The 126,783-nt window shown below is 35.8% G+C and overlaps 3 protein-coding genes, 1 long non-coding RNA gene and 1 other non-coding gene across 5 annotated transcripts; 1 reads left to right on the forward strand and 4 right to left on the reverse strand.

Annotated features, from left to right (window-relative positions):
• Window positions 1-17,158: 17,158 nt before the first annotated feature.
• LOC149783329 (cadherin-related family member 1-like) lies at window positions 17,159-64,928 on the reverse strand. The gene is made up of 9 exons (XM_089933369.1): window positions 64,923-64,928; window positions 35,058-35,229; window positions 32,339-32,479; window positions 31,589-31,711; window positions 30,626-30,805; window positions 28,974-29,164; window positions 28,524-28,790; window positions 24,375-24,616; window positions 17,159-17,504 (listed from the first exon to the last, which is right to left on the reverse strand). Exons 1-9 carry the CDS (start codon window positions 64,926-64,928, stop codon window positions 17,159-17,161), a joined length of 1,668 nt encoding a protein of 555 aa, XP_089789495.1.
• On the reverse strand, window positions 48,911-48,983 carry Trnap-cgg (transfer RNA proline (anticodon CGG)). The gene has a single exon. It is a non-coding gene; the product is annotated as a tRNA-Pro (tRNA).
• On the reverse strand, window positions 62,917-82,300 carry LOC149783331 (protocadherin gamma-A4-like). Its single transcript, XM_089933370.1, has 10 exons — window positions 82,108-82,300; window positions 79,837-79,959; window positions 77,039-77,221; window positions 68,861-69,045; window positions 67,988-68,213; window positions 66,720-66,857; window positions 65,954-66,377; window positions 65,639-65,659; window positions 64,923-64,966; window positions 62,917-64,478 (listed from the first exon to the last, which is right to left on the reverse strand). Exons 1-9 carry the CDS (start codon window positions 82,298-82,300, stop codon window positions 64,930-64,932), a joined length of 1,530 nt encoding a protein of 509 aa, XP_089789496.1. The 3' UTR covers window positions 62,917-64,478; window positions 64,923-64,929.
• Window positions 82,301-83,602: 1,302 nt separating this feature from the next.
• On the reverse strand, window positions 83,603-88,522 carry LOC149783332 (uncharacterized). The gene is made up of 4 exons (XR_016414011.1): window positions 88,288-88,522; window positions 85,907-86,102; window positions 85,375-85,533; window positions 83,603-83,738 (listed from the first exon to the last, which is right to left on the reverse strand). It is a non-coding gene; the product is annotated as an uncharacterized LOC149783332 (long non-coding RNA).
• Window positions 88,523-99,023: 10,501 nt separating this feature from the next.
• On the forward strand, window positions 99,024-114,863 carry LOC149783333 (protocadherin gamma-A2-like). Its single transcript, XM_089933095.1, has 14 exons — window positions 99,024-99,235; window positions 99,680-99,798; window positions 100,564-100,759; window positions 101,182-101,340; window positions 101,691-101,831; window positions 102,223-102,345; window positions 107,410-107,592; window positions 109,902-110,086; window positions 110,489-110,714; window positions 111,580-111,717; window positions 112,078-112,498; window positions 112,895-112,915; window positions 113,887-113,930; window positions 114,372-114,863. The coding sequence occupies exons 3-14, from the start codon at window positions 100,738-100,740 to the stop codon at window positions 114,458-114,460; spliced, it is 1,752 nt and encodes a 583-aa protein (XP_089789221.1). The 5' UTR covers window positions 99,024-99,235; window positions 99,680-99,798; window positions 100,564-100,737; the 3' UTR covers window positions 114,461-114,863.
• Window positions 114,864-126,783: the final 11,920 nt, after the last annotated feature.

Genomic DNA, 126,783 nt, shown 5'->3' on the forward strand with positions numbered 1-126,783 from the left:
GACTAGTGAATCATAAGATTGACTAGTGAATGATAAGATTGACTAGTGAGCAGCAGGGAAGTTGTACAGACCCCCTGGCACAGACCAAATTAATCCTTCCAGACAAACAATCTCCGTAGAACCCTCAGATTGCAAAAATAAACCCTCCTACGAAAAATAATCCGCAAAATTTCAACCCAAATTGCATTTTCGGGCATAAAAAAAATGGCAGCTTTTTTGGGGGGGGTATTGTAAAATTTATTTGCCGTAATTGAATTTGGGCTGCAGATGCTAATTTTATTTCACAATAAAACAATATCATTGAAAATAAGATGAGTAAAAAAACTAGTAGAGTTGGAGAACCTCATTCGGCTAGATTAGCGCGAGAGCAATTAGCGGCGGTAAGGAAACTTATTCCAACGAAAAAATTATTTAAGAAAAAAGTTCGTGAGCACGACGACGAGCAACATCATATTGGTGAAGTATCATCGAAGTGGTTGAGTCCAGTTACCGGAGTGATCGAACAAGTCGCATACGGCAAACAAACGAAAGATAAGGAACTTAGGGATATTGGGCTTATTCCTATGACAAGAGATATTGAGCAACACGCTAGAATTGTTCCTGGTCAACTTGATCAAATTCATCAAGGACAAACACAAGCACGTCAGGATAAAACACAAGCGCGTCGGGATAAGGCACAAACGCAGAAACAAATATTAACATTACAAAAACAATTACAAACTGTACAACAAGAATTATATAAAAAAGAAAGAGAAAAGGAGGAAGAATTATATCAATCTAGAAAACCGTTATCACCTCCAAGTTGGCAGGAAGAAGAAACGATGAAAGAGAGATTTGGAAAATTATTTGCGGAAGAAGAAGAAATAGAAGAAGAAAAAAAAGCAGACATACCACGACAAGAAATAGAAGAAGAAGAAATAGAAGAAGAAGAAATAGAAAAGAAAGAACTAGAAGCAAAATCCGATCCTCTTGCTAAGATGAAAATTGAATATTTTACACCTGACGGGTTTAACAAGATAATCGATGATTTAGAAAAAATTGACTCTAGTCGTCTTGATGAACTTGGATATTACGCAAATCGAATGTATGATAAAAACGATCCATATTTAACGGGGGAAGGAAGGATGCATTATACTAGGATTAGTACCTGGAATAAAGCAGTATATCGGATAAAGTTTAATTTGTCTCAAGTTAGAAGTAATGACGAGAAATATAAATTATTTGAAAAATTTGCAAAAATGTCGGGTCCTATTGAATCAATACCGTTTCTAGATATCCTTAATAAATATCCCAAGGAAGATTTTACTGCATCTGGATTTAACAGATTACAATCCAACAAACCAGAAGAAATCGCCGCTAAATATGGCGAAAGAGGTAAATATTTGCAACCCAACAAAATAGATATATACGACCGCGAACAATGGATACCTGTTGTGTATTTTGCCAGAAGGGGAGAGAAAATAAATCCTAATAATCCTGAATTCAAAAATTTTTACAAAAAAGTAAAAGAAATGGGTATAGAAGAAGAAGAAGAAGGAGATTTTTTCTCACCATTGTCATCACCAAAAACGGGAAGCGGATATACTGTTTGTCCCGACAGTGTTGTCAACGACGTGTCTCGTCTTGAAGTATTAATCGGAGGAAAACGAGCTGGAAATAACTCTCGTGAGATAATCAATGAAGCTTCAGATATTTGTCAGCGGTTATTCCGCGGTGGTGTAATTGATTCTCGCATTTACAAAGATCTTATCGGCGAACTTATTGATTAAAACAACATAATTGAAATAATATGATTATTCACAAACATCAACGCAGACCAGCACTGGTTCGCGTAGTAAACTCTAGATTGCCAGTATATAAATACGTTCACGGTAATGGACTTGGCGATATCATTGGAAGTCTTGTTACTCGAGTAGCACCTAAAATTGGTCCAGTGATCAAACAACTAGGATTAAAAGCAATAGGAAAAATTGGCGAGACCGCTGTTTCTGGTATTAGTAATTTAGCTAGTAAAGGATTCAACGCTGTCAAAGATAAAATATTAAATTTAATACGTAAAAAAAGACCGGTCAAATTACCTATCACTAGAGAGATGCCGCCAGAAATTAGCAAAACCATAAATGAAGCAGCAAATAAAAAAATAAATGATATGGCGCAGGAAGTTGCTAAGACGAATATAGCACATGAAATTGCAAACACAAATCTAGCTCATGAGATTGCAAACACAAATCTGGCGCATGAGATTGCAAACACAAATCTTGGAAATACAAGTTTTGTTTCAGGAGATGGTATTCGTTTTAGACGATATCATTAGTAATAATGTTTTCACAAGTGTCAAATGAAGTGTTTGACATGGACGAGTCTGTGGGTAGAGACACATCAATACGAGATTTTCAGTATTTCTCGTACGAGGTAGTTGAACCAAATACACCTAACCGCAAGGAAATTCAAGTTCACGATACAACAAGATATTTTCTTCCGTCTGAGGCGTATATCGAGGTTGTTGGGATACTTAATAAAACCGATAATACCAACTATGATGCAAATTTTAACGTTGGATTTGTCAATAACGGTATCATGGCATTATTCAAGAGTGCCACTTACATGATTGATGGAAGAGAGATTGAATCAATCACTGACAATGTTGATGTAGCAACAACGATCATAGGCCTAGCAAGATACTCGGATGATTTCACCAGATCGGCTGGTCCTAGTATGATGTTTGCTAAGGATAATTCTGATGCACCGATATTTAAACAGTTTGTCGTTAGACAACCGAATAATCGCGACGCTCCTAATCCTGTCCCTGTTGCTATCGAAAATATGATAATTAATCAAACTGAAAATTATAATCTTGGATTTGCTACGCGAAAGAAAATGTTAGCTGGAGCCGAGAATAATTTCTCTTGTGCAATTCCATTGTCTCATATTTTTGGATTTTGCCGGCATTTCAGGAAAGTTATTTATGGAGCGAAGCATACAATTTCCTTTATTCGAGATGCCGCGGGTAATGATAGAGCCATTTGGCGAGAAGCGGGTGATGCTGGTAAGGTAACATTAAATAAAATTACTTTGTGGATGCCAGCAGTAACACCATCAATTCTCGAGGAAGAAAAATTATTATCATTCATGAATCAAGGAGGAAAATCCATCATGTCCTGGCTAACAACAACAACCGACTCTTCCGATGTTAATATGAACGGAATATATACTTGGCGAATTGCGTCACAGCAAGGTGTTTCGGCGCCAAGGCATATCTTCATTGTTCTTCAAAATGCAAATAGATACGATCAAACTCATAGTCACATGATATTTGATCAATTTGGGGCAACAAACGTATCATTAAGAATAAACGGTCAACAAGAGCCAACCGAGGAAATAGCTATCAATTTTGCTCAATATTCTACGGCACGCGCGTATCATCGATTATTAACTTATATGGGTCGTGATCAAAATATTGATACTGGATTGCAAATATCACAACTAGATTTTAATACTCTTTATCCCATCTATTATTTTTCCCTGGAACATCTTGATTTGGTAAAGCAGTCGGTTGTCGATATTCATTTCAAAGCAAGAATAAACACTGGAGGGCCAGCGAGGGCCATTGCGGTTATTCTTAGTGATAGAACAATGATCTTAGAAGGCATTAGTGGTAGAATGAGAGTCATCGACGCACCCGTAGAAAATATGTGATAAATTCTAAATTTAGATAAAGTGATTATTAATATGCCATACGAACACGTCAGCGTAACACTGACCCCGGGTCAGATAAAAAAACTTCAAGCAGCAACAAAGGCGCGGCGAGGATTGAAATTAATCTTGAAAAATAATCAGATTCACGGTGGACCTAACAAACTATCACTGACACGAGGTCAACACGGACGATTTACCAAAGCCAGATCAGCGAATTCTGGTGTTCATGTAACTCTCTCCATTGGCGCAGTAAAAGACATGATCAAGGTAGGTGGCTTCCTTCCCTTTCTATTGCCTTTATTAGCTCCGTTGATAACGGGCGCGTTATCAGCAACTGCTGGATTTGGAGTTAAAAAATTATTGGATAAAGTTACCGGAGGAAAATACGGTAAAAAAAAATACCATCACGGATCTGGCCTGAGATTAGGACGACCCCCAATATACGGATCCGGCCTAAGATCATCACGCCATCATCGAATTTAGATTTAATCAACGAAGCAAAAAAAAAGAAAATAAAATTTTTCAGAGGAGTATTCATGCGAGATCAACTACCTAACAAACCAAACTCTACCGAGACAGGAATAATAAACCTTGATAAAAATTCCGGTCCTGGGACTCACTGGGTTGCCTACGCGATTAATCCTCGCGAAATCATTTACTTCGATTCATACGGATTAGCGCCACCAAACGAATTTTTCAAATATGTTTCCTCGCTGAAACTTCCAGTTTGGTATTCAACACTTCCAACGCAAACATCAACCGATCCGCCAATATGCGGTCCGGAATCAATTAACGTCCTTGATGCAATTTCAAGATCGTCTCGTCCCTTTCGTAAAATTTTATTTGAATACACCGTAGATAAATATCATGGTTGACATTTACGGTAGATCTCTCTTTAGAAAGAAAGAAGAAACAGATGAAGAAAAAAAAATCGATACATCAAATTTTGCAACCAAGAAAGACATTAACAATCTTCTATCGTTGGCAGAAATAAATCCTGGTGAAATTGCTGTTTTTCAAAATACCGAAGGTCGATTACAAACTAGCAATGTCAAATTAACTGATATGATTAGCCGAGATGAATATAACGAACGCATCAAACAATTTACTCAGTTATCAGATTCAGTAACAAAATCTATCGCTGACGTTACTAATATTATCGCAAGTTTACCATCAAAGGCAAATATCGCAGATGTAGAAAAATCCGATAAAGAACTATCAGCGACATTATTGCTAAAGTTGGATAAGTCAGTCTACAATGAAGATCAGGAAAAACTTACAAAGCAGTTAACTAAACTAACTAATGATCTTAAAAAACTTGATGAAACCTTAAAACAACTTAGCAATAAAGTTGATGATAATACAAAGAAAACAACTGATACTTCATTCGTCGCAGATCAACTAACAAAGAAAAAAGTTGATCAGGAATTGCACGATAACCTCATTGATAGCGTAGAAAAGATCAACGAAGATATTACTAATATTATCGCTGACGTTTCTGAAATAAAAACCACAATGGATAAGAAGGGCGATAAAGTGTTATACGACGATCTTAGCAAAACAACAAAGAAAATCAACGACGATATTGCAAAAATCAATAAGCACATCGAATCGTTACGTGGAAGTGATGATTATGATAATCTTGTTGAAAAAACAAAATCCATCAACGATGATATTGCCAAGATAAACAAAGATATCGAAGCGGTGCGTTCACTAACATTCCAAAAAGCTGATAAAACATCACACGACGATCTTAGCGATAAAACAAAGAAAATCAGCGCTGATGTTGAAACGATGCGTGTGTTAATGAATCAGAAAGATGAGAAAACAAAATCTATCAATGATGATATTGATCAAATCAGCAAAGATATTGAAGTAGTTCGTGGATTAGTGCACCAAAAAATTGATAAAACATCACACGATGATCTCGGTGAAAAACTAACAAGAACAACCAGGGACGTTACTAACATTCTTGCCGATGTTACAAAGATAAATACTGCAATAAATGAAAAAATTGATAAATCATCACACGACGAGAAAACAAAATCTATTAATGATAATATCAATCAAATCAACAAGGATATTGAAACGGTTCGTGGATTAAATCATCAAAAAGTTGATAAATCATCACACGACGAGAAAACAAAATCCATCAGTGATGATATTGAAGTAGTTCGTGGATTAACGCAGCAGAAAGTTGATAAATCATTATATGATGAGAAAACAAAATCCATCAGTGATGATATTACTAAGATTAGCAGCGACGTTGAAACGGTTCGTGGATTAGCAAATCAAAAAGTCGATAAATCAGCACACGACGATCTTGGTGAAAAACTAACAAGAACAACCAGGGACGTTAATAACATTCTCGCCGATGTTACAAATATAAATACCGCAATAGTTCAGAAAGTTGATAAATCAGCACACGACGAGAAAACAAAATCCATCATTGATGATATTAACGCGGTTCGTGATCAGAAAGTCGATAAATCAGCACACGACGATCTTCACAAGAAAATCAACGAAGATAATATTAAGATCATTGAAGATATTAACGCAGTACGCCAAATCGCAATTAAGAAAGTTGATAAAACAATACACGACAATATCCAAAAGAAACAAAGGAAAACCAATGATGATATTCTCGCAGATGTTACTAAGATAAATACTGCGATAGAAGAAAAAGTTGATAAAAAAACAATTGATGATATCAATGAAAAAGTAAAATTTATCAATGATGAAATTGCTAAAGTGAATGCAGCAATGAGTGAAAAATTCGATACAAAAAATTTTGAATTATCTTCGCTAAGAATCGTTGCAGCATTAAACCAAAAGGTTGATACGACATTGTACGACAGAGAAATTCAGAATATCAACACAAAATTATTATCGTTGAATATTCCTGAACTGGCGCGTATCGCGATACCTGATGAAGTAGCAACAAATAAGTTACAGTGTCACGTATCGTTTGCGACTCACGAAATAAGTGATTTTTGGACAATTGATTATAATGAATTTACATTTACTCCGAAATTTGATGGTATATATCGAATATACGTTTTATCACAAATAGATTTTACGATACACGAAAAAGAAGATAATTTTCATACGTTTTTTCCTGGATTTTACATTATTCAAACGGACAAAAATATCACTAGAACTTTCACATTAACGCCATTAGATAGAACAATCATGAGACCAGTTAGTTATATCGTAATATTCGAATATTTAGTTAACTGGGGTGATATGAGAACACAATCCAAATTGACTGGATAAATAACTAATAATGACCGCATCGGATTATCGATATAATCTTGCGCGATCATGGCAAGATTCGCTAAAAAAACAAATAGACGATTATCAGATAAAAATAAATAAATACCAGCGCAGATTAGTTATTATTGATGTTGTTGTTTATACCGCATCAGCTATAATCGCCGGTGCGGGTATTGTTTTATCCGTAGTAACAACAATCGCGCCGATCGTAGCAACGATAATAATTTCATCAACAACAACGATAGCTGGTGTTCTCAATATTATTGCAAGAAAAATATCTTCGTGCACAAGTGAGAAATTATTATCGTACAAAAATAAACTAACTAAGATCAATGACGCATATTCGAAGTTATCGTCGCTGATTTCCGAAAGTCTCAACGATGGAGTTATATCCGATATAGAATTTTCCTCAATGATAGAAATCTACTTGGAGATTGAACAAATAAATATTAATAATGTCCGAGTTAGTCCAGATAGTGATAAACACAACACCACCAACAACGACGTTAATATCACTAAGTTCAACGAAACCCGAGTTTAGTATTAGTTTTCCAACTCCAATTAGCGTCAAGGAAATGGCACTAATACAGTTACGAGTTTATAATAGTTGGCCTAATATTAGATCAAAATCATTCGGCAATTTATTATCAAACAATTCTCTTGTTATCGCTAATAAGAAAAAAGCCGATGGAACTCCTGATTGGTTCACCGTCAGCATACCAACCGGCAGTTATGAGATTGAGCAAATTGATAAAGAATTCAACACTAGAATATCGAATATTACTGGCGATGCTCATCCAGGAATAAAGATATCAGCACACGAACCAACGCTATCATCAATCATTGAAATATCGTCACCGTATATGGTAGATATTTACCATTCGTCAATCAGAACGGTACTAGGCTGGCCTGAGATAAATCCGGCAAAACCAAAAAAACCAGCGATGATTATTCCCGGCTGGCACGAGGATGAATTAGATCCACCAGAACCAAAAAAATCAGATTTTATCACTGATGAAGGATATTACAAAACAATAATCAAACACAAAGATCTTGTCGAAGATGCCATCATTCTCATGAATAATCACAAAGTTAATTCTCTGTTTTTTGCTTTCACCGTCCAAGATAAGTTATTCTCATGGCTGCCTCTTCCAATAATGTCTCCTCCTACTGGAGTTGTCAATTTTTTTCAAAATAGAAAGATAAAACCAATAGATGGTATCTTGGTAAAAAAAACCATCGATGATTTTAACCAGGAACATAAATTACAGTTAATTTTACTAAAAAAAATCTTTTCCGATTGTATCTCAGAAGAATCAGAACCATGCAATAAACTTATCATCGAACAAATTAAAACTCTTAATCAACTCGCGATTGATGTTGAATATTATCATAGTATGTTCATTCGGGCCATAATCGATGATATATCAGTTGCTGATTATAACAGTTCTCGGTTGATCAGGAATTCTGGAGAAAAAAAGAAATTTATGTTATTATTTGGATTAACCGAGAAAACACTACCGAATTATAAAATACCCGATTACAACGTTGATGAAATGAGAAAATCCGTCACCGATGTCATTGATGATTTATTTCCGAAATTGCATGACGCATGGTTGGTTAGCAAAGCAAAAATAAGATCGATTCTTCAGCATGATAATAACGAAGTTGGTCAAGGGCGTCATATTTCTCCTGGGATAGTTAATATAACCGAAGTTATTGCTGTTTATCTTCACGCTGATGTTGTAGAAGGTAGCTATAATGTTGATCCAGCAATATCAAAAGCGGAGCAGGGATTTATATTATATACGTTTTCTCCTAACGTCTCTCCTGGTTACTTGATAATAAAGGAACCGGTTAATCCGTTTTACCTACGCTGTCATAATCGATTATTATCAAGAATAAATTTCAAACTAACAAATCAAGATGGAAATTTACTTGATCTTCGCGGAGAAACGTTGAGTATTAGTTTGTTGGTGAGATCGTAATCGAAAGTTTTTAAATCTGTACCCCAGGGAAAAACAAACGAAAAAAATAAATAAAATCCAGGAGAATTTTTCAAAATTAATCTTTTTTTTTATTTTGCAAATTTATGCCGACTTAGGAATCAGGGATTCTCTTGCTTTATTCTCATCAACAAGTTTTTTCAACTGTCTAACGCGCGAACTTGTGATTTTCCTTGATTCATATGCGTCGGATAAAATTAATCTAGCTTTTTCTACTAGCGTTGATAATTTAACAAAATCTTCGATGTGATCATCGCTGACTGTCGCAAGTGATTGATACATCGCGATTTGGATCTTCTTTATTAATTTATATTCTGACGGCAGGGTATATTTATATTCGAGTCTCCCTAGAATAATTGTTTCGAATTCCGATCTGATTTTATTCACATCAAGGTCCGATGGGAGATCAACTTTCTTCTTCAGATCATCAATCGCTACAATGATGTCGTTTATTGTTTCTTCGTTCATTATACTAATTTTGTAGTATTCAATTAATTTTCTTCGTCGTCATCATCGAATATTATTGGAATATAGGAGAATTTGATCCACTCACCAAGATTGTAAGAAAATGTTCTGTGGTTTATCCCCTCAGCTACTCGCCATATCGATACTGAACTAATTTCATAATACTTCGCAGCAGCATATATCGACACAAATACAATTTCTTCATTTGTTTCTTGATTTATCGATTTGACGGCCTTGGCATCTTTTGGATGCCTCCCAACGACGTTGCTATTAAGTAAATTTTCACTTTGAGTCACAGCTCGAAGATTGGAAAGTTTGTTGTTGAGTTTATTTCCGTCAATGTGATCTATAACCAAATTATCCTTGATGAGTCCATGGAAACATTCGAACACAAATCTGTGAACGAAGTAATTTGTTTTTCTTCGATTATTATTTTTATGAATTGTAAATCTAAGATATCCATTCATATTAATATTACCAACAAGATTTTTTGTTCTGATATATCTCACACTTCCGTCCTTGGACGCCTCATAATCATCAATGATGGGATGCGATTTATATTCGCTCATAGGAATCGTTGATTTTACTTCCATATATGATATTTTATACTTCTAAATCATAATTTGCTTTGAAACGATTAATATAATCTTCTTCACAAGAAATTACTGACGAGGATCTTTTTTCATAATATCTCCGTAACTCACGATATTTCTTTCCTCCACAAGAGAAACACAACCTTGTCTTTCCTCGAGTTCCAACTTGACAAACTAAACATCGTTGCGGTCCTTTGTTGCCTCGTCGAACTTCGTATATATGAGCGCCGCAATATTCACCTCTACAAGATTTATCGCATGATTTTGTTGATCCAACTATTATCCATGAACACTGATTCATTATAATTTAAACATTTGTCTAAAATATAATAATGGATCTATTTGATCTTGATGAGGCAGAATATATCATACCTGAGGTAGATCGTGCAAAGAAAGAATTTTTTGATGATGGCGCGATTCATGTTTGGTCAACGTGGAAAACTAACTTCATTGATGTTACGATGAATCTAGAGCGAGCAAAAAAGATAATCGAACACATAAAATCCGAACACAAAGATGAACGATTTATTTTCGGAATAAAATTTATTGCACAAATGCCGGACGATAATTGGATTATTCGCGATAAACGAGATCCGGTGCGCGGCGGTAAGAAAAACGTCGTTCTTGATAAAAATTCGAAACCGGGATTGTTATTGGGAATTGATGGTCCTTATTACGCTAGAGCTTATCCTTCTAGCGCTGTTGTTTATGGAATTTATCGGCTGAATAACAATCCTGACGCGAAAAATCTACCAGCGATGAAAGAATCACCGATGATAAATTGCGTTGCTGAGCGCGTCATCGAGCACATGAAAAATGCTCGTCGCGGATCTGGTCTAACCCAATTGAGATTGGATAAAATTAATTCATGGGCAAGGACGGTTGCTGATGGCGCATCAATTGACGATGTTGCTGCGTTAAGTAGGAAACTTAAATTTCCTATTACGGTTAAAACGTTATCGGGTGAAATATTATACTCGTCGCCGTATAAATCCCGAGGAAATCCAATCGAAATTGTTGATCATAATTCACACGCGTGGACTCAGTCAGTGATGATATTTCCACGAGTTCGTGTTGTTAAATTCTATCCCGTTAATGGCGTTGATGCAATGTTCCGATATATCAAACTATTAGCCAAGTCCGATCCAATATCGATTTGGTTATTTTCTAGTGAAGAAAAATACGATCAATTTATCTTGCCGTGCGGAGATATTTACCGAGATGAAATATTACACGATTCGATGAAAAATATCGCGGAGAAGTATTCGTCTAATCCAGATCGATTACTGACAAATTGCTTTACTATTCCGTCTGTTGCCGCTCACGCCGCGAGAGAAAGAAATTCGTGGAAACCTACAAGGAATGAGTTTCTTAATGATATTCAACTTAGCTGTATCGAATATGGCCATGGAGGATTATGGAATACCAAATATAATTTCGAAGATATGATTTCCGTTGATATGAGCGCGTGCTATCCTGGAAGTTTCCTTGGATACGGCGATTGTGCGGATTACTTTGCTAAATTCGGCCACCCTACCAGCGAGATGACAAGAGTGGCAATTAACGGACCGTTGCCTGATTTTGTTATGACAGGATTCGCTAATGTTACTTCGTTCGAACTTGCTGAAAATTTGCATAGGATTTGCTATATTTGGTTTGGTCGGCATTTATCTCAGCGAAGATGGATTCCTATAGTATTGTTGAGATATATGCTAGATTCATCGATGTTATTATCGTTGACGGTAAGCGAGGCAATTATATCGTATAGGAAACAAACTGAAGTGTGGTTGCCCACGGACTGCGAAAATGCGAAAGATATTGGAAGAAAAATAATTGGTAAATTTACTCAAGGAGGATCAGTTGATCATAAACACCGTCACGCTAGGTTATTTATCAATGATGCTGAGATGGATTTTATTATTGCCGATACAGTATCGCGTGGAATATTTTGCAATAGAGAAAATATTATTATTGATGGAACGAAGTTAGGTACCGTGATTACTTATCTCGATGGAGAATCAGCGCAGTATACTCATTTAAGATCATCGATGCTAGCTTATGTGAGTATTAATTTGTTGTCGATGATAAATAAATTTGCCGATATCGCGGTAAGAGTTGCAACGGATTCATTTTATATCGATAAGAAATATCAGCGCAGATTAGAAAATTTAATCGCTAATGGGTCTTGGGGAACCTGGAGAATAAAAAACGAGGATATTCTAGATTATTGCGAAGACGCTGATGTAGAAGATTGCGATAAGTTTCACAAAGACCAGCGCGATGAGGTATCAACGGCCTCATCTGCGTTTGATCCGATTTCACGAAACAAATTTGTTTATCTTAATGGTCCTGGCGGCAGTGGTAAAACAACACGAGCGATAAACTTATTTTCAAACTCTGATATGATAGTGTTAACTCCAACACACAGATTAGCAAGAGAAATAAAACAACGTGGCGTTAGTTCTTGTACTTATCACAGCTATTTCAAGTACAGCGGTGGATTATGGGATCCAGCTCGAATGGGAAACAAATATATCAACAAAATTATAATATTTGATGAAATTTGCACAGTAAATTTAGTTGTGTTAAAATCATTTCTAAGTTGGCTAGAAGAAAAAAATACCGCAGTAATAATGTGCGGCGATCATGGACAACCGGATCCTATTGATGGTGAATCTCCACATGGATGGCTTAGAAACTTTGTAGATTATTATGAAGAGATTGACGCTGATTATAGATCTAATGATAATTTACTAACTGAGTTTAAAAAACTAATTCGATTGCAACCTAATAAAATTCAATGTGATGTGATGAGAAAAATAATTGATGAGACTTCGATGGATAGATTTCTAAATTTGTGGCGTCCTGATCATTTGATCGTTGCTAGTAGGAAAATTATTCGCGATGCTATTCAGAAAATATTATTTAAGCTTCACTGTGAGAAATTTCCAACGTTGCAGGTTCCGTTGTGCTATAGGCCAGCTGATACTAGAAAACAAAATATTAATGTTACTTTGCCGTGCGGAGAAGAAAAAATAATGGTTTTAAACGATATTATTTTCGTTGATATTAATCTTGTCAATGATGCGATAAGCGCAGAAAGATCACCATGGAAACTCGGATACGCAGCAACAATTCACTCGTCACAGGGATTAACAGTAGATGGTCAAGTTTGGATTGTCGATGATAGAATTTCCTGGTCGAATTTAGTTTATCTGGCAGTTTCTCGAGTAAGAAAATTATCTCAGTTGGGTAGGATTAAATTTCACATTAACGACGATGGTGGTAATTGAGTATCATTTGGAATTACTTGTAGTTCCTCTTTGGTAAATCCTCGTTGCGGTGCTAGTGAATCTAGAAAATAAATTGCTGGTCTTCCTGATGATCTTGTTACTGCCGATATTTTATGCGTTGTAACACTCCAATTTGGATCGGTTGCTCTTTTTCTGCCACCTTCAGCTTCTCCTTCTTTATACAAATATCTAACAGTGACGCTACCCAGCACAGGCGAAATTATTGAACTTCGCTTTAGTGGTATTTTTGTTTTTGTAATTGCAATTGCGGGTTTCATTGATATTGTTCGTGTTACCTCGTTATTTAGTGCGTTAATCACGTGAGGTAATCTTGTTGCCCAATCGTGAGATCGTTTATCTTGGATAAATTCTCTCGCGTACTGATATCCAAATAATCGTTCCGCTAGTGTTTTGTTGAATCTTTCAACGATAGCCTGATTGCGATGAACACCTACAATACCGCGACGGATTTTAACGTTATTCTTTTTCATTAACGCAGTAACCGCGCCAAGAAATTCTCGTCCTGGATCAATCTGGAGAAGATTCGGCCATGTCAATGGAGATCGAGAATAAATTCTTTCAAACGCATTTGCTATTTCCGTTGCTGTTTTATTTGACAGCGGTTCCGCTTCTTTATATCTGCTAGCAATATCAACAATTGTCAAAACATATTTGTATGTGATTCCATTAACAGTATCGTGAGGAAGAAACATTAAATCGGCCTGATGAACTTCATTAGGGACACTGACGGAGAAACTCGCGTATGGTATTTTCTTAGGCGGAGGAAGATAAATTTGCCAAATAGCTTGTTTTGATAACCATAACGCAGCGGTGGAGTGTTTTACTTTTGCAGCCTTGGCAAGTTTGGCAATTGCTGATTTTCCTTTCCAGAATCCTCGCGGAGAATAATATATTTGCTCCATTATAAATTAACCAGCACCTAAAACTAATTTACCTTTCATCGCACCTTTTATCAACCAGGTTGCTAATTTTTCTTTAAAATTTTTATCAGGAATAGCATCTATTGCGTGAATTAATTTAATATCGGCGAGATGTCGTTGTTGTAAATCTCCGCTGCGATATGCGAGATCGTGATAGTAACACGCGTTATCGATAGCATTTACTGGTTCTTCGCCGGGATTTGGTTGATTATTATTATTAAGTCTTATATCTAATCTTGTACCGGGTCCGCAGTAGTTGTATCTTGGCAAATGTTTTTCTCCGGGATATTTTGCCCAAGGCAATCCTGGTAGATTTTTCATGGAGGCGGCAATGTCTCCTCCGGTTCTTCTATCTTTTTTTTAACGAATCTAAATTTGCTTGTTCCGCAAACCGCACATTCACCTCTGATTGCATTTCTGCTGTTGCGTGTAACGACTTCGATTGGATTTAGCGTAGCAGTTCGAGTGCGACACTTAACACAATATGAATCCATAATATTCTAATAACATGAATGTAATTGATTTTTCAGCCACGAAAAAACGCGAACAAGTGAAACACGTCGACGCATTACCGAATTCGATTAGAATGATAATCATTGGACCATCCGGTTCTGGAAAAACTCAGTTATTGCTAAATTTGATAATGAGATGGTTGAAATGGGATAAATTATATTTAGTTGCACCGTCCGTAGATGATCAGCGATGTTATAAAGTACTAAAAGAATTTAGCGATAATACTGAGGATGGCACAATAGAATTTATCACGGACATCAATGAATCTCCATCAGTGGAAAGTTTAGATGGCGATACTAATAATCTTGTTGTTTTCGATGATGTGATGCTGGATAAGCAAACTAATCCGGCTAGGATATTCTCGCGTGGCCGACATAAGAACACCGATGTGATTTACGTGACGCAGCGATATACGCAAATTCCAAAGGTAATTAGAGACAATTGTAATATTTTATCAGTTTTCAATGGAGTTGATACTCACACGCTAAGAAATATCCATCAAACTTGGTGCAATGGCGATATGGATATAAATAAGTTTAAAAATTTCTTCAGTCACGCTCAGGCAACACCACACGGTTTTGTCACGATTAATCTTCATGATCCACGTAGTAGGTATCGAATCGGTCTTGATCAAATTTACTCATAAAATTGCAACCGGAATCCTGCAATCACAAATAAATTTTACAATACCCCCCCCCAAAAAAAATTGCTGTTTTTTTTTATGTCTGAAAATGCACTTTGGGTTGAAATTTTGCGGATTATTTTTCGTAGGAGGGTTTATTTTTGCAATCTGAGGGTTCTACGGAGATTGTTTGTCTGGAAGGATTAATTTGGTCTGTGCCAGGGGGTCTGTACAACTTCCCTGCTGAATCATAACATTGACTGGTTAATCATAAGATCGACTTGTGAATCATAAGATTGACTAATGAATCATACGAGTGACTAGCGAATCATAAGAGTGGCTAGTGAACTATACCACTGACTAGTGAATCATAAGATTGACTAGTGAATCATATGATCGACTTGTGAATCATAAGATTGACTAGTGAATCATAAGATTGACTAGTAAATCATACGAGTGACTAGTGACTCATATGAGTGACTAGTGACTCATAGGAGTGACTAGTGAATCTTACGAGTAGCTAGTGAATCATAAGAATGACTAGTCAATCATAAGAGTGATTATTCAATCATACGAGTGAATAGTGAACCATAAGAGTGACTAATGAATCATAAGAGTGACTAGTGAATTATCCCAGTGACTATTGAATCATACGATTGACTAGTGAAGAATAAGATAGACGTTTGAATCATAAGATTGACAAGTGAATCATACGAGTAAGTAGCGAATCCTACGAATGACTAGTGAATCATAAGAGTGACTAGTGAATCATAAGATTGACTAGTGAATCATAAGATCGACTTGTAAGTCATAACATTGACTAGTGAACCACAAGATTGACTAGTGAATCATACGAGTGACTAGCGAATTATAAGTGACTAGTTAATCATACAAGTAGCTAGTGAATCATAAGATTGTCTAGTGAATAAAAAGATCGACGTGTGAATCATAAGATTGACTAGTGAATCATACCAGTGACTAGTGAATCATACGAGTGACTAATAAATCATAAGAGTGACTAGTGAAACATAATAGTGACTTGTGAATCTTACTTTTGACCAGCGAATCATAAGAGTGACTAGGTAATCATAAGAGTGGCTAGTGAATTATGCCAGTGACTATTGAATCATAAGATTGACTAGTGAATCAAATGATCGACTTGTGAATCATAAGACTGACTAGTGAATCATAAGATTGACTAGTAAATCATACGAGTGACTAGTGAATCATGCGATTGACAAGTGAATCGTGCGAGTGACTGGTGAATCATACGAGTGACTAGTGAATCATGCGAGTGACTAGTGAATCATGCGAGTGACTAGTGAATCATAAGACTGACTAGTGAATCATAAGATTGACCAGTTAATCATAATATCGACTTGTGAATCATAATATTGACTAGTGAATCAAACGAGTGACTAGTGAATCATACGAGTGACTAGTGAATCATAAGAGCGACCAGTGAATCATAAGTGTGACTAGTGAATCATACGAGTGGCTAGTGAATCATAAGATTGACTAGTGAATCATACGAGTGGCTAGTGAATCATAAAAGTGACTACTGAATCATAAGAGTAACTAGTGAATCATACAAGTGACTAGTGAATCATAACATTGACTTGTGAATCATAAGATTGACTAGTCAATCATACGAGTGACTAGTGAGTCATAAGAGTGACTAGTAAATCATAAGATCAACAAGACACGATGTCAATATGTCAATGCCACTCATATAAGTAGATCTCGAATGAAATCAGACTGGCAATGATTGATAACACAGAACTGAAGAAACATACTTGACAGAGCGACAACAGTCGCAGGCTCTGCTGTAGGCGTTGTATCCGCTGTTGCATACGCTACAAATCTTCAAACTACCCAAACAGCATTCAACACAGATATACAACAAAAGTGCTATCATCACTAACGCTGTGATGAGAAGAAGGGAAAAAACAGCTACGTTCTCAGCTCGGCTGAAGAAGTCATAATGAGTGGTGGTAGTGGTGGTGACAGTTGTCGTTCCGGATAGCTTGTACACGACATTGACGGTAGTTGTACCTGTCAGTGAAGTGGTGCCTTGATCTACTGCTTTGACAATATACCTGCAGAACAAATATACTCTACTGTATAAATTTATACAATTTTTCTATGTATCTCTGTCTGTCTGTCTGTCTGTATGCATGTCTATATGTATGTATGTATGTATGTCTGTATGTATGTAAGTATGTATGTATGTATGTGTGTGCGTGCGTGCGTGCGTGTGCGTGCGTGCATGCGTATGTATGTATGTATGTATAAAGTCCTCATTATGTATGTATGTATGTATGTATGTATGTATGTATGTATGCATGCATGCATGTATGCATGTATGTATGGATGAATTAATGCATGTATAAATAATTTCGTTGTTAGCTTTTCATTTTATGTAGATCACAACAGACTGCCACAAGATAAACTATGTAAATTCCAAAAACAGTTCACGAACATATTTATCCAATTATGATAACATACTGTTTAAAGGATCAAATCAGTTAAGTAATAAAACTAATTCTTTTGTAGTAAAGTATTTTCTTCAGTAGTACTGATGCAGTTATAATATCTTAGTAGAACAATTACTCTCTCGAAAATCCAGCCCTTCACGGCTAAAACGTCTAAGCTAAAAAGCAAAATGCTATATCTTACCTAGTTGACAGTTGCATAGATGATCTCCCCTTGATAATGGCATTCGCATAAAATGCCGTGAATTCGAAAGTCACTACTGGATATGACGGCATGGCCTTAATTTGAATGTGCCTACTGTTAGACTGGGGGATGTATGTGAATTACGACTGGGTAAGTATTATCGAAGAAACGTATTTTAATAGGAACAAATGGTCGCTTCGTCAAAGGCGTTACCTAATAATAATAACTTAAGTGAATAGGTAAACGTTGGTGGGCGACACAAACCGTTACCTTGGAAAGAGCAAATCCAGTCCTCAGAGGCATGTAAGACAGCTTCTAGATAACACGAAAGGGTTATGTTCCTTCAACCCCCGCTAATGAAGTTGTCAACCACATTTTTATGAAGCTGTCGAACGACCTGGAAAGTTAATATTTTGCCCCATGGATAAGGTTAGTCCAGATCGAATGGGGACCATTATGACGAAACATGTATGTGGAGATGTGTTCTCGGATATCCATCCCAAGGAATGGATAATTACAGTAATAGAACTGCTTCGACTGTATTCATCGCTTGTTGCTGCTGTCCCAAACTTCGTAACCTGATTTTCACAGCAAATTCTTTCGTGCGGGTTAAGTCCGATATAAGGAACAGATCGCACACTTTATTTAGAACGCAATAGTCTGAGTTAATATATCATCCTTAGCCTCTTTAGAAGTCAAAATGAGACGTTATATCCATCGCTTCAATGGTTCTGTCTTCCTGTAATACCACTTCATACCTCACACTGGGTCTTGTAGATGATCTCGAGATGGAATGTCAAGAATAGACAGTAATTATGGTCAGTATCGGAATACCCATGAAGAAAAGCCTGTTCCTGGCAAATAAAGCATGGGGTTTCATGAATGATACTGGTCCATCTTATCGGAACTACATTTAGGTTGGTCCACCAATAGGAAATGTATTTGCTGTATTTTGCCTGTCAATCGCCAAAGCGGTAAGGGGTCTCGATTTATACAAGCGGCTGAAATGAAGTTTTGTTCAGCTAGGTCAATGCCCATGATAAATTCTGCTTAGGCATGGATACAGTATCGCTGGTCGAGTGAAATTCTAATTGCACATACTACAATGGCATAGTGTGCCAGTGATCGTGGAACTTTAGTTTTACTTGGGATTGGTCCTAACTGTTTCTCATCGTGGAGCATAAAAGGAAGATAGGTATTGAAGTATGGATGCATATATTGGATTAAAGTGATCTTGTCCCCTCCACAGAGAATGATATCCATTGCCTTCGTACGCTGCTAACGTGGATGGCCAGCTCACTTGTGGGATTCTCCACCATTTGTTTTAAAACGTTTTGTTCTTCAGGGCGTATTTATGAATAAGAGCCAGACGTGCAGATTCATTAACTCTGGCTTAGGTTGGCTTATGTTGAAACACCCGTCATCGTAAATGTTCAATGCAATAAGGTTATATCTCAATTCCTGGTAATTCAATTGCGATATTAATGAGGCTGATTCAAGATTTCTCATCACAGTGGAATAAGTAGGATGATGAAACAATCAGATGCTTTCTATTCCTATATCACCTTCAGAACCTGAAATGTTTGAGTAGTTTATATAGTTGTCCGTTTCGATGTATATAAACAGCATCGATTAGCCAGGTCTTTGGATCCGGTCCTAGTGAGACAATGGTTGGAATTTTGCCAATCCATCTTCTCGTCAATTGCTCCTCATTGGTCGATTCTATTGTTAATCTAATGAGTGAAAATTGAGGGATATAGAGAACATTCCACTTTTTTTAAATTCATTCTCGAAGGACAATGAGTCAGCTAATACAATAGCCAGCTTAGGACCTGGATCTCTCGTTGAAGACATCGCCTTAGAAATCCTAAGCATGAATACAAAAGTCTGAGTGCTTGGCTCCCTTTTTGAAGTTCTAGATAAGTCACCGCGGTTGAGTTGTCGGAAAAAAGCGAGAACTTCATCCCCATATAGGTTTTTCAGCCACCAATCAAACGCTTTCAACTCGATTTTTATCTCGAGATTGGCATTCTGAAATGGTAGAAGACTTGCTCCCCTAGTCCTCTGAGTTTGCATCCGTACCGATCATGATTGCTGTAGGTTATACATAAAGAGATATTCCCGACGCGTGTCCAGTATGGTTTGTACTCCTTAGGTATGCTGTTGTTGTTGTTGTAGGGTTTAACGTCATTTTCAGCATACGATAGGCTATACATGGCGGCCAGTATTAATGGTGGGGAGGAAGAACCAGGGAAAATCTCCGGAAAGAACCACCGACCCACGAGAAGCTACTGGCAAGCTTTTTCACATACCCATGTTGGCTGAATCCGAGACTCGAACACACGCAGGCAGAGGTGAGATGGCAGTGATCCGTAACGGAGAGCGCTTTAGACCACTCGGCCACTCGTGGCTCATTCGGTATGCAATAATATTCTGTGTAAAGTTGATCCAATGGTCAAAAGTATGGACACCATTTGGATCACATAGTAGTTTTTACAGAAGGTCAAGAAAGCGACCTAGGATTAACATGTATTCCGCTGAGTTGAACAAAACTCGGCAGGAGAAGAAATTTTCTAGCAGATGCGTTGCTCCGTATAGACAAGGAATCAACCATTGAATTACATTCTCTGTAACTGGTGGAAGCATATTTCTTGTACATAAATAGTGATTCCGGATCTAGTCGGGCCGAAATCTTGAAAGGGTACGAGGTCAGAGATATTCTTGTTGACAAGGAAATTGAGAATGAGAAAGGTAGTAACACGTAAAATCATGTCTTGCTTCAGGCTATATAGGTATCCTGCTGTAGGCAAATCACCGAACTTCTGAAAGCCGTGTGAACGTGGACGTCTCTTGCAAATCGACACTAACTGCATAACCTCCATAATGGACGCTAGTTGAACTTATAGTTGCACTTCATTCCATATTCCGGTGGCCTAGTGGTTAGAGAGTCCGCCTCGGATGCGGGAGGTCGTGGGTTCGATCCCCGGCCGAGTCATACCAAAGACTTACAAAAACGGTACTAACGGCTGCCTCGCTTGGCGCTCAGCATTAAGAGGTTAGTGTTAGGACTGGTCGGCCCGGTGTCAGGATAATGTGACTGGGTGGGACATCATGCTACATGTCTGCGGCATGATGCCCCAGTGCTAGACATCACTATAAACTGCCACATTGCAGACATCTTAGCGATATGACTAAAAAATTGTTAAAGCTACGTTAAAAATCCAAATCACATCACAAACTTGACTAAACGCCCTAAAGTTAATAACAAGATATAAGTGCAGCGCTGTAGCTGAAAGATCCATGGACAAAGGTCTTAATAGGTGCATTAAGCGTGCTATCAATTCCCAAGGAGACTATATATCGGGTCCACATGTTCTCATGATAAAACGTTGCCTTTCGGCAATGAAAGACTGGACCCGTCTCCCTCCAGAAAATGTAATAAGGTGTGTGTGTGTGTGTGTGTGTGTGTGTGTGTGTGTGTGTGTGTGTGTGTGTGTGACGTATATATTTCATTGAGAAAGATACGGTCTTGTGCAAACAATGGCGAAAAACATCGACCTCACTTTGACTCTTCCACTCATTTTCGGAGAACTTTCGTTTTCGACATTATAAATTCGGTAGACCTGCTTCCTAGTGGCATGTGTCTGAGGACCATTCCTACCATATTTGTTGGCTGCCTTGCAAATATCTGGATGGAAGAAATGTATCCTTGGTGATTTGGTCAGCAGCCTCATCGTTAAAGAGGAATTTAGATAATAAAGTTTGCGAACGCAGCTTGGATAATGAGGGTCTCGTGGAAATGCTGGAGAACACGATCGGCCTCACTTTGCCTCTTCCACTTATTTTCGGAGAACTATCGTTTTCGACGGTTAAACGTTAGGTGGAACTGCTTCCTAGACGCATATGACCAAGAATCATCCATGCGGCCTTTTCCTGGTTGCTTTGCAAATCTCTCCGCTGTAGAGACTGTGAAGGATAGAAGGATTGTATCCTTGGTGACTTGTTGGGCAAACTGATCTTTAAAGAGGAGTTATAGACGTGAACTTGTTTTGGAGGTTGAGATAGAGTACGGGATATTGATCAACGTTAAATCAAAAGCTCAGGAAAGATGAATTTGTCATGTTTTAATTTTAATTTATGTTCTTATTTCACACACACACTATGCATTGAGTATTCTTTAAAAAATACACCCCTTTAACCCCCTGCCATCTATATCACATTTTAATTGCAAGTAAATGCTATTTTATCTGGGTGATTCCTAAATTTGAACTGATGAGGCAATATTTCGATTTTACAAACCTGACAATCTGATTAAAATCAGATCTCCACTGTCCTACGTAGGAGAGAGGAAATCTAAATTTAATCAGATTGAATACCTGAATATGTGCGGGTACATGATGATATATCAGCGTTGGTATCTCTCTATATCAGCTCTCATTAATATGTCAGTTGCAGAATAACATAATATCTTGATATAAAACCATGGTCATCCAAAGTATCGAGAACCTGAGTTCTACCCAGGAATACATGTTGGCGGCGCAAGCTTTGTTTGGCATTTTGACTTTGAATAAATTCCAAAGATGATAAAAGCTGTCATTTTACCTTGCGCCAGGTAGGTGCATGCTTTACAGTTACGCGAGTAATTAAGTTAATGTGATGTTTACGGAACTTTAGTTAAATGGGAAAATTCCGCTTACGTAAAGGTTGTTTACGTAACCTACGACAGCCGTACGTTACGCACAGCTTATGCACGTTAATGAAACGAAACCCCGGTCCGTAATTCTGATATGTTAGACTGTAACTGAGGTTGTTGTTGGTCTCCGTCTAACTTCCCAGTAAATGATATGGCTTCGAAACCTTACATGCAAGCTGAAGTTTTCGTTCCTCGAGCTATGCTTCTGTCACTTTCCTTTAGTACCCAAAATATTGCCGACCATTGACATTTGTCCATGATAGGTAAGTTCGACATATATACGACGAGTGACAAGCAGAGAAAACTAAACGCGTTGAGTCCTTGTCAGACTGGTCTCGCTTATGGTCTAACTATGTAAGGCAAACCAGAGCAGACAGTATATACACGTTGTATGATGAGTGTTCTGCTTTTTCAACGAATGAGTATCCGTGCAGATTCGACCAGTATGATAAATAACTGTAAAAAAGAAAAAAGGGCACGAGCCCTGTACAGGTTGAGAAATAGAGCATCGCTATTAATGTTTACAAAGTGAATGATAAATATTCAATTCTGCAAGCAAGTTTCCTGTTGGAAGGCCAATTGTGACTGCATATACATGTAAAATCACCGAAGCGTCTATTGTTGCAGCTACACGTACGAAGTGGGAGCCAAATAATCAACTCTAGTAACAACGTACCCGTAGACCGGACGCTACAGAGTAAACCATGTATAGAACAATTAACTGTACTTATTAGACCACGCTGGAAGCGATTGAGTACAGTAGACTAGATTTCTCTAGTACATACCAACCTGCACATAAGAAAAAACTGGAGGATTATTATATATACCTACCAAGAAGACGGTACAATATCCGTTATGAGACAATGCTACTTGTAGACAAGATAAAAAAAGAAATTCAAATGCATATATCCTGATTCAGCGGAAGCTATATAGTAAATATAAAACGAGTCTTCTATACAGACCTGCGTTCATCAATATAATTATAGCAATATGTGGTAACGCCATCGTGACCATAGAGGTATGTACCAAGGCGTTTAAGTGTGTAAAAATTGTCATACAAAGTTAGGAAACTTTGTCGTCGGTGATACGAAAAACAGAAAAATTGGAAATTTAAAGGAGAATTATACTTCTCTTCAAAGGAGAAACTACCCCAACTTGTTGTGAAGTAGATAACGTCCAGATTTCTTGTATGATTAATGCGATTCATTGGTAGGCTCGTGTTACCCCGCAGAAGGGGAATAATAACTGACGATTTTATGGGATTTTACTGTTGATCTCAGTATCAAGGGGAGATCTCTCTATCTATCTGACACCTAGCTGGGCAGACAATTTGAGCTTCTCAACTAAAATGTTTTAGAATCAGAAGGCTGGATTTGAGAGGTAATAGTAGATCTCCTAAGGTATTATGATTGGGTAACGTATTTAAAGAAGAGGTGACAGCACTGACATATATAATTTGCAAATTTAATATCACATAAAATAAATATCAGCTTGATTTCTGTTTCTTTTATTCCAAGGCATTATTTTAAATTAAGCGATGATTAGCGACATAGATGGGTTGTGTTTCAATGAGAAAATGGATAGTATAAACACTCACGTGACTGTTGTCCCATAATCAAAAGAAATGGTCTTAGCAAGGTATATGCTACAATCAGAATTAACACTGTATGTAGCTGAGTTGGTCGAGGTGGATGTTGCCGTGCATGTGTAGAGGGCGTTACTTCCGGAATCAATGTCAGTGACAGTCAGACTTCCCAGGACAGCGCCAGGATCGTCGTATTGGTCGGCGTATATAGTGTAACTGCTGGCACTGAAGGTAGGGGAATTGTCGTTCACATCCTGTGTATATAAAAAGTGCAATGAATTAATTACATAATATATAAAACTTAAGAAGTTATCGGTTTGTAATTTTACAATTTACCTTTCAAATCCTGGAAAGGACAAATGTTTGATAGGTGAACATCTGAAGTAAGACCAGGTGTATACCGTATAATTCATGTTATACCCGTCCTTCATACAGCAAAATAAAGGGAATTTAATGCAATTTTAGCAGTATATAAGATATGCCATATCCTTGTTAAATGGCCAGTATAACCAGTTAGGAAACCCTGGAAAATAATTTGTCTTCAAAAATCTAAATACGAAATGATGTATATATGTTTGTTGTAGGATGGGTTAAATAATGCCCAGCAAAATGTAGCTAGAAAAGTTGGAAAAGCGAAGTACATTGTCAAAACTCACGGGAAAACAAACCATATCGCCAGACAAATGTAAGCACCCACATAAGACAAAGGTAACCAAAATGTAACCACACACCATGGGACGAAATGAACCAAATGTAACTACCCACCGTGATACAAAGGTAACTAAATGTAACTACACACCTTGAGGCAAAGGTAAGCAAATATATCTTCCCATCACGAGACAAAGGTAACCAAATGTAACTACGCACCATGAGGCAACGATGACCAAATGTAACTATCCACCACGAGAAAAAGGAACCTAGTGTACCCAACATGAGACAAAGGTTACCACATATATACAAATGCCTACCATGAGGAACAAAGATAATTAAATCTCTCTAACCGCCATGAGACAAAGACCAAATTTAACTACCCACCATACATAAAGGTAACTAAGCGTACCACGAGACAAAGGTAATAATAATAATAATAATAATAATAATAATAATAATAATAATGATAATAATAATACTAGTAATAATAGTAATAATAGTAATAGTAATACTACTACTACTAATAATAATAATAATAGTATTAATAATAATAATATGGATTCAGTACATAATCCATCCTTCAGAAGCTGCAAACGATTTACAGTACTAGATAACACATACAAGCAGATACTAGATAACACATGAAAGCAGATACTAGATAACACATAAAAGCAGATACTAGATAACACATAAAATCAGATACAACAACGACATTACAGAAAACAAACACCATACAATTACAAAACAAATGTGTTGACAATAATTGATGACTTAGACATTAAGTCTTTATGTCTCTTCCTGTAGTCGAAATAGGTGAGTTTTAAGAGCATTCTTGAATGAGACAACATTGTCCTTATGTCCAAGATATGTGGGCAGTTCGTTCCACGGAGCTTGGCCCTGGTAATAAAAAAAATACGTTGTCCGTACGAGATCCATTTAACTGTGGGAAACCATGAGAATGCGACTGTTGAATAGGAGCGTAAGTTTCTAAATGAGGTGTACACATGAGTAAGGTCAGATATGTATATTGGACTGAAGCCAGCAAAACATGCTGCATCGTGAATATATTTTGTGTTTGATTCTGGATCGACATTGAATGTTACAGAGCAGGGGGAATTGTTCTCAGTTCTTAGTACTCTAAAGATGAACCGAGCTGCTGTGTTTTAACTTTCGTATTTTCTGTAATATACTAACTAAGACGAACCAGAAAGAATTGAATTATAATAATCCACTCTTGAATGTGTTATGAAATACATAAGTATTTTAGTGGCATCAACCGAGAAAAGCATTCCGAATGTAGCTGATGCGTCTTAATTCACGATAGTCAGCCTTGCATATGTTCATTACTTGAAGGTATAATGAGAGAGTACTGCCGAGAGTGACACCAAGGTGTAATGAGAGAGTACTGTCCAGAGTGACACCATGGCTTTGTACTGAAAGTGTAAATTTAATATTGGTATTGCTGATACTTATTGTTTTAGGTGAAGGATGCGAATGAAAAAGTCTTTGCATGGTGATGAGGACTATTTCATTTGTATTATTATTGATCTGCAGCTTGTTACATGTTATCCACAACTTCACATCAGAATTGCACCTCTCTACTCCTTGGATCGTAGACTCAGCTTCAGTTGGGCAGCTAGATTTTTTTATTTGAGTGTCATAAGTGCACAATTGGTAAGACACCAGATGTCGATCTACGCCACATAAGAGAGGATGAGTGTACAGAATGAAGAGAATGGGGTCGAGAACAGAGCCTTGTGAAACACCAGAAGCATTGATAAACTGGGTTGGATTGTTTTCTATTTACGGATACAATTTGTTTCCTGTTGATTAAATGGGACGTGGACTATATAGTAGGACTATATCTTGAATACCAAATACATGCTGGAGGCGATGCAATAATGTATCGTGGTCTATTGTGTCAAATGCTGCAGACAAGTCAAGAAGGATGTGGAATGTTCTCTTTCCTCATTAAAAAGCAGGGATAATGTATTTAAATACTCTCATTGCAAAAGGACTACTTGAATTCAGATGAGACACAAGTTGGGATCGAACAACGTTTTCTAAGATTTATGAAAAGAATGAGAGGTTAAAAACAGGGCTGTAGTTCCTTAAAGAGTCGGTTTCTTCACCAGAGGCTTTGCAACGGCAGTTTTGCAAAATAGTGGGAATTCTCTGGATGAGAGATAAGTATTGATACGTCGGTTAATGAATGCAATAGTGAATATCAGCACTCAAACAGCTGTGATAACGGAATCAGATCAAGTTCACGTGACTTTGGGCCCTCCTCATCACATTTTTATGTCCCAAATCCATAGAGACTGGTTAAAATGATACCAAAGGTTGCCGTGTATATTCTGCATCACAACTGTATGGTGATGCTGCTGCGGATGATGATGATGATGGTGGTGGTAGTGGTGGTGGTGATGACTGAATTAAAGTTGTGTGGTCAAGCTTATCTGTTATAGATTGAACTTTGTCACTGAAGAAATGTTGTAAATAGGTCTGATAGGGCAACCGGACTGCAGGTTGTTGGAAGTGATGTACATTTGTTCCTTGACATTAGCTTGTTCGTAATCTCTAAGAGCTGTTTGCAGCTGGGACTTTCAGTGATCTTAGTACTGTACTAGGCTGACTTTGCTGCATGAAGTATGTTTGTAACATTTTTCCCAGTACGTTTATATATCTGCTTATGAATAGCGAGGCAGGTGGAAAGCCAAATCCTCTCAGTAGTACGGCGTTTTCTTTTAGTAGTATTCAGCTGGTCCCTGACACCACCAAAACCAAATGCAACTACCTACCACCATGAGACAAAGATAACAGGTAAATGTGTGACCAAAACGCCCCCAAAATGCACAGAAACATAGAATAAAGCAAACAAAAGAGTAAAATCCTTAAACGACAAGGTCAGATTTTGTCTGTATGAACTGTCGTCTTTTAACTATGTGTCTATTTCTTTCATCAAAGTTAAATATTCAGAATCTACGTTATAGAATATAAATGACTTAGAATATCGTGTCTATATCATTATAGAATATAAATGACTTAGAATATCGTGTCTATATCATTATAGAATATAAATGACTTAGAATATCGTGTCTATATCATTATAGAATATGAATGACTTATAATATTGTGTCTATATCATTATAGAATATAAATGACTTATAATATCGTGTCTATATCTTATGCCAAAATTAAATTTCAGTCTCTAGTAGCCAATAAGGGACATTTCTCTTAAGTTTACATAAGTACATTATAAAAACTTCTTGACAATAGTAAGGATTCTGTTCTATATAAGAAACCATTAGTGATTTATCATATGATTCTTTTGTGTGCCATGAAGCTTTAAACCTAGCACGTCTTGGCTTGTAAAGTTTTATCAGAAGAAAACAATGCTAATTTTGAGAGCAAATCTCATTTTTTTCTCCTACAAATGGACTTCAATACATATCTACTAGCTCCCTTCCTCTAATATGCATCTCCACTTCAAGGTTTTAATAAACTTACGTTAATAGTGATAGTAATTTGTGTAGATCCCGTTTTAATAACCCCTGTTGTGCCACCGTTGTCTTTACAGAGTACGGTTAAAATGACTTTATTTGGCATGGCATTGTTGTCTATGTCATAGTTCACAGCAAAGCCCATAGGCGAACCCGTAGACGAATTGATTGTAAAACGGTCACTGTTGTTGGCGTTGAAAAGGTGATAGGTCCAGGTGGCCCCTGCATCCGGGTCAGTTACTGTAAATCCAGGAGACATGAAAGCACTTCCGGCCTACAATGAAATTGATATGAGTAGTAACATTTTCCTGTTATTTGGTATAAAATAAACGGATGGATGGATGGATAGATAGATAGATAGATAGATAGATAGATAGATAGATAGATAGATAGATAGATAGATAGATAGATAGATAGATAGAGAGATATATAGAAAGATAGATAAGTAAATACGTACCGCTCCTTCATATGTGCTTGCGTAATACATAGTGCTGTCAAAGGAACAAGGCTCGTTGTCGTTCTCCACGTACAGAAGGAGGAAGTATGGTCCACCTGTGGCCATGCCATCATTAACTGTGAACGATACGTTATAGACGGTCGTGGTTTCGTAATCCAGGGACTTTCCAGTGGCAAGCTTAAAATTACCATCTGAAAAATATGACGGCTACCATTATTATAAAGTATATAGCAGTATGTATTATGGCGTTTGCTGGGGCCCTCTTTCTTCTCATACGTGCGTTATCATTCAAGACGTGCAAATGAAGTGTGCAACGTACCCTTATCATCCGTGATATTTACATATATTCTGTCTCAGTTTGAAAAGATGCCACTTAAATTTTTCGCTCGTTTATTACTTTGTATCATTCTAATGAAATATGTATGCCAGTCACATTTATGAATTAAGCACATCAGTCATATTGCTATACAATGTATACCAGTCATATTGATGGAACATGTATACCAGCCATACTGACAAAATATGCACACCAGCCATATTGATTAAATATGTTCACCAGTCATATTGATGCAACATAAATACCAGTCATACTGAGGAAATATATATACCAGTAATACTTACGAAATATAAACATGTCATATTGATAAAATATGTATAACAGCCATATTAATTAAATTTGGACACAAATCATATTAATGAAACGTGTTTACCAGTCATATGGATGAAATCTGTATACCAGTCGTCTTGATTAAATATGTATACCAGTAAAATTGATGATGATGATGATGATGATGATATATATATATATATATATATATATATATATATATATATATATATATATATATATATATATATATATATATATATATATATATAACCAGTCAGATTAATGAAATATGTATTTCAGTTACATTGATGAAATCGGTATTCCAGTCATACTGATGAAATCTGTATACCAGTCATATAGAAGAAATATGTATACCAGTCAGAAGGGAAAACTACTTATTAATTTGAACGTTTTGTTATCTATTTATTTATAATTTGTTAAATTTATTATCTAGAAAATCTTTTGCATGGTGTGTGGGCCTCTGCATCGTTTTAGTTATGTGAGGTAAAAATAATTAAAGACGTGATGGATGGATTATATGGTTAAGTCCCTGCATGCATTACTGAGATCACTAAACCGCTCTTTCATCGTGTAAACATAAGCTATAAAACTAGAAATAAGACTGAGATAACTTTTGGATATTCTCATTAGTCATCGGCTCTTGGCCCAACCTTTAAGGCTGGACACTGATGATGACATAATCGGCGTTGACAATGGAGGAATTAACTACAAAGAAAAATCTTAAGACATACAATAATGCACAAGAATTCAAATATAAAATGCACTCCAGTCGGTATTTTATCATAAGCTCGACGAGAAAATATTTAATTTGGATAAATATTTCATTCAGTCGTACTTAGATGATACAAATACATGGACGGGAGTGAAGTTCATGAAGACAACAATTTGTGTTTCCAATTATATAACTTGTCCTTCAAGGCCAAGCTACTGAAAGCAAAAATAGCTGGCTTTGATCACATATTTTTTTAATAATTTGGATAATTGCTATTAATAGTATCGACACTTGGCTGTATGGCATTACTTGAATCCAATGTAAAATGGCTAGCTGAAGCTGCAGACGCAAGGGAAAAAGCCATTGTTCTGGTAGCTCCAGAATCTGGATCATAGGTGCTGAGGGTGAATAGAGTACTCCCCCCTGCTGTAGATTCGGAGACCGTCTTTGTAGCTGGTAAATTTGTTATCGTTGGCACTGTGTTCATATCTGGAATAAATACACACTAGATGAGAAATTTATTATCTAGAAATTGATGAGTTATGTGTTGAAAATATATACATGACATCGCGGCTTATTGAAAGACTTGGCTAAATATTGGGATAATTGCTTCTCTGATTAATTGACATCATGTAAATATTTTGTAACGTTCTATATACGTACTGCGAAAACGAAATATATTCCAAATCTTGGAATTAAAAAGAATTGGATGAAAAAATGAATGATAAAACTTTGGTATCACGAAAAGGTGCTAAAATAAATTCTATGATTCTTTTCTTAGCAATATGTTTTCATACAATTTTAATTAGTTTGCGTTGTGTCTTTTTCACACTTCCTAATTTGTAAAATTATATTTTAAAACCTTTACAAATCGAGATGTCTTTGTTTTATCGTTAAAATCAAGCAGAATTGTCTATATATTTCCAATGAGTGAACAGTCTACAGCTGTAAATGGAATATATAAGTCAATATACTGGACAGTTCAGTGTTTAAGTGCTTGCTTCTTTGATATTACTCTCTCTCTCTCTCTCTCTCTCTCTCTCTCTCTCTCACACACACACACACACACACAGACACACACACACACACACACACACACACACACACACACTACTATGACGTTTATTTCATATTCTAAGATTTGTTGTCGATTAATCATTGTTGATATGAACACCGATTCATTAGATTAAGATGCACGACATCTAAGAATATGTACAATACACATTTTAAATGTGTGAGTTTATTGTATTACAAAATATTAGTTTGACTTACTTGTCAACGTTACCACAAGCTTTTCTGAGACATTGATCTTTCCGTCAGTTGCCCGGATCAGGAGTGTTGTTGTACTTTGCGTTTCATACTTCAGCTCTCTAGTGGTTGTGACTAGCCCAGTTGCTAAAAGACCATGAACACAATTAAATGTATTTTAATTAATAATTTAATTTACTATTATATGCATCTGCGTATAACATGTATGGCGTCCTAAAGACCATGCTAATGTTAATATGTATGATAACTTTAATTCAGTTTTGATTTCAATTTGAATGTGTATTCGTTTATCATGCACTTAATTTGATCTAATTCTTGAAATATTTTCCAATATTAAGCAAGGGTAAAGATTCAGTTGGAACTCGTCTAATTAATTCATTCAATTATAAATATCTACAACCAGATTATAAAACAATTATATCGCCTCCACTTCAATCCATTACTGTTTCCCTTTTGTTCGATGTAAACTGAATGATTATAGTTCATGCAGATAGTCGTCCCACTCACACGTGAGTTTCCAGTCGTGTCCAAGTCTCGCGAATTCATGTTTGAGACAGCAGGTCTCTTAAAATGTAGATTTACTATTTAAACCAAGAATCTAGTGTTCCGTCTGAACAAATTCCAACCCGGAAATCAAGTACAGCGTTTACTTCTGTCATCCAGGCTAAGGTGTATATTTATATCAGAGTATACACTTGGAAAGCCCCCCACCCCCCCACCCCCACCCCCTCTCCCTCTCTCTCGTTCTCTTACATGCATCAATCTGGAAGCTGGTGACTGTGGAAGGACTGACAGTCATATAGTACGTCAAGATATCACCAGAGTCGTCCACAGCATTTACATCCAATATCTGCGTGCCGGCTCCCGTGTTCAGTGCATTTTTAGAAACCGTGGCTTGAGAAATAAAAAGAAATACAGTGATTCGGCGTTCATGAGCAAAGTATTCTCAGTTGAAATAAACGAACTTTTGCAATACAGTTATACGGTTTCTCTGTACATCTGTCTGTTTCAATGTATGTATGTATGTATGTATGTATGTATGTATGTATGTATGTATGTATGTATGTATGTATGTATGTATGTATGTATGTATTCGTGCGTGCGTGCTTGTATGCGTGTGTGCGTGCGTGCGTGCGTGCGTGCGTGAATGAATGGATGGATGGATGCAAGGCGAACGAGGCAGCCGTCTTGGGCCCAGCGCTTTCAGGTTGTGCAGTTTGTATGCTTGGTTCCTCGCGCTCATCGCTTGCAGCCTTGGGCCTTGCACATCCTCGGGACGGGCCTGGATGGATGGATGGATGGATGGGTGGATGGGTGGATGGATGGGTGGATGGGTGGATGGATGGGTGGATAGCTGGATGGATGGATGGATGGATGGGTGGATGGGTGGATGGATGGGTGGATAGCTGGATGGATGGATGGGTGGATAGCTGGATGGATGGATGGATGGATGGGTGGATAGCTGGATGGGTGGATAGCTGGATGGATGGATGGATGGATGGGTGGATGGGTGGATGGATGGATGGATGGGTGGATGGGTGGATAGCTGGATGGATGGATGGATGGATGGGTGGATGGATGGATGGATGGATGGATGGGTGGATGGATGGGTGGATGGATGGATGGATGGGTGGATGGATGGATGGGTGGATGGATGGATGGATGGATGGATGGGTGTATAACGATTATTACTGCAGGAACACGGGTAAAATGAGTAAAGAGATTCGCAAAGTGTATGAGAATATACATTAGATAGAAGGAATACAGACTGTCAAGTAAACTTAGATTTGAATTTAATTCTATATACTTAAAATGTAATGCAGAATATGTGATATCTGTTAATTTGAAGTGTCATGTTGATGATTACGTACTTGGTAAATTGCTAAATTTGATCGCGTCTCCAGCAAGGACATTTACATATATTATTCCCGTCGTCGACTCTGAATTAGCGTCAGTGCAAGTCACATGGATGGTGTACAAGGTAGCTGTGTTAAATGACGGAGATTTTGTCCAGATTTTCCACTCTGAAAAAGTACGAATATAAATTTCGAATTTTGCAAACTGTTGACGATTGTGTGTGGGGAAAAGCTTTTAGATTTAAAAGGTTGTTTTAGCCTCCTTAGAACTAACTAGAGTTAGATCTTAAATTGACGTATTAATTCACAATATTAGACTCCAGTGGACTAACAGGTGTATTAACCCATGTGACGTATTAATGCCAACGTATTAGATGCCAGAGGAAAAGATAGTGTATTGTCTCCCTTGACCTATTAATGTAAAAGCATTAGTTCGTGGGGAACTAGCGAGTATTGTCTCCATTGATGAATAAACATACATTTAATTCTGAACATACTACCGTATGTACTCGCTTATAAATCGAGTCCAACTGCAACCAACATAATGTGTTGGCAGATAAGGGTAGGTTTCTTTGTTCGAAACACAACCTATAGACCCTAACCTGTAGGTGAATTATGTGATCTGTTTTTATGCAGTTTGTAGTTAGGCTCGATTTATCTGCAAGTATTCAATGTGTCATAAGTTAATGAATGGAAAATAGCCACTTGTACATAATCTGCCTTTTGCCGCTAGACATGAATTCTTATATTGTCCATACAGATTCCAGGGTCCAGTAAAGTTAATGAATGGAAAATAGCCACTTGTACATAATCTGCCTTTTGTCGCTAGACATGAGTTCTTATATTGTCCATACAGATTCTAGGGCCCAGTAAAGTTAATGCCCATATAAGTAAAACCCGATATACTTTCTTTCCAATAAAAGTTGAAAGAGTTATCTCCCTTTCCCTGCAAAATACAAATTTGTCACGGTATTCACTATTTACTTTTATTTTTATTCCTCTCTGATGCATTCGCAATATAACACCCGACAGTGGGTCATGCAGTTCCTGTCATTACATCATAGTCTTATTTCCGGCTCCTGTAAAACCATGGTTACATACATGTACAATTGCTCACATAGTATTTGTATCTATACTAGTCAATCTACATGACTATTTAAGCTGATATGCTATTTTTGAGTAACAACGTACACAGCAGCTATCTTCTTCTTTCGGGGCTCCGGTTGTCACGGTGTTCTAAAGCGCTTGCCTTTAGCAATCACTGCCATCTCACCTCTGTTCGTTTTGGTTCGAGTCTGGGGTGGACCAGTGTAGGTATGTGATAAAAATGCCCGTAACCTCTCGTGGGTTGGTGGTTCTTATATGGGGTACTTCTCCATCAGTTATACTGACGGCCATGTATAGTCCATCCTGCGCTAAAAATGGTGCTAAACCCCCAAAACTAAAAACAACTTTCCCCTACCAACCAGTTTACCTATAAAAAAGAAACCTACACGTTTACCTTCCAGCTCTGGTCCGCTGATATATGTTATTCCAACTAATCAATCCAGCTGCATATTCATATACACAAGTAAACATACATATAGAATAGTGTTTATTAACATAAAAAATCTTACCCGCAGTCTCTGGGTCCCTAATGATTTGAAAAAACGAGCCTGTATCAATGGTAATACTACATGTGAACGTGTCGCCGTTGGGATCTGTTACAGTCAAGGTGTATAAGATGCGGTTGGTGTTTTCATGTTCTCCAACGTTGAGCGTTATCGGAAGGCCTGTCAATACGGGGGCCTGAAATAATAATAATAATAATAATAATAATAAGTTCTCAAAGTGCCAAGTTATTAGTATATATCACATTGTAAATATGGCGGTCGCTATAGTAGTAACATCAACAAAATCAATAATGTTGATAGTAGTAGTAGTAGTAGTAGTAGTAGTAGTTATGGCAGCAGTTTTTGTTTTTTTCAGTAGCTACTGTTACCTGTACATTATTTGTAGTGGTATAATAGTTATGGTGGTAATGATAGGTGGAGTATTTGTCAAAGTTGTAAAATTAACAAAACGGTGCGGGAAGGGTGTGGAATATTAATTGAACATGCAAATTGAAACAAATGTGTATAAAAACTGTACAGATCCAAGAATATCTAAAAACTAAACAAGAGCAGATTTTGTAAAATGAAACGTCGCCTTTGAATTTTCCTTGCCTGTTTGCACCTTTAGTAGAAGACCAATCGATGTTCGATATTTTTACATTAATATATGAGATTACAAAGCAGTAAAGGGCAATTACATAAAGTAGTCAAGAACAATACACAAAATTGTCATTATTCAAACGAATCCATAGAATGGATAGTGGTATATATTTACAGAAATTATACACTTAGAACAAAGAAATCAATGAGAACGAAATATGCATATATTGACCACCTTGTTATCGTTGCTAGGTTGTCTTGAAACATATGATACAAAAACATCGATGTTAAATGCAATAGATATACGATATCATGAAAAAACTAAACTCGATATTAAATAACAAGAAGAAAGGTGATGATGATGACGATGATGATACAAATATTGATAATGACAATGACGATGACACTATATATGATAAAGATGACATAGACAATATTATTTGAAGTCGACGATTTTCATAATTAGACCATATTAACATTGCATCAAGCATACATGTATAAATAGATAAATGATAATAAAATGAATGAAGTCGAGAAATGTATTAATTATTTATTTAATTAGTATATTAGTCAATTACGCATTTACTTACTCAATTAATTAATTAATTAATTTACTTACCATTGAGTGAGAAACTCGAACGAAAAGGCATGTTACAAGGATAATAATGGAAACAAAACAAGTGTTAAATGCTGCAGCCATGGATTTAGTGTCAACGACTGATGTTTGTAAAAATTTCCTGTCGATTAATTATCCTTAATATATATTAAGAGATAAACATTTAATGATCTTCGAAATCAATCCCAAAAGAGTTTTTGATATTTGTATGGTCAAAATCACCAACCAAACCACTAATAGACAACTGTAGCATTACCAAAATCAGCCATATGTCGCTGTTTAATACAGTCATGTGTCGTTAAAAGGCATTAGTTGAAAGTAGTATCAATGTGAGTATTTTGCACATAAAGGAGGTCACATTGATGGGGGGTACTCATGACAGGGTGATTGACAAATAATTAGAAATTATCAACAAGCGTCAGCACACCGGCATTTTGCAAACCTGTTCAAACAATTTTGTCGACGCTATTGTTGAGGCCAATACAATGAATATAATGATTAATATAAGTTTGCTCCTTAGTATCTGACCTTATATTCGCCTTCACATACAACTCAACATACACATATCTCTAATTGTATTTATTTTCCCTTTATATATATATATATATATATATATATATATATATATATATATATATATATATATATATATATATATATATATATATATATATATATATATATATATATATATATATATATATATATATATGTGTGTGTGTGTGTGTGTGTGTGTGTGTGTGTGTCTAAAGAGACAGACGGACAGACAGACAGAAAAACAGTATTACGAATCGATAGAAAACTAGGATGTAGTAAATATACAAATTCTGTATATTTTTCCACTAGTGTTTTGACAAGATCCTTCTGTCAGAAAGATACCAGTCAAAGAACTGTCTATAAGTTTGCTCTATACCATAAGTGCATCCATTTATATATTCATCTTACCCACATATTTAAACTTGTACATCCATCCATCCGCCCATCCATCCATCCATCCGCCCAACCACACTTCCCTCACTCCCTCCATCCATCCATGTTCTTGCATGCATACATAGATACATAGATACATGCATTCATATACATACATACATACATACATACATACATACATACATGCATGCATACATACATACATACATATATGCATACATACATACATACATACATACATACATACATACATACATACATACATACATACATACATACATACATACATACATACATACATACATACATTTATTCTGTATGACCTTTGTCTATGATCGATGATGTAGTTTTAGTGTATATTTCATGGTTTCTTGTGTTAGTTTTAACCAGGAGCTGACTTGAGGCTGAGCTCAAGTCCTTGCCTTGATTATTAACTTAGATTAATCTTCAAAAATGTTTTTGTTACAGGCTGGGGTAATTGACGATTTAGATGAAGGAGCATTCTCAAAGCGTTTCATTGCGACATAGGTCACATTGGGATGTACCTGATGTTGAGACCAGCAAGATTATTCATTCCTCAGTCTGCAGAAGTTTATACTGTTGTGTTCAGATATAATTTGAGAAGGATATTTTATTTTAAAAATATTAATTGAAATTACAAAGTATTCACTGACATTTTGGACAAAAACGTCACTTTGGGATTATCGAGGACTCAGTCCAAGACATGGAGGATTGTATTATAGTGATGCATCATGAATACTGATACATCGGCACATTTAAGACTATAGGCACATTAGCACACCAGGATCATAATTCATCCGGAATACGGCTGGAATTAATTCGTAACACTATATACCTTTGGACTTGTAATATAAGTTTGGATTATTTGGGATTTGATTCACAATAATGCAGTTCCTTTCAAAGTGTCACTTTGTATTCGAGGGAAATGAATTGTTTGCTTAATGTTACTGATTTTGTTGTTTCCCTTTTTCTGTTACATGGTTTAAGACCAAAGAATAGTAATAATACATACATTTACATACATACATACATACATGCATACATACATACAGCAATCTAATCAGCTATTTAAAGAATACATACATTTGTTACTGTTTTCTTCGAAAACTGATTAGATGTCCTTATTTTAAAACATTTAAGTGACCATTTTTGACTTGACAGGAAAACTCATCCTAAGTTTAGATAACAGTCCGAAATTATTGTGTTAGTGTATATTGGGAAATAACCACGCCACAACACTTTTGTGAATATGTCAATGAAAGGAAATAACAGTACGAATTTATTTAGTATTTCCGTATATTGGGATATATCCATGTCGGGTACGTTTGTGAATATGTCAATGCAGATAACATAACGAAATTATTAAGTATTACCGTATACTGGTAAATATCCAGGTCGAGAAACCTTTTCTGATATTGTGACTTGGGAAAATACACCTGTCCAATTTTCAAGATGTTTGGCACTTGGTAGCACAAATTGTTTGACTCACTGCATTTCTGCGTGTTAGATTTCCCCTAATTTCTGACTCGAACATACAAATCTTGTTAACACAGCCCCGGGGAAATGTCATTTATAGGTAATTGTTCCTGCGCGCCAGAACGACAGCAGTTCCTTTTAATAAAACAATATTCTGTTTGCTATTTGTACATACCATGCTTTCTTTCCTTTTTAATCAAAGCAAAGCATATAATTGTTGAAATGCAGTTTAAATTAACCAGTAATTTTGTATAATATATACCTGATATATTTACATACGTACAGAAGTAAATTAACATAAACTTGAGTGCCATAAGCAAAACCATATAAGATCAAAATTTAAATTATACATTTGTTCGTTTATTTGCCCCACCCCCCCCCCCCACCCTCGAACTCACCCTAACAAAGAATCATAGTTGGGTAGAATACCAACTTACAAAATAGACAAGGTAAACAAATCTCAATACATTAACTACGAAAAAATAGCTATCAAAAGGTGATTGAAGTGAAAATTACATTTTTGAAAATGGGAGGAAAATTAACTTAAAGTTCGCCATGTTCAATATACGGCCAATTATGTCATACCAGCACAAATATATAACTCTTAACATCATCAATGTGAAATATTGGAAGATGGCTGAATTTTAGATGTATGTATGTATGTATGTATGTATGTATGCATGCATGCATGCATGTATGTAGGTGTGTGTATGTGTGTCTGTGTGTGTGTATGTATGTGTGGGTGGGTGCGTGCGTGCGTGCGTGCGTATGTATGTATGTATGTATGTTAGCATGTATGAATATAAAGGTTTATTGATGGCAGTAATTCAGTAAAATGATTAATACAGATATTACTACACTTTTTAAGCAGACAGGCCCGGTTTTGATGTGGATTCGTCTCCAAGGATATTATTACACTATTTAAGATAAAAGGCCGGGTTTGATATGGATTCATCTCCAGTGCAAGTCATCGCCTTCTAGTATGTCATAAAGATAACTATGTTTACACCTATTGATAATTATCCTAATATGGAGCCCATCCTCGCAGAGAAAATATTAGCAATGTATTTTTGTTTACAGAATTGAAAAACATCAATGATTTTGGTCAGGTACACCATGAACTTGATATTGGACAAGATTAGCTTCAAATGCACTATTTTACATCGGATAGAATTTGAGACATGTTATCTGATCCAGTGCTTACAAATATTTTATTTGTTCTCTCTACGTGCGTGTCATTCACCTTATCTAACTCTGTCATTCAATGTCTCGATAGAGATTTATATTTTTATGTTCCACTGACTAGACTAACTTTCAATTATGTTTTTAATAATCTGTTACATACTAAAGAATGGTGTTAGAGGTAATAGTGTGTAAGAATCTTCATTCCTTTTCCACCTTTTAAATGATCATTTAAATAGGTTGAATAGACAGGAGTTGTACTAGACGGATTTGACATGAATGAAAAAAACTTGAGGATACAAAAGTTGATGATTATTGTCAAGAGGCTAGTTTTATAAATGATCAAGCTTTTAATTTTCAAATAGCGAATTTGAATATCCACATTGAAAATATTTTCAGAAGGTGTTAAATGGATATTAATTAAAGTTGTTTATTATACAATAGTTGTTAGATTTGTCATTCAAATAATAAGACAATAGGAGGAGGACATTGAAGCCGCAGTGACGCAGACACCCAAAAAGTGATACAGTATTTCTTGACATTTTATACAAAAGATATTAAGGTAAAGAAACAAAATGCCCGAGAAACCACTGTTACCTACATAAACAGTAAACAAATTAAATGCCAAATAGGACAAAAAGTTGATCAGCCAGTAGATGAAGGTGACAACAAAAAAACCCACCCGAATATCCATGTCAACTAGCGGACAAAAAACTGGTAACACTGAACACATAATCATCTCTAATCAAATTAGAAAATTAAAGGAATACATACTTACAGCTAACAGACAAAATGGACAATGCAATAAAAGCAGAATAACAGATACAATAGACTGCGCCATAAAAAGGGAAAACAAAATTAAAATCAACCATCAACCATTGAGTGAAATGGGTAAACATTTTGGTTGTATAACGAATATATTCTAGGAACAGTTGTATTTGAAGCAGAAAACTACTCGAAAATGGCAAGGCTATTAAAACAGGAGAGTTATGTGTATTGTAATGCGATTTGTAATGTGTATTGTATGCGAATATAATTCAATTTATTGAAGATAGACTTTAATTATATGCCTTTCAAATAGACATTGATACATTTCAGGAACACATATTATATGCCTTTCAAATAGACATTGATACATTTCAGGAACACATATTAAAGAAAGAACAAATCTGAAGAAAACATAGATCCAAACACAAAAGTAAATTATAAAATTTGTTAGCAGCACACATAGATGTTTGAAAACGAACAACTGAAATAACCACAAAAAAAACAAAACAACAACAAATTTCCGTCTGTAGGCCAAATCAAAGGGGCAAGGAGGTAAATTAAATATGACCTTTTTGATGGAATTGATGCAGTGATTAATGCAAAATCATAGATGTCATATTTATAGTTAAAAGTTATCATTTGATGACTTTTGTTACTTAACAAAAAAGTTAACAGAACCATGGCATGTGTAAATTAGATCACACCACTAAGATGAATGTTCTGGCGCGTTGTAACATATCCTTTATGTGCTTCGTGAAAATATCTTTCCACTATTAATGTAAGTACTACGATTCTTCTTAACTATCTACATAAACTGATACAAGTCGTAGATTTTACACAAACAAATAAATAAATAAATATGTCAGTGATTGAAAATATAGTAATCACATATTTGATCACCTGCCGATTTAAAAGTAATGGGTGAATTTGGTTATCTCTGTTTCCTATGCAACTATGGGGTTTGAATGCGGGTAAAAGAATTATATTATATTTTCTAAGGTATATTTATTTGATATCTGAAAATATGATTTTGACACTTACAAAACATGAAGATCTGTCAACAAACAAAAACGAGAAACACATAAAAGGTGTGATATTTGGTAAAAGTGAACGAATTTTTAATATTCGTCCAAACGCTAATTTTATCCTATTTTGGGGGAACAGGTGTGAATCGAATCTATAAATTAGCGATTTTGTTAGCAAAGTTAGAGGAGGAATTTTTTCTTCTTCTCTAGAAATCAGAGATTTGACCCAATAGTTTCTGTCCTTTATCATATGTTTTACATCATTAATATGCGTAGGTCAAATAACATTTCTTTTCAAAGAATCCATTGAAACCTAAACTGACTTTACAAACAAAATCTTTATATCGGGCCATTCCTCACAAACAGCTAACACATTATTTACATTGCGAAGTGCCTGTGAACTAGAAATTATTTATTTGCAGCTTAAAGACTGTTTGATCATCACGGAGTTGCATAAATATTAAACGTTAAGTGGGTGAAAAACTGTATTATATTCCTTTTGACTAATCTAGCGTGCAATAATAAATATGTACATTTTACAAACATTTCGTTTAGTGCAACAGTCAGGAAATGCTAGTTTCTTTTGCAAAGTGTTACCACTTGGACTATGTTGACCCATAGAGTCTACCGCTAACATTTGGAGGAAGTATGTATGTATGTATGTATGTGGGAGTGGAGTGTGTGTATGTACGTACGTACGTACATGTGTGTATGCGTGTTAGTGTGTGTGTGTGTGTGTGTGTGTGTGTGTGTGTGTAGAAAGCACAGCAGTACTATCATGGCTATAAATTGCCGAGTAAAGTATGGTATCCTAATAAAAACAAGAAAACATATACGGTAATATCTTGAAAATACTAGAACGGAAACTATGTTACATTTAAATGCACTAAAAAGCATACTAAAGTATAACGTTATCACTGTCATGCCGTGAGCAAATTCATGTTCTACGGGGTTGAAACGCTTGATTACACTTTGATATGTCAAACATACGAAACATTGATCATGCTCAAGGTAAAAAAGGAAACCATCCTTTAAACTTTCGGCTAGATAAAACATGAACGATCTGTATTCAAGTAATAGTTCCATCGATCACATCATTGTAAATTTTTTTGTAGCACTAGGGCTGTCAATCGTCACAAATTACTTCATGGTCGTTTTTTGTAGTACTGGGGCCCTCAATCGTCACAAATTGTCATTGTTGTTTTTTTGTAGTACTAAGGCTGTCAATCGTCATAAATTGAGTCATTGTCGTTTTTTGTGTAGTACTAGGGCTGTCAATCGTCACAAATTACGTAATTGTCGTTTTTTGTAGTACTAGGGCTGTCAATCGTCACAAATTACGTCTTTGTTGGGAATAAAAGATTTGATTTGGTCACATTCTGGTTTACAAATATATTTCACTTAAGCAAAAGTATTATGCAAAGTGTATATAGTATGAATAACGAATATAGTATACAGAGAACGCAAAATGATATCGATCTGCAAAGAAACACATTCGGGGATCTTTTGATACTTTCGTATAATTAATACTTTTTATGTTTGTAATGTGGTTACGAACAAACGAAGCAGTACTCTTCGAACTTCATTTCCATATTTATGATGCTAATATCTACTTTATTTACGAGGACAATATCTACTACATTAATGAAGCTAATAATTATCAAATAATAGAGAGTTTGACTTTTGATGAACTTTCCCTTCAAAGAGGTATATCATTTTTGGAATATTTCGGTCATATAAGATATAGTCAAAGTAAATTTCAATAGTATATCCATGGCAATACAGCATATAAATGTATTATAAACTAATCTTAATCTAAGGCCAGGGGGTCACCCCGCCCTCTGCACCAATGGTCAAACCGTATCATGGTCGACAGCGTCAGCAGACAAATAATTAGCATCAAGATAATCTAAGAACCTATGTTATTCCTGACATAACTTTTTGGAACTCCCGGGAGCTCAAGAGTATCCAAAACACCTAGCGGCAAAAACCTACAAAATCATATCATCCCACTCATTAGCCTGGGAGTCGTGGAACTAGTATTATGAAATAAACGAATGAGAAGAACCAGATGAATAATAATAATAATAATAATAATGAGGACTTTTTATAGCGCCTAATCTTTAGAAGCTCTAAGGGCTTTACAACATTAGACAACACCTATAAGCTATAAATACATAATGATATGATTACAAAAACAAACACCATGAAATTAGAAAACATAACATACATGCTGAGAATATTTAAGGTAGGAAACATTATTAGGTCTTTAGGTTTGTTCTTGCAGTCGAAATAAGTGACCATGATATTTATGTGATATGAGATACATAATACAAAACGATCACAGATTAGAAGGATGCTCGCATGTAGAAATACGGTATGTTAGTACTTTTTAGCACATATTTTGACGTTAGGCCAGACAATATAAATATGATATTCCTAGAGATAATATATTGCATTTAAATAGAATATTGTCATTGAGTATAGAATATCAAAGGTGTTAACATATGTAAAGAAACACATTACGCTCAATAGAAACTTGACTGCATTATCTGGTATTGTAAAGTTCCTTTAAAATGAACAAACATTGATGTGTGGAAATGAGCACGTAGCTGCCTTGAATCAGGCGGCGGTTACAAAGCCATGAAAATAAAGACCATCATCTGCGGGTGGGGTAAACAATTGACCTCATGGGTTGGAAATTTTTTTAAATCAGACCATATCAGCAGCTCAGTCAACTAATATAACGCTTAGACACACATTTAGCATTAAGTACCCTTCCCCCAACAATTCTAGTGTACTAGTACAGGGAGAAAAAGAGACAGAGAAAGGGAGGTTATTTTCTTTTACTAGGTTAATACCGGATATATTACATCGTATGGTACTAAAAACGTGATATTTTAAGGAGTGAAAAAGACACGAGTTAAAATATATCGTTTTCGGCACACAAGATGAAATACATCCGGTATAAACGCATGAAGAAAATTGATTTTTATTAGATACATAACGTGTTCCAGATTTGGGGTATACAAGATTAAACTCGTTCTTCGGCATAACACGCTCCAACACACCTCACTTTTATAAAAATATACTTGAAGTAAAACTGCGGAAGGATAGGGTTGTCGCTGTAAATAACAGTTTTTGTCTTTGTAAACTCCTAGAATCTATCGGAAAACAATGCAATTCCTATTCAACAATGCGTGACAACGGGTTTATAGTTATTTTCAAGGACACAATGGGACAGAACTTCAGACAGACGCGAAAGTCATCTGGTCAAACATCTTTTATCAAATATTGTACACATAATTAACAATATATTTTGGGCACGGACTAAAAATGGCAGAACGATTCACTGAATTATATTCAACGGTATTCGGAAAAAATGAGCATACATTACGGTGAAAATTTGTCTCCACATGGGAACAACTAGGGCGTGTAAACCGTTCTAAAGAGTTTTATAACAAGAAATAAAATATTGGTAAAGTGAAAAAATATAATTAGTCATTTGACACTTGGAAAGAATCTGAAATTATGTTACCAGTAAAAGAAATGGAGGAAGCACAATATATTGATGAACATAATACAAGCATGAAATCATTGCGATTTCTGTTGTAAGATAACGAGATTTTATACATAAACAAATCCAGTTGGAACAGCTACATAGATATTTAAATAATGAAGTAGAGCCAAACGATAAAGAGATTAAAGTTTAATTTTACCAAGACAGGTTCTGGCTTGAACAAGGTAACTAACAACACTATTACACACTCTGTGGTGCGGAGGAAGAATATTTTCGAAAAGAAATCCAAAATTACAATGGAAGTTTAAAACAAAATATTCCTAAATAAATGCACTAGGAAAATAAATGATTAATATATTCCAAATGATAAGCTCAAGATATTATATTGAATTCAAAGAAAATCACAAACTAAGAGTAGACAGTTTAAAACAGATGGAACTTCAAACGAGAAACGGTTAAGACTATTAGTGTTTTATAAGGTAGTACTGGTGGATTAGAAGCTAAACAAAACATTAATTAAAATCACGGAGCAGTTTAACGTGAACACTTATATGGACGTAACTAGTTACCCACTTGGTGACGAATTAAAACAAATAGATGGTAACAAAAACCAGTCTGAGAAGAAAACTATACTAATGTTTGGAACTGTGGCTAGCAATGTCGGTTAGAATAATGATGATTGAAATTGGAATTATTAATGATAAATCGAAAAATGATAATCAGGTGTTATTTAATAAAAATGAGGTGTGTGTGTGTGTTTGCGCGTGTGTGTTTGTGTAAGGTTTTTAACGTAGCTTTAAAACAATTTCAGTCACATCGCTACGATGTCTGCATTGTGTCAGTTTATAATAATGTCTAGCATTATGTCCCACCCAGACACATTATCCTGACACCAGGCCGACCTGTCCTAACACTATCCTCTTAATGTTGAGTGCCAAGCGAGGCGATTGTTAGTACCATTTATGTAAGTCTTTGGTATGACTCGGCCGCGGTTCGAACCCACGACCTCCCGCTTCCGAGGCGGACGCTCTAACCACTAGGCCATCGGAGTGGTCTAAAAATGAGGTAGAGAACCTTTAGTGTTAGCAGCGCCACATAACCTACATGCCATTGTCCACTGTCTCAAAGTGATCGCACGCAGAATTTCAGATGTAATACAACGCTTCTAAGTGATGCTAAGGGGATAGTATGAAATGAAGAAAAAAATATATTTGTCATCGGCTTTATGTGATTGATAAAAGTGGATTGCACAAGTAGTTAACGACAAATAGAAAGGTATAACTGTTTTCTTTAATGATTACGTTATGAGATTGATATATATATATATATATATATATATATATATATATATATATATATATATATATATATATATATATATATATATATCGAAAGAACTGCCAGTACGTTCCTAGAATTGGCTAAAAGATCGTAGTGAAAATTGTAAGATAAGTGCAGAACGTAGTCATTCAGTGAATAAAGTATATACGCCAAATATAATGCATAATAGTTTATACTGGAAACAGTTTTCAGATTCTGAAAAGAATTTTTCCATGAATACCGAAGCTGATGAGTTACAAGCATGTGTTGGCAATATTGACTCTGACATCCATTGATATTGTAACAACAGGTTATACTACATTCTCTTAATAGTATTAATTACGTAAGGCGCAAATGGCTATCCACTGTACATCAATATAATAAAGAACAACGTAATTGTCCACAAATGTCATATTTATTTCGTGCCTGATTACCATAAAAACATTGCAAACACTCACTTATATTACTAAGGTTTCCGGCATAAAAATGTATCGAAGGCAACCGGATCGAGGGCAACTTGTACGCATGCCAAGGATTGTAACAAACATACACTTTCAGCACAATAAACGTATTTGAAGAAGTCATACAACACTATAATATGTGAAGTGATTCATTTTGGATAGAGCATTCACAAAAGTCTGTTAGAAAAAGAATAAAACATGTTGAAGACTTACAAATGTACTTGATTACTCAGATTTTAAAATATGATAACGAGAGATTTTGAGGACGAGTTATAGAAATAGTTAGATTTACTGGTTATTTATATCAAGTAAGATATGTGATGTTTCTTATTTATGTTTGTATCAAGCATTTATTGTTTGAAGTTTTGTTAATAGATATTAATGTTACAAAGCTAGTTTCCCTCGGTAAATGTTATGAAATACTGTGTGGGTGATCATACAAAAGTACTACTTGTTGTAAAGAACCTTAACTTTTGTTACTCATCATCTTTTCGTGTCTTACTATCTTTGTTCGAATATGATATGGATATTAACTTTCTCTGTAATCACTTAGTTAGTATTTAAATGTGATTCGACAAAATAGAAAACCAGTAAGGTGTACGTTCATACAAGCGTTTTCGGCTGTAACCCATTCAGACATATATATGTATAGTCTTCAAGTAATTAATACCAATTTAAGAACACTGCAATTGAACCAGTCCTGTCAAACAGCCATCTTGTACTTTCGCGTATGTCTCGTTCACCTTTTATAAAAAAGTATGCACTTGACGTTCATCATCATTATCCATTTTCAGCGCGTAAAGGATGACGTTAATATATCAGATTATTTGGTATATATATATATATATATATATATATATATATATATATATATATATATATATATATATTCTACAGTCTTGCCTGCTTAAGTGTCTCTTCTTTAGCGCGATAGTTAACGCTAAGCTGCGTTTTCACAGAACCAAACTGCTTAAATTTTCATAAACTACTTCAGGCATGGTTCAATAACATTAACACAATTCATAGCAATCTCGAATGATACTAATATAAAACATATATATATATATATATATATATATATATATATATATATATATATATATATATATATATATATATATATATATATATATATATATATATATATAGATACATACATACATACATACATATATATATATATATATATATATATATATATATATATATATATATATATATATATATATATATATATATATATATATATATATATATATATACTTATTTACATTCTTTTAGTTTGAATAGCTAACCCTTTTGGTATCGATTTTATTGAAATGTTGTCTAGTGATGTTTAATTTCTCTTTTCTAATTTTAAAAAGTGATAAACGCGGCATTATTTGGTTCTCAGTGGTTGTGGCATTTGTGTATCAGGTATCACACGCACCCCATACCCAACCTCACTTCCCCACACATGCATGTACGCACTCACAGACACCAACTGCTCTTATAGCGTTAGACATTATAGAGTTTTCATCTGTGCTATTGTATCTACTACATCTGTCTATCAGTGTGTTGTGGTAATGTGTTAGAAATTTTTATTTTATTTCTGTGATATTTCAAAATGAGTAGGTTTTTGTGAAAATATTCGTCTGCTCCAATAGCTACAAATTAATACGATTCACCTTTCCTGCCCGCACGTCAGTACCAAACCCTGTGTATGTGTGTGTGTGGGTATGTGATTTGGATTTTTAACGTAGCTTTAAAAGATGTTCAGTCATATCGTTATGATGTCTGCAATGTGGCAGTATATAGTGATGTCTAGCACTGGGACATCATGCCGCAGACATGTAACATGATGTCCCACCCAATCACATTATCCTGACACCAGGCAGAACAGTCATAACACTAACTCTTAATGCAGAGCACCAAGCGAGGCAGCTGTTAGTACCATTTTTTTTAAAAAGTCTTTGTTATGTCTCGGCCGGGGATCGAACCCACGACCACCCGCATCCGAGGCGAACGCTCTAACCACTAAGCCACCGGAGCGGTGAAACCAAATTGTAGTGCATTCACATCATTGATTGTTATGATTAAAACAAGCAGACTTCAAAACCCAATTTAATATTTACATAGACATAATGTCTTCCGTTGTGTGTAACCATAAAACATGTCGACAAAAAGACAGTTAAACATCAACATATTTTCGAAGCGAAGATAACAATATATGCAATACCAAATAAAGACACTAATAATGCACCCCAGCGTCCACTTTGATGCACGTGTGATTAAAAATCATGTTCATAATATTTGGCAAATTAGACATGTACGAACAAAAAGCATCATATAAAACTCATTACTTGAACATTTGATGTTTGTTGTCAATTAAGTTTGTGATTATTTCGTTATTACCAATATGAGATAACTTATACATGCATACATACATACATACATACATAATACATACATACACTGAAACAGACAGACAGACATACATACAGACAGACAGACAGACAAACAGACAGACATACAGACAAACAGACATACAAAGAAACAGACAAACATTCAGACGAACAGACATACCGAGACACAGACACAAAAGGAAAATTAAAATTCGTAAACTACAAATTTGAGATTTTAGCAAATTCTACAAAAAGATATTTTGACCCCATAGTGTTTGTCGTAGATATAGGTTTGTGTCCAATTATATCCTTATGTAAATTGAAATGTTCTTTCTCACACAAACCGATGAGAGATAAACTGATCACTAAAGCCAAACCTTCCACCCCACCTATTCTTGACAAACAGCTGATACAATATTTACAGTGCGTTATATAAGAACAATGTATTTGCAACTCAAAAAGCGTTTGATAACCACCGAGGTAAATAAAGAGCAATAGCAATAATACGTAAGAGTATTTTACAAATACTTTGTTTAATGCAACATTCAGAAAATAATAGTTTCATAATGTATGTAGGTATGTATTCATGCACGCACGGACGGGTGGATGGGTGGACTTTGACGGCACGTGAGTGCAATCAAGGTCAGATATTGTAAATTACGGAATCCTAAAACGCAAAACAAAGCACAAAGTTTAAAATCCTGAAAATACTAGAACGGGAAATATGTAACATTTGGACAAACTAAATGGCTCTAAGTTAAAATATTGTAACTGCCACCACAAAAAGAATACCCAAAACGCCACAGAGTTGGTCAACCCAAAACGCCACAGAGTTGGTCAACCCAAAACGCCACAGTGTTGGTCAGTGTTGACAATAGATGAATGTGCCATGAGGTTGAAAGTAGTGATCACTGTCAAACATAGGAAATCAGTGTCAAACATAGGAAATAATTTGTAATGGCTGATGTCCTTGATGATGAAGGTAAAACTGGAATATACACTTTTATTTTTGGCCAGATGAAGCGTTAATGATCTGTTTCTACCGATGGTTTCATATCATTGTTGTTTTAGTAGTACCGATGTTGTAAATCGTCCGAAACGCAAGTCTTCACTGGGAAAAACCTAAGGTTTGGTTTGGTTAAATTTTGATCAATGCAAATATTGCACTTAAGAAAATGTATTTTATATAGAACAGCAGTGAACGAACACAACCTAGTCGTGCACTGAATCAGTCGGGTATCCTCTGTTACTTTCATATAATTCGTACCTTTTTCTGCCAAAATGTGCTGACACCGAAATGATGAAATATTTTCATAAAAAGGACTTTCCTCGAATTTCATTTGCATTTTCCATCTTTGTGAAGGTAATAGCAAAGTTATATATGAAGCTAATATGTGTCAAAATAACAGAGTGTGACTTTTTAATAATTTTTATTTCTTCCTTTTTAATAAGTATATCTCTTTGGAATGGATGCGGCATTTCGGTTCAACGCACTACCTGGAATAAATGGAGCGCAACTTTTGAGATATTTCATAAAGTATGTTGACAGTGATTTATTTCGAGCAAAACAATTACAGAGAGAGAGAGAGAGAGAGAGAGAGAGAGAGAGAGATTGCATTATATCTTTATGAACTATAACGAAGTTCATGTATTATGTTTCCTCCATCATATTTTTTGGCAATGTTATTTTATTGTTTTTCCAGTCTAATCGACCATCTCCCTCTGTGTTGGTATTTGGAGAAGTTCGGTTCGTACTAATGTAGGTTTATAATGCATTTTTGATTTAAAGCCTAGCTTTACATCGCTTGGTACATCAATTCAAACTTCATGACTGGATAATTACCTCTTAAATTAGAGTATCGGATTCGTCTACAATACTTTGTGATTAATTTAGAACCAAAGGACAAGATTGAAGAATTGCGCACTTGCCTTGACATGGATACCTTTGCATAAGAATAAAAACTTTACACTCGTCCGGGATCGTTAAGACTTGTTTGTTACAAGTGGCAACTGACTAGTACATTAAAATTACTGCAGTATGTTATCGTGTACATGTTGGGGTCCCTCGCGGAACAACATACCAAAATCCTTTTTTTTTTTGTACCCCTAGGAGTATAACACTCTCAAAAAACCTTACAGTGACACTGAGCGGTAAAATCCTATACAATTATATAATCTTACGCATATGAATATGATATCAATGCTTGTATTTTACACGGAATGACTATGAAACATGAATTATATCGTAATAAGTCGTGCGTTCGTTCGTCAATTGAAAAGTATATTCTTCTGTAAGTTCTTTTCTTGCAAAAAGATAGATAGATAGATAGATAGATAGATAGATAGATAGATAGATAGATAGATAGATAGATAGATAGATATATAGATAGATAGATAGATATTCCATTTGTAAAAAGGAAATAAAACCTCACATACCAACATAGAAACTCAGGTAGATATCTTGAAAGTAAGCGTAAACATCAAGGTGCAACATAAATAAAAATAACACAAAATCAAATGGACAACTATTTAAGCCGTAAGATGAAAACTATTTCGCCTCGATGTGGAAGTAGAATAAAGAGAAAAAGAAGAGGAGAAGGAAGAGGGGAACATGATGATAATTTAAGAAAGACATAAAAAGAAGAAAAGATATTTATGGACAATATGGTCTGTAATATTGAAAAGAAACGAGTGTAGGAGGATAGTAGCACATAGGAATACGATATAATAGCGTTTAAGAGAGCATACATTTTGACCTCTGACGAAACAATTAACATGATCTTGCAAGAGATAATTTCTTGCATTTAAAAGAGACGATTGTTATTAAGTATTGAATACCAAAAGTTTTATCAGGTATAATAGAAGTACTTTAGGCTTAATAGGAAATCGGCAGCATGATCAGGTAATGTAAAGCTCTTTTGAAATGGACAAATATTTTGTGTGGTAATTAGAACGGAGCCGACTTGAAGAGAAGTTGGTAACAAAAGCGTGTGAGAAAAGGCCAAACATATGTGTGTTAAACAATATATTTCAGTCCAGGTGATGGGATATTGAATTGAAAGTATAGTTTTATCAAACGTAAAGCAATGTAATGATTTTTCACATTAACTCTCATTTAGAGTTCTGGCAGATTGAAAATAAATACTAAATTCACACACACACACACACACACACACATATTCAATAGCGCAGTAGTGGTATTAATATATTCAAAAAATAATGCGAAATATTGTACAAATATATAGGAATAAGTAATGTCTAAATTGTAAGAAAAGACAAAATATTGTATTAAAGAGCTATCTCGATATGACGAAACCTTTAACATATACAAATGCTTAAAGATTTGTAAAAAAAAAACAACTCATGGACAGCAAAAGTGTATATTGGTAATGTGAAGGATGCGATACATTATTTGAACGTTAGATAGTAGCTGAAAAGAATATGCAATTGAAAAAAGGTGGGAACATAATATATGGATGAAAGTATAAGCTAGGATGAACTTGTTGAACTTTAATGTTTAAGAGTTGATAATCCTAAAGGCGTCGAAAAAGACGTAAATAATGAAATGTAGCACATCAAGAAGACGAAAATGCTATCGAATAATTTTTTCAAAGCAATTTCTGGCGTGAACAAGAAGGTAAGTAACAAAACTGATACCCTTCCTGAGATGCAGTGGAAGAGTGATATCAAAGAGACCGGACACGCAAAATAAACGTCACTAAATATACGAAGAAAACTTTACGATTTACATATTATATATTTTTGAGATAAGAGCAAAATGATACAAAATGTTAAACTGACTGAATTTAAAGCAAATATCGAAATGTTAGTAGACAGCCAAACACATATACAACATAGTACTGGTTAATAATACCTGCTACAATGTAGTGTTAGTAAAACAGAAAAAAAAGAAATATAGAGACAAAATGATGAAAAATAAAATAAAAAATAACAATAGTTCCATGAAACTAATGTAAGATGGTTATAGTGGTGTGGATCATGGAGACTGAGTCTTTGAAATGTGAAATAGAAATAAAGAATTGCATCTATTGGTAAACTTGACACAGTTGAAACCAAACTGAACGAAGTCACAGAGAAATTGAAATGTTTATACCAAAATTGTGCAAACATCTGACATTCTCTTACAGAGACAGACTGTGGTGTAGGTTCTCTATTTTTTTGAAAAAGAAGGGTCGAAAATCGTTTTTGATGTATTTGGACAGAATGTATATGCACATTTTAAGCATAATATATACTAAAATTAACATGTTTGGTAGATAACCCGAAATACTGTTTGGATGACCGTACAACGCCTTTGTTGTAAAGGAACTTAAAGTTTACCATTCACCACCCTTTGTACTCCTATAACAAATTTTGTGTAAAGAGAAAATAAATTCAAGCACATTTTGCAAAACCACTTTCCATTTGCATGTCGATTTGTCTATGCTCAACTGTTTACCTCTTGAATATTTGCATTTCCTGAGTGCAATAAAGGTCAGATAAGTTTTCAAGCAACTATATTGCTTAATTGTTTTTTGCCGATAAATTACTTCAGATATGTTTCAACAACATTGCAAAGTTCACACAACTCTTTATTAATACCACTATATAGAAATTTACATTTTTTTAATGAATATATAACTCTTTTCTTAACGATTCTATTTAAATTCTGTTGATCTGTCTTTTCATTTTTACTTGGGAAAGGTATTACCTTATATACTAATTGTTTTTCAGCTATATTTATCATTGGTGCACCACGTATCACACACACACACACACACACACACACATCTCTCTTTCCTACCAATACGTTAAAGGGAAAGAAAACTGGATTAGTGTCATATATTTTTTTTGTCATGACACGAGTGAATATATACACAAACATATCTACACTTGCGTGTAAAACAAAATATATCGACAAAAACGTTACACATGAACCATAAAATAAAAGCACTAATCAGTTTCGAAGCAAGTTTGATTGAAAAGCCAGTTCATAATATCTGGAAAATTAGACCAGTACGAACATAAACAATATCATTTAAACTCTGTTTGTCCTGTGCACTTGAACATTTGATGTTTGTTTTTAATTAATCTCTAGATTATTTAGTTTTTCTACCAATATGGGATAGATAGATAGACAGATAAGTAGGTAGGTAAGTCGGTCGGTCAGTCGGTCGGTCGGTCTGTCGGTAGGTACATCATACAGACGCACGTTCAGCCTTACAAACATACATATACACATACATACATACGTTCTTACATACATACATACATACATACATACATACATACATACCGTGTGGTAAATAGATAAATAAGGCGATAACATATAGAAATATATATAAATATATTTCTGGAACAAGAAGATAAAACTCAAGTTTGAACACTGACATCATCCCAGCAGATCCAAGCTCGGGGAGAAGCAATGATTAGCTCCATTACAAACATCTGAAACAAGATCTGGCAAACAAGAGTATGGGAATCGCCGTGGACCCAATCACTGATCATCACCCTCCCCAAGAAAGGCATCTTGCAACAGTGGCAATGCCACCGTACAGTCAGTCTTATAAGCCATCCAAGTTAAGCCATGTTAAGGATACTATTACGCAGACTAAAGCCACAGGCTGAAAAGATCATTGCCGAAGTGCGGGCAGGGTTCAGAGCAGGGCGCAGCACAACAGAGCAGATCTTCACCCTCAAAATATTGTGTGAGAAGTACCTCCAACACCAGAAAAATCTGTATCACATCTTCATGGATTTCAAGAAGGCATTTGACAGGTTAGGGCATGCAGCCTTGTGGGCGACCATGAGACTGGACAACATAAATGCCAATCTCATCATAATAATAGAGTACCTCTATGACAAGGCAACCAGTGCAGTATACCTCAACGGCAGAATGGGGACTGGTTCAGAACGACAGTCAGAGGCAGACAAGGCTGTATGCTCTCTCGCGCACTATTCAAAATCGTTCTGGAGAGAATCATGACACACACGCTTGAAAAGTATGAAATGACGGTCAGCATTGGAGTAGAACAATCAACAAGTTACGTTTTGCCGACGACATTGATGGACACCCAGGTATTGAATAAGAATTAGCTAGCTTAGTAGAGAGCCTTGACAAAACATCTGCAGCCTATGGCATGGTAATCAGTGCAGAGAAGATCAAAACGATGACCAACAACACCAACGTTATCCGCATTGACATCAGGGTCCAAGGTACGAAGCTAGAAACAGTCCACAGTTTCAAGTATTTGGGGACAATTGTAACAGATGAAGGATCGAAGCCTGAAGTACTCTACAGGACTGCACAGACAAGAGCAGTGCTGGCCAAACTGAAGCCCATCTGGAACGACAAGAGCAACGCACTCAGTTCAAAGGTCAGACTGATGCACCCACTTGTGATCTCTATATTTCTCTAAGCCTGCAAATCATGGACCATAACAGCTGACTTAGAGAAAAGGATACAGACCACAGAGATGAGATGTTTCCGAAAGATCTTCGGTGTCACATACAAGGACCATGTCACCAATGAAGAAATACGTCAAAGGATAAGACAAGCCATAAAACAAGTCATAGGACCTTACGATGATCTCCTGATCACAGTGAAAAAACGTAAACTGCAGTAGTATGGGCATGTCTCATGATCATCATGAAATGCCAAAACAATCATGCAAAGCACTGTACAAGGAAGAAGAAAGAGAGGCAGGCAAACAATGAGGTGGGAAGATAACATTCGAGAGTGGACAGGCTTGACACTGAGCGACTCACTGAGAAAGACGGAAAATGGAGAGGAATGGAGGAAGTTGGTTCTTCGGTCTTGTGTGTTATCTCAGAACTTTAATTATTAGTACTTGTGTCTGTCATTCTAGGATGACTCGGCATGTAATTCGAAATATCGTAAATTCTTTGTTTTTACGTTTTTGCTTTCTCTTCTGTGGATATAAATTATTTGTTGAATTTCTAAAGCTTGTTGCTCTTTCCTATTACTTACTTTTAAGACCATAGATTTGTAACAGAAAAATAGGGATCGTCTTTATGATGTTCTCTAAACTATTTCCAGAAAGCTTTGTTTTTTTAAATTTAATTTCACCTTAATTTGGAATTTCTGCGCGCCATGTATTATTCCACAGTTTAACAATCTATAGCGAAACCAACAAGCTTTTACACTACCATCTAAAGTGGAGAACTTTCATTTAAATCCTACTCAGGAATGGTTAGACTCATTGCGAATCGATACATTATTTCAGTTTGCCAAAACATTATGATCTTCTTTTAATGCAACGGCGTCTTTAACGAATCAAGAAGTAAACTATATACGTGTCGATTATTAGGTGGAAATGAATGCTTTGGATGAAGCTGTTTAGGCTTTGATCAGTAAATGTCAATCTGGCTATGTATTAAAAGTTATGGATTTGAAAATAAATTACAAGAATGGAACTGATTTTAAAAAGCTTGAGGTTCAGAAAGAGGAGAGAGAATGAGAAATGCACTTTGAGAAATAGAAAAGAGAAATAAGAATGCAATTGCAGATGCGAAGAGAGAGAGAGAGAGAGAGAGAGAGAGAGAGAGAGAGAGAGAGAAGGCATTTTAATTTAGATTACAATTATTATAGCTGTAAGGATCCACTTTATAGACAAATTAAGGTTTGGATGTTAAAACATTATTAAGCTAGTAAACAATTTAGAAAAAGAAGTAGGTAAACGTTTTCCTCACTTTGAAAAATAATTGCTGAAAATTTGAAATGGCAAAGAGAACATTGGACTATGTTGCTAAAACGCCCACTTTTCGTCAAAGCTCGTGACAACTACACTTCCATGTTAGTACAGCTAATATGAATTATGATCTGATTAAGAAATGCATATTGTTAGGTTATGCGATGGTATCCGAGGCTTATCGACAAAAGTTTAGAACCTATGTTAGGACCTATGTCTGCAATTCTAGAATTATATGGAATTTAATTAGCTATACCATAAATTCCTTAGTTCTACATGTTCTCTTAATATTCTAGGGAAATAAATTTATTAATTGAAATTTTGGTTATTTATTTTTAAGAACAAATATTCGTAATATATCTCACGATTTCTTATTGGACATAAAGGGTCATTCTGACCATGGTTATTTAGACAAAAAATATTGCAAAATTTAGATACTTATGTTACGAAATAGAGACTTCGTTCTTTTTATTAAAGACACAGTTAAACAATACAAAAGACAATATATTTGGTCTAGCAAATGATCTAACTCTTTCTCAGTCTGGGATTGTTTCTGATGTACATAATAAACCTGTTTTTGTCATTATACGTTAGACAATCAGGAGCTCATCCAGCTGTTACATGTCCATTACAAAAGACATCAAGGACAGCTTGGAAAACAGATTATTAGTGAAATTTATTATTTGGAATTATTTAATGAGACGAATGAAGTACAAGATGAAAGAGCACAAACATCCATCATTGACGGAAGTCAACAGAGAAGAACTGGAAGATTTAATACTAAAATGAAAACATAATCGGAAGTGGAACGGGTATCAAAATATTCTGCAACCTGGAAAATGAAAACTACATCAGTAAAATGATGCCGAACTTATCAAAATTAAATTAATTTCATACTGGTAATTAGTTGGAACTTTTGGAAGAAACGATTATTTAATCCAAAGCCATTTCTTTTTTTTCTCACGATGGTCCATGTAATCTTGAGTATCGGCTCGAGTACAGGGATGTTCCAAAAGTAGAGTGCAAAAACATTTAAAAGCGCATAATCAGTGTCAACCAGAAATAGAACAAGTAGCAAGAATAAATATTGGCCAGAACACCATTTAGACCGAAGATACGCATAAACTGAGTTACCCAGGCATACAATATTCCACAGAGGAAAGCAATGTAGTTCAATTAAACTAGGGATGAAGAGTTATTGCACGTTAGTTATTATCAAAACGTACTCATCTTTTAAAGATTTCTCCAAGAACAAGATTCGTTATTTCACATTATTCATTCGGTAGAAGCATGAGACAACATTACAAAAAAGGCATTTCTTAAGATTACCATGAGGGTGATTTTCCGTTAATTATTAGAAATATAGTAGTTGGTTCAGATTGTACATTCCTATCATACAAATCGTTGCCAAACCTTACGGGGAAAATCGTTTGTTTAAACATGAAGATTCAGTATAATTTTCAGCTATACATATTAAATCAAAAGTGGATTTCATTTTACTTTCCATCAGAAACCTGTAAAAGGTTCATCAATAGTATGTGTATCATTGTACAAAGCAAACTATGTTACTCTGTAAAGCTTAACAAGTTCTATCAAATCAAAATTAAAATTCAACATTAAATGTTCTTGATGATTAAAAGCTTCCAATATACCATGACAGTATTATTACATATTTAAAGAAAAAATGAAATGCTAATGATAAGGTAATATGACTGAATGATACCATTTCGAGAAAAAGACAATATCAAGTGACCTATTTACCATTGGGACAACCATTTAAGCCATCCATAGATAACGGTTTAGCTACTATGAGCTAAGAAAAATAACGAGAAGAAAAATAAGGAGAAGAAAGAGGGGTTCATGATTAGTAGAAGAAGAAAGAAAATAAAGATATGTGTGGGACATATGGTATTTAATATAAAAATATGAACAAAGCGCAGAATGATAATAGGAATACGATATAATAGGGTTTGACCGAGTATATATTTTGACCTTAGACGAGGCAATACATATGACTTTGCTAGAGCTAATTTCTTGTATTTAAAAGGGACGATTGTTATTAAGCATAGAATACCAAACGTTTTAACAGTATAATAGAAGCACTTTATGCTTAATATGAATTCGACAGCATCATCAGGTATTGTAAAGCCCTTTTGAAATGGATAAATATTTTGTGTATAAATTAGCACGCAGTTGACATGAATGAGAAGTCAGTAACGAAAGCGTGAGAGAAAATACCAAACATCTGCGAGTGAAATAATAAATTTGAGGTGATGGCTAATTTGAATTGACAGCATAGCTATATCGAAAGTGAATAATGTAATGGTTTAAACTTATACCCTAATTCAGGGTTATGGCAAAATGAAAAGAGAGATTAAAGCCTTGTGTACTAAAACAATACATACATATTCCATAGCACAGTACGAGTATGGATACATTCAGAAAATAATTGATAAGTATTGTACAAATGATTTGAGAGTAAGAAGGTGAACGAAAGGACTATGCAACTGAACCAAAGGTGGGAGCACAATATATTGATGAAAGTATTACCTAGGACGAATTCTTGAATTTCATTTTTAAGATAACAAGATTTTATGATCCTAATGCATTTAACACATACATAATAAAATGCAACAGATCCAGAAGTTGCAAAGCTAATGAATTAGTTTAGCAAAGCAGTTTCTGGCATACACAATAAGGTAAGTACGAAAGCTGATACTTCAAAATGCATGAATTTATTCATTCTACCCACGTGTTTGCTATCTAACAGAATAATGTATGATGGAGTGTATTTACCATGTATATTGGTGTACCTGTGGAGATTTCAGTAGCAAAGAAACAGTCGAGAAGTGTATATACTGTAAAGAGATCATTATGATTTTGGATAAGACTGAGGAGGTCAAGGTGGATTGTATCATTGACCATCCAAAATTTCTGACAGTTTGCATGGATGAATATGTCCTAGAAGAATCATACTGTGCTAACATTTAGTGATATGAAAATTGAAAGGAAATCCTGTCCGAGTACATGAACACTTGTAGACAAAATAGTTTTACAGTGGTTAGGTGCAACTATCAGGGTCAATTTAGGTACAAATGATTAATTTATACGCATGTGAAAATTATGCTTAAAATTTCTTTTCATAAAATCCGTCCTTTATTAACAAAATGTATCAGTAGTATCACTTTACTTGAGTGTGGAATTTTTGTCCAAACCTTTCATATTGATAATAGATCCTGCTATAATCATTTGTCAATTATCTTTGTAATTCTCATGAAAATTTATTTAATCCTCTATAAATTCATTTCTTGAACCAATTCTATACTATGACGTCAACAACATATTGCTGTATTTTCGTGTTCACTTTTGATTCATTTAGCTTCCTCAGACTGGCTATACTAAAATCTAATTTTATGCTAAAGATCCTGAAAACATAAAATAAGTAACTGAATATCGTGATATATTAAATAACATAACTTTAGTCAAGTTTAAAAATTTGCTGTATATTCTTTTTTCAGTCATAACAAATACATGTCTGCATAGAGGTGGCAACAACTATCTATCATCTGACTCCGGCTTCACGGCCACTTCCGCCAGCATTGCCATCAATTCTTCAACATAGTATGACAAATAAATTGTTACCCAGTAATTCAAGAAACTGAAAAATGTCACCCACTGCCTATACTCATACTGACAATTTACCAAAGAAAATTAATGGAATTGGAAATAAGACTTAATTAGTACTCAATTTAACATACATATAAATCACAGTTTAATAAATGAATGAACAATACTATAAATTTCTGTTGCGATATATTATTTTGAATATGCATACTAATCACTACAAAAAGGACTGTATTAGCTTTGTTTTGATTAAAATCCTTAAAGATCGAGTTGCTTTGTTTTAGTTAGTTTCTCCCTTCTGTGTGTGTATGTATATGGCCGGGGTAGAGGGACCAGAAATGTTAATGAGAGGGGGCTGACTATATTCCTAGTGATATGTTCACTCCAACTTTAATATAACTTTAAACATAGAACTATTTTGTTACTATATGTGCTTGTATACCAGTATTATTAAATGGTATCTTTCAGTGTAGTGATGCTTGGGTTGGTGCAGTATTGATTCAATAAGACAACAATGGTGTAGATCATGCAGGGTGCTACTTTTTATCAAATATATTTAAATAAGCACCAGAGAAATTATTCTGCAATCGAGAACGAATCTTTGGCTTTGATATTGGCTTAGTAGCCCTTGAACATATATATTATTCCAGCTCCTCTGATTTTTTAGTTGAATGATCAGAAACCTCTTGGGTTTATTGGCAACATAAAAAAAACAACAAACAGAGATAATGAATGCGGCGTTTGCTGCTGCAGGAATGCAGTATTGATACCAGGACATCAAGGGAAAGCACAATTAGATAGCAGATTCATTTATACGGGTATATAAATATTATATTGTTTCATGTTTCGGGTCAATTATAAGAGTTCATCTACTGTAAGTTTTTAATCATATGTATATTTGGTCAATATTAAAAAGAAAGCTTTAATGCATACATTGTTTTTTCCTTTCTGAGAGGAGATGTTATGTATATTCATACTGGCTTGTTTGTTAGCTACTTTTTTAAAATTATTTTAGTATGTGCTATTGATAATGTGTGTGAATGGGATTTTTTACGTAGCTTTAAAAAAAATTCAGTCATCTTGCCACAATGTCTGCATAGTTATAGTTTATAGTATTGACCTGACCTTGTGCAAAATAAAGTTCATTTTACCTAAATTATAGATTTTTTATACACTTTTATAAACAACTAATACATAGCTAAACTGTATGGGTTGGACATTAAAATCATTAGTAATAGAAGGAAACATATTTATTTGGGTCTGGGTATAGATTATTGGATTTCTCCTATAAAATATACCTGGCCTACCCGATATGTTCTACATCCTATATTATGATTTGAGCATCAAATGTTCTAATTATCTCCAAGATTTTATTTTGTAAACATTAAGAGGTTTCTAGAAGGTCATTTTAACTAGTTACTATTATATTTAGAATAAGTTATTTGTGAGCTGACGTCAAGTAGAAGACTATATAATCTAGTTATTGGAAAATTATTCATTCTTGTTTTTTAAGTTCTTAACACATTATTGTGTCCAGAAATTCATTTTGGCTGAGCTTGTTGCATCCAGAAATTAATTTGGGATGGTATTGTATTTATTAAATTTTTTAAATTTCAAGTAATTCTTCTCTCGAAATACAAAGCACTTTTCAAAAATACAATTTTTTGAAAACACACGACAAGTACTTAGTACATGAGTGTTATACGGGTCACGACATGCACTTGGTACATGAGTGTTATACGGGCCACGACAGGCACTTGGTACATGAGTGTTATACGGGCCACAACATGCACTTGGTACATGAGTATTATACGGGCCACGACAGGCACTTGGTACATGAGTGTTATACGGGCCACGACAAGCACTTGCTACATGAGTGTTATACGGGCCACGACAAGTACTTAGTACATGAGTGTTATACGGGTCACGACATGCACTTGGTACATGAGAATTATACGGGCCACGACAGTCACTTGGTAGATGAGTATTATACGGGTAACGGCACTCACTTGGTATTTCCGGTGTCAACTAAGTCAGATTTTGAGGTGTCTAGTATAACATATTTCACGGTATATCCTTACAAATATCAACCAAACGATTTTCTCTTTCTGGATAAAATCTGCTAAAGTAACTGATATACACATATAAATTGAGATGCTCATGTTAGAAGTAGAGACTTCTTTTCTTTTTATTAAAGACACATGTCAATAATACAAAAGACAATATATTTTGTCTAGCGAAACATCTAATTCTGAGCAGTTTCAGCTTCGCTGATCATGATGTTCATAACAAACCTGTTTTTTTTTATAAAAAAAAAATTATACGTTAGACAATTAGGAGCACAAACATCTCATACTTGATCTTTATAAAAGACAACAAGGTCAACTTGAAAAACAAATTACTAATGAAATCAATTATTTATAACAATTTAATGAGACTAATAAAGTAAAAAATGTAGTGAGAATAAACATATATAATTGACAAAAACCAACAGACAAGAAAAACGGAAGATGTGAGAATAAAACCAAGGGTTAATTCGATTGAAGAAATAGAACGGGTATCAAAATAGTACGTAATTTTGGAAAATAGAAACTATATTAGTAAAATGTTGCCTAATTTATCAAAATTAAATGGAGCACATACGCTTCGTTAGTTTTAATGTTAGGAATGAACATAATTATTTTATCCAAAGCTATTTTTATCCATCGAATCTTGAGCATCGGGTCGATTACAGGGATTTTCCGAAACTTGTGCTTAGAAATATTTGAAAACACAAAATTAGTGTGAAAGGAAAGAAGAAAAGGTAGCAATATTAAATATTGGCCAGAACGCCATTTAGACTGAGGATAATCTTAATTTATTGACCTAGGTATACAATCTTCCAAAGAGCAATGCAATATAGTTTAATTTAACTACCATTGAAGCGCTATTACAAGTTCAGCATTATCAAAACGCTGTTGTTGTTGTTGTTGTTGTTGTTTTAGGGTTTAACGCCATTTTTCGGCACACGATAGGCTATACATGGCGGCCAGTATCAATGGTGGATGAAGAACCCTGGAAAACCCCGGTTAGAACCATCGACCCACGAGAAGCTACTGGCAAGCTTTCTCACATACCCACATAGGCTGAAACCGATACTCGAACCCACGCAGACAGAGGTGAGATGGCAGTGATCCATAACGGAGAGCGCGTTAGACCACTCGGCCACTCGCACTCATCTACTAAATAGTTCTCCACAAACAACATTCTTTAATTCAAAGGTTTCCTTGTGTAGAAGCACGAGACAACATTACAAGAAAAGACATTACTAAAGATTACTTTAAGGTTTTTTCTTCGGAAAATTCATATTAATATAATAGCTGCGTTAGATTTCAGTCATACAAATCATTTCCTGACGTCACGGTGAAAAATCTTTTATTCAAACATGAAAATGCACTGTAATATTTAGCTAGAAATATTAAAGAAAAAGCGGATTTCTTTTAACTTTGCAATCGAAACGAAATGTAGCTTTATCAATATCATGAACATCATTGTACACAGTTATGCAACTCTGAAAACCTTCACAAGATGCATCAATTCAAAATAAAACTTCAAAATTAAAATGTCTTGATGATTAAAAACTCTGAATTTACCACGACAGTAGTAAGAAAAACTGAAATACTACTGATATGGTACTTTGTATGAATGACACTATTATGGGGACAAAACATTAAAATTGAAGTGATCTATTGAACGGCAGGAACTGATTGCTCATTTCAATATGATTTTCCGGACGAAAGGTTTTGACTTGATGTTGGTGTCGTTCGCTGAAACAAAAGAATGCACAGGCTAATAAATAGTCCAAAACTGCCTCGTCCTGTATTATGAAACGTGTGCGAAACAATATCGATACACATACACAGTTTCTTTGTTTCTAACATGCATGTATCTTTCGTACAACTTAAAAACAATTATCATCTGGGGTTACAGATTTTTATTTCGTTTCCATATTGACTAAACAGCTTATCTTTTCACAAAATACACAATTAGAGATCAAACCTCGCTAATACCCACGTACTATGACATTTATGCCATTGAGATACTAAGAGTAAGGGTGGCGATTTTCTATCATATACATGTATTCTGTTAATTTTATTTGTTAATACAGTTTGTTCTCACTTTAGAATTATAGATGTTTATGATTTAAGAAGAGTTCTCCTTCAGCAATCAACAAGACAACATTAACAAAGAATAATATTGATTGTACTTACCTTCATTCTAAAATTCAAAAGCTTTCTTTTCCAGGTTAGGTTTCCTGTAAAGTTACAAAAATGTAAATTCCTAAAAACAAGTAACATCGAACAATATAATACTTACATTTTTTAGATAGACGTGTTATCAAATCTGTAGAGAATCTGTATTGATGGTGGTACACTTCTAGCGGATTTTACTAATTTGTGCTTAAAGATACCCAAAAGCGATAAATGGAACTTTTGTACTCAGCGTTTCATTATGTATGCATCTCTCTCTCTCTCTCTCTCTCTCTCTCTCTCTCATAATTTGACTTTCCAATACGTGTTAAAGAAATATTCCATGAAATATATTTCAATAAGCCAACACTAATCTTGTTGTGAAATATTAAAACACAACTGTTCATTTAATAGAATTTCATTTTCATTTCATATAATTACATGTTCATTCATATAATCAGTGTTCATTTCATAGAATCACGTTTTCATTTCATATAGAAATTTTCAATTCTTAGAATATTGTCCAACAAAATGACTTCTTGCTTACGTAGTAAGAGATTAGCTGTAATTTCCAAAAGATAGGTAAGTAATGACTGTCCATTTAATATAATGTTCGTTGCATATGTTTATTGTTACAATGCCTGACTCATGCTGCAATAAATACATGGCATAGGTTAAAATAAGATGCGAAATTATTATTATTATTATTATTATTATTATTATTATTATTAACTTACGTTGGGGCAACAGTTCTTTTACTGAAAAGAAGAAAAATACATAAAATTAAACAGAGCAATCAATCGAATGAATGTATATTCAGAACTATTATAAACTAAAAAAAAATTCATTTAATTGTGCTTTCACTTGTGAGCGTTCATATTACCTAAGGACTTTTGTAAAGATTGTATCGTAACTTTCTATAAGAATTATCACTTGACTTGAGATCTTTTATCCTTTTTTACATGTTGTATAAAAATTAGCAACAATCTTATTGATTGTGCAGTTGATGTATGTACATTTATAATTAACAAATATCTTTAAAAGGTACTTACGTTGGTTTTTTACAGCAGTTCATTTTACAGCCTCCCGGTTTGTTGAAGTATTTATAAAAGTGATATGCTAGGAGTGATAGAAGCGCCAATGCCATTAAACTAATTAAAACGACCATAGTTATATTGGACGGGTAATCAAAGAAATTTGGAGCTTTGGTGGTGGTGGTGGTGATGGTGGTATTAGTGGCAAAAGTGGTGGTCGTAGTTATGGATTCTCTGTATATAATGTCCACGGTCGTAGTGCCGGTAAGCGCCGGGCTGCCATGATCGACTGCCTGGACAACAAATCTGTAAGACTGACCGTAACTCAGAACCGAAAGATCCCTGGAGACATATATTCGTCCGATTGCAGTGAATTGGTAGTAAGTAGACCCACCCATCTGTGCCGTCCACGTGTACGTAATTTTAGCATTGTCACCAGAATCTTAAAAAAAATAGCAGAAATATTATGATAAAATTGCAATTCAAAACATACTCTTATGCTGATGTTTAATAAAGAAAAAAATTAATTATGCGTTACCGTTATGCGAAGACGGAAAACATACGTTACTTTTCCTTATCGTCATTGTTATAGCCATCGTCATTAAAATCGGAATCATTTTCGTTATCTGTTATTGAAATTATTATTAATACCATCAGCAGCTTGTTTCGCTCTATCGTCTACGATCTTGTATAAGTTTATTTTGGGGACTTGAAACATACGCTTAAAAACATAAAATGCCATAATTCGAGTACTTTACACTGATTTCAACATGGTTATGAGTACCTTTATCCGTGACGGTGAAGTATCCTATCGTATCCGACGGCTGTGTGTATTGGCTAGGGTACAGAACGTATGCAATCAGGGGAAATTCGGGAGCATTATCATTGGCATCATAAATTGAAACACTCACCGTGGCCGTACCTAAAATATTTTGAAAAGTTATAATGCTCGATATTACTAAGTCTATATTTATGTAAGATTTATTTTATTTTGTTTTTGATTATTTTGTTTGCTGACAGTTATCTTTTATTTGCTAACACATTTAATCTCCAAAATTTCACGATTCTATCTACTATGTGAAATTTAATTTGTATGTATATTTTTATGCCTCCACAATTTGAAAAATGAACCGGCAAACAATAGCCACGGCCTTAAGTCTACAACCACTGTATGCGTTAATTGCCAGAGAATGTCATTTATTAATGTATTTAACGCATCCTCCATTACAGCTTTATAGACTATAAGAATTCCACCTTCCGCCTGCTATTGAAAAATGTCTTTCTGCTCCAAAATGTACTTAAAATTATATCTGGATATCTAGTAGGCTTGCTTAGTTTATATACGATAATGGAAAGTTTAATATATCACAGTATTTGAAGTAAATAAAATGATAAAAACTGTTAGAACTCGTATCACATCATGTTAAATACTAAGATGTGTGATTGTTTAAACGAATGACGTTTTCCCTAAATTACAGTGGCTGGATAGTTGCCATTTCCTTATCAAAAAGGTGAAAGGAATACATTTAAGCCATTTCTTAGCTACTAACTCATGCCCTGTGTGGTATTACCCGCCAATTGACATATCAACTACCTGGTTAATTACGAATCACTTAGACTCATGCGTTCCACTGACCAAATATACTTCAGGTTACACGAAGCACCAAAAACACTTCTTATTTGCAGGGTTTTCTCTTCTCAAGCATAAACTAAGCAAGACTCTGTGTGAAATTTACTTTTGTTGCTAACTCTACAGCCCCCAAAAATGGTATGTCAAACTCCAAAATGCAAGAACGAGACTGAACACTAAAAACCAACCTCTTGAAGCGTAAGATTGACCGTAAAGCTACATGAATATATCTGATACAGTGAGTGAGATCATTGCAATAGCAGTCGATAGTAAAATCGACAATATCAGCAAAGATTGATCAGGAATCGCACACTATGACAAGCATTGTGTAAATAGTCTGTATCATAAAGTTGTAAATGCTGAATTAAAAAGAGTAAAACAAAGCATATAATATGCCCTACAACATAAATAAATTCGTTTACCCTTTGCATTCCCTGTGTCTGTACAAATTACAATAAGCGTGCCGCTAGACGGATACGCTCCTTGGTCCACGTTATAGTCGACGGCAAATGTAATGATACCGGAAGTACTATCGATTTTAAAGTAATTATTGAAGCCACTGGCTGAAGCTTGGATTGAAAGTCTGTACTTGTCTCCATCGTCTTCGTCAATGACAGTAAATTCGGGATCCATTGACCCTAAACCTGACTGTAAAGATAAACATATTCAAAAATATTGAGACTCTGGATACGATCTGTCTTTTATTGAATGCCTGTTCTTTTTTCTTTCTTCTTTTTTTGAAAGGTCCCCACTCCACGTTCAAAGAAAAAGTGTAATACTGTAATCAATGACTAAAATAAACAATTTCCATTACTACACAGCCCGTTGGCCATAAGAATCGGAAGAGCGTAATACAATGTCCCATTCAGCCACATGATCCTGACACCAGGCTGACCAATCCTAATACGAACCTCTTAATGCTGAGCGCCAAGCAAGGCAGATGCTAGTACCATTATTATAAGTCTTTTGGTATGACTCGGCTGGGGTTCCCCATCCGATGCGGACACTCTAATCACTTAGGACACAGGAGCGGTTAATAATAATAATAATAATAATAATAATAATAATAATAATAATAATAATAAATAAATAAATAAATAAATAAATAAATAACTTAATAAATAAATAAAAATGAAAATACATAAATAAATAAAAATTCATTATTTTGAATAATCATAGCAAGACTCAAGAAATGAAATAAAAATAACGTTAGTTGCACCATTATATCAGAGTGAAAACATGTGAAGGATACAATAAAAGCAGCCAACAAATTGAACATAACTTTAACAACTTACTGATGCCTCATATGTAGATGTAAAATAGGTAGATCTGTCAAAATAGCAGGCCTCGTTTTCATCTATAACGGTAATGGTGAGTGTGTATGGTCCACTGCTGGCCTTGCCGTCTGTGACGGTGAACTTTATCGTGAAGGAACTTTGTGTCTCATAATCCAAAGTGCCACTTACGCTAAGTTTCGAAGCTGAAATAAGCATGTACGATACATTTTAGTCAAAATTATCCTGTAATGTAGGAATGACATGCAAAGAAAAGAAATGGGCGATCAGAAAATTGAGAGAGAGAGAGAGAGAGAGAGAGATTTTTCTTGATAAAGCAAAACCTTAAGATTTTGTAAATGATTCACGATCCACGATATTCAAATAAATATTGTCAAAGATCTGTATATCCTCCAAGTAACATAGTATTCATCTCTTCTACTTTTGTTAAACTATCATATAATATGCACAACGACGATTACCCCAAATGAGTGTCCAAATCAAAGGACTACGAGTACTGTCAAGACTGAGCCATCTGGCGGTGGTTGGCAATGGTTGATTGTTTGTTTTTAACCCATGGTATGTGTGCAACGTTATTTTTCACGTTGGAAATAATTTAATGGATTTGAGTAATAAACTCTTTGAAAAACCTTCTCATAACGGAAATGTATTGCCAACTCAGCTCTAGAAATTGACGTATCAGATTAAGAATATCAGATATTTCTAAAATTTGAAACCTTTCATGTTCAATGGGAAGTCTCTGATTAATTGTACAGAATTTCATTAAATTCATCCAATTTTTACGATTGGAAGAATAAAATTAAAAAACGATTACTAGGATGCCAGTTTGTATACATTAACCTTTCAGTCTCCTTGTGACTGCTTTCTCTAGCCGATCAACAGAGCAGAATAACCAAAGCTACCATACAGCATTCAGACTAGGATCACACAGTCTTCCTTTGATAAACTAATGCTACTATAACTGCATATATATTCTGTATGATCGCGTAGCAAGGTTTCATTGACTAATTTTAACTTTGGCTCATTTTACCAATAACCCGTCGAGTCCCACGACACTTCTATGAAACCTACCGGTTGGGTCATGCAGCATTACGTAGCACACTCCATCGAGGAGGAATCTCTAGCATATTTTGATTGATCAGTGCAAGTGTTATATACGTGTGTTGAAAACACTTGAAATATATACATGTCTGTATTGCTACTGATACTAGCCCAGCACATGAGATGATACCATGTACTTGTAAATGTTACTTTGAGTGGGATCAAATAATGATCGCAGCTTCAGTAGGGAAAGAATCCTAATTTATTTTAACTATTTTCAGAGAGATCACTGTATGTTCCATACAAACGAATCATTTCTACCTCGACCCAACAGAGGAAAGTGCTCTGGTCATTTTTGGTATAGTAGTACATATGCTGCTCTTTATAGGGCAAAAATAAAAAGCTAATTAATTAATTTTTGTTTCCATTTCATTAGTTTCTGGTGATACTTTCTGCTTTAGTGTGGAATGTATGTGTATTTTTCTCTAAATCATTACTTCTTTTGATTTATTTTGATAGAAATTGGATGAAAATCCCTTTACTCGGTAGATATTGGTTTTAGTTTCATTTAAGGAATTTATCTATTGTAAGCTTTGTTTTCAGATTATGTGTATTATTCAGCACACATGAAATTGTAAAGGCCAAGAATATCAACAACCTTATAAACATACAAATAGTGATTATCAAGCGTCTTGCGAAAAAGCAAATTATCAGCAAAATGCTTAAAGTGTTAGCACTAAATGTTTTATGATTCGTCTTTTATGTAAATTTTGGAGGTAATTATTCTGATAGGTAATTGGCCAGTTAACACCGATCATAGGTTAAAAAATCACATCTTGATCCATGGTGGGAGAATATATATATATATATATATATATATATATATATATATATATATATATATATATATATATATATATATATATATATATATATATATATGCTTCTATTCGCTTATTGGTTGAAGAATGAAGTTCATATTTAAATATTTTTTACATTCATATTTACGGCTATTGTTTGACCAAAGTTCCAGTTGTATGTTATATATAATCGGATATGAAAATGGTTCATGTTTCAGCCAGACGGATATGGCGTACTCCTATGTATTATATAAATTGTTCTTTCACACTCCTCAGAACGAAAACGAGGTTTCGCATTTATTATATGCCCATATTTTTACATTGTCTAATTTCTTTCAAAAGTTCGTGCAGCATTCCATCCCAAAATTCGTTCATATTTTCCCATACAAATGCAGTAACCTATAATTGTTGATATAATCAAGTGATTTCATCATCATCATCATTGGCGACTCGGTCTCGAAAGACCATGCGAATAGCGCCCTTAGGGTGTTGCCTGTCTCTGTTGGCAACGTCTGCTGTGGCTGTGCAGGCCTATACGTGAGTGACAGTCCCTACTGCAGTTGGTGCAGACATACTGGGAAGTCTGCATTACTGTGGTTGCTGTTGCGTTCTTCTTTCTCTTACGTTTCTCTGCCACCAACTGGCCTCTCCTCGCATCAGCGACTGATATGCCATTGTTTACCATCAGTCTCCAGCTGCCTCGGTCCTCAGCCAGCTCTTCCCAGCCATCGGGTGAAATGTTGCATGCCTTCATGTCCCTCTTGCACACATCTTTGAAACGGAGTGAGGGGCGTCCGACTCTTCTCATGCCAGTGGCCAGCTGTCCATATAAGATGTCCTTTGGCAGCCTTCCTTCCTCCATGCGTCGGACGTGACCCAGCCATCGAAGGCGGCGTTTAATTAGCAGGGAGTACATGCTGGGGGTACTTGCACGCTGCAGGATCTCGCTGTGTGGAACACGGTCTTGCCAGCTGATTTTCAGGATGCGTTTTAGGCACCGTATATGGAAGGACTTGAGCCGGCGTTCTTGCCTCATGTAGGTACTCCACGTCTCACTTCCATATAGAAGGGTGCTGAGAACGCAGGCCTGGTAGACTCAGACCTTGGTGTGCTCTGTCAGCGCGTTGTTTTTCCAAACCCTCTTTGTTAATCGAGCCATGATGGTGTTTGCCTTTCCAAGCCTTCTGTCCAGCTCCATATCAATCGAGAGAGTGTTGCTGATGGTTGACCCTAGGTAGGTAAAGTTGTTGACTGCTTCCAGGGTGACACCGTTGATTTTGATTGAAGGGGCAATGGTGGTATCTTGCACGCTGACATTTGTTTTTTCCAAGCTGACTGTGAGACCAAAGTGCGTGCAGGCAACAGCAAAACGGTCTCCCAGTCTCTGGAGGGCTTCCTCGGTGTGGGCCACAAGAGCTGCGTCATCTGCAAAAAGCATCTCCCTGATGAGCACAGCTCTCACTTTGGTCTTTGAGCACAGTCGTGCCAGGTTGAACAGGCTCCCATCAGACCTGGTGTGTAGATATATGCCATCCGTGGACGTGTCGAAGGCGTAGGACAGGAGCAGGGAGAAGAAGATCCCAAAAAGTGTTGGTGCCAGCACGCAGCCCTGCTTCACACCACTGTTAATTGGGAAGGAAGTTGAGGATGATCCATCATACAGGACTGTTCCCTTCATATCTGCATGGAAAGAGATTATCATGCTGAGGAGTTTTGGGGGGCAACCGATCTTACTCAGAAGTTCAAAAAGGCCCTTCCTGCTGACCAAGTCAAAGGCCTTGGTGAGGTCGATGAACATCATGTAGAGTGGTTGACCTTGCTCTCTGCTCTTCTCTTGGAGTTGTCGTAGGGAGAAGATCATGTCTGTCGTCGACCTGCCTGCTCTGAAGCCGCACTGTGATTCCGGGTACACACGGTCTGCCAGCAACTGCAGCCTGTTGAGTATGATGCGGGCGTACACTTTACCAACAATACTCAAGAGCGAGATCCCTCTGTAATTATTACAGTCACTGCGGTCGCCCTTGTTTTTGTAAAGGGTCACAATTGTGGCATCACGCATGTCTTGGGGGACTACTCCTTCCTCCCAGCAGCGGCAAAGTAGCTCGTGCAGTGGTTTAATCAATGCTGGTTTTCCACGTTTGATAGCTTCGGGCGGGATGCTGTCACTACCTGGTGCTTTGTCGTTTGGAAGGCAGTCGATTGCTTTGCTGAGCTCCTCTAAGGTTGGCACTTTGTCGAGCTCTTCCATGGTGGGCAGATTCTTTATGCTGCTGAGGGCTGCATCAGTGACTGACGTTTCTCTGGAGTATAGTTCTGAGTAGTGCTCCACCCATCTGGCCATCTGTTGCCCACGGTCTGTGATCTTCTCTCCCGTCAGGGATTTCAGGGGAGCGACCCCTTTCACTGTAGGGCCTAGAGCCTTCTTGATGCCACTGTACATGCCTTGGATGTGTCCGGACTCGGCACTGCGCTGGATCCCTTCACACAGTTGTTGCCAGTACTCGTTCGCACACTGTCTAGCAATGCGTTGGGTGTTACTTCGGGCACTTCTGAGAGCAGCAAGCGTCCGTTCATTAGGGCATTTTTTGTAAGCTATGAAGGCTTTTCGTTTCTCCTCGATTTGTGGTTCCATCCTTGATAGGTGTGCATTGAACCAGTCCTGGCTGGGTCGTTCCTTCTTGCCAAACGTTGACATAGCTGTACTGTAGATGGCACCCTTCATGGCGTTCCACTTGGCTGTAGCGTCATACTCAGGCAGGTCCTGGAGAGCCTTGTTCAGGGCAGACACATACTCCTCCACCTTGGCAGGGACTGACATCTGTGCAGTGTTTATGCGAGGACATCCTTTTGGTTTTGTGCGGTGTAGTACGTGTGGCTGTAGTCGCACTCTGCTGCTCACAAGGGCATGGTCGGAGTCACAGTCTGCACTGTGGTAGGTTCTAGTGGAGAGGACGCTGTTAAGGGCAGAGCGCCTGGTGATGACCAAGTCGAGTTGGTGCCAGTGATGAGATCTGGGGTGTTTCCATGACACTTTGTGTTGTGGCTTACACTTAAAGAAGGTGTTTGTGATGCACAGGCCATGGTAGGTGCATAGCTCCAGCAGTCTCTGGCCGTTTTCGTTGGTCTTTCCAGTGCCATGATATCCGAGGCAGGTAGGCCAGGACTCATGGTCCGCACCTACTCTGGCATTAAAGTCGCCGAGGAGGAATAGTGGTTCATTTTTGGGGCATCCTTTGATCTGTTCGTCCAGCTGCCCATAGAACTGATCCTTCACGTCTTCTGATGACGTGAGGGTTGGGGCGTAGACACTGATGATGTTGACAGGACCTGAAGTAGTGGTGAGGCGGATGGACAAGAGACGCTCAGTGCCCCCTGTTGGAGGTTCAACCGAGGCCAGGAGATTGTTTTTGATGGCAAAGCCCACTCCGTGCTGACGGGGCTCCTCAGGTTCTCGACCCTTCCAGAAGAAGGTGTAGTTTTCCTCTCTGAGGGAGCCACTAGAGGCGAGCCTGGTTTCCTGGAGGGCAGCTATGCTGATATTTAGTCTGGTGAGCTCTCTATCGATGATGGCCGTCTTTCTGGTGTCGTCCACTTCTCTGAGGACGTCGGAGATGCCTGTACACATGGTGCGCACATTCCAGCTTGCAAATCGAAGAGCTGGAGTCTTCTTTATTGGTTTCTTGTTTCTTTTGTCTGGTGTGGAATTACCGTCTGCTTGTCATGCTGAACAACACACTGAGCTCCAGACACCCACTGGAGCAGGCAGACGATGGCGGGTCAACACCTTATTGACCGGGGGCTGCCCGGCTTGAGGCGGGCGATAGTTGGCCAGTGGGACACGATGATCCCTCCCACCGTCAAAGCTGACCCGTGGCGCCCCTTCCCTACGCCAATCGGGTGGGACTTATAACCCGTAAACTGTCAGCTTCCGTGTTGTTTCCTCACTCAGTAGTGAGACTGGAGTGTCCTCTCCAGGGCGCAAGCCTGGACGTGGAATATGGAGATCCTGGGCTGCCCAGACGTCAGGATCCCCCTCTCGTCCTTGCTGGTGGGGTCCAAAGGAATGCTGAGAATGACATTTGGCACCAGTTTGGATGCAGGAGCTGCCGGAAGGAGGTCGTAGTCGACCCCCAGCCGCCTTAGGGGCTCCACTCCTGATTTTTTGTCTGGGTTTACTCCCGTAGCCTTTCCTTCTCCCGAAGATATCCACAAGGCAGTGGAGCCATAATCCAATGGATGGGACTTGGTTGGTTTTGAATCAGAGTTTCCTTCTCCTAGATGAACTGCCTGACAAGGCTAACGAGCTTCATCTGCCCGGGTTTGGGGTCAGAGTTTCCCTTCTCTTAGACTGGTTGCCTGCCAAGGCTAATGAGCCCAGTCTGCCCACCCAGTTATACCGCCGGGTACTCGGTCGCGCCACACAGCAGGCTCTGTTAAAACAGGGGGCACCGCGTGAAAGTGCTGCTGTGGACATAATAGTGTAGGAGAGGCCATATGCAAGTAACCTCCTGCCCCGCAGAGCGAGACAGTGGTCCTGCGGCGATCACTACACCTCGGAAGGAGAGGCTATGAGAGACGCTTCACTTTCCTTTGGCAAGCGGGACGTCAGGCCCAGGCCACCCACCCCCAATCAAGTGATTTAGTATACTTAATTATCATACCATATCTTCTTTTACAGAAGGAAGTAACGGTGATGAACTATAACAAGTATTCGCTATTTGACTACGATTAGGTAGTAAATGGCTAGCCGACAATTAATAGATATCAGTTACGAATCAAAACAACAACAAAAATGTCAGGTAATAAATAATAACCAGGAGATAACGAGAGCTGGTGGCGGGTGAGTAAATGATAATGATAGATTTTCTAAGTTAATATGACACAATGATATGTGGTTTGCATTATTTATTTTTTTTTATTTTTTCTAGCATGACTAACGTCTAGCACCAGGCAATTAAGATTGCAAGCTTTATTCATCCCCCTTTAATTTGGTCTAAGTAGCATGAAGAGACCGGTCTGATGGCATCATACTCTACCCGAACGTTTGTGAATTTCGCTTGCATTGTTATTAGCATTAATTATATTGAAATCGGATTTATTTACACAATTACACGTCGCAAGATTCACAAAGATTCGGACATTACATAGTTGGCTCTATATAATGTGTATTATTGTCAGGTGATGCACATGTACTTACGTTCTAATTGGCATTACATTCAAAAATTCATAATTAGTTTTTCTGATATAGCTATATAGTAAGTTATTTCGTCTTGCGTCTGTTGCGTTTTAATCAACATTCCGTAACATGAAACATAACATAAAACCTAATTTAGTTTATCCCAGGTAGCCATATATATTTCCTGGATTTGTATAAAATTTGCTGGCAAGGCTTCGATTTCGCCTTTTCACACACACACACACACACACACACACACACACACACACACACACACACACATATATATATATATATATATATATATATATATATATATATATATATATATACTACCTGAGATGTCGCGGGGACCCGAGTGTCTGAGTTGTCTAAAGCGCTTTCCGTTACGGATCACTGCCATCTCAACAAGTACAACAACATCAACATGAGATGTCATTGTCAAAGAGTAACTTGTGAAGTATTGCTTGCATGATATACGTCATGTATTAACATGGATGATCCATGCATACCATTTATGTAGGCAATATCTTATAACATACACTAAAGCGATTTCAAATTGCATGATAGAAGGAAATTCCTGATTTTAAGTAGACAAACATAGGTTATTCTGTAAAGGTTACATTTAACTAAACAATAATCGGGCTAGGGTCCGATTAGAATTGCAGACTACGAGTGCTGAAGTTTATAGGTACACCATTATTCAGTTACCTATAGTCATACACCGTTCTTGAGCCATTATACTTCTACATTTTCTTTTTATATTTCTTTCCTGCAAAAGTTCTTTATTCCTTTTTTCTTTATGACTTGATCTTCTCATTTCCCTCTATTCCTGTTTGTCTCCATTATTCCTACAAGTTTTAATGATCCTATATTGTATGTGACTATAATCTATACAGTAACGTCACAGTCCTATCGATATACATTTATTCAAGTGTACAGTGAAGCGTAAATGTCCATCGTAAATAGAGTCAATATATTAAACGACAAAAGAGATAAACATAACTTTGTATAGACAAGAATCTTCCCAAAGGGGTATGTGTGTGTGTGTGTGTGTGTGTGAGAGAGAGAGAGAGAGAGAGAGAGAGAGAGAGAGATTACTTGTAGAATCAAAAATGAAGAGACTTGATTTGTCTGCCGGGGAGACGGAGTAAGAGGTCGTCACATTATCACCAGCATTTGGTTCTACTATGACTAATGTATAAATTGCACTTCCGGACGCTGTTGTCTCCAGGACACTGATTGAACTATCTAGGTTCTGAATTGTTGGCGCTGTATTGACATCTACGAAGAAAATAATAATAATAATAATAATAATAATAATAATAATAGTAAGAAGAAGAAGAAGAAGAAGAAGAAGATGTGACAACTCTAGGTTTTCATATATGTAACAGGAGGAGAGTGAATCAAACAGTTCAGTTAAATCAAGAAGTCTTTTCCGCTACAATAGAAAATGAAATTTAAAAAGACATAATATTGTCAATTAAACTCCAAAATATTTTAGATATAAACTTAAATGTAGCAAAATATGGAATGTTCTGAAAGAATTCCAATAGTCGTAAATGTCCTAATATAACAAAGTCATGTAATCCAGAATCTACTGAATATGTTTACGAAAAGTCGAATAATCAGAAAGTAAATTAACACCTTAGTAATTCAGGTGAATATTTTAAATAAGTAATCCCTCTCGAATCATAGCTGAGTTCAACACCATACTGCAAACTCTGATTACAAATTGATTCCTACAGAATTAAAACAAGCTGTAATTGCTATTATTATTATTATTATTATTATCTTACATATAAGTTTTTCGACTTTGTGCTTGGATTACGTGTTTGGGGGAATACGTTGGGATTCGACGTGGGAATACTTGGTGGGAGTAGATGCTTTTGGAGTACGCTTTAGGAGTAGCTTTAGGGTAGCACATGTATGGGAGCATGTATTTGGAGAAGATGTGGAAGAACCTGTCGGGACTGAGTACACGTTTGGGGGTGCGTGGGTAGACATTTCGGGCTACGTGTCAAGAGTAGATGAGACGGCATGCAACCTTTTCATGTGGTGTGCAATATTTACTACGTACCGGCCCCATCCCACCCTCTACTGATCGACTGTTGTACACAGTTACCTTAAGCAAAATTACACGATGTTCAAATCGTATTTTCTTAATTAAAAAAAAGTCAGTCTTAGAAGAAATACTAAAGCGTAAAGGACAAGCTCGCCAACAAATCATAAATTTAACATATTGGACAAAATAATACAAATTTCAAACATAACGCTTTCAAATATGAGAGAATAATCCATAATCTATTAACGTCGTCTTTGAGTTACATTGCTGTCATGGACACCGTATGTCCCGTTCTAGATACGGTCCCAGTACGGGAATCATCGCGTGCATGAAACTGTGGACAGAATCAAGGTCGGCTGATTTATTGGATATTTTAATAATTAAGTTGAGAACAAGTTACCATTATATAGAAACCTAGTTGCCCATGGAAACATCATTGCTCATTTCGACGTTGATAATGTTATAACACTGCGATAATTTCAGTATTGTTTTCCACACAACTTTTCAATGAGTTAGTAATTAACTTACATTTAAAAGAATCTTGAATGATGTGTTGTACTCCCATACAAATATGAGCTCGCATGTATCCTCATGGTCCTTTTTCCCGAATAGTTTCTAAAACTTGCTGGCCGTCTATTGGCCCTAAATCGTAAGTAGTCCCGCTTACTAAAGCACGATTTTAATATTTCTGTTGCAAACCAAACCAAACAAAACAAGACATAATAAACTAGGAAGGAAAAAGAGTGACAGGGGCGAGGTGGTCGAACAGTCTTGATAGTTACATCCTGAAAAGCAGTTTCTGTTATTTTTGACGATTATTCCTTAGAGTGACGACCTATACGTTATGTGCCAGTGTCGCAATACACCATCTTTGCTGATTTATTTTAGACCTGAGACCAAGATTTTTTATGTGCTGAAAGGATCAAATTTTTCAGTTGTTAGCTTCGACATAAGACGAATTATAAAATTTACGTTTCCTAGAAAATTAGGACAATAAATCCGACATTTAGAAACAAATAAGGAGACAAAGGAAGTATTTTAAGCGCACGAAGTGGTTTGCATTTAAAATTACTGTGTTTGATTTGATCATTGACACAAGAATAAGACAGAATTTTACGTTTACTCCAGTGAAGATATGCAGGAAATATCTGGACGTAAATTTTGTTCAAGTTATCTATTATGTACTTGCATTTACGTACAGAAGATTAGCTGCATCAGAGAATTGTACATGTAAATGTGCACTATCTAAAAGTGAAACGCATTTGTAAATTGACTAGCTTTGCAAATTTCGAATATATATATATATATATATATATATATATATATATATATATATATATATATATATATATATATATATATATATATATATATATATATATATATATATTCATGTCCTACAATAGCACTGATCAGTGATTGCTGAAATACCCGAATAAATTCATATTAAAATTTTTCAAGTAAACCTTAGGTACATATGCAGAAGGATAAGTGGCCCTGATGTCAAACACGCTTTCGCACTTGCGATGAATTGTTGTTGCACATAACAAGATGTATCCACTTACTAAAATGTATCCATATACAAAATGTATCCACCTTGCAAGATGAATGAACATACCAAGATGCATCGACATAGCAAATAAAAAGACTCTGTGGCCAGTTGTTTTTTAGAAACTGCCCTCATAAAAAAGTAACATTAAGCTTATTTTAGGATATAAACGGACTCACGGAGATACATACACGCACACGGACACCAAATGTAATGGTGATGTTGAGCTTTCGTCACCACATGGTAACAGAAACGTTCCCAACGTCAGTGTGTAAGACTACTTACTTGTTAAACTGAGTGTTAATGTTCCATTAGTGCTGTCTTTTCCGTCAGTAACTTTGATAGTCAAATAATACACGGAAATGAGCACGTATTTCAGGTGTTGTGTATTGGTCACCACACCTGTAGCTGAAGAAAAATGATAGTGGTATATTGGCTAGAAAAACGATCCCTGAATTATATTCATCAGACGGAGGTAACTTTACCAACTATATTGACACAGATCTTGTTGTATCAAAAAGTTTTCTAATGACTTATTCAATAGTTATTTAATGAACAGAATATATATATATATATATATATATATATATATATATATATATATATATATATATATATATATATATATATATATATATATATATGTATGTATGTATATATATATATATATATATATATATATATATATATATATATATATATATATATATATATGTGTGTGTGTGTGTGTGTGTGTGTGTGTGTGTGTGTCAGTGCTTGTGTGTGAAAGTGTGTAAGTGTGTGTATGTTTGTATTTGTGACAGCACATTTCACATTTATGCACATGTAATTTAGTTTTACACATAAACCATTACGAAATCCCATGTAGGCTAGTTACACCGTGTAACAAGTTTTCTTTTTTTTTTTGTTCCTGGATTTTAAGTGTTATTTCCTAATTGCTTATACCTGGAAAGTATAGAATATGACTATTATTCCCCACAAACTTTGCTTGTGTGACCAGAACAGTAATATTTTGAAATTCACCTATTTTCCAGAACATTCCAGATAGATTCAGTGCTGAGTAGACTTGGAATAACTTCTAGAACTTTCTAGAACTTTCCAGAACTCTAGATATTAGTAAATACAGGGATATTCAGCCCACCTGTTCAGTTTAGTTCAAGCTGCCAAAGTGGATACATATCTGCATTTTTCTGATACGGCATCAAGAGGCTGCAAGCATAAGGCAGACACATTTCGCTGTCTGAGGCAAATTTATCAAGACAAGTGCTAAAAAGTACACCATGGAAGCATCTGCTAAGATGTGCGAGGCCTAAAAAGCATATTTCGGCATGCCTGTCGAGAATCAAGACAAACCCTGGGCACCTCATTTCACGTGCGAGTACTGCCATAAAAAGATGGACAATTATTGCTCGGAATTTTAACTTATATACTTTGTTAAAAAGTTTACAAAGTGTTTAATTTTAAAATGTTTTACAATTTTTAATGTTATTGAAAAAATATATTAAAAACATGTTGCATGAATCTCTTACACGTTATTCCTGGGTGAAATTAATATAATTTTGTGATACATCGTGGAAAAGATAGCTATTTCAAGAATTTGGCGGGAACTCACTCGAGCAACTGCTTCTCCTGCATGGTGGACTCTTTCAAACGTCGGACTCGCAAGAATGCACCTGGTATCACGTCTTCGAATATTCTTTCATCCATCGCCCTGGTGCCACACTGCCCTGAGCTCCCCGTATCCACACCTCCGGAGAGAGATCATCCGTCTTTAGAAGAAGTCAGCAATTCAGAGAGTGAGGAAGACGTTGTAGATCCAGAAGACAATTTCAGAGGTGGAGCTGAGGAGAAAAACCCATACTACCCCAACCAATAAGACCTCAACGACTTGATCAGAGGTCTTGATCTGACCAAGTCTCGCCGTGCCAAGGGCCGATATTTTGGCGTCTGGACTCAAACTGTGGAACTATTTGGATGAAAGTGTGCAAGTCGCAGATCAGAGGATGCGTCACCAAGCTTTTTTCAGCTTCTTCTCTCGTCAAGATGGGTTTATCTTCTGCCACAATGTGACCAGTCTGTTCGAGGCAATCGGAATCGCATGTAACCAAAATGAGTGGCACCTCTTCATTGACTGCTCATCCATGAGCCTTAAGACGTGCTTCTTCATAATGGGAACAAGTACCAGTCTATTCGACAGGTTTATTCGGTGCACCTTATAAAGGTTTACAACAGCATCAAGACCTCGCTGGACGCCGTGAAGTACGACGAGTACGGATGAGATGTCATCGGAGAGTTCAACATTGTGACTTTCCTGGTGGGTTACCAAGTTTATCTGCCATCAGGGATATCAAGGCTCATAAACACAGGTAGGACTGGGCAAGTGGACCGAGTTCTCTGTGGGGAGGAACAACGTCAAGTGGGAGACACTGGTGGACCCCTGGAAGGTGATGATACCAGCACTGCACATCAAATTTTTCAGAGCTGTAGATAAGGAGTCGGCAGCTTTAAAGTACCTTCAAGATGTCTTCCCTAAGCTGTGTGAGGCAAAGGTCAAACAGTCTTCGTCTGACCACAGATAATGAATATATTGGAGTGCAGTGAATTCCCCAAAGAGTTCACTAGTAACGAGAAAACGGCTTGGAGCAGCTTTGTCGCAATGGTTCGGGGCTTCCTTGGCATTTACAAGGCCGAAAACCATGGCAGAATATTCTGCAGGATGTCCCTCAAAGTCAACATCCTTGATGCTCATCTTGATAAATTCAAGGAGAACAAAAGATAATACTCAGAGGAGCAAAGCGAGCGCTTCCACCAGAATATACCGGACTTTGAACGCCGCTACCAAGGACAGTATAACAAGAACATTATGGGAGACTACATTTGGGGGCAAATGCGGGAAAGTGATTTACAGTATAATCACAAATCTCTAAAAGCTACTCACTTATTTTGTGGTCAGTTTTGTTTTCCTTTGATATAAATACATGCTAATTTGTATTCATATGTTTTATTTCCGACTCTATGAAACAAAAAGAGACAAATTCGCATGTTTTCTCATTGGAAATAGGTAAAGTTCGAAATATCACTTTCGTGGTCACTAAAGCAATGTTTGTGTAAAATAATAGTGATTTTCTATGCTTTTAGACATTATGAAATAACACTTACTACCCAGGAACAAATATTGTGTTACATAGTGTTATGAACTAAAAGATCAAGTTGTCATAAAATAAGGAAGGAAAACTGGTTAAAAAACGAATAAACAAAAGAAAGGATGAGAAAGATAGAAAGAAAAGTGAAAAAGAGAAAATGAGAGGAACGAAAAATAGAATTTTAAAAATGGACGGAATAAGTAGGGATATCTAATGTATATAAAGATTAAAATGTTAATATGGAAGAGAAATAATATTAGTAAATGTTGGAATACTGAATATGTAATGTACGATATCGGAACACGTTCTCTAAAATAGTTTCAGTGTTATCTTCAAAGAATATCAAATAAAAGTTTCAGCAAATGTCTCGTATGTTGAAACTTAGATATTGAAACACACATGCTGCATTTGACTTTAATGTTGAAGCAAAGATATTGAAACCTAATTGCTGAATGTGTTTTTAGTTCTGTAACAACCACATTGTAGCATAAATTAAACATGTTTCTGGGATGTTGAAACAAGTATATTATACGATAAATTAGAGATTCTGACTCTTATATACGTGCAGGATTTATGTAAAGAATCATTCTAATAGTTGGGAAATTTTTTGGCACACAAATCAGTTAAGTTATCTATTTACATTCACAGTACACTTTCTAACCGTGTGTTCTTCAATATTCATCCAATTCTAATCAGACAGATGATAATCACATTTGATAAATGATTACTATATACTATCAAATATTGTAGAATACCTTAAAGAATAAATATAATATATTTACCGGAATATACCTGGTCAATCATTTACTGGCCATACAATTTATTTACCTGAATTTATATGAAATATACTGGTTCATTGCTTACTGGCTATATGATAGATTACTGGCCATACAATATATTTACCTGAATTTATATGAAATATACTGGTTGATGGATTACTGGCTTCAATACTGTACGTCAATACCGTGCTGTCCACGTCAGTAGCTGTGACGGTATATATTAACGTTCCTACGCCAGTGGTGCTTGCCGAAAGCGTAGCTGTTCCTAGTGTTGTAAAGAGTGAATTGGTTGTTCCATATGTAAAAGAAGAGCTATCTTACGCTGTCACATAATTATAGATTACTGTATTTGTATGGGAAAATATGAACGAGTTTTTTGGATGGAATACTGCACGACCTTGGGAGTGAAGTATATCCTTCCGACAAAACGAGTTCTTATTTTCCCATACAAATGCATTAACCTTTTTATTATATGCCCCTTTTTTAATTCTACCTAAGGTTTAGTTATATAAACACAACACACTACAAGAAACAACGTAAATGAATGTATGCCGCATTCCAAACTAAATACACAAGCAAATATTCATCATTACATAAATCAATATTATTACTGCGCACATAACTCCGCAAAGATAAATTTGAACTAGGTCGCGCGCTCGACATAACTTTCGAAAGAAAATGGCGTGTCTAGTTAAAATTGAACTTTGGAGTCATATTGTGAATGAATGGACATTGCAACTTTTCCATTTGATCGGGAATGAATAGATTTTGGTATTTTTCTCGATTCTAGGAAATTTCGTGATAATGGACTGAATTTGAATGTGACTATTCCACATGAAATACATGAGATTGAAGAAGCTAGGATAAAGCGTGTTGACATCTGCAAATGTGTTTCTGTTTCTGTCATTAACTGTTTGAAATCAAACTGTGGGTAAAATATGAAGTCTTTGAATTGCAATTATCAGAAAGACGCTATGGAATTTAATGCTTATTTCATTTTGAGTGCAGTAAGGAGGATGCAGTTGCACTTGTCATCGAAATTTCAGTACAATTTCGAAATGTGATATCCAGATTGAAAACCTATGACATGCCTCATGTAATTCGGATTTGCAGAATTAAGAAAATACATTTTGAGGAAATTCAGGATTTTAAACTGTAAGTATATTTTATTTTGCCATTCTTATCACCAGCTAAAGAAGAGAGTATATGACTTGTCACTTGTATGTTATTTGTAAGGACCTTATTTAGCGTCTGTTATATACTATACCTAACCTAAATCAGTAACATTATATCAACGCGGAATGTGCCAAAGCAGCTGGTATGTGGCAGTCCACGAAACATCTGTTTTAGTTGATTCAGAAACAAATTTAAACAACCACAAGGTAAAGAGCCTCTTACGCGAGTGTACATGTGTACAGATCAAAAGTGCTGGCGTCTGCGTCCATTGTTTGTTTACAATAGAAAGTAGTCCTTTATGCACATGAATGTTATATGTGTATTGTCGCGCGCATTCAGTATCGGGTAATACTGCACGATTCTGACAATGTAAAGTTAACCGGGAAAAAATGAGCATATAATAATATGATAAAAGAGTATGCAAAACTCATATTTATATGGCAGTAAGATGGAATCAGCATGCACATACCATTTCCATGTCGTACTAAAACCACTTTTTAGTTTTCGAATCAGGCCTTTAGTGTATATTTTCTAATGACAAATTGTTTTAATACTACTACTACTACCACTACTACTACTACTACTACTACTACTACTACTACTACTAATAGTAATAAACTATTCTATGAACACATTTTCCATAACCAGATTCAAATGAAAGATTCCAATGTAAGATAATTTACATATCCGTGACCATGTAAAAAGATAATTCGATAGTAACTAACCTGGCAGATTTGAGAAGACTGGGTACTTGTTTGGAGTTATTTCTACTACGAGTGTAGATGTCGATGTACCCCAACTATCGGAACAAGCAAATCTTAGAGTGTATATTGGAACCGTTCTATAGTCCAAAGTTTGGCCGCCAAGCAAGTAAAATCTGTAAACTTGCAACAGATAGAAATAATAATAATAATAATAATAATAATAATAATAATAATTATTATTATTATTATTATTATTATTATTATTATTATTATTATTATCATGTTACTTGGACGTAAATGTCATGTGCTACGAGGTAAACACAATCGAAATGTTTTGTTTTCTTCACGAAAATATCGTTAAAGCAAGATCTTATCTGAAAACATTGGCAGTAAACAAAATCAAGTCAACCCACACAAACTCTTTTGCATTTGCAGATGTTAGGTACTGTTTAAGAAGCCCAATGATATTCATTGAAATATTGCTTGATCAATGTTCTGTCTTATCTATATTTGTCCCTTTTTATCCAATCTCTAATTGTTTCATATTAAATACCTGAAGGTGTATCTATCCACATTGCAAATGAATTTGAATCGGGATAGACTTTCGTCAAATTACAGTACATCGGGTCGTCCTCGGGATCGATGACAGTTAAATTATACAATGACGTTAAAGCAACTGTATTTTCACTGATTTTCACGGCACTAGGTGGATGGGTTATTGTTGGAACTTGGTCTGGATTTATGTCAACCTGAAATACAATCGAAATAATTCAGAGTGCAAAACAAATAAGGAGTTTTATCTAAATGTTGAACATTCATATTGAATAGTGCGATGAGAAGTAAAAAAATAGTTGGTTGTTCTCTTTCTTACGAAGGGATGGATTGAGAAAAAAGTATCACGAGGCTCTTGGCAAATTGAAAGGTTTACTTATTGTAATCGTAAGAATGAATGTATTACACAATAATGGTCCGGTACAGGTTTACATTCTCTCCTTTGAAAGAGCACACCCCTACCACACACCCGTTTTGCCAGATTTAGGGGGCCCCGAGTGGCTATGTGGTCTAATGCGCTCACCGTTACGGATCACTGCCATCTTACCACTGTCTGCGGTGGTTCGAGTCTAAGATTAAGCCAATATGGGCATGTGAAAAAGCTTCCAGTAGCTTCTCGTGGTTCGGTGGTTCTTTCCGGGGTTTTCACAGGTTCTTCCTCCACCATTAATACTGGCCGCCATTTATAGCCTATCGTGTGCTGAAAAATGGTGTTAAACCCAACAACAACAACAACAACAACCAGATTATCTTCTGTGTAAACGTCTTTCTTAATTTATGATAAGTTTAATAAACAACGTAATATTGAAAATTGATCTTTGTTAGTAAATCTATATAATCATAGCAATATCCAATTTGTCACAATTAAAATCAAGCACAAGGTATAGGTTGACACGAAACGTTTGTATCTGCCTTATCAGCCGATGTTGGAAACCAATATTGAACTTCCATTACTAAAACATTTCTGACACAGAGAAAAATCTAACTGATCTCATTCTCAAGTCACTTTTCCATTAGAACGGGAACTGAATAAATGTTGACATTTGGCATACGCATAATATGCTATTTATTTAGAGTTGACAGATGCATGGATACATATATCAGAGAGAGAGAGAGAGAGAGAGAGAGATATACAAAAAGGGCGATACTAAAAGTTGGCTGAACTACGTGTATACTGATTTTTTATATGATATTTATAATTCTCAAATGTGTATTGCTGACATATCTTGCATAATTTCCTTAAACCCGTGATAAAAGATGTGTGTGTGTGTGTGTGTGTGTGTGATTTTGACTTTTAACGTAGATTTTACAATTTTTAAGTCATACCGCTACGATATCTGCAATGTTGCAGGTTATAGAGATATCTAGCACTGGGGCATCATGCCGCAGACATATAGTATGATGTCCCACCCAGTCAAGTGATAGAAGGACGTATCAATGACATATCATCAGCAAAACTAAAATTATTAGGAACCTGTGGTGGCAGACGTAACCCCACGTTATACCGACTCAGCTTACCATTTAACTCGTATATATATATATATATATATATATATATATATATATATATATATATATATATATATATATATATATAACAACGGGGAAAGAATACCCCACGTATCATCAAGTTGGTTACATGGAAAACGCTGGATTTTACACTTCCCCATAACACATAATAAAACCGTTTTCCATACCAGTTAACTAAAATAATGAACTCTGTAGACATGTGTTTTAATATCAATCAACGTTGTAAAGCGTATCCAATGCTTGACCCTGTAAAATGCCTTACTAGCGTCTAAAAAGCATGCAAACACTGGGCTACCAAGTTCTTCATTATAGCTGACCGTTTCATTAAATGCATAGATCTGATGAATGCTGCTATTTAAAACCAAACTGATTATCGGAGATTGTGACTTAACATTCTTTCAGTATGTTATATTCAAATGGTCTTGAAGTAATAGTCGTAAGAACCATAGATATGTAGTTGTTGTTGGCCGCCAGGTTACGAATTTTGCTTTTCAGTAGTGGTATAAATGTATCTTGTGTGAAATGATCTGGTACAAAGTTAATCACAAACATACAATTAAATAAAATCATCAATAGCACATTAAATCTAGAATCTGAAAAGTTATAATGTTCCACAAATAAAAAATCTGATCCTAGATTGATTTGTATGCCCTCTTCGTTCTTTATCTATCATTCATCTTTTAAATTGAATTTAAATTCAGTGTTTCATTATATAAATCAGAATTCTGCAAAATTAGGTGATATCTGATGTTTTCTAACACCTTTGTGTCACTGTTTCTTTTTGATCGGACAAAATGATGAAAAACTAGGACAGAAAATAATAGTATGTGCACAAAATAAATGTATAGTAACCTGTGTAGAAGCATTCGTCAGTTCTCCATTGCTATCTGTACAGGCAACCGTGAGGGTATAGGAAGGTGTGGTGTCATAAGTAAACCCCGCGCTGTTGGACAAAACGTTGATTGCATAGCCTTATAAATAAATAAATAGAAAAATAAGAACTATATGCAGGGTTTTATTTTTCATAACGTAAAGATACGTTAACTAGAATCATAAAGTAGCAATAATGTATTGTGTTCTGGGTCTGACAAGATGGCCGTGTCTTTTCAAGAGTGTCCAGTATGCTGAAGAGAGAGGTCGCTGCAACCCAGTTTACGCGCGTGACACGGCTTCAGTCTAAGACGCATCTACATTACACGTTTAGTAATAAAGGAATAAGAGATAGGAAAGTCAGAACACAGATACCATCTTTAAATTATAAGCAAAAGCACAAATACAGTATTTGATCTGGAAATATATTGTACATATCGTCAAAACAGAAGAAAAACCTTTCAGCCGACGGTAGCTCGTAAGGCACGAGAAATACCGTCAAGTATATACAGTGTTAACCGATGTGTGCATACGAGACTATCTGCATATCATTGGAACTTTTAATGAATAGGCTGTATAGGACCAAAATCTTCTGTCAGTATCGTCACGGGTGTGGGGCCCATATTTCGGTCCAATCCAGTGCGTATCTGCTTGTCCTAAGATGTACATTCATCGACATTGTAGTCATGACCAGAGCTCAGACAGAGTTGTAATTGAAGACGGCTATTTCATGGAATGAAGGCTATATTAGTCCACTTTTAGTCCTCAAGAAGGATGGATACAGTTTTAAGCAACTAAAACAATCCTGGAAATAAACCATAACACCCAGTATTGTGTGTCTGATATACGTTCTTGCTTCTAAGCTTTCTGGACTGGATTTAGAGTACAGATATTATTTAAATTGTACATTTTAATTAATCCTAAAAATGAGGTCAAATCGACCAGAGTTTTGGATTCGCTACAAACCCTATCAGAAGATCCATCCACACTGCAAGTTTTTCTTGAATCAGTGAAGTAGCATAGTAGTATAAGAGTTAAAGCCTGGACAAGAAAAAGACAGACGGACAAACGCACGCACGAAACGACAAATAAAGTGAATGAGCATAAACAGACTAAAATTAGTATTACTACTACAACATTTACTACTACTACTACTACTACTACTACTACTACTACAATTACTGTTAGTACGATCACCACTGCTAACACTAATGATACAATTATTATTACTACTACTACACTAAGTATTACTACTACCAATTTACAACTACTACAATCGCTACTTCTAATACAATTAAAACTACTACAATTTATACAACAATTTCTACTACTACTATAATTTCTATTACTACTAGTCTAATAATACAACTAGAACTACTAATACTGCTACAAATACTACTACTACCACCACTACTAAATTTATTTTGGGATACACACTTATAGAATGAAAACTGTTAATACCAACACGGAGCATTAGTGCAAATACACTCTTATTTGATAATAGTTCTGAATTCAAAAGTACATCCGGTAAATGGCTATAAATTAATTTTAGACTTTACTACATAGGACAGCAAAACATAACTTTTAACCTTATATGTACAGGGCATAATTTGTGTGTGTGTGTGTGTATGTGGATGTGTGTGTGTGTGTGTTATTGAACATATGTACAGGGCTTTATTTGTGTGTGTGTATGTATGTATGTATATTGCATGTATGTATGTATGTATGTATGTATGTATGTATTATTGAACATATATGTACATGGCATTATTTGTGTGCGTGTGTGTGTGTGTATATATATATATATATATATATATATATATATATATATATATATATATATATATGTGTGTGTGTGTGTATGTGTGTGTGTGTGTGCGTATGTGTGTGTGTGCGTGTGTTATTGAACATATAAGTCATTTATGAAAACTAACAACGTGAAACTTTGTAAACTGTGATTAATAGCTTTATATGATATAATGGCAGTTAATAATAACATTTTGTAAAAGATGTATCAGAATTATGACAGGTACATGATTACAAAATAAGCACACACACACACACATACACACACGCACATATATAAATATAAATATATATATATATATATATATATATATATATATATATATATATATATATATATATATATATATATATATATGTGTGTGTGTGTGTGTGTGTGTGTGTGTGTGTGTGTGTGTCTGTGTGAAATAACTCGTTATGGGTCCATCAAAGAATTAAATAAGGAATTTATCAATCTTCTTCCTTACTTGTGCTTGTATGTACCGTTTTCTCTTTCTTTCATTCTTCGTAAGTTTCTTAGAGCGCTCAAAAATAAACATGGTTATATTAAATGATCAAATTATCAACAAAACAACAGAAAGTTCTTAATTATCTGAGATAAATGTGTATATGAATTACTTGGAGCAGACGCAGAATTCAGATTGAATAACGTTCCTCCTCCCGCGAGATTACACGAGACACTATCTCCATCAAGGTCACTGATAGAAAAGGTCTCTATGGTGGTCAACGTCTCTGTGTTCTCATCCACACTCAGAGTAAAATTAAGATCGTGTATAACAGGAGGCTGAAAGCAAATAATTTGATGTTAGAAAAGCTTTGTACTTCAGACACGTTCTCATTAGGCTGTTGCGGTACAAAACTGAAGCCACTGAGAGAACATGAAGTAATCAGTAATGTTTATTCCACTCTCCACTAATAATTTCCATTCTTCATCTTTCTGGCAAAAATACCAACCTATCGCAGTATGTAAAATTACCAACATGAATAAAACGAGGATTTAACTTTTGGTTTTGTTTATACGATTGACAACGTGGTATCAATAATGTACCATCAGCAGAAAGACTTCATGTTCAGTTTCAAAAGTTGACAATGTCCGACACTATATAATACATGTAGTTTGTGAATGTACTTGAAGGTGATGAATTCAACGTAGACACCCACCCGTCCGCACCGGATTTGTTTCTCCAATTTCTAAAAAACCCATTTAGTTCCCGACTTCTCTTTTCTTCGAAATTATTCACCTGCTCCTCCCACCATTCCTCACTCACACCTGGAAACGAAATGGGTTCCTGGAACTACCACTGTTACAAACATTCCAAAAAGCATCGAGTATAATAATGGTTACAACAGTTAAAGTATGTCATATTCAAGCTTTTGTGTTTTGAATCACGTTTTCATACGCCTTTTCATACTATGAAAGTATATATTGACGTATGGTCACATATAGGATAAAAGAAACAAATTATTTAACGAACCAGTATTGGTCTCTATTTTGTGGATATCAATAATATAGTAAACTTGAATTGTTGTAAATTCAAATGCTTACGACCATTATATTGTAAGGTTATAATATCAAGACTTGAAAACTTGAATTTTATTGGACATTTCCTTACTGAAATCGATAACTTAAAAATATTACACTAGAAGAAAATACATAACTAGTCATGGGGATAATTGTTTTGTCGAGTAGTAATAACAAGTTTTGATAAATCATCATTTTTAAACAGTTTATCATATAAAAAGGATAATTACAACGTACTTGTATTTGCTGAATGTCAAAGAGCACATTTGCAAGGTTTTATTAAGAAAATAAATACAAAGACACGTGTTGTTTCCACGACAAGAAAATTGGTGTCGCATGATTTTAGAATTTATTGAAACCATTCATTTTTTTCCACATTTGCCTACTTTCTGCCTATTTTCATCGGTTGTATTACGCTAATAAGAAGGTATAACAGGGCCGGCGCCAGACCCGGCCAGAGTATCTGGCTCCCTAGGCAACGTTAGATTCATGGCGCCCCCCCCCTCCCCGGAAAATATCAATTTCAGAATTTATAAACTATAATTTTTTTTTTTAAATGCGCCCCCTAAAATCAGCGCCTAGGCGGCTGCCTAGTTTGCCTATATGTTATCGCCGGCCCTGAGGTAAAGGCAACTGTTTATGGTGAAATAATTTCACAGACTTCAATGATCGCAAAGAAATTGCAAATATAAATTGAAATCTTTGTATGAAATACTACAGAAGCATACAACCTCTTTACATTTATTAAAATACTTACCGATCCGTAAATCAGCCGCGATGTGGATAAGAATGTTAAGATGCATACAGTCACCTGTAGCTTAATTTTCTTTCCTTCTACGTCCCGCATCGTAACGGTAAGTAGTTTTCCCTTAATCAAATTTACCGTGTTCCTATCGCTAAAATATTGTAAAGCTAACGCATTAACAGCACGCCTATCATTTATCGTACCTTTGCCTATGTCTTCCACAATTTTTCACCTGTATAAAATTACTCTTAAGTCAGTGTCAATTTAAACATAACTAGGTATGAATGAAGAAATGCGCTTTACAATTTTGTGGGCTATTTTATATCGAAATGAAAATTAAATCATATTTTCAATAGCTAATTTAAATAGATTTGTCTATATTATTTACATCATTCGTCAATAAACAGTGATTTGACGAGTTTAGTGTACTACTAGGAAAACGGTGACAAAAACAGATAACGAGAAAGGTCTTGATCGATATATGTGAACCTCGATTCAAGTTTTCCTGACAATAGTAAAAGATATAAAATAATCGGATACTGTCATTTAAAGGTAAACCCAAAGAGGTGTACAAAATATCTGAATAGACAATTTAATCCGCAAATTATCCCCTACATTATAACACTGAAGTTTACACTATTGATATTTGTAAAACGATTTATTCAGGGTCTGCAGAACAGTCTGAGAAATCCCATCACTCAGGCAATCAGTGGAAAATATATCAAAATTTGCATACTATGTTTTTATGACATTGTTACGAACCCAGGATGACGACATACAAGCAATATCCGTGTTTTTATCTGCACATTTGGAAAAATCTTCGGACTTTAGTTACTAATGGCTGTCAGTTTGCAAAGAAGGGAAATGAAAGAAAAAGTAACTACTTGAATGCAAAAAAAAACAACAACAACAAAATCTGTCATTTTTCATACCCCTATAAAGCTATTCGCACATCTTCACTAGTAAAGCAGACAAATTCATATGAAGGTAAATGTCTATCATATAGATGAGGTATGACGATTTTGTCATAAATTGATAAACTGATAACTGACTGTAATGTTAAGGGGAGAAAACAAAAACAAAGACTCCCTCGATAACAGCAACAAACAAACCGACTAACAATCAATGCGCTTTATGAACACCCTTCAACGTTATTTAACGCACCAGAACACAAAAGCATTACACAAACATTTAAAGAAATATTATTTACTCCACAGATAATTTATGTTTCACACATACGCCATCTGAGATATTTGATAAATGTAATTTAGAATTTGATAACGGTGATTCACTTAATAGACACTGTGTGATATGAGATTCCTACATAATGAATTATACTCCGCATTATGGATGGCAAACGTTAGATACAAATACCATATTGGTACGTAACAAACAAACATGCGTCTGAGTTAATAAAATCGATATTTCACGTAGATATTCAGATAAGAAACTTGGTATCTGGACGCATCATACCATTAAGTAATGACTAGGCAAAAATATTTATATATCTAAACCAGGTCAGCATAATGTGCAATAGTTGTAATATTCCTCATCATCCTGACGGATGCTGGAGGACTTGGGTCCGAACCCCGGTCGTTTCATCCAGATGACTTGCAACAATGGTACTAGCAGCTACCTCGCTAGGCGTTCAGCAATAAGAGGTTAGTGTGAGGACTGGTCGGCCTGGCGTCTGGACAATGTGAATGGGTGGGATATCATGTTACATGTCTGCGCCAATTGCCCCAGTGCTATATATCACAAAAACTGTAACAATGCATACATCGTAGCGATATTACTGATTTTTGTAAAGCTAAGTTAAACATACGCACACCCTTCATTATAATAGTATGTAAAATAGGCATACCTCATTGATAATGACTCTGTTATTGTTGTTGGCTTTAACGCCATTTTGTAGCACACGATAGGCTATACATGGCAGCCAGTATTAATGGTGGAGGAAGAACCCGGGAAAGCCCCGGAAAGAACCACCTACCCACGAGAAACTACTGGCAAGCTTTCTCGCATACCATCATTGGCCGAATCAAAGACTCGAACCCACGTAGACATAGGTGAGACGGCAATGATCCGTAACGGAGAGCACTTTAGACCACTTGGCCACTCGGGGCCCCTGATAACAGCTCTAACAAACATAACACTGACCCCAACGTTCTGGAGAATCTACACCATCTGATGTGTGAGTGGATATGTACGACATTGTAGTGATGGCGCTGGATCATTTTAATAATGGCGAAAACTGGCTGCTAAGGGAATCCTATTTCTTTTTTAAAAAATCATTCTGTCCAAGAACGAAAAATGCAGATTCTAGGACTGAGAAACTTTCTAAAATAAATTACCTCATATAGGTATTGTTTGTTATTTTATATTGATTGTTGGCGAATTAAATTGTGTATTCAGATTATTTTACAACCCTTGGGGTTTATCTTTAAATGACAATCTCCGATCATTTATCGATATATATGAAGCTATCGATCACGATCTTTCACATTCACATTATCTGTTTTTGTCACCGTTTTCCTAGTAGTTCACTCAACCCGTCAAATCTCTGTTAAGTGACGAATGATGTGAAAAAATGTAAACAAATCTATTTCGATTATCTATTGAAAATATAAGACCTTATTTTCATTTCGATATCAAAGTGCTACCAAAATTGTAAAGCGCATTTCTTCATTCATACCTAGTTATGTTTAAATTGACACTGACTTAAGAGCAATTTTAGAGGTGAAAAACTGGAAACCAAAAGGCAAAGGTACGATAGGTGATAGGCGTACTGTTAATGCGTTAGCTTTACAATATTTTAAGGACAGGAACACGGTTAATTTAATTCAGGGAAAACTACTTACCGTTACGATGCGGGACGTAGAAGGAAAGAAAATTAAGCTACAGGTGACTGTATGCATCTTAACATTCTTATCCACATCGCGGCTGATTTACGGATCGGTAAGTATTTTAATAAATGTAAAGAGGTTGTATGCTTCTGTAGTCTTTAATACAAAGATTTCAATTTATGTTTGCAATTTTTTTGCGATCATTGAAGTCTGTGAAATTATTTTCCCATGTAAAGTTGCCCTATTCTTCTTATAAGCGTAATAAAACCGATGAAAGTAAGCAGAAAGTAAGCAAAATTGGGAAACCTTTTAAGCTTTATCATTGATGTTTTTTTTTCTGTTAACTTTTTATCATATTGAATGAAGAAAGAAATTCCTGACTTCACGTAAACATGTCGTGTGTGGTTATGAAAATATTTCTAATAAACCTTGCATGTATGGTCTTTGAAACTCGTCAAGTACATGCATGTTTTATTTTTATGTTTTTATTTAAATTGTTTAAGAACGATAATTTATCAAAAATTGCATGTACTAATCGACATAAAGAATTATACCCATTCTTGGTTATGTATTTGCTTCTGGAGTATTATTTTTATTATCGATTTCAATAAGATGTTTAATAAAATTCAAATTTTGTAGTCTTAGTATGATAACCTTACATTTTAATTTTCTGGCGCATTTGAATTTACAATAGTTTTCTATATTATTCATATCCATATAATAGCAAACAATATAATGGTTCATTAAATAATTTGTTTCCTTTCTCTTTGGCCGTTAAAATTTAGCAGCAGATATGAACATGCATGAAGATATACTTTTATGGTATAAAAGTGATCATTGAAACGTTGTTAAAAACACCGAACCTTGAATAAAACGTATTTAGCTTTGTAACCATTTAGTATATCCAATGCGTTTTGGAATGTTTGTTTACAGTATTTATTTCAGGAACCATACTTTTTCCAGGTGTGAGTTGGAATAGTGCGGGGGAGGGGGAGGTGGAGAATAATTTCGAGGAAAGGAAAAGTCGGGAACTAAATGGAGATTTTAGGAATTGTAGGAAAAATTCGGTGTGGACGGGTGGTTGTTTAAGCTGTCTTCATATACTATAAGTCAATTCACGAATTACATGCTATGATTACTTTTGGGCATTGTCAACATTTGGAACTTAACATGGCTTATTTCTACTAATATTACATCATTGACACCATATTGTCAAATATTACAAATAAACAAAACCAGAAGTTAAATCCGTGTTTTATTCATGTTGGTAGTTTTAGATACTGCGATAGGTTTGTATTATTTGCCAGAAAGATGAAGAATGGAAGTTATTAGTGGAGAGTGGAATAAACGTAAGTGATTACCTCATTTTCTCTCAATGGCTTCAGTTTTGTATTACAACAGCCTAATGAGTAAGTGACCTGATGTACAAAGCTTTTCTAACATCGAATTGTTTGCTTTCAGCCTCCTGTTATACACGATCTTAATTTTACTCTGAGTGTGGATGAGAACACAGAGACGTTGACCACCATAGAGACCTTTTCTGTCAGTGACCCGGATGGAGATAGTGTCTCGTGTAATCTCACGGGAGGAGGGATACTATTCGATCTCTACTCTGCGTCTGCTCCAAGTAATTAGTATACAAATTGAACTATGACATATATGCAGTTTTTGTTGTTTTGTCTCTGTGATAATTTTATCATCTTGATTATTTTGTTTAGTCTATTTGTAATATAATCTACCTGAAATACATACTGCTACATCTTTTACAAAATGCTATATTTAACTCCCATTATGTCGAATAAAGCTCTTAATCGGGTGCTACTAAAGTTCATAAACCCCTGTCCCTTCAATAAAATTTTAACAACACGTGGTCAGTTTTTATAAGTGAAAATATGTTCAAATACCTATCTCTATTGACACATCTGTTTCTTAAAATTGAGACTTTCATTCGTCCAAAAAGTCCTGATTTGTCTACTGGCAATGATTTGGTTTCCTGACACCTATATTAGGCTCTTACAATGTATATAAGCTTACGCCTATATCGGTCTTTTTTCAAATGTCTGAAATTAATCCCAATAAATATATTAAAACGTTATTTCTTGCTTTAGGATTGTTGCAATGAATAAAGGTCAATTGCATTTATCATCTTCTCGTTCAATTACCATTTGTAATTCACCTCAAATCATTTTATGCTGATTGTATTCATCCTGAATATTTGTTATAATGTTTACTAAACAAAAGTCAGGAATGTTCATTCCTCGGGAGTAAAAAGGTTATTAAAGTGAACCTCTTGTCCGATGTAATAAACTCTAAAATTAATTTATTGTAATTTATAGGACGTATTTTTTAATTCAAAACTATCATTAAATAAGATTGTATTTTCACTGATGTTCCGTTTTGATATTAAATGTGTTCCTTTCTTACAAGTGTGCATTACGTAATGAATTTAGTAGTAGTGGTACTACTACTAGAAGTAGTAGTAGTAGTAGTAAATGACATAGGAGCAGTATAAATTGTTGTAGTAATCGTAATAGATTTAGTAGTATCAATTGTTGTAGTAGCAGACGCGTTTGTCCGTCTGTCCTTCTTGAACAGTCTACAACTCTTATACTACTATGCTACTTCATCGATTCATGAGAAACTTGCTATGGGACTGGATCCTCGGATAGCTTTTGTAGCTAGTCGAGACCTGGTCGATTTGGCCTCATTCTCAGGATTAATAATAAAAGTTCATTTTAAATACTAACTGCGCTCTAAATCTAGTGCCAGAATGTTTTGAATGAAGGACTTTGCTAGGCGCAAAATACTGGGTCCATGTGGCTCATTTTCCTTATTTATTTACAGTTTTTTTTTTTACTAAAACATTTCCATCCTTCCTTTCGGGCTAAAATTGGGTCACTGTAGCCTTCATTCCATGACATAGCTGAATTTGATTACAACTTTGTCCGAACTCTAATCCTGGCTACAATTTCTCTCAATGTGCACCTTAGGACAAGCACGTAAACACTGGGATAGGCCCACGAATAAGTCCTACACTTGTAATGATATTGACTGAAGTTTTAAGGCTGATATCAAATATTCATTAAAAGTTGCTCTTATTTGCAGACACTCCCGTCTGCACATATCGGCTGACATATCGAATTCCTGTTTTAATTTTCTTATTGAACCTGTGTTATAACTTTCTTAACACGTGTTATAAACGAACCATTAGCCTTGCGAAAATAACTGAGAAAGAAGGATATATCAACATACGAAAAATGCAAATTGTTAAGATTGTTTTCGTTAAAGTTATATAACCAATAATGTGAAATAAATGTTTAAAATCGGAGAGTAGAGTGAAATGTTCCTACAAATGTATCTGAAATTATGGATAATGAATTTATCTAATCAGGTATGGACAGTGTATTTAATTAAATTATTTGATATCATTTAAGTATGGAAAGTAAATAATAGTTAATTATCTGATATAATGTAAGTATGGACATTGAATCTAATTATCTGATTTAATGTCTTTAATTATTCTCCTAGTATGAACAAAAGATGTTTGGCATGTATACTTGATTCATTGGTTTAACCATAATGATCTGTAGTAAGATACCTTCCTTTGTAGCGATATGACTGAAAAATTGTTAAAGCTACGTTAAAAATCCAAATCACATCACAATCACATCCTTTGTTGACTATGTTTCGCTAACCAAGTGTCGAACGGTGAACTATCCGGAACTGGAAATTGTTTGTGGGCATGCGCATTGGAGCTAAGGGTGATAATTTTAGGCGCTACGATCAGTAACTCCGTTGTCACCATGAAACCCTCTGTACACACTTACCGGTATTTCTTGTCACTGTTGAACTACCGTCGGCTGGATGATTCATTTGGCGATATGTACATAATATTTCTAGATCACATTCTGATTCTGTGTTTGACGAATTAAAAGTCTATGTGGAACAGCAAGACCCACTGTCCTATGGACTTTTGATTTTCGAGCTCGATATGGCTACTACCAAATATCGGTAAGTGTCTAAGCTGTGCTCACGTATCTTCCGGAAAGATTTCCACATTTTACTAAACAAGTGACATCAGCTCCACAAATTGTCCATTAGTAACAACAAATATTTCAAAGTTTGATTTAATCGAAATAAATCTAGGTCACTTTGGCTTTTTTTTCGGCTTTTGCTTATAACTTAAAGATTATATATGTGTTCTGCATTTCGTATTTGTTTTATTCATTTGTATCTGCTTGTAATGAAAATGCGTTAAAGACGTAATCTGTGTCACACACGTAAACTTGGTTGCAATGACCTCTCGCTTCAGTATATTGAACATTCTTGAAAAGACACTGACATCTTGTCAGTTCTTATTCCCTACACGGTCTTAAGTTGTGAATCATGTTTAAGTATGAAAAATAAAATCCTACACACAGTTCTTATTTATTTATTTATTTATTTATTTATAAGGTTACGCAATCAACGTTTTGTCCAACAGCGCCGGGTTTAATTACGAATCCACACCTTCCTATACCCTCACGGTTACCTGTACAGATATTAATCAAGAATCGGCGAGTGCCTCCACACAGGTTACCATACATTTATTTTTGTGTACAGACAGTTATTTCTCCTCTAATGTATTTTCATTTAGTCCGATCAAACGGAAACAGTGGCACAAAAGAGTTAGAAATTTTCACGTCATGAAATTTACCAGAATTCTGATTTATACAAGTTCATGCAACTCTATTTATGAAACATTTAATTTAAGTTACAATTTGAAAGAAAGGAAGGATATACGACGAACAAGGAAAGCATTGAAAAAGAGAAAAATACCTTGAAAAGGTTGATAAAAGAAGACAATTGTTTTTCCTGTTAGCCTCTCTCTCTCTCTCTCTCTCTCTGATCTATGTGTCATTGTATACAGTAACTATAAAATAAATAACATTGTGATAAATTGAATATTACTTTGATTATTAAAATTTAATAGCGGTAATCAATATTTGATATCAAGCTTGCTCATTGAAATTGGCATATATTTACAAAGAAGTTTACGTATAAGTTGATCAGTAAAATGGGGGGGGGGGCTGTTTCCGGAACAGAATGTAAGCGGAAACCAGAACATTGTTGTTACAAAAATACACATATTCCCAGGAATACAAGAAGTGAACCTTTCAAACAGATAATCAGCATCATGTTATTTCGTCTCAATCCATCAAGTAGGAAGAAGGAGAACATCCTGCTAAAATGGGCCAAAATATTTGTACATCTCATGATGCTACACATTATGAATGTTCAACATTTAGATAAAAATCCTTATTTCTTTTGCACTCTGAATTATTTCGATTGTATTTCAGGTTGACGTAAATCCAGACCAAGCTCCAACAATAACCAATCCACCTAGTGCCGTGAAAATCAGTGAAAATACAGTATCATTAACGTCATTGTATAATTTAACTGTCATCGATCCCGAGAACGATCCCATATACTGCAATTTGACAAAAGTAAATCCCGATTCAAATTCATTTGCAATGTGGATAGACACACCTTCAGGTAATTAATATGAAAGAAATGGAGTGCGTGGAGAAAGACAAGACAGAATATTCATCAAGTAATTTTTCAATAAAGATAATTCAGCATCTTAAATAATAATGTATTCAGCATCTTAAATAATAATGTATTCAGCATCTTAAATAATAATGTATTTGCTACATAACATTGGCAAAAGTTAAAGAGAAGCGTTTGCGTGGCGGGGTTGCGTGGGGTGGGCTTTGTGTGTTTCCTGCCAATGTTTTCAGGTAAGACCTCCATGCACAATTAAATGATATTTTCCCGAAGAAAACAAATATTTAGATTGGGTTTACGTTGTAGAACTTAAGATATACCTCCAAGTTACATTGATGTTTTTATTATTATTATTATTATTATTATTATTATTATTATTATTATTAATTGTTTGTTCCTTCTGTTGCAAGTTTACAGATTTTACTTGCTTGGCGGCCAAAGTTTGGATTACGAAACTGTGCCAATATACACTCTGAGATTTGCTTGTTCCGATAGTTGGGGTACCTCGACATCCACACTCATAGTAGAAATAATTCCAAACAAGTACCCAGTCTTTTCAAATCTACCAGGTTAGTTACTATCCAATTACATGGTCACACATTGCTATATGCAAGCTATTGTAATAATCAATCTTTCATTTGACGCTGGGTATAGAAAAATGTTCCGATGAAATAGTTTATTATTATTATTATTATTATTATTGAATGGACACTATATAATTAGAAATATGCATTAAAGGTATGTTTCAAAAGCTTAAATGTAGTTTTAGTACATTACGAAATCGTATATGCATATTGATCCCAATTTACTTCCTTATAGATATGAGAGTTGTACAAATTTTATTATCAAATTATGCGAAAGCGTCAGATAGCTTTACCGTTACACACAGAACAACCAAATTTTTTCTTTACAACACTAGGCACAGCTACGCTTTCGGCGAGCACCACTTGCGTAGGAACGTCAATATTTACCGTCACAGCTACTGACGTGGACAGCACGGTATTGACGTATAGTATTGAAGTCAGTAATCCATCAACTAGTATATTTCAGATAAATTCAGGTAAATATATTGCATAGCTAGTAATCTATCATATAGCCAGTAAGCAATGAACCAGTATATTTCAGAAAAATTCAGGTAAATATATTGTATACACAGTAATCCATCCACCTGTATATTTCCAGATAAATTCCGATAAATATACTATTTTTACTCTTTAAATAATTCTACATTAGTTTATATCATATATTATGCATTTATGTACATTTTTGTACATTGAAAAGCACAAAGAGTACGGTGAAAGTAAAATCTATATTTTAAACTGATTTGTCTTTAAAGCTTTTTCCCAACCGTTAAAATATTTATTTATGAATCGTGCAAGTGGCAAAGTCTCTAGTGTATCGTATAATATGCTTGTTTCACCTTTCTTCAAACACTGTAACTTTTCCTTCAGCCACAGGTGTGGTGACCAATACACAACACCTGAAATACGTGCTCATTTCCGTGTATTATTTGACTATCAAAGTAACAGATGGAAAAGACAGCACTAATGGAACATTAACACTCAGTTTAACAAGTAAGTAGTCTTACACAAAGCTCAACATCACCATAGCTTTTGTTGTGCGTGTGCGTGTCTATAAGTCCTTGCGTCCCATTATTTCCTAGAATGACCTCATGTTACTTTAAAGGAGGGAAGTTTCTAAAGAACAATTGGTCTCAGAGTCTTGTTATTTGCTATGTGGATACATCGTGGTATGAGCAACAACATGTTAGAGAATCAGTCTGACACTAGGGTCATGTACACTTATTCACAATGTTCATAATGTTTACTGGAATCGTATTTTTTGTATCAATTTGAATCTTATTTTTTGTATCAATTTGAATCGTATTTTTTGTATCAATTTGAATCGTATTTTTTGTATCAATTTCATCAGTTAGTGATCAATAATAAGTTTCATTATAATGTCTTAAATGATGTTGACGTAAATATTTTAGGGCATGTATAAATTACTGGAAATTTGCAAGGCTTGACAATTTGTAAATGCGTTGCATATTTAGATATTTTGCATTCCTCTGAAACAGTTGATCTTCTGTAATTAAATGCAAACACGTAATAGATCAAATTAAACACATTAATTTTGTTGAAAGCAGTTTCTTGCGCTTAAACTACTTTCCTTAGCTTTTTTTTTTCCTTCTAAACAATTAGACTTGTGCTAATCAATTAAGCAACGTAAACGTTTCTTTAGTCTTATGTCCTGGTTAACAACTGAAGATTTTGAACCTTTCAGCACATAAAATATGCTTGTCACGGGTAAAAAGAATATGACCAAAATGGTGTATTGCGCCACTGCCACATAACGTGTAGGTCGTAACTCTGAGGAATATTCGTCATAGAAAAGAAAAGCTGCTGTTCAGGTCATACCTATCAAGAATACTCGACCTGGTCCTGGTCACTCTTTCTCGGTTTTTCATTTGTTGTGTTTTATTTTGATTCAATTTGTGCTCAACAGAAACAATAAATCTTGCTTTTAAAAGGAGAATGGAATAAAAAGAGAGACTACTTGTGATTTCGGGGCCATAAACGGCCAGCAGGCTTTTGAAACTAGTCAGCGGAAAACCAAGACGATAGGTGCGATTTCATATTTGTATGGGAGTACAATACAACATTCAAGATTCGTTTAAATGTAATTTGATTTATAATTTATTGAAAAGTAGTGTGGACAATAATACTAAAACTATCATAATGTTACAGCATTATCGACGTAGAAATAAGCAATGACGTTTCCATGGGTAACGAGGTTTCCATAGGCAACGAGGTTTCCATATTATGGTAGCACAATCTCTTATTAAATATTAAAATATTCGAGAAGCGCACCGACCTTGATCCTCTTAACAATCTCATGTACTAGGTGACGCCCGTGCTGCACGCGTATCGAAAATAGGAATAAAGGTGTTCACGACATCAGTTTTTTTTTCTCTCCGAAGAACACATTAATACAATATGGATTATTCTCTCATACTATTATTTGAATGCATTAAGTTTTGACTTTATTATTAGATAGTATATAATGTCAAAGTTGTGTTTGATGACACGCTTGTCTTTTACGCCATATTCTTTCTTCCAAGGAGAGACTTTATTTAAATTAAGAAAATACGGTTTGAACATCTTGTAATTTTGCTTAGGCTACTTTGTACAATAGTGATGGAGGAAACTCTAATCACTTAGTCCACCGGGGGCGGGGCGGGGGGGGGGAGGGAGCATACTATATATTGCTAGTCACAATGAAAAGGTTGCATAGCATCTCATCTACTCTTGAAACGTAGCCCAAAATGTCTACTCCAAACATGCATCCCTAAACCTCTACTCACTCCTGACAGATACTCAAACATCTACTCCCAATACATGTACTTAAACATCTACCCATACACGTACTCCGCAAAAACTACTCCTAATGTGTACACCAAAAGCATCTACTTCCAGCACGTATTCCCACGTCGACTTCCAAAGTATTCCCCAAGACGTCTTCTCCCAGCACATACTCGAAATAATAATAATAATAATAATAATAATAATAATAATAATTATTATTATTATTATTATTATTATTATTATTATTATTATTTATAATGTATAATATTTACAACTTTATTAACAACGGAAAGGAGGACTTCTGGATAAAATCAGTGGCTCCACGAATGAAATGAAGAAGCATGAGTAAAGAACCTATAATTGCATGTTTATGGTTTCTATTACACCCTAAACAGGAATAGTAAAACTTGGAATATACAATTAATTATGAAACAAAAAGTGTTGCATTACTTGATACGATACTGCCTGTACGCACAACACTACTTGGTACAATACTGCCTGCACGTACGAGATTACTTGGTACATGTACAATACTGCATAACCATATGGCACACTGGACACTCGTCCATGATGATTCACGGTGACTGTTGCACAATAATACAGTTAATAGTGTTATTTTCTTTAAATATATCATAGTACACCAGACATGTTAGGAGAAGTCTAAAATGACGCAATAGGCCGCATTGAGGTACATACGTAAAAATCAGTTAAGACTGGACAATTTTCTAGCAAACGGCCTTATAATAGACGATTTGAGAGGAAACACACTAGAACTAGTGTTGATCATTTGCTTCTATTTTGGGACAATATTTTTTCTTCTTCCGCGTTTCGTTCAAAATCAGTTTATGTATTCCATGCTAGAATATATATATATATATATATATATACATTGCTCCTAGAACATGTGCTCGAATGTGTCATTTTCTCGTGACAAACACCGTTGTTCCTTTACCTGTATGGACGCGTCAATAAATATTGATTTTGCTGATTAAACTACATCAAGAACATAATTTATAGTGATTATATAACGTGCCAATTGACTTTTAATTGCAAATATTGGTTTTGCATTTCTTTGCACATTTATGCCAAGTTATCGTGTGCGTGTGTGAGTGTGTGTGTGTATGTTTATGTGAGAGAGAGAGAGAGAGAGAGAGAGAGGGAGAGAGAGAGATTTTGATTTGTAACGTAGCTTTAACAATTTTAATAATATCGGTACGATGTCTGCATTGTGGCAGTTGTTAGTGATGTTTAGCACTGTGCTTCATGCCGCATTCATGTAGAATCATGCCCCACCCAGCTGCATCCTGTCACCAGCCAGATCAGTCCTAACACTAACATCGTAATGCTGAGCGCCGTGCTAGGCAGATGCAAGTACTATTTTTTTATATAAGATTTTGGTATAATTCGGATGGGTTCAAACCCGCGACCTCCAGTACCCGAGGTGGACTCTCTAACCATTAGACCACCAGAGTGGCAGTATTTAATTATTTAACATCTTGCTATCAGACTGTATATATCCTCCCACCTTTGGTACTGTTTGTCTTATTCATTTTTCAGTGTTTCTTCTCAGTTAAAAATTTTTACTGCAAAAGCACGAAGCGAATGGTTTAGTATTGCGTTATGTGGTAAGGCTTCTATGAGTTCGAGGGTAATCAGGTCAGTTTCTACTCTGAAATATCTGTCAAACTGGACTATAGTTCCTTTAAGGCTGCTTAGTTAATGTAGGATGAAATGTATCTGCAATTCTACTCAATTTCAAAGTTCCCGTATGGTTGAGACTGCGTCAGGTGGAAAGATCCTGCTCGAGATCTTTCCGAGACTCATAGTCAGTTTTGAAGTGTTTCAACATTGACTTTAGGGGATCTTTGAAGCCTTTCTTCAGTCCACCCTGAGAACGTTTTCAGTCCTTTAGCTTACCACAGAAGCTCTATGTTTGGTGGTCGCTCTTTGACATCCTGGTTGGATTGCCTACCCATCTCATTTGTGATTGCTTCTGCAGTGCCTGAATGCTTGTAATGCCTGCCAGTATAAGGACCTAAATTTTGGGATCCTATCCGAACATAATATATTCAAGAGGTTCCTCGGCCAACTCATGTGAAAATGTTGCAGCTTCTTGGCTAGACGTCTGATTTTGCATGAATGGTGGATAACATGGTGGTTTTGTAGACATTCAGTTTTATGATACTTCTATGTCTAATGAAGCGCACGCTCTACAGTATAAAATGGCGTTATGTTTGGCATTATATATGTATTTTGCTTCTGGTCTTAAGGTTGGAGATTATTTGGGGTTTTAAATAGGCATTCACCCTCATTATATCTGACTGATAACAACACTTAGACTCCGGACTAAAGAACATTTTTTCTGAGGTAGATGTAAGTGTACTATTTGGTCTGTTGGTTGTACTGATTTAGGGTGAACTCGCTGAGAAAATGGTTGCAAACAGGAGCACAAACTCCAGGTAACGTCCCGTTTATTTAGGTAATTTCAATCATTTTCAAGTGAGTAACTGTCTCATCTTATATCCCGCAAGCATTATTATTATTATTATTATTATTATTATTATTATTATTATTATTATTATTATTATTTGTTTTGAATATTTAATCTATTGTGTACTTCATTTTAGTTTATGATTGATATTGTACTTCAGATTGTTTTCGCTCGCAAACAAAATGTTTACGAGCATTTGTTAAAGACCACGTTTATTTACAATTCGACTGGTTTTTTTCGTTGGGTTGTTTCACATTCTGCTACGATAAAGGTGATGTGAAAATGACTATAAATAGGGATTGAATGGCAAATAAGTCATTTCTTTTTAATTGTGTATGAATCCATTTGTAACCAGACTATACAGCTGTGTTGTTGCAATCAGTCATGATTCTTGAGGAATTATTGATTTAAAATATTTATCTAAATTACTAAAGTATCCATTGACTTTCGGATTACTTTGGCTTTATGTGAATTTATTCAAGAATATTCTGGATTTCAACATTGTTTAGATCAGGACATTTAACAATATTTGTATTCTTTCGGAACATACTATATTTGGGGCTTTTTATAAGACATTTAGGAGTTTTGGGAATTTAAATCACAATATTGTAAGTGTTTTTTCTTTTAATTTTTCGTTTTGTATTGTTGTGAAAAGGAACTTCTTGTTTAACTTAACTTGTTTGTTGCACCTTCTTCCTGTTACATCTTTTAAGTTCTAGAGTTGTAGCATATTATTATTATTATTATTATTATTATTATTATTATTATTATCTTTGTAGATGTCAATACAGCGCCAACAATTCAGAACCTAGATAGTTCAATCAGTGTCCTGGAGACAACGGCGTCCGGAAGTGCAATTTATACATTAGTCATAGTAGAACCAAATGCTGGTGATAATGTGACGACCTCTTTTTCCGTCTCCCCGGCAGACAAAACAAGTCTCTTCAGTTTTGATTCTACAAGTAATCTCTCTCTCTCTCTCTCTCTCTCTCTCTCTCTCTCTCTCACACACACACACGTACGATGGCCATTTACGTTACACTATGCACTTGTATAAATGTATATTGTTTGTGAATAGATTATAGCTACAGGCAAGATAGAATCATTAAAGTCTTGTAGGAATAATAGAGGAAACAAATAAGAAAGGAAATTGATGAGAAGATCGAGAGAGAAAGAAGAAAGGAATAAAAGACTTTTGCAGGAAAGAAATATAAAAAGAAAAACATAGAAGTATAATTGTTCATGAACGATAAATGGTTACAGTCAATTGAAAGGTAATGACATGCATCAATTAGAATTGCCGATTAAAAGTGATACAATTTTAATCTGCAATTCTAATTGGGGCATGTAATTTTTCTCAACATGGATTACAATGTGATGTTTTTAACTTATGGTAGGCATTCATTTTCTGATCACCTCTAGCAATAATTTCATCAAAATTAGGAGAAATAATACAACAATTACTGCAAACAGTTTAAGCATATTACGAATACCAAAAACAAAATAATTCTTTCATAAAAAGCTTGATAATCACTTTTTGTATTAGTATAAGTTTGCTGATATTCCTGGTCATGCGATAATCTTTAAAATTTTCACCTGTACTGAATAAAGAATAAAATTTGAAAAAATGAGTACAGTATGTAAATTTAAAACAAAAACCAATATACACCGAGTAAAGGTATTTTTATCCAATGTTGATTAGAAATAAATCAAAAGAAGTAATGGATTGGAGAAACATACATATACTATCCAAACTAAAGCAGAAATTATCATAAGGAACTAATGAAATGGAAACAAAACACTGGACGTTTTCACACTTAAGAACCCTCCAAATTAATTAATTGCTTTTTTAATTGCTGCCTCATAAAGAGCTGCGTATGTTGCACTAGGCACAAAATGAAAGTAGCATTTGCCTCTGCTAGGTCGAGGTATAAATGGTACGTTTCCATGGTACGAACAGTGCTCTCTGTCTCCTTTACTATAGCTGGTTTCATCTCTACTAAACAACCGAGGCCATAGTGATAAAAAGACAATCATTGCATCCCGAAGGGAATAAAAAGACAATCATTGCATCCCGAAGGGAATCCTTGTTTATTCAGTTAGTAAAAAAAATCATAAGAGTTTAATTACTTTGCAATAAGTTTTGTTGAAATTTTTTGTTGATAGTTTTGTAAATGAATGTGTACATTCCAATTTCTTACGAAAAATATTTTTAAGAAGCACACCACTATTTATGTTGCACGAACAAACCGGTTGGTTCATAAGAGTATTTTGGGACGATACAGTTTACTTGCAAAATGAACAAGCGTTACAATTATTCTATAAAACTACTCCAGACGATTGTACAGCTAGTATATGAATCTTTAATGGCACTCCTTTATTAGCAAATGACTGTGTTGTCCGAGTCTGAATAATGTACCAATCTGGTGGCCTAGTGGCTAGAGCGTCCACTTTGGATGTGAGAGGTCGTGGGTTCGAACCCCTGCCGAGTCATACAAAACACTTATAAAAATGGTACTAACAGCTGACTCGGTAGGCACTCAGCATTAAGAGGTTAGTGTTAGGACTGGTCGGACTGGTGTCAGGATAATGTGTCTGGGTGGGACATCATGCTACATGCTCGCGGCTTGATGCCCCAATGCTAGACATCACTACAAATTGTAACGATATGACTGAAAAATGGTTAAAGCTACGTTAAAAGAACAAATCACACTGAATAATATATGTCCCAAAATATTGAATAAATTGCACAATCAATCATAGACTTACCACATAACCTCAACGTTTTCAAAATTTGAATACATCGGATATGTCTATTACTAGTGCTCAGCTGCCGATACATTTCTGTTCTGTTCTGTTCTGAGACACTTTTTCAAAGAGTCTGATTTTCTTATAATATTTCGACTTGAATAATAACGTTGCATACATACCATTTGTTGAAAGGGAACAATCAACCATCACCTGCCGCCTTTATATGGCCACATAGTTACATATTTTCCAGTCCTTTGATTTGGTCTATCAATAATGGTAATAGTAGGTGCACATGTTGCGTGATAGTTGAAGAGAAAGGATTACGAGACTGACCTATTACGGGATGTTAATGGTAGAGATATAGATCTTTAACAATATGTATTCGAATCTAATGGATCTCTCTCTCTCTCTCTCTCTCTCTCTCTCTCTCTCTCTCCAACCACCCATTTCTTTTCATTTATATATCATTTCTAAGTTCGAAGATAGTTTGACTAAACTATATCGTACATGCTTATTTCAGCTTCAAAACTTAGCGTAAGTGGTACTTTTGATTATGAGACACAAAGTTCCTTCACGATAAAGTTCACCGTCACAGACGGCAAAGCCAGCAGTGGACCATACACACTCACCATTACCATCAGAGATGAAAACGAGGCCTGCTTTTTTGACAGATCTAAATATTTTACATCTACATATGAGGCATCGGTAAGTTTTTGAAGTTATGTTCAATTTGAATGGTACTGTATAGTTATTAATTTGGCATAATAAGATAACAAATATATTTTCCACTGTAAAATTTTTGAATCCGGCTAGCTTTATCCTGCATATATTTTCACTTTTTAATAATGATGCAAATAAGTTCATTTGTAATCATCATGTCCCACCCAGTCTTGTTAATCCGGGGTTCGAACCCATGACCTCCCGCATCCGAGGCGGACGCTCTAACTTTTAGGCCACCGTAACGGTCATAAATTATCTGTATTGCAGTCATTGACTACGTTTTTTGACTATTTCTTTTTTGGGCACCTTTTAAGGAAATAACAATCATTTAATAAATTAAAGATGGTATACAGGCGCTAAATCTTTGTTAAATTGTTTATCTTCCAGTCGGGTTTGGGTTCAATGGATCCAGAATTTATTGTCAGTGACCAAGACAACGGAGACACCTACACATTGTCCATCCAAGCTTCAGCCAGTGGCTTCAATAATTATTTCAAAATCGATAGTACTTCCGGTATCATTACATTTGCCGTCGACTATAACGTGGACCAAGGAGCGTATCCGTCTAGCGGCACGCTTATTGTAATTTGCACAGACACTGGGAATGCGAAGGGTGAGTAAACGAATTTATTTATATTGCAGGGTATATTATATGCTTTGTTTTACCCTTTTTAATTCAGCATTTACAACTTAATGACAAAATGTTTGCAGAATAATAAGCATATAGTACGTTTTCTGATAATTCCACTCTGATATTTATTGTCTGATATTTACTGTGGCAAACCACAGCAATGACCTCAATTATTGAATCAGACATCTTTATGTAGCATTAAAGTCAGACATATTCGTGTAGCATTAAAGGTCAAGGTTGCGCTTTAAGAGCCTGATTTTTAGCGTCTGTTGTAGTTTTTGTTTTTTCTGTTTTCTAGTAGACATAAGGTGTTTTGACTGTTGGCTTCAATTATTCACAATGATTTGCAGTCGTGCTTAGGTTATGTTTCAATAAACACCTGTTCTGATAGGTACAACGTAGGGACTGTTTTAGTGCTTCACGTAGTCTACATTATGTTTGGACAGTGGCACACAAGAATCAATGTGAGTTTTGCAATTTACCGGCTAATTGATATGTGACTTAGCGGGCAATACCACACAGGGTATGAGTTAGTAGCTAAGAAATGGCTTTAATTTATTCATTTCACCTTTATGATAAGGAAATGGCAACTATCCAGCCAGCATAATTTAGTGAAAACGTCATTCATTTACACAATCACACATCTTAGTGTTTAACATGATGTAATACGGGTTCTAACCTTTTTCTCTCACTTTTATGTACTTGGATTAATGTGATACATCGAACTATCTATTATTTTATAGACACTTTGCACGGTTTCTGGAAACTTCCGATAGAATACCAAGTGCATATTTTATCCATGTCGAAAAATCCTGTAGAGCATTATAACTTTTTCAAAATATTTTAGGTACTGCAACGGTTAGTGTTTCCATATATGATACCAATGACAATGCTCCCGAATTTCCCCTGATTGCATACGTTCTATACCCAAGCCAATACACGCAACCATCAGATGTGATTTTATACTTGGCCGCCACTGATAAAGGTACGGGTTACATTTTCATAATACATGTATTATTTCAGCAGGGGTAGCAATATTTCATTCTTCGTGAAGTACTCAGCTAGTGGCAATATATGTTTTTAAACGTATATATATATATATATATATATATATATATATATATATATATATAAGATCATTGAATTAAACGATCAAGAATCAGAGGATCCTGTTGATAATAATGATGATAATAATTGTAATGAAGATGATAATGACAAATAAAATAATGCATTTGTTCCGTGTTTGCATACGTATCACGCATAAGTCATTTTCTTCTTTATTTCACATCACCATGACATTATATTGAATTACAAATTTATAAGAACATTTCTTCTATGTTTTAAGATTCTGGTGACAATGCTAAAATTACATACACTTGGACGGCACAGATGGGTGGATCTACTTACTATCAACTCACTGCAACGGGACGAATGTATGTCGCCAGGTCTCTGTCAGATCTGAGTTATGGTCAGTCTTATCGATTTGTTGTCCTGGCAGTCGATCATGGCAGCCCGGCTCTTACCGGCACTACGACTGTGGACGTTATATACAGAGAATCCATAACTACAACCACCACTTCTGCCACCAATACAACCACTACCAGCACTACTAAAGCTCCCACTTTCTTTGATTACCAGGCCAATATAGCTATGGTTGTTTTGATGAGTTTGATGGCTTTAGGACTTTTATCATTCCTGGCCTATTATTTATATAAATACTGCAAAACGCCGGGCGGCTATAAGATGAACTGCTGTAAAACACCGATGTAAGTATCCTTTAAAGACACTTGCTAGTACAAGTCTCATCAACATAACCCCTAAGAGCGCTGGAGTTTTGTATAAAAAATATATCTATAAATATGTAATAAATATATCAAGTCAAAATGATGGTTCCTATAGGAAGCTGTGATACAATAACAAAACAAATACACTTAAATAATTCACTAAAACACTGCAAAGTGAAAGTTCCAATTACAAAAACATGAAGGAAACAATATAACGGCTTAATATTTAAAGCATAAATGTTTTGGTATTAAATTTCATAGTCTTTATTTTTTGTGTGTCCTGTAGCTGTATCAATAAATAAAGCGATCGCAATGTTACAAGCTGAAATCAGTTGATTGATTATTCTATTTCAATCCATTTCTTTTACTTTATTTCAGAAACAAATCTGTTGCTCCGACGTAAGTTAATAATAATAATAATAATAATAATAATAATGCGTTATTATCTGTCCATTCCATTTCTTTATTGCAGCATGAGTTAGGCATTATAACAATCAACATATACAGCGAACATTATACTAAATGGAAAGTGTTTAAAAACTGTCTCTTACAACATCAGCGGGAAGACATTTTGTAGGACAATGATTTTATTAGATGAACATATAATTCTATCAAATAAACATTGATTATACGTAATTAACATTGATTATATGTAATTAACATTGATTATATGCAACGAACATTGATTATATGTAATTAACATTGATTATATGTAATTACCATTGATTATATGCAACGAACATTGATTATATGAAATGAACATTGATTATATGGAATGAACATTGATTATATGAAATTAACATTGATTTTATGAAATTAACATTGATTATATGAAATTAACATTGATTTTTTGCAAACATTGATTTTATGCAATGAACGTTGATTCGATGAAATTAACATGTTATTTGTGAAAATTCACGATAACCCTAAGCGTTTTAATTGAAAACACATATTTTAAGTTCATGTTTAAGACTACTGATATCTTATTGCAACTGATCAAGGTAGGTTTGAATTTAATAATAAATCTGGAGTTTTGTTTTCTTTTTCGTTCACAACAAGATTGTTGTTCGCTTATTGCCACATATTTCATGGAATTTGTCTTTAAAAATATAAAGTAATGTCAAATTATTTTACAGAGAGAAAGAGACAGAGTAGATATATGGTTAAATAATTAGATGTCAAAAGTTCTTTTTTCGCTTTTTTGTTATCGTTAAACACGAAATAGTAGCATCGACTACAACCATACGGATTATATTTTATCTACTGAATAAGATAAGACTTCTATTTATAGAATTGTATATATAGTTGCATGTGCTAGATGATACATACTTTTAGGGATGGTAACTTGCACATTTTTTATCACTTTTCAGAAACCCTGACCTGAAAAAGACATCTTTCGACTTTTGGAACGGAAGTAAGAACGCTTCATCTGCTTTGTTAATATTGTCTCGATGAATGCTGAAAGAAATGGCTCTTCTTAAATCAGAAGCAGGATTATCTATATTTATAAACTGGGGAAATGCTGTATTAACAAATAAAGTTGAGAGGATAAGTGTAAATGAAAGAAAAGCAACACCCTTATTCCTAGCATTACAATGGTAGTGCTGTCATAGCAAGTCGCTTTTAACGAGTTTGATCTAAACGTGTGTCATCTGGGAAAGGCTAAGGCGTTAAGCTACTGTTGAAACACAATCAAATCATGCAATGGTGGATATATTTTATTTGAAAACGAAATACAAATTGGAAGAAAATACATTTTGCGTATCTGTATCGATAGTGTTTCATAAATGCGTTTCATAATACAGAATATGGCAGTTTTATGAAATTTACTAGCCTGTACTTTCTTTCGTTTCAGCAAACGACACCAACTTCAAGTCAAAACCTTTCTCCGGAAAACGTTATTCAAATGAAACAAAAATACATATGCCGGCTCCAGTTCAATAGATCTCGTGATTCTTAATGTTTATTTTTAAGGAAGTGATGCCCCATCAAAAGACGAATTTGTCTGTCATACATATTGTTTTATAATTAGTACTTAAATTTCTTTTTAAATATGTAATACTAATGTCCTGTAATGTTCAGAGTATTTTATCAGCCAAGTGTTTCAATATAAAATACATATACATCGTTAAGGTTTACAGAATTACATAGCTTGCATTGTACAATGATGTTCATGATATTGATGAAATATCAGTAGTGAAGGGGGGCACTTTACCGTCAATGGGAATTAGCATTAAAAACACCCCTGGGCAAGATTACCGTCAAGGGAAATTTAACATGGAGAAAAATCGTGGGTCAGATTACCGTCAAGGGAAATTAACATGGAGAAAAAAAAATCGTGGGGCAGTTTAGCGTCAAAGGAAATTAAACAGGGTGGGCCTTTATAGCGTCAAAGGGAATTGAACATGGGATTTTTTTATATTTTTTTTTAAAAAAATTAAAAAATAAAAAAGGGGTAGGCAATGGAAAGGCTATCTCTTTTCGAGAAATATGGCTGGCCCTGAAAAGGGCCCTTGGTTTTTCTTCTTCTTCTTCTTCTTCTTCTGCTTCTAATTTCTTCTTTTTCTCAACCAACTTCTTCTTTTCTCTCCTACACTCTTTTTCTTCTTTTTTTTTTTCCTCCTCTTCTTTCTTCTCTTCCTCCTCTTCTTTCTTCTCTTCCTCCTCTTCTTTCTTCCTCTTCTCACTTTCTTCTTCTTTTTCAATTTTTTCGTTCCATTTTGTGACGATCGTGGATAAATACCTATGTATCTATAATCAGCTGAAATTCCTATGAAATCCCACTATCTATTTATAGCTCCAACTTGTGGGTTTTTCCTTTGGAAAATCCCACTATCTTTTTATAGCCTCAGCTTGAGTGACGTTCCTGTTTATGAATTCTAGTATATATGTATAGCTACAAAATGTGGAAATCCCCAAGTCGATATTTATAGTCTCGAAATTTCCAGCGTCAGTGACGTCACTGTACTGAACACTAGGGATAAATATCAACAGTGTTGCAAGTGGCTGACCTGAATGCACGCTACTGCAGGTAGGTAGGTAGAGTGTATCTGATAGGGATAAAGTGAGTTTTATACGGACAGAGACCAATAGACACACACAACGTACGCGCGCAGACACACACACACACACACACAAACACACACACACACACACAACGTACGCGCGCCGACATACTCACACACACACACACATACTCACACACACACACACACACACACACACAGAAACACACAACGTACGCGCGCAGACATACTCTCACACACACATAAACACACACACTATAAAATAGATAAAATTAGTAACTACTTACAATATCAACTTCTGTGACGATCGTGGATAAATACCTATGTATCTATAATCAGCTGAAATTCCTATGAAATCCCACTATCTATTTATAGCTCCAACTTGTGGGTTTTTCCTTTGGAAAATCCCACTATCTTTTTATAGCCTCAGCTTGAGTGACGTTCCTGTTTATGAATTCTAGTATATATGTATAGCTACAAAATGTGGAAATCCCCAAGTCGATATTTATAGTCTCGAAATTTCCAGCGTCAGTGACGTCACTGTACTGAACACTAGGGATAAATATCAACAGTGTTGCAAGTGGCTGACCTGAATGCACGCTACTGCAGGTAGGTAGGTAGAGTGTATCTGATAGGGATAAAGTGAGTTTTATACGGACAAACAGAGACCAATACACACACCCACACAACGTACGCGCGCAGACATACACACACACACACACACACACATACACACATACACACACACACACACATACAGAGGGAAGAGGAAAAAACAAACCCCAAATATACTATCAACACAGAAGGGAGATGATACAAACCCCAAATAAACTATCCACACAAACGTACGCGAACGCATACAAACCCCAAATATACTATCAACACAGAAGGGAGATGATACAAACCCCAAATAAACTATCCACACAAACGTACGCGAACGCATACAAACCCCAAATATACTATCAACACAGAAGGGAGATGATACAAACCCCAAATAAATTATCCACACAAACGTACGCGAACGCATACAAACCCCAAATATGCTATCAACACAGAGTGAAGAAGTAAAAGTTTTTTGAAAGCACCTAAGCCCTCACCTGCAATGACCAACTCTGCCAAACACCTACACCCCACCCCACCCCACCCCCACTCCCAACACTACAAAACCCATTTAACCCGTTATTTTATGGCATCAGTGTGTGATTTAGGAAACATCAAGACACAAAATAATGGAGGAATAGACTGACTATTGTTTACCGACTTGCATGCCTAAAGAGCGTGCGTGAAGGAAAACATCCTTCCATTTCAATTCTAACTAAAACATGATCCAGAGGGATAGAGATAGGTGAAAGGGCACAATTTCATAAAGTGTGAGTAGAAAACAAAACACGCCATCCTTATTATACAATGTCAAGACCAAGAGACACTTACGTGTTCTTTCTGGTCTATTCTCTTTTAGAAGGTAGTATGAAATTTCACATCAGGGCCAACGCATCGGCTCACATTGTCAATTTTTCCATTTCCATGTCTTTACTGGCACAAGTTCTTCATCATCTTCAATTTCTTCTTCTTCTGAATCCCTCTTCTCTGTTTCGTCTTGTTTTTGTTTATTCTCTTTTCTCGTAGGGCACTCTGAATTCCAGTGTCCTTTCTCCTGACAACGATATTAGGTATCTTGACTTTTGTCTCTCTTTCTTAGACGAAGCAGGTATTCTGGAGACAAATACCCATTTACCTTTGCAGATATAGCAAACTTCATTAGCACTTACACACTTTCGTATGACTCTCATCAAATCAACGACCAAAAGAGTAAGTTTTGTTGCCACTTTCGCATGTGAATTATGCTTTCGTATGACTTTTAGCAAATATTTGACCAGCAGGTCGATCTGTGCTGACTCTTCCATCTTTGATCGTTTGAGAGCGGAATGAATACTCTGACGCTAAGACACTCTCCTTATATACAGAGACCTGCTGCGTATGAAACCTAGTCAAATGTAATTTTGCAATAAGATGAAACGATTTCATTGAGGAAGTAAAAGGCAATGATGTACCGTATCGCCTCACACAAAACCTGAAGTGTTAGTTCAAATCCGTGTCAGCGATTTCGAAGACGACATAACTGGGCTTTAATCAATGCTCTCCATTTCTGCCACAAAACCACGAGTCCTGATTCACGCCAAAAGAAATTTCGTTCGGTCCATAAAAAATAGTATCACATCTGAGAAACGCAAAAACGAACTTCCAGAAAACTGAGAACGACGGCTTACACCTACAACGTAAATGTATGAGTTCAAGTAGTGCGTAAAACTTAGTCAAATTAAATTTTTATAGTCAAGACGAAACGATCTCTTTTCGAAGAAGAAAGCAGACACCAAACGACAATGGCGATCCGTGTCACACAACACTTTTCAAAATGTGTATGATCAGAGGTTTATTTAGCGATCTGCACGGTTAAATTAAATGTTGATGTATTTTGCAATAAGACGGACACAATTTCCATGGGATCGCCCATGGTACGATTGTTCGTGCATTAGTTTAATTTTTAAAAATATTTTTTTATATAAATCGCCTATAGGATAGACCCAGTAAAGCATGGCCATTCTCGTCACTGTCTGAATAGCTACTCAAGTCAATTCGAAGCGAACGCGGTAAGAAAATAAGTATAGCCAATGAAATGGCTTACAACGGGTGATGCATTGTTTTGTTCTAGGACTGTGTGGCATAATAATCCCTATGTTCTTGCGTTGTTACCATTACAGTGCAGACACTGAAATGTGAACTTACAAGCCCTCTTTGTGTGTGTGTGTTGTACCATTTCCTCTTACCACATAAAATACTGAGCGTCACAGTATTGGTTCGCGTTTTCAAGCTGACCATTTTTTTATATCTCACTTAAACATTTCGACATAAACACTCACACTCACATCGGTAGAATCAGAACAGACGTGTTACAGTATTAAGGGGCATGTTATCTTTTTTTTTCAAACCAATAAATTTGGGGTTTGTATGAAGTAAAGAACCGAAAGTACAGTGAAACTCAAGGATGATGACCCAATCTGTCTGTCTATTGATGCATGTATTTACTTAAGAAGAAATATGACCTCTAAAACACAAAGAGATACGGCAAGCATGATTAGATTAAACACAACGATGTTTTTCCTTCACGCCTGTGTAATTTAGAGTTTCAATCGTCTTTGAACACAAACTTGGTCTCCTTTTGTAGGGCTTGAAATGATAAAAAAAGCTGAAAAATCTTAAGCACTTTGCTATAGATAATTTCATCAACAGACTAAACAACATAAATACCGTTACAACAATAGAAAGCCTTAAATCTTCTATCAAAAAGAAATGCATGAAAAAAATTAAAGATTAACGATAACTAACCAATGAAACCGAATTTAACAAAGGCAATGACATGTGAAGAAATGCCTCTCACTTTGGAAAGGTAGGCGAATGTACTCTGTCATGCACCATCAACTTGAAAAAAATTATAAACAGAGAGAAACCTGAATTCAAAATTCAGTTGTTTTTTTTTTTTCTTCAAAATTATTTCGCTTCTTTTTTCTTTTTTTTGGAACAAATCTAAGCACTAATATAGAGTGGAAAAGGGAAAATGCACATACAAGCTTTGATATTTCTGAAAAAATGAGGGGATATTCCTAACGTTCATAACCACCTATATATGCTTGGACTTGTCTGTGACTTATCCACAAAACAAGATGTACATATTTCTGGTCAAGCTGCAAGTGTGTGCGTGTTTTTGAAAATGGTAAAAACTTGGATATACAATTTTCTCGTGACACTTATAAAGTGAAGAGTCTGTGCAAGTGTCAAAAGCCAAAGTCATATAAGTTTTGTATTTTGTACGGCTTGTAAAGATTTCCACTTTAGGAAATGTGAAGTATCACAAGTTATTATCACAAACAGAAGTGGAACATAGGGGCTTGCAAGAAAGAAAATAACCCAGACAGTTGGTGTCATCAAGAGTGCTAGAGACGGTACCCGAACTTGCTTGCTTGCTTACTTGAATTAAAGTGATTTTCGCTCTAATGGAGCATGTATCACTGGTTTAATAACGCACCGCGTGATTTTTAATTACTCCTGGGGAAGGAAAGAGAGCCTCATCCCCCAGGCTTTTATGTACTCACAGACTATTTTTAAATTTAGCCACTCAGGTGTAGGACTAACTAGTCCTTAACAACCTGACTGAAAGGCTTTACACATGAGTGGGAATTGTCTCACCACACACTCATTTTTCTGTCCGAGCGTGGTAAAGGAGGAAAAAGGTGCTCAGCAAGACAGCCATGGATGTTAAGTACTCACCAAAACGCTAGCCCGTACTTATTTCAAATCAAGTCGTGTTTTTTGCTAATCGACAATAATAAGTACCAATAATGTGTTAACCACCTGTGCAATTAGTTCAAATCTAACGAGTCTGTTAAATTTCCTAACATATCTGTCTAATATTAGTACTTAGTGTACATAAAAATAGCCATACTGATCTTATTTAAATTATTATGTCTAAGCGACATATACCAGTTTGGTCACTGTTATTTTTAAAAAGTTAAGTTTGTTGCAGTGTTCCAATGGGTCAAGTTTGTTTCGAGAATAGTTTAGTCAAGGAGGGATACCAAGCCAAATATGGTTCCTTATTTAATAAAAAGCAATCTTTTGGAGCCCTAAAAAAAGTCTGTTTTTTCTGTTAGAAGGTAACACGTCTCTCTTTTGCTTTCACGTTCTTTCCCGCACTCCTAGTCACATGATTCTTGATATCAGGAAATGCGTAGCCATGATGGGCGGTAATGTAAGCAGCGGCTTCTACCAGTTGACTGAGGGGGTATCCAGTGTAGGTTTGTCTGTAGAATTGGGGAAGAACTCTGACCCCTAATCCCATTGAGAAGGTCTTGGTTTAAAGGTGTCTAGAGATCTGTAGGCAACGTATTGTATGGCTCTGATAAACTGCCCTGCTATGTTGACGTCATACAATGCTTGATCTAGCCCCATTTCGGTGTACTTTTCAACGAGGGTCAGCGTCCCCCTCCTCCTCCTCAACCGCCTCAATTTCTTTTTCTGGTTCTGATACTAATTCTTCAGATAGTTTCAAATCCGCCGCTATGGTGTCTGTCGCTGTTATTGTTGTTGTGGTTGTTATTTCAGCTGAGATTGCCTGTAGTATCGGAGTGAGAAAAGAACGTAGTGCCTCCGATAATTACATTTGAGTTTGCCATACCGTTTGTCTAAGATAATTGGACCTTTGTTTTGCCACCACTCTTTCCGGGACGGGTTGTTTGTTAGGTATAGTCGGCTGTTGACTAGATGTTATTTGTGTTCTCGAGGTGGGTGGAGTGCTAACTGGCAGAAACCGTAAAGTGGGCAAACGACGTCAAAGAAGTCAAAGTACGTTGGAAAGGATATCCGACCAGTTATCATTCTTGGATCGACGCTTCGCACGTCATCGACTATAAAAAGAAGTGACCATCATTCCCTTTCAAACAGATTCAGCTACTGCGATCACTCCTTCACCCAATTCTTCTCTGCAAGATTTACAAAAACAACCCTTGTGGGTGTAGTGTGGAGAACGTGTGCCTAAAACGCAAATCGTCTTTTTCTGCCAAATCTTCGTGGTGTATTGTGTCATCGGGGCAGCCATCGCCAATTTGAGTTTGCAACAAGGAGACAAACAATTGTGGACCATTGTATTGAGCAGTTACATCGATTACCTGCTTCCCAATCCCTTCCTGAAATTCTCCTCGAACGGGAACCACGGGAACCTTGTGTCCAGTGTCAGTGCCAGCCACCACTCCAACAACAACTCCATTTTGGGCGGAGACACTCCTCTGACTTCCAGTATCGCCTCGGAGAGCCACAAAACTCTGGAATTATGAGCAATAACAGCCAATTTTACTTAACCTTACCCAGTGACAGTTCCACGGAGGTGTTTCCCAACAACACGTTGTGCTGTTACACGGTCAAATTACCTCAGACCATCCAGTTAGATCACGAAGCCCATTGGGAAGTGGTTTTAGTGGAAATCATTCACCCAACACAAATCAAAAACATCACCGAAAAGCAAAACACTTTCGAGGTGGAAATCCTGAATGCCCAATTGGAGGAAGAAATCAACAAAATCGGGTTTTTAGGGGACACAAGAGCAGCCAGCAATCCAGCCTTCATTATCTACACCTTGAAAATTCCTTCAGGTTATTATTTTAGTGGTGAACATTTGGTGGACACTATTGCGGACAGGTTCAACTTAGCCTTTGGCAAAGCACTGAACAGAGCCAAAAAAAGTGTGAAGATTGAGTACCATAAAGTGGCTCATCGTCTCGTTATCAAATTTCAAGATACGGACACATTGTCCCTCAGGTTCAATGGTAGTTTGTTTGAAATTTTGGGTGGACATGCAGAAATGGTCGCAAACAATATGAGCCCCAAGATCAAAAGTAATATGGATTTTTACAGAGCTTTTGGAAACCCGGTAGAACTGAACCAAGGACTTAATTTGATCTTTGTGTATTCCGATGTGGTGGAGTACAACGTGGTGGGACACACCTCTGTGCCGTTACTGCGTGTCATTCCTTTCAAAGTGGATAGTACCACAAACAATGACCAGGAAGGTGCAAACACCTATCACGTACACCGTGAATTTGTACATCCTCACTATTTACCCGTCAGTAAGTCGTATTTAGACACTGTCAACATTGCTATAAAAGGAGATCTGGGACAAAATATTCCCTTCTCCAAAGGGAAAGTTACAGTGAAACTCCATTTTCGAAAACGGTTCTCTAACGAATTGTAAGTCAAGACAGCGACGAGTGACATTTTCACCCTATAAAATCCGGCCAGATGCGTGTGGAATTTCAGTTTGCAGAAAATCTACGCGCAGATAATACGGTGAACGTCCTCCTGTATGCTGAATTGGACAATACGATATAAGCCAACAGTTTGAGAGAAGTCATTCTACACTATTAGAAGTCATGGAAGACTTTTATCAATGTTTGTATAGTAGGGATTCTTTGGACATGGAATGTGAAGATCCTGAGGAAGGAGAACCCCAAGACAAAGACGAAGAAGTCATCATGATGAAGTCTAGATGGCCAGAACAAGAATCACATATAGTTTCCTGTTATGCTATAGTCTTGACAGAAAAAAAATTAAGGAATTGATCAAGAAAGATTGCTATGGATGTTCTAACGATCATCCCAGTCAAATTCAACACGATAAATGCTAATGCTGAGTCAAGAAGAAAAATTGGACGAATATCTGGACGAAGCTTGGAGTCTCATCTCGGAAGAAGACGTGTTACAACAGTGGTATAAAGGCTTGCGTGAACATTATTGTCCTCCATTAACAACTCAAGAGATCCATCGCATCGAAGCTCTGTTGGATCAGAGTTGGGAGACAAGGCGAAGAAAACGGTTACTTGTCAGACACTTTCAAGCAGAAAGTCAGGATCGAATTGATGACTTAAGAAAAAAAAACAAAAAATGGATACCTGAGAACTTTATTACCTTTTGAACCACAGTTCGTACACTGCTTCTTGGAATCCTGTCGTCTGTGCTAAAGATGAACTCCCTCATCGCAAACCTAAAGACCATCAAGCTTACGTGATCAACACGGACGACAGTCATCTCCCAGGAACCCACTGGGTAGCCGTCTACTTTCCTCAAGAAGGATGTGTGAAATATTTCGATTCGTACGGATTGCCCCCTTTGAAAGACGATATCATCGACTTTATGAGAAGAAATGCTCAGACCACCCGATTCCATAATGTGAAATTACAAGGCACAGTTTCCTTGGTGTGCGGACAGTACTGTGTGTATTTTCTGCATCATCGCAGCCTGGGCTATTCCTTAGAACATTTAGTGACTCATTTTGATTCTCGTTCTTCTGCAAGAAACGATGTAAAAGTAGATTGATGGTTTTGTGACCAGTATGCTTATCTTTTGTCTCAAGCTAGGAAACGTAGTGTCCATCAATGGCCTGATGACTTCCAACAGTGGAAATCACAATTTCATTCACAACGTTGTCAGCCCTGTTTAAAGTAGAGTGTGAATTAAAAAAGACGTTTGGTATTTGAAAAAAATGTTTGATGTTATAGTGTTAGATTATTGCTAAAAAAATGTTAGAGTTGTTTGTTAGTATGAATAAAAAAATGTTGTGTTTTGAAGAAAAAAAATGCCTTTGTGGTTTGTTTGGCCATAGGAATGTTGAATTGATGCTCTTTGACTTCTTTCTATCCCTCCCATAACACTATTTGAACGTTCCGGCTCGAAAACCGTGTAGCAATGTTTTCCTTCACGTCCGCGCTTTGACAATACAAACGGGGAAGTCTCCAGTCTGCCCATCCATTGTTAACTTATCTTCCTACGAAGATGTGCTCAAGATTAGCCAAGTTGAACGAAGCCTATGTGAATTTGCATAGGGTCATGACAAGTCTGACACCGAGACCTGAAGAGATAGACAATATCATAATGTTGAAAGTCACTGAAGACCTGAAAGAAGAGCTCTTCAAGGAGGAATTCAAGAAGGAGAAAGAAGAATGGATGGAGAAGTACAGACTTCATAAACGGCAGAGAGAGCAGCAACAGCAGCAGCATGAACCTGACAGAGGCTTTGTCGATTGTCGTATCGACACCAAAGAGTTCTACTTCTCATTTCCGAAGAAGCAGACCTTATCCTGTGAGAAAGCCTGTCGTCAGAGGAGGCCGCCATCTTATAACCTAAGCGATCGCCATAGCTTCAAGTTCCCAAAAAATTTCAGGGCTACCCCATACTCTCGAAAAGAAATAACATTCCATTGCCTATGATATGTATGTCAGTTAGAAGAAAAAATACAGAAGTGAGTCTATCAGCACATGATTTCTTTATCTTGGTTAGAAAGTGTGACTCTAAGTTGTTCGTTTCCGTCGATTATCAAAATTTTAAAAATAGTAATATTCTGTAAAAAAGTGAGTGAATGTTTCTTTTAGGTCTGTGCGTTTTTTTTTTTGTTTTTTTTGTTGGTGATAATATGGATAATGTAAGTTCGGGTACAACGAAATTAAAAGAATTAGGCCCAGAACTCGGTGTGGAGGGAAGAAATATACGCAACAGCAGCGGGAGCAAGAAATGCAGACCTAGCCAGTTAGCATTGAGGCATTCTGCGTTTGACAATGCCTTTGATGTCGTACACGTCGTCTTTTTTGGTGACACGACTTGATTTGAAATAAGTACGGGCTAGCGTTTTGGTGAGTACTTAACATCCATGGCTGTCTTGCTGAGCACCTTTTTCCTCCTTTACCACGCTCGGACAGAAAAATGAGTGTGTGGTGAGACAATTCCCACTCATGTGTAAAGCCTTTCAGTCAGGTTGTTAAGGACTAGTTAGTCCTACACCTGAGTGGCTAAATTTAAAAATAGTCTGTGAGTACATAAAAGCCTGGGGGATGAGGCTCTCTTTCCTTCCCCAGGAGTAATTAAAAATCACGCGGTGCGTTATTAAACCAGTGATACATGCTCCATTAGAGCGAAAATCACTTTAATTCAAGTAAGCAAGCAAGCAAGTTCGGGTACCGTCTCTAGCACTCTTGATGACACCAACTGTCTGGGTTATTTTCTTTCTTGCAAGCCCCTATGTTCCACTTCTGTTTGTGATAATAACTTGTGATACTTCACATTTCCTAAAGTGGAAATCTTTACAAGCCGTACAAAATACAAAACTTATATGACTTTGGCTTTTGACACTTGCACAGACTCTTCACTTTATAAGTGTCACGAGAAAATTGTATATCCAAGTTTTTACCATTTTCAAAAACACGCACACACTTGCAGCTTGACCAGAAATATGTACATCTTGTTTTGTGGATAAGTCACAGACAAGTCCAAGCATATATAGGTGGTTATGAACGTTAGGAATATCCCCTCATTTTTTCAGAAATATCAAAGCTTGTATGTGCATTTTCCCTTTTCCACTCTATATTAGTGCTTAGATTTGTTCCAAAAAAAAGAAAAAAGAAGCGAAATAATTTTGAAGAAAAAAAAAAAAACAACTGAATTTTGAATTCAGGTTTCTCTCTGTTTATAATTTTTTTCAAGTTGATGGTGCATGACAGAGTACATTCGCCTACCTTTCCAAAGTGAGAGGCATTTCTTCACATGTCATTGCCTTTGTTAAATTCGGTTTCATTGGTTAGTTATCGTTAATCTTTAATTTTTTTCATGCATTTCTTTTTGATAGAAGATTTAAGGCTTTCTATTGTTGTAACGGTATTTATGTTGTTTAGTCTGTTGATGAAATTATCTATAGCAAAGTGCTTAAGATTTTTCAGCTTTTTTTATCATTTCAAGCCCTACAAAAGGAGACCAAGTTTGTGTTCAAAGACGATTGAAACTCTAAATTACACAGGCGTGAAGGAAAAACATCGTTGTGTTTAATCTAATCATGCTTGCCGTATCTCTTTGTGTTTTAGAGGTCATATTTCTTCTTAAGTAAATACATGCATCAATAGACAGACAGATTGGGTCATCATCCTTGAGTTTCACTGTACTTTCGGTTCTTTACTTCATACAAACCCCAAATTTATTGGTTTGAAAAAAAAAGATAACATGCCCCTTAATACTGTAACACGTCTGTTCTGATTCTACCGATGTGAGTGTGAGTGTTTATGTCGAAATGTTTAAGTGAGATATAAAAAAATGGTCAGCTTGAAAACGCGAACCAATACTGTGACGCTCAGTATTTTATGTGGTAAGAGGAAATGGTACAACACACACACACAAAGAGGGCTTGTAAGTTCACATTTCAGTGTCTGCACTGTAATGGTAACAACGCAAGAACATAGGGATTATTATGCCACACAGTCCTAGAACAAAACAATGCATCACCCGTTGTAAGCCATTTCATTGGCTATACTTATTTTCTTACCGCGTTCGCTTCGAATTGACTTGAGTAGCTATTCAGACAGTGACGAGAATGGCCATGCTTTACTGGGTCTATCCTATAGGCGATTTATATAAAAAAATATTTTTAAAAATTAAACTAATGCACGAACAATCGTACCATGGGCGATCCCATGGAAATTGTGTCCGTCTTATTGCAAAATACATCAACATTTAATTTAACCGTGCAGATCGCTAAATAAACCTCTGATCATACACATTTTGAAAAGTGTTGTGTGACACGGATCGCCATTGTCGTTTGGTGTCTGCTTTCTTCTTCGAAAAGAGATCGCTTCGTCTTGACTATAAAAATTTAATTTG

Source organism: Sinohyriopsis cumingii, chromosome 14 (genome assembly GCF_028554795.1).
Source record: "Sinohyriopsis cumingii isolate HCF-2022 chromosome 14, ASM2855479v2, whole genome shotgun sequence".
In the NCBI taxonomy this organism is placed as follows: domain Eukaryota; kingdom Metazoa; phylum Mollusca; class Bivalvia; order Unionida; family Unionidae; genus Sinohyriopsis; species Sinohyriopsis cumingii.

Coding starts and splice junctions, on each gene's coding strand:
- LOC149783333 (XM_089933095.1), top strand. CDS start 100,738: ATGTGGATAGACACACCTTCAG. Junction 100,760..101,181: donor GTGGATAGACACACCTTCAG/GTAATTAATATG, acceptor TTCTGTTGCAAG/TTTACAGATTTTACTTGCTT. Junction 112,499..112,894: donor AACTGCTGTAAAACACCGAT/GTAAGTATCCTT, acceptor ACTTTATTTCAG/AAACAAATCTGTTGCTCCGA.
- LOC149783329 (XM_089933369.1), bottom strand. Junction 30,806..31,588: donor GCTTGTGGTAACGTTGACAA/GTAAGTCAAACT, acceptor TATTTATTCCAG/ATATGAACACAGTGCCAACG. Junction 28,791..28,973: donor CAAGCACATATGAAGGAGCG/GTACGTATTTAC, acceptor ATTTCATTGTAG/GCCGGAAGTGCTTTCATGTC.
- LOC149783331 (XM_089933370.1), bottom strand. CDS start 82,300: ATGAGCATCAAGGATGTTGACTTTGAGGGACATCCTGCAGAATATTCT. Junction 66,858..67,987: donor AGACACAGGGAATGCAAAGG/GTAAACGAATTT, acceptor AAAATATTTTAG/GTACGGCCACGGTGAGTGTT. Junction 64,967..65,638: donor AAAAGAACTGTTGCCCCAAC/GTAAGTTAATAA, acceptor GTAACTTTACAG/GAAACCTAACCTGGAAAAGA.